A 144,179-nucleotide genomic window follows, 5' to 3' on the forward strand; every position below is an offset into this window, starting at 1 on the left:
TTTGTCAAGATTTGATCAAAGGCAATGATGATTGTTTTTGGATCAGGTAATAAAGCCACTTTTCATTTTATCTCCTAATCTCTCTTATTTAGATACATAATTTTCTTTATCTAATCATCATATGTTGTTTAAAGGGTCTACGCAGATAAGAAAGATAAGGGATAAGAAAGAAAAACACAAATGGTCTGTTCAGATCATGAACGAATTGTTAAGACTAGCTGCCATGTATGAGTATGAAGACAGTGGTATGATTCCGCAGGTCACCGCAGCACCTTCCCAGAAAGAAAAAAGACAATGATGAGACCACACCTTATGAACTTGTTGACGGCCGCGCCATCTTCATGCTCCCAGAAGGTAACAGCTATTTCACTTGCTTAATTAGAATTTATGGTGACCCATCGTAACAACCCTAATAGTGAATCTATAGTTGCTTAACTACTTCCAACCCTAGTGTGCTAATCCTAATTAAAAGAAACTTTTAAAATAATAAAATTCTAAAAGATACCCTCAAAATTTGAACACTGCTATTTCACCGCCACGCACCGAGTTTGGCCGGACTCTGCCTTGCCCGGTGGCAGAGCATAGTACCTCCGCTGGGAGGCGCGTGTGACCCACGACCCCGTCTTTCACGCTCCTGAGAGTACAGGCATAACCTCGTGAGGCCTGTGAACGGCCAGAATCTGGGGTCCTATTCCAGAGCTCGTTTCGAGCTCATTTCACAACCAAATCACACAATCTACCTATGGAAATGAAGCTGGGGAAAAGGAAGATAAGGATTTACCAAGTTACATCTGCACCAAAACTCTACCAAATCATGTATGCAGACTCAGCAATCGCATCAGAACATCAAAAGGAAGAGAAAGACGGTGTCCCCGAGGCTTAACTTGGCCGTGAACGGCAGAATTTAGCCGGAGTTTTCCCTCGAGTTCACACCTAATTTCGTGGGCATGTCGGTCTCTGTTTGAGTCCAACATTTTTTCTGAAATTCTAGGACTCGAGGAGGGGCGAGAGGAAGAGAGATGGAGGTTTGGGTGGCTCAGGTTTCGACAGGAAACAGCGCGGGGCGCCGTCTGTGTTTTCTGTGCAAAACAGAGAGGGAAGAGTTGCAGAGGTTAGGGGAAAGAGAGAGAAGGGAGAGACTAGAGAATAGGTGAGTGAGATAAGGGTAAGCGACGGAGAGTCCGAGAGAGGTGAGAGTGCACCCGAAAGAGGGAGAGAGACACGTGGGTGTGGTGAGGGGGAGGGCCCACTTGGCACACCCTCTTACTTCAGAACATGCACAATAATTTCAATAACTTGAAATTACCGATTTGCACTTGAATCACCGTTTCCTGCAAAATTTTGGTTGTAGCTTTGAATTTCATTTCTATTACATCCACGCGTTGATGTCCTCGAGTATTCGTCAGTTTGTGCGTATCTTTGTATCATGCCCAAACAATAATTAATTAGATGTGAGGCTTAAGTAATAAAATACTAATGTAAACGGACCCACTTGCTGACTTGTGTAACAAGTCCAACGAATATGCCAACTATATCACAATCTGCTGCTCGCAAAAGGGCAACCCAATGTTGTCTTGAAAAACAAGTAATAGATTTTCGAGAATGAAAAATTACTATTTTGCCTCTCATTAAAAAAATGTGCGTAATTCGTTCGTTTTACTTCTTGATCATGCTCATATGTTCGTAACAACATGTAATGCCTAGAAAGACGTGAAACGGGACAGAGATTGACAATGACTCAGATGTCCACATAGGATTTCCCTCTAGGATATCCACTTAACTCGTTAGAGGTATTCTTGTAATTTTCTCGTGTCAAGGAATAAAATACGATTAAATTTGGGATAGGATGTGACACAGCCTCATCTCAACAATGTATTGCCGAAACTTTTCCTCTTGCTTGGGCCCCAACTTTTTCTTGAGCTTATCCTCGCCAGCGTGGTTCGTCTCCCCTAAAATCTAGAAGATGTTATACTTGGAGGTTGAGAGCTAGATGAAAGAGATCCTCCGATGTCTTGAACTCAACCCTCTCCTAGACCGCAGATCTCTTTACCATTCCCCGCCCATTCTCATCCATCAACAACCATGGAGACATATCTAGATCAAGTGTCAGCTACTCTATTGGCGCGTCCAGTTGTTGTTGGGAAAGGTTGGCCAAGTACTCGTCATTTTTCTACAACACAGAAACCTGGAAAAAAAAAGAAACCAATTAAGATTATCGATCATAATTTTGAAATTTTAAGTGTAATAAAATTTAGAATTAAAATATTTAACGGAACACTTGCATAAATATCATTAGCCACCTGATTGCCATAATTGGCTGTGTATCCTCCCAAGCCCCAACTTCCACCGTTCTGATGCCGTTCCTCGACCCGATAACTCTTATTTGCCATTAATTTCAGCAGTGAATAAAAAAATAATTAAATTTAAAATGAAATTAAACAAAAAAAAAAACTTATCAAAAAATTCGGACTCTAATAATGTCTGTAGAGCCAGTGCCACTCATCCATCATTTCCACAAACTCCAGGGATGAACCGGTCAAAGCATCAGCAGGAGATGCAAAAATCTGGTAGTACATGTGCAGCTCGTAGTTTCACTCTTTATACCGATCCCGGTTTATGTATTCAGACATACCTGGCTCTTTCATGTCGATCTCGAAGTGACATGAAACAGACAGGTAAAAAAAAAAAAAAAAAAAAATTTTACAAAAGTACACTTATCGAGATCTCTCGCATCATCGCCTCATGCACCTGGGGAGTGATCTTCTAGATAGAGGCGAGCATGAGCACTTGGTGCGAATGACGTGTCCCATGTCGTGAGTCAACAGACTGTTGACTGTTGACGTCCGCTCATCGATGAAGTGGGTGGTAAACTACCATGATCTTGTGTTGAGTTACGCGGGTGATCCGGTTTGAGGACAAGCATCTACAGATCCCCCGCACTTTGACCTTCTTCCCACCCTGGACCAGGAGTTCTACGTCACCTGAAGGTGAACGACCGCCGAATTAGCATCGGCCTCCGCGACGTCAACATGGGGGATGGGGCTACCACAACGCCGTCCAGTCTTCGTTATGACTACGCTAGGCAGATTGAGGTTCAGGACTGATGAAGCGATGGAGTCGGCGTGGCTGCCTAGATACCATTGGGCATCTCTGCTGTTGGGTCATTCTAACCCGAACCAAAAGTAGAGCGGGCAGCCCAGGTGATCAACCGCGATGGTATTTGTGGAAAAAAAACACACACACAATAAAGAAACACTAATTTGCAAAGATTATTTTCTAAAATGACATTATTTCATAAAATTCATACAAATTTACCAAGTCGTGCTTCCGAATATCTATACAAATATCCATCCCATTAACACAACGATGAGGCAACGCCAACATAAATCTACGCGAATTCGGCACGGATGGTGGACCAAGGCCTTGCGACATCTATCGGCATCATCGGTTCAAAGGCGTCAAGCATGACACAAGGCCTTACCTTACGACGGTAATACGACTGACAATGTGATTATTCTAATAATACTAGATATCCAAACCTAGATTCTAAAATCAAGTTTATTAAGGAAAACTGCTTTAGTGGGATCGTAGTAATCGAGCTTAAGCCACAAAAAATAAATACGATATATCTGATGAAATGTACACAGGGTCATCGGCATCGACGAAGCCACCTTGGGCTCGGAGGAGTCGGATGTCCCCATGCAGTAACTTTGATTACTGCTTTACCGAAGAGACAGAGGAGAAAACCCTTGAAATGGGGACGTTGGAAACACCCGAAATGGGGAAGTTGGAAACACCCTTTTTGATTGCTGCAAAAAATGGTGTGATTGAAATGGTGGAGGAGATCCTTGAATTTTTTCCGGTGGCCATCCGGGACATTAACGCAGAGGGAAAGAACGCGGTTTTGTTAGCTGCAGGGAACAGGCAACTATGTGTGCTCCAACTCTTACTGAAGAGAAAAATACTGACCAGAGACGTGTTCAGCCAAGTGGATAATGCAGGGAATAATGCGATTCATCTCTCAGCAGCAGCAATGTTAGAAGCCAAAAACCCTTGCCATGATCTTGGGCCTGCGTTACAAATGCAATGGGAAATCAAATGGTTTGAGGTAAGTTTTAAACCCATGGTCTTAATCATATTAAAGCCAATAATTATCACACCAAGTACTAGGGTTTGATCCTAGCTATGTGAAATAAAATTTTTATCATGAGACGAGGTTCCGGTTGGAGAAAGTCTCACGTCAAAGATATGACAAAATAATATATAGCTCATATGTGGAATCCATGTTGTTCCTCATCACCTATTTTATATTAAGATAATATTTATATAGAACCAATTTCGAACTTTTAATAAAAAATGGAATTGATTTAACCAAAAAAGGAAAATAAAAAATAGAATTAAAGGACTCTAAAACGACGATAAATAAGCACTAAACCATGATTTTATTGTCTATTTAGTGTCTTTGTTCTAATTTGGGAATTTATCTTACAAATAACAGAAGGTTATACATCTTTGGTCCCGCTGTTTTACATGAATATAGAGTCAATTTGGTCTTTGTGCAAAGAATTTGAACGATTTCGTCCCCTTAAGATTGATCTTGAACATTAATTTCTTATGAATTAATGTGCAGTTCGTAAAATGCTCCCTGCCAACACAATTCCTTCCCCTCTACAACAAAAAAAACCAGACTGCAAGGGATATTTTCAGCGAATCACACGCTAAGCTAGTCAAAGACGGAGGAGAATGGCTCACCAAGACTTCTCAGAACTGCTCGGTCATGGGCGGCCTTGTCGCTACGGTTGCCTTTGCCACTGCTACTGCAGTTCCTGGGGGCATCAGAGAGGTTACTGGCACTCCAATCTTTGAAAACCAGGCGGCTTTTGAGGTGTTTGCCATCTCATCTCTCCTTGCGATGTGCTCCTCCGTCATGTCCATGGCCATATTCCTGTCCATCCTGATGTCCCGGTTCCCCGAAGGGGCTTTTGGAAAGCAGCTGCCTATCAAGTTTTTAGTGGGCTTAACAACGCTCTTCTTGTCCATCCTTTCGATGCTGGTTTCATTTTGCGCTGGACATTTCTTCATGCTAAAGGATAAGCTCAAACACTTTGCCGTGCCAGTTTATCTAATGGCCTGCATGCCTCTAGCTTTTTTTTCTATCATCCAGCTTCCACTCTATTTTAATCTGATATATATGAACTTTGCAAAGGTTCCATACTTCTATCGGAACGCCGAGGCTACAGGGTAGGATATTCTTCTAATTCGTGTACAATGGGAAATGTCTCATTAAATTATTGTAAGGAGCCAAATATTTTTCGGATTTTTCTTTAAGTTGGCCTACTGAGTATATGCAATTAAACCATGAAATTTAGAGGTTGGTTCTAATAAAGTCCAGATTTATTTCGATTTATTTCATAATTTGATAGGTGTTTTTAGAATTCAGAAACCGACCCAATGTTTAGAGTCCACGTTTGTTTCCAACCCCACAAAAGACTTCCCTCTCTCGTTCATAGAGAAAGCACATTGTTGAAGATATTTCAACCCCCCTTTAATTGGATGAGATTAAGACCTGGTTTGGTACTGAGGTGATTTTGAAAAAAACTGCTATAAAAAAAAGCTGGGAGCTGTTTTTGTGTTTGGTAAACACTCAGTTTCAGCTTTTTTTCACCGTTTTGGGTGAAAAAAAGCCAAAAACAAGAAGCTGCAAAACTCAGCTTTGAAAAACGGGCTTTTTTCACATCTGTTTTACATTAAAGTTTACCAAACACTCTAATACTGCTTTTTTTTTCTTTTCAAAAGCACTTTTACAAAAAAGTTTACCAAACACTCTACTGCTTTATTTCACAGCTGCTTATTCTCACAGCACAGCAGAAGCAGTTTTTTTTCAAAGTACAGCAATACCAAACCAACCCTAACTCTCTCTTTCCAACTAAAGGTAGCATGCAGATGTGGTTTCTTCTACACCAAGCATTTATCCTCGTGATTTGTATCACTATCAATACAACTTTTACATTAATATTTCAACACACGTTGCTAACCACTTGTAAATCCCGGGAAGGGGCAAATCAACTACGTACCAAAGCTAAGCAGAACCTCTTCCTTGAAAGTAGATCTGTGGCAGCACCAAATACTCGTAGTGCAAGAAAAGTCATTCCAAATAATAGCACCCTAACAACTGGAAAAACACGGATCAGAATCTTTGTATGGGAATCCTCATGACCAACAAGTGTCGGTCGTTGGATTAAAAGTCATTTCAAATAATAGCACCCTAACAACTGGAAAAACACGGATCAGGATCTTTGTATGGGAATCCTCATGACCAACAAGTGTGGGCAGTTGGATAAAAATCCAACGGTTATAATTATTATAACTTTAAAGGGACCCTCCTGTTTGTAGCCGTTGGATTTTCATCCAACGGCCCACACTTGTTGGTCATGAGGATCCCCATACAAAGATCAGGAGAGGATCCTGATCCGAAAAACACAAGCTAACCCGCAAGAAATTTATCAAAATGATATGCAAGAATAAATTAGAAAAGATGCCAAAATTTAACGAGGTTTCTTAACAGTCAACGTAATTGAAGGACGGAGTCCGTCCTCATAGCAGTAGGAGCTCACCCAATAATTCACAATCAACCAAATGAAGTGTTTACAAAGTATTTATGAAAATCTCACAACCCAAAAACCCAATGCACCAAACAACTCTCACACATCAAACAAAAAAAATAAAGAAAAAATATAGTGATTAACTTCCTCTCTTTACAAAATTCAAAATTAACACAACTTTGATGGGGTGATTGACAACAAAAAGGGGAGCAGCACTTTTTCTGCTATTCAAATATATCAGCTGCTCGCCTGCTTCTCAGTTCACTCTTCATAATCTGAAATAAAAAAGCTGCTGCCTTATATATCGAACATGCTTGCTACCTTATAACCCTAGTCATGCATGTGGCTTTTACATGGGCAGATAAGACCCATCTAACATTGGGCTGCTGGGTCAACTAAAGGCCCACTATAATTAGGCCATAAATTCAACAGTGATATTTTTCGTGTCCGTTTGAAATAATCATAAGTGGACTTTAAGGGTACTTTGTTTGCTTTTATTAAGTTTTACTTGACAAGATTAGATTAAGACTTAGTGTCGTTAAGGACGGAGTCAAGATTTTTTTCTTGGATGGACTAGCTGAAAATAATACTATAAAATTATATGTTTATTTTTTTGCTTATATAAAATTATATAATAATCAATATAAAAGAACAACAATATAAATATAAACTATTTTCAAAATCTTAATCATAACTGATAAATTCAAGAATCATATAAATAATTAACCTACTAATTAAATCAAGAATAAGTAAATAAAGGGGGACTAGAGATATAATTAATTTATAATTTTTAGCATAAAATGTATTATTTATAATTTTTAGCATAAAACATATTATTTACCACCTCTCATCTACTAAATATATGTCAAAATAATAATCTGTATTGAAATTGAGTAAGCTATAAGTATGAGTTTACAAAAGAATAGATCTATTCACAAACTCATTTTACTTCCAACACAGCCTTATTAATATTTTATTAGTGATCATCTTCAATTCATTCGATCCGAACAACCGACAATTAAGAGAGGTGTGTAAGAAATAAAAATGAGTGCATGAATAGCACTACCCTTACAGAAAACCTCTCTGGACTACAGCCCACCTTAGCCTTGTGGGTGGCTACGCCATTAAGTGTCGTACAATGTTTATTAACAACAAGGACTAAACTTTATAACAACATCGGCAATGTTGTTGGCGACAATTTTGATGCGCAATCTTCATACACGTATAAAGTAAAGAAGTTGATTTGAAAATTACGGAATTCTGGTCTCGAAATAAGCATTTTCTTTTGAAACTGTTGTATAGAAGTTAAACATGGTGCTTTGTAGAATAATTATGAACACAAACATTATCAGTAACTACCCATAGCAGGAAGAGAGAACACTATTATTAGCTTCCAGCATTTGCCCAACAAAAAGAAATGGCTTCTATCACGGATGACGGTATGAGGAGTATGAACATGGAGGAGCTGAAGAAATATTTGTTCAACATAGTCAGCAAGTTCTGCAGAGCATTTATTCCTTCCAAAGGATAAAGCTCAAGTACGATGCGTTTTCAGTTTAGGATAAGGATTGTCTGACCTTCCATTTCCGGTTCGTCTTGTTTTTGTGGTCACGGTTAAATCACGTCAACATTTTATATTATTATTCATTTTTATTTTATTATTTTTATAAAAAAATAATATAAAATGTTGACGTAGTTTAACTGTGATCACACAAAACATAAAGACACAGGAAAGTATCGAAAATGGAAGGACAGATAATTCTTGTCCTCCGGTTTATGCAACCACTTGCTTTCCTGTTGCGCCTTTTGGTACAGTCCATATTCCTGGCCACGTTGATCTCATCAGGTGGACTACTTATAATAAGGTTCCACGGCGGCGTTCCCACCGTATGTACTCCTGAAGGCTTTATTTATGTATGCATACCCCTTATCCAAAGGGAGATCTCCTACTTCTTTTCTTTTTTTTTTTTTTTTTTTTTTTTTTTGGGGTAAAAATGGGAATGGTTGTAGGGCATATTCCACATTGAACTTTAACAATCTAAATTATCTATTTTTTAAGTTGCACTTTATAGATCATTCTTGCATTGTATTAGTGACATCAGAAATGTTTGAGGAATCTAGTTGAGTTCAAAAAATTTGACGAATATTATGTTCTAAGAAACATTAAAATTTCATCATGACAATCAAATGAGTAAATGGTTCCTAATTGAATTGATTTTTTTGCAAGGTTGATCGATGGATAAATACTTAAAAATAGATTGTTCGGATCGTTCAAGGTTGATGTATAATGGGGCTCCATAACTAGTCCATTTTTTTTTAATTTTTTAAATGAGATTCCTTTGGATAAGGACTCTGTTCACCCGCTCTTTATCTAAAGCAAATCACTATCCGGGTAATGTGTGTACAAGGGTTAGCTTGTGTTTTCCGGATCAGGATCCTCTCCTGATCTTTGTATGGGGATCCTCATGACCAACAAGTATTGGCCATTGGATTAAAAATCATTCCAAATAATAGCACCCTAACAACTGGAAAAACACGGATCAGGATCTTTGTATGGGGATCCTTATGACCAACAAGTGTGGGCCGTTGAATAAAAATCCAACGGCTATAATTATTATAACTTTAAAGGGACCCCCTGTTTGTAGCCGTTGGATTTTCATCCAACGGCCCATACTTGTTGGTCATGAGGATCCCCATGCAAAGATGAGGATCCTGATCCGAAAAACACAAGCTAACCCGCAAGAAATTTATCAAAATGATATGCAAGAATAAATTAGAAAAGATGCCAAAATTTAACGAGGTTTCTTAACAGTCAGCGTAATTGAAGGACGGAGTCCGTCCTCATAGCAGTAGGAGCTCACCCAATAATTCACTATCAACCAAATGAAGTGTTTACAAAGTATTTATGAAAATCTCACAACCCAAAAACCCAATGCACCAAATAACTCTCACACATCAAACAAAAAAAATAAAGAAAAAATATAGTGATTAACTTCCACTCTTTACAAAACTCAAAATTAACACAACTTTGATGGGGTGATTGACAACAAAAAGGGGAGCAGCACTTTTTCTTCTATTCAAATATATCGGCTGCTCGCCTGCTTCTCAGTTCACTCTTCATAATCTGAAATAAAAAAGCTGCTGCCTTATATATCGAACATGCTTGCCACCTTATAACCCTAGTCATTCATGTGGCTTTTACATGGGCAGATAAGACCCATCTAACATTGGGCTGCTGGGTCAACTAAAGGCCCACTATAATTAGGCCATAAATTCAACAGTGATATTTTTCGTGTCCGTTTGAAATAATCATAAGTGGACTTTAAGGGTACTTTGTTTGCTTTTATTAAGTTTTACTTGACAAGACTAGATTAAGACTTAGTGTCGTTAAGGACAGAGTCAAGATTTTTTTCTTGGATGGACTAGCTGAAAATAGTATCATAAAATTATATGTTTATTTTTTTTGCTTATATAAAGTTATATAATAATCAATATAAAAGAACAACAATATAAATATAAACTATTTTCAAAATCTTAATCATAACCGATAAATTCAAGGACCATATAAATAATTAACCTACTAATTAAATCAAGAATAAGTAAATAAAGGGGGACTAGAGATAGAATTAATTTATAATTTTTAGCATAAAACGTATTATTTATAATTTTTAGCATAAAACATATTATTTACCACCTCTCATCTACTAAATATATGTCAAAATAATAATCTGTATTGAAATTGAGTAAGCTATAAGCATGAGTTTACAAAAGAATAAATCTATTCACAAACTCATTTTACTTCCAACACAGCCTTATTAATATTTTGTTAGTGATCATCTTCAATTCATTCGATCCGAACAACCGACAATTAAGAGAGGTGTGTAAGAAATAAAAATGAGTGCATGGATAGCACTACCCTTACAGAAAACCTCTCTAGGCTACAACCCACCTTAGCCTTGTGGGTGGCTACGCCATTGAGTGTCGTACAATGTTTATTAACAGCAAGGACTAAACTTTATAACAACATCGGCAATGTTGTTGGCGACAATTTTGATGCGCAATCATCATACACATATAAAGTAAAGAAGTTGATTTGAAAATTACGGAATTCTGGTCTCGAAATAAGCATTTTCTTTTGAAACTGTTGTATAGAAGTTAAACATGGTGCTTTGTAGAATAATTATGAACACAAACATTATCGGTAACTACCCATAGCAGGAAGAGAGAACACTATTATTAGCTTCCAGCATTTGCCCAACAAAAAGAAATGGCTTCTATCACGGATGACGATCGATATGAGGAGTATGAACATGGAGGAGCTGAAGAAATATATGTTCAACATAGTCAGCAAGTTCTGCAGAGCATTTATTCGTTCCAAAAGATAAAGCTCAAGTACGATGCGTTTCCGGTTTAGGATAAGGATTGTCTGGCCTTCTATTTCCGGTGCATCTTGTTTTTGTGGTCACGATTAAATCACATCAATATTTTATATTATTATTCATTTTTATTTTATTATTTCTATAAAAAAAATAATATAAAATGTTTACGTGGCTTAACCGTGACCACATAAAATAGGAAGACACGGGAGTGAAAAGATAGATAATCCTTGTCCTCCAGTTTATGCAACCACTTGCTTTCCTGTTGCGCCTTTTGGTACAGTCCATATTCCAGGCCACGTTGATCTCATCAGGTGGACTACTTTTAATAAGGTTCCACAGCGGCGTTCGCACCGTATGCACTCCTGAAGGCTTTATTTATGTATGCATACCCCTTATCCAAAGGGAGATCTCCTTTTTTTTTTTTTTTTTTTTTGGTAAAAATGGGAATGGTTGCCGGGCATATTCCATATTGAACTTTAACAATCTAAATTATTTATTTTTTAAGTTGCACTTTATAGATCATTCTTGCATTGTATTATTCACATCGGAAATGTTTGAGGAATCTAGTTGGGTTCAAAAAATTTGACGAATATTATGTTCTAAGAAACATTAAAATTTCATCATGACAATCAAATGAGTAAATGGTTCCTAATTGAATTGATTTTTTTGCAAGGTTGATCGACGGATAAATACTTAAAAATAGATTGTTCGGATCGTTCAAGGTTGATGTATAATGGGGCTCCATAACTAGTCCATTTTTTTTTTATTTTCTAAATGAGATTCCTTTGGATAAGGGCTCTGTTCACCCGCTCTTTATCTAAAGGAATCTCCATTTTTTGTTAAATATGAAAAATAATTGTGGGGCCGACTCTACATTAAATTTTAATATCCGAACTATTTATTTTTTAAGTTGCACTTTATAGATCATGCTTGCAAAATAACCTGCCACATCATCACATTCCGTTTGTTTTTTTTTTACGGTATTGACGCAATCTCGTTAAGTGGAGTAAAAATTGAGTTCTAGGATGCAAAGTGGTAATATTTTTGTTTCATGGGAAGGTAAAATTAATTCGAGTTTCGGGGCAATATAAAAAAATAGGCCAAAAAAAAAGTATCCAATACTTGTATTGCGGAAGCAGTCATTCCAAAATGAAGCTAAGTGAGAGTTCTTGTCCAGTCATGACATGAATCAAATGATCATTTAAGATGCCTTGCAGCTTTGGTTTTCTAGTCCAGCCGGTAACCTCAAAATGCATAGAGCAGAGAACATATATGAAACAGGTGTGCTTCTGATTGTAAGAGTAAAGTGTGAAGGGTAGAGATAACTGGCCAAAAGGAACGGGTAAACAATGACTAAACATACAATTCGCCATAAATGTTGAGAAGTGTAAAGTGTAGAGAAATATTACAAACTAGCTAAATTAAAGGGAATTAATAACAGTTAAAGGGATAGCACTGCAACAAAAAAGGCCACTATCCGGGTAATGTGTGTACAAGGGACTGTCATCCGTCCCAAACAATATACCTGCAAAGCAAAACAAACGACAATTAGACACATCCCCAAACCAGTTCCTGCTAGCACAGGATCCAAATATCCCCAAAGTTATAACTTGTTTCTTTTGGGGTGATTAAAAGGAGTAAACCCTTGCTAGATTCCAGCAACATGAAAAGGCCATATGGGCAATCAGAAGCATACAGGCTTACTTGAGATCCAAGTCTTATAGACTCCATCTTAGAGATATGCTGCGAAAACAATCTTTAGGTCTTCTTTTGGTAAGAACTAAAATTGTAGGAAGAGACACTATACACAAATGTTTGGTGTTGGTTGTCACTAAAGTATAGCAGGAAGAGATTAATAAAAATGGCTTTTACCATGAACGCCGTGACTAACATTGACACGGAGGACATCAAGAAATACTTGTTCAAAATCATCATGAAAAGCCAATGGAAAGAAGTTGTTCGAATTTATACGCAAGAGCATCAAGCTCACAAGGCAAGGATCACAATGATGGGTGACACAGCATTGCACATGGCAGTGTCCGATGGCCAAGAAGAACGTGTAAAATTGATTACTATAGAGAAGCTTCAAACTCGAAATGAGAGAGGAAATACCCCTCTCCACTTAGCCCATCTTTGACATTTAATATAAGGATGTGCTATCGCTTGATAATTTTTGTTGTAGATAAATTCATCTAATTCGCCCGTTGAAAATTAAAAAATATATAAATATCACATTCTATGTTACATATCCAAACCCTCCATGTTCTAAACCTAAGGTCCATAACTTTAACACAATTCTTTTGAAGTGACCAATGAGTGAACTCAGTTATAAGGGGAATTTTCATTAAGTGTATGGGCGATGTGGGACTCCAAGTTCCAACACAAATATAATCAAAACTGAAGAAAAATGGGTAGAAATGAGATTTTATGGACATGAGACTAAAAGGCGTCTTCTATATAGAATCTTTGCTAGGTACAACTTAATTTCTAAATTCTATGAACGCAGTTCGTAAAAGCCTCGGTGCCATGAAATTTTGTGCGCCACAATAAGGAAGGCAAGACAGCAAAGGATGTCTTCACCGAAACCCACACAGATGTCTTCAAAGCCGGAGGCGAATGGCTCAATAGCACCTCCAAGTCCTGCTCTGTCATTGCCACTGTCGCTTTTGCTTCGTCTACTACCGTTCCCGGTGGCATCAAAGAGGGGAGCAGCCAGACAACCTTCGAAAACAAGCCAGTTTTCAACTCGTTTGCCCTTCCATCGCTGGTTGCACTCTGCTCCTCAGTCACCTCACTGGTGATGTTCCTAGCAATCCTCACGTCCCGTTACCGAGAAAAGGATTTTCACACCGAACTTCCCACAAGGCTTCTGGTGGATTGACGTCATTGTTTGCGTCCTAGCTTCCATGCTAATTTTTTTGTTTTTTTGCACCGGACATTTCTTTGTGCTTAACGACAGACTCAAAAAATATGCAGTGTTTCCTGTTAACGCGTTAAAAGTGCTTGCCTATAACTTTGTTCGCTCATTTGTAAGAGAAAACTATTAAAATATACATTGAATTGAGAAAATAAAAGAGAAAATTATTAAAATATGGCATGCAGAAATTGTAAGAGTAAATATATGGTTGAGATTGTGACATTTCTAGTGTCACAATCTCAAAGTATCTTTGTTATAGACTAGATAGGAGGTTGTTATAACAAAAAGAGTAGTCACATACCCTGTAGAATTGTAACTTCAGTGACTAGAAAATACAGTTTCTCGTTCTAGTCTCTATTTCCTCCGTCTTCTATTTCTTCTCCTTTTCTGTTCTATTGTTCATATCTTAACAGAAACCACATCCCTTAGGCTAATTAATTAGTTAGTTAAAATGCACTATAAAACATTAGAAAAATGATTGTCTGACTTCATAAAACCACAGGCAATGATCTATAATTTAAAATTCAAGTAATGTCTACTATTAATTGCACCGAACCCTTTTAAAATATAACTCAACACATTGGTCCATTAGGCCTCCTCCAACTCAGGTTTGTTCCACAGTCGCCCGTGGCCTTGTGATCACAGTGTTTGTTCAATTGCTGTGATGAGTGGGATTGTTTTTCCCGACATGCCTTGATTGGTAGAGAGTTGGATTGAAATGGATAAGACAGTATTTTCAAGGTATATATGTTGAAGTAATAAATGAAAAAATCATGACCAACTTGGAGGTAGGAGATGGATTAAGCAAGAAAAAAATTTGTCCCATTCCAATACTCCCCAAAATAATAGGATTAAAAGGGAGAAGTTTCCTTCACGTAATCCATTCAAATTGAAAAATCACATTCTCCTCTACTTTCAATAACAAACGAGGCCGCAGTTTGTAAAAAACCTCAACATGCCACAATACTTGTTAACACACAAACCACCCCCCAACCCCCAACAAGGAGGGAATAACCGCATAGAGGATATTCACCAAAAACAAACCCCCACCCCCCAACAAGGAGGGAATAACCGCATAGAGAATATTCACCAACCCCAAAATAAGGAGGGAATAACCTCTATATTCACCAAAACCCATATTTTGACGGGAAAAAAAAGGTGAATGGTTCATCAACACCTCCATTGCAGCCTCCCTCATCGCCAGGGTCAACCAATGTTCCCGTTGCCACCAAAGAGGAGGCCGCAAACCAACCCTAAAAAAACCAGCCAGCTTTCGACGTTTGTAATCACATCATGATCAGTGACTTTCGACTACAAGAAAAAACACTTACATGGTTGAAAAAAAAGTCAGGAAATGGCCATCTCTTGGCACTTTCTTATCGCTGTTGGTATATGGTCCAGCAGCCAGCTCATGATGAATGTTCTAGATTATTCTAGTAAGCAAGTGAGGTGGCTGGAGTAGGGCTGGGCACGGGCCGGGCCGGGCCCAATTTTGAAGGGACCGGACCGGACCTAAGTTCAAAGGGAACGGGCCGGGCCGGGCCGGGGATTAGATTTTTTAATATAAGAACCGTACATTACCCGGCCCGGTTGAAACGGGCCGGTTCGGGCCGGGTCCACGGGTCCTTTTTTTTTTTTTTTTTTTTTGGTTGTTTGAAAGAAAAAAAAAATTGTACATAACTACATATTCACAGATTGCAAACTGCACAGTTTGCAATCTGCACAAAACTGCACAGATTGCAATCTGCACAGATTTGCACAGATTGCAAACTGCACAGATTGCAATCTGCACAAAACTGCACAGATTGCAAACTGCACAGATTTGCAATCTGCAATCTGTGCAGATTGCAAACTGCACAGATTTGCACAGATTGCAACTGCAGAAAGTCACATACTGCATTTACGCATATTTTGCACAAATTCACCATTATTCACATCCAATCTAAATACAAAGTCCAACATCCAAGTTTATAGATTAACAATACATTCAAAATAATAATATTACATCTTCCAACATCTAAAAATTAAATCAACATACAAAATATCCGAAAATCCAAGTTCCAACGCCCAAGTTCCAACAACAATCTTCATTGAATCTGTAAACAAAAATAGAATATAAACATGACATTTTTAACGTCCAACATCATATTATCTATCCTCATTCAAATTGAATTATTGAAATTTAAAGTTTATTCATTTGAGTTTAAAATATTACCGCAATTCCTTTTCCTTTATTCGTTTGAGTTGTTTCAATTTCAGGAACACTTGATGAGATTGTTGAACTTGTAGATATAGTATTTGCTCTTTTTCTTTTTATATTCTACAACAAAGAACAACCGTTAATTGTAAACCAATTAATATAAAGTTATAAACCAAACTATAAAAAACAAGATAATTACCTTCTTCACACTCTTGATAAAATTCAAGCTCCGCGGGACTTGCTTCATACTCAATGCTGCCAATTGGTTCACTTCTTATCCAATTTTGAAGGCACATCAATGACTCCACTGTTTGAGGAAGGAGACATGATCTACAAGGGTCAATTACTCTCTTTCCTCCACTAAATGCACTCTCACTGGCAACTGTTGACACTTGAATTGGCAAGACATCTTTCGCTATCAAAGCAAGTGTGGGATATGTGCTCCTCCCTTTCAACTTCCACCATTTCAAAACATCAAATTGTGAACCATGTGGTACTTTCTCTACAGTGTCAAGGAGATACCTATCCACCTCATGTGTAAGTGCAATATCCTCGGTGTCTTCTAGTTCCTTTTCCCAATCATCCATGATTTGACTAAATATCATTGGATTTTTTGTTGGCACACTAGAAGATGATTGTTTTACCCTTGAAGAAGAAGTGTCAAGAACTAAATCTTCTCGACCCTTTTGTTGTGTTTGTGAATCGAAAGCTTGACTAGCATATTCATCACACATTGTCTTCAACAATGTCTTCACTTGATTACTTTTTTGTTCAATCTCTTCATCAAGAAGTTGTAATTGCTTTCTACACAAGTGCATGTAGTGCCTTAATTTGAACCTTGGGTCTAAGACAAGGGCAATTACAAATATTTGATTAAGGGACTCAATTGAACCAAAATACTTTCGATATTTGGCTCTCATGTTGAATGCCATATCACGTAGCACCAACTCTGCAGGTCCTCCAGTTTGCATATATTCAGGCAAAAAAAGTTTTTCTATCTCGTTTTCCACAGCAATGACATCATGAACAGCTGTGTTAGCTGTGGGATACTTAGTTGCACTAACTTTCAAAGTTACAAGATAGAAGACCTTTAAAAATTTCACAAACACTTCTGCACTATCCCAATCTTCCTCCTTAGGTGGTCCAATCCTCCCTTTACCCGCCACTTCTTCTCCTTCATCACTAAACACCTTTTCACTGAAATAGGTGGTGTATATATTGGCTTCATCATCTTCGATCATCCTTTCAAATGCTTTTTTAAAGTTCAAGCAAGATTCTAGCATCATGTATGTGCTATTCCACCTAGTAGGCACATCCATAACAACTAGACCCCTACTATCCAACTTCTCATTCTCCACACATTTCTTGAAATAACTTAACCTTCGGGGACTTGATCTCACAAACCGCACGACATTTCTAAGAGCATCCACACTTGTCTCTAATCTTTTCAACCCATGTTTCACTACCAAGTTGATAATATGAGCTAAGCACCTCACATGCATAAACTTGCCATTCATAATCACTTTACTATTAGGCCATTTCTGCATTTTACGAACAACATACTCAATTGCCACCTTATTCGCCGATGCATTGTCAACTGAAATGCACATTACCTTTTCAATCCCCCACTCAACCAAACATTGCTCAATCATCTTCCCTATTTCTTTGCCTTCATGACTTGAAATCAAACAAAAGTTTAGAATCCTTTTGTGCATATTCCAATCATCATCCACAAAATGAGCAGTTAGCACCATGTAGTTCAAATTTTGCACACTTGTCCATGTATCGGTAGTCAAGCTCACTCTATGATTGTGTATCTCCCTTTTTAACTGCTCTTTCATGTTATCATACATACTGAATAACTCTCTCACGATAGTTCTCCGAGATGGAACATGCAATCTAGGCTGGACTTTGCACATCATCCGCCTAAACCCTTCACTCTCCACAATACTAAAAGGTACCTCCTCCATCACAATAAACTCAATAATACCTTCCACACTTTCTTCTTGGCTCCACCCTTTAGCAACAAGCATGTTTTTGACATCCCCAGAAGGTCCAGAACTACCTAGAACCTTTTGCAACTCATCAGTTGGTTTATATGACTTGCAATGTTTATTGATATGTTTAATGTAAGTATTAGTCCCACCCCCACTAGTATCACATGCAAAAAGGGCGCTACAATGGTTACACTTAGCCTTCAATACTTGTACCTCTACCTTCTCTTTCTTTCCATCCTTTTCTACTTCTTGTATTTCCGAGACGGTACACTTAGTGACATGATCCCAAACCCAAGATCTCTCAGAAGAAGATCTCTCTAGTGAAGCTATTATAGTTGGTTGTTTTGTCTTTGGAATAGGTGGTGCTTTTCTTTTTCTAGAGGATGAGGGGTTTGGGGGAGGCATTGATGGTTTTGACTGTGTGGGTTGTGGAGGACATGGTGATGTAGCCGTAGATGATGCTACATTAGTACTACTAGGGGTACTTTGACTTTGAGATTGAGACATTATGTAAAAATCTGTAAATATTAAATAATGGAACTATATTCATTAATCAAATAAAATAGCATAATCTCCATGTAAGCATAATCTACACATTATACATAATTTAAAGTACATGCAGCAGCATGCATGCACTTGCAGTTTTTCTCATGTACTTCAAAATTCAAATCGTGTGCAGGGCAGTAACATGCAGCAGTAAGCAAGAACTCACCAAACCAAGAAATAAAAAATAACCATCCAATGCAGCAGTAACATGCAGCAGTAATGTGTGTGTGAGATGTATATGTAACCATCCAATAAAAATAACATGCAGCAGTAACATGCAGCAGTAATGTGTGTGTGAGATGTATATGTAAGCAAACAAAAAATAACCATCCAAACAAAAAATAACCATCCAAAACAAAAAATAACCATCCAAAGTTCCAAACCAAGAACTCACCAGTAAGCAAGCAGGATATGATTCAAAATCTTCCAATTTCCAAACTTTCTCAGTAATAAGTGGCTTCGGAATCTGAAACCAATTCCCAAACAATGAAGAAAATGCATATAATATTCTTGGAAATGCAGCAATGCAAGTAAATGCAATCAGAATTCAGATTTCAAAATTCAAATCGTGTGCAGGGCCTGCAGGGCAGTAACATGCAGCTGCTAAAGAAACTGTTTTCTGCAATATTGGCCAAGTACTTATTGTGTGTGTGTGTGTGTGTGTGAGATGTATATGTATATGTATTATATTATATATATATATATATGCAGGCAGAAGGCCTCGGTTCTCATTCTTATGTGTGTTTTAAGCTAAGTGGTCAGATAAGATTATCATGTTTCAAATGTAGTTACCAAGGTTTTAAAAAATAATGTATAAAATAGATAGAGATCTAGTCAAAGGTGCTTAGGAAACTAATGCATGCTTGCTTAGCATAACATTTAAGAGTAAATAATTAGTCAGTTAGTAAATGTACATGCACAAGAAAGCTGACCTTCACAAAACTGAAAATCTTGTTGGTTTCGGACCGTACATGCACAACAAAATATCGAACTCAGAATCTTCTTCAACAACGTATAGAGCCTGACAAGTGACAATCATATTCTTTATATATGAGAAAACCAAATGTGATTCGCACCCAACTATATTAATGAACCAAATCATATTCTTTATAGTAAATTACAGAACCAAAACCAATATTTTAATGAAACCCATAGCCATAGATATATGAAGTATGAACCCTAGATTCGAACAGATCTACAGAAAAAAATTGAAATAGGAAAAACTTAAAAGAGAGACTCTAGGAATAGAGCTTCTGAGCTTCATGCTTAACAAACAAAGCAACAAAACCCATAAATTAAATGTCTAAAACAACCTCTTTAAAGTTTAAACCCAGAAGAAGCTATTAACAATTTTAGCTTACATGCATTAAGATTGCAGCTTGCATGCATTAAGATTGCAGCTTCAATTACCAATTTTAGTTCAAAAATTGTAACAATTCGAAAATTTTCTGCAAATTTAAATACCAAAGTATTTAACCAAACAACTTAAAATCTACAAAGAAACAACTTAAATTTCTGCAAATTTAACCAAACAACTTAAAATCTACAATCTATAAGCAGATCCATAAAATTCAAAACCAATAAACAAGTTTCTGCTAGTAATCAAATCGCAGCAGTTCATATAATCAATCGAAAAGCTTATGCAATCATAGCCCCAAAAACCCTAAATTCCCAAATCAGAAACCCTAATTCATAAATTACCTAGGAATTTGCAGGATGATGGTAGTCTTCTCGACGGCGAGGCTGGTGTCGACCGTGTGGTGGTGGTCGGAACTCGCGATTGGGGAGGATTGATGTAATGTCGACAGACATAGTCGAGGTCGACAGTCACTGACTCACTACGAGTCTCAAGGAGTCGAGTCGAGTCGAGTCAGTAGGGGTGGAGAATCGATGGAAAAAGATGGGAGCGATCGAGGTCTGACTCTGAGACGAGAGAGTAGAGACTAGAGAGGAGAGGCGATTTGGGGAGTGGGTGGGGAAGGGAACTGTCGAGCTCGAGTGTCGACTGTGGGAGTCTGATCTGACTGTCTGAGAGTCTGATCTGAGAGACTTGAGTGCGATCGTGCGATCGTGATTTTAATCAACGGATCAGATTAAATCTTAAATGTTTGGAAGGTGGAAACGGTCCGGGTCGGGGACCCGTTTCCTCAGCAAGTACGACCCGTCCTGCCCCGCAAATAACATGGATCCGCCCCGCCCCGCCCCGTTTCAGATTTTTAAAAATAGGACCCACCCCGTACCCGCCCCGATTCACTTGGACCCGGCCCTAACCGCGGGTCCTGGGCCCGTTTGCCCAGCCCTAGGCTGGAGTATGCTAGACAATTCTAGCATGTTATTAAGTTGATGGAAGAAGCTAGAGAGTACTAGCTTCCCTGGTTGCAAATGGAAAGATCTAGAAGCTACAATTTTGTGACTAGTCTAGGATTATCTAAGTTAAAGGTTGGTAGAATATTCTAGAAACTAGAAACTAGTTCTAGTTTGTAGAAGGAACTAGAAACTACTAGAATGCCAAGCTCTCACCTACAAATATGGGTGTAGTGTTGTAATCAAGTAACCAATTGTGAGTAGCAAAGGATCAAGTCCAAAGCTAGAGTTCCACTCCAAGAGTGAGAGTGAGAGTGTTCCACTACACATTGTGTGAGTGAAGTTTAGAGTGATACAAATGGGCACGGGCTGGGTCGGGCCCAAATTTGGAAAGACCGGACCGGACCCGCTTAAAAAGGAAATAGGCTGGGCCGGGCTGGATATTACAAATCTAATCACTGGAACCGAACCTAACCCGGCCCGTTTCAAACGGGCCGGTTTAGGACGGGTCCATGGGTCCTTTTTTTTTTTTTTTTTTTTTTGGTTTAGATCTTTGACATCGCTGGAGCTTACCGAATTCTACAGAGATCAAGAAATTGTCCAGCGTTAGAATAAGCTCTATTCCTTCACCAAATTAAATCAAAACCCTCCAGAAATGATGGAAACAAGAAGATTTGGGTTGAAATTGGCTTCGGACTCGACGAAACTCAGTCGGAATCCATGATCGGTTTCTGGAAAAATGCTCGTGGGCATTCAGAGGTTAAGAATCCCGATTCCCACTTAAATAAGGGTTAAAACCCTTAAATTTCATCCCAAATCCCAACGTACATCACTACATAACTCAACCATGTACAAATTGGTGCGGATTTGGATGAATGACTCACCAAAATTCGATGAGTTGGCCTAGGGTTCTCAGGCTCAAGCTTTTACTATTGTCGCAGCTTCGGATCTTCCATGCAAGCACACAACATGATCTTCAAGCCACCCAAAAACTGATTTTGGTGGTTTCGATTTGAATCTGGCGGGGAAAATGATGGTTGTGGGTGATGTTTCTTGGTGGAAATAAGAGAGTTTTGCAAAGGTTAGAGAGAGAAGGAAATTCAGAAAATGAGGGAGAGAAATCAGGCTGAGAGGTTGATGATGGTGCCGGACGGGGGAGAGATCGACGTTTGATGATGATGGTGGCGAACGAAGGAGAGATGATGTTTGGGTTGAAGTTGGCCTGGGTGAAATGATGTTTGGCGAACGAAGGAGAGATGATGTTCATGGCCGGTTTCTGGAACCTCCCAAACCCTATGAGATTTGGATTGAAGTTGGCCTAGGGTTCTCGAACATGCTAGAAACGGGCCGGGCCGGGGGCCCGTCCACTCCTATTTTAAGAACTGCCTTGCCTCGCTAAATTCGTATACCAGCCCCGCTTGCCCTGTTTTGTGTTTTGAAATTTTGGACCCGCCTCTTACCCGCCCAAATTACGGGTACCCACCCCGACTCGCGGATCCTGGACTCGTTTGCCCACCCCTAATACAAAGTGTGTGTTATACTTTCTTGTTTTCATCAAGCCTTGTCTTTGGCTTGGTAAGACTACTCTTGTTGTACTCATCATTTTCATATAGTGAAGACCGATCGTTGTTCCGTAGACGTAGGCATAAATTGCCGAATCATGTAAATTCTTGATGTCTATTTTCTACTTTACTTTGTGCATTCTCTATGTTGTAGTACCGACATTCCTAACAATCGCTCGATTAAGGGGGTTTTTTGGCAACAGGCACTAGATTTCTTTTCTAGCTGTTTTGCTTTTTGTCTATATAATTGGTACTAAGAAAATTCAACTCAACTCACAAATAGGCACCAACGTACTGGTTTGGGAATTGGAAAATTTTAATTCGATGCATATTTAGTCAAGTTTAAGACATTGTTAAAGGAAACGAGAAAAAGAAATGAAGGGGAAGCACCGAAGTTACTTCTCTTCTTGGAAAATTGTACACCAGAGAAATTCAAGAAGCATCAATACTTGCAGTGCTAGGTGATAAAGAAATTCCAAAATCAAGATCAATGGGTCATCTTTGGTTAGGTGATAAGAATGACTTTCTTATGTTGTACGTCCACAGCTGGAAACCGGAAAACGAAAAGGGAAGTGAGTATGGAATAGCTGTTGTGAACTTTTTGATGTTGGTATGGAGTAACAAGTGTAAAGGGGAGATAAGTAACAAATTAAAGAAGCACCAACAGTTAATCAAGTTTGAGACATAGTTAAAGGAAAAGAGAAATTAAAATGAAAAGGAAGCACCAACGGTTACTTCTCTTGGAAAATTGTGCGCCAAGTAAATTCAGAAGCATCAAATACTTGCAGTGCTAGGGGATAAAGTCGTTCCAAAATCAAGATCAATGGGTCATCTTGTGCACTTGAAAAATCATTAGAATGACTTTTTTTTATCTTGTACACCCACTAGAAACCGAAAAACGAAAAGGGAAGTGAGTATGGAATGGCTTTTGTAAACTTTTTGATTTTGGTGTAGAGTAACAAGTGTAAAGGGGAAAATGGAAGTGAGTAAAGAATAGCTGTTGTGAACCTTTTGATGTTGGTATAGATTAACAAATGTAAAGGGGAGGTAAGTAACAAATTAAAGAAAAAGGGTGAAGAGAATTTTCTTTGTAATTTAGCAAGTGTAAAGGGTAGAGTAGAGTTGTGGTCACAGAAGAAGTATCTTCTTTTTGGAAACTACAGTAATTTACAAGTTAAACATGGTTTATTTGCCAGAATAAATATGTAGACAGACGTCAATGTTAACTGCCACTCATATCAGGAAGAGAAAAAATGGCTTCTACCGTGAACTCAAACAAAGAGGCAGGTTCTATCGCAGATGATGGCGAGCTCAAGAGTATGGACCCAGATAAGATTAAGAAATACTTGTTCCGAATTGCCATGCAAAGCAATTGGGAAGAAGTTGTTAGAACCTATGAGCTCAACGAGAAGGCTCGTGGGGCAAGAATCACCAAGTCAGGTGACACAGCACTACACATAGCAGTATCCGATGGCCAAGATGAACATGTTGAAAAGCTAGTAAAACTGATTACTGAAGAGGAGCTTAAAATTAAAAACGAGCGAGGGAATACCCCGCTCCACGTCGCAGCATGGATGGGAAACGAGACAATGTGTTCGTGCATTGCCAAAGATCATCCATCATTGGTCGGTGCTCTGAATGTAGACAATGAGACTCCTCTATTCTTGGCTGCTGCCTATGGTAAAAAAAATGCCTTCTTACGCATGCACTACATCTGTAGCCCCAATGGTCTCCCGAACTACAATTATTGTAGGAGAAATGATGGTGATACCATCTTGCATTGTGCAATTGCCGGGGACTACTTTGGTAATGATCCCTTAACTTGATCATTTCCATATCTCAGCTATATATTCCCTTATGATATGTAAATAAATAACAATGTGTACCTTGTTGGTTGACAGATTTGGCATTTCAGATAATTCACTTGTATGAAGATCTTGTTAAATATGTCAATGAGGAAGGCTTTTCCCCTCTCCATCTTCTGGCTACCAAGCCTTCTGCCTTCAAAAGCGGTAGCCACCTCAGCCGATTCCAAAATATTATTTACTACTGTGAGTACTAATACAGAACTATTATTGGTAAGATTGAAATATAATTACATGTATCACCCTACTCATTCTTCTTTGTATATATTTGGTAATTTGGAAGGTATTTATGTTGATGAGCTCAAGGCGGAGCGATGGGATCCACATAATGAGGGAATAATTAAGACATTCAAAGAGGAAAAGAATCCCAAATATCCAGAAAACTACCATACATGCATCAACTTCATTAGGTTGTTCGGGACACCAATTCTCAGCGGTAGGGGAATTCAAAATCAAATATCTCAAAATGCCTCAATTGTTTGAGTATTTCTCCTGCAAACTTCATGCCACCATAGAATTATAATCATAGCCAAGTGATTATAATTTAGACTTGAATATTTTATCTTCATAGTTCGATGTAATTCTCTTATGCTCACCACTAAAAAGTCAGTATTCATTTTGCAGTTATTCAAAACCATGCCAATCAGAGAAAAGAAACACAATCAGCAGGTACAGGGAGTGTCCATCAAGTACAGAAAGAAGAAACAAAATCAGCAGATCCAGAGAACCCTGCAGAACCTAAAAAGCAAACTCTCAACACTTCAAATCCAGGTAACTTCTAAGGAAGGCATGTTGTGTAACCTTTCTACATTTACACTTTATTATAAGGTGCTTCAAGAAGGATATATATAGATATATATATAGTTTCCTCATTCTAGTAAGGGGAAAAGTCCTCCTCCCCTTTCACTGTACAAATGTCAATGAAACCGTTCATTCTCTTTATCATCGTCTAAAGATCAATTCTAGAAAACTCTCTTAATTTAGAGCCCGTATAGTCATCTATATGTATAAAAAAGAAATTGACAAATATGTAACAAATATCTTCTTCAAGATGAACTGTTAATTTCTTTGAAACGACCTCCAAATCGAATAGATTTTTCTAGCGACGATGATGATTAAAGAATGTGAACAATTTTGCTTAACTATGACGTTCGTACGGTAAAATGATATTATAATGGTGGATAGAGACTTTCCTTTATTCCTTGAATAAGGAAAGTTTTGTCCCTTCAAGAATCAATACTAATATTATTATTTGGGTAAATCTCAATTTACTATCTTCAAGTTTCGTGATTTTCAATATTTAGTACATGAGATTTTTTTTCGTCACAGAGTCATACCTAAAGTGTTAATTTTGGTACAGTGTCATACATTCGTTAGTCTGACTGAAGCCTCCCGTTAACGGATGACGTGGTGCCCATATGGACAATGACTGGGCACCACGTGTCATTAAGGGGTCCATGTGGATATTAAAAATTAAAAAAAAAAAAACCAAAATTTCAAAATTCAAAATTTAAAAACTTAAAAAAAAAGGTGGGGATAATTGCTTCCTCTCTCCCTGTCCCTTTTTCTCTCTTCTGCAATTATTTCTTCTGCGGATCTAGGTGCAACGGAGATGCAACTTTGGTGGTTTTGGCGGGTTGCAACGATGAAAGAACAAGGGATGAAAACCCAATGAGTGGGATTTGGCCGTGGAGTGAAGAGATGAGCGGGATTTCTTTGGCCTCCACCTTTGTACCCAAAAAATTAAATACATTTTTCTTTTCCCTTGTTCTTTGAATTCCCTCACCTGCATTTTCACAAACATAAAGATCACACCCAACAACTTGATTTCCCCCACCGTCAAGTCCGCCAGAAGTCAAAACCCCAAATCCCTAACCCACAATTCCAGGTGAGATCTTGAGAGGATAGAAAAGGTTGAACTACCGCTCCATTCCTTGCAATCTTCTTCCTAAACTTCAAGATCTCGTTTTTAAACTTTAGATCTCGGAGTCGGTGAGATACTTGTGGAGGTGGACGGTCTTGGACATGACACTGGAGACCTCGAAGTAGAGAATGTCGACGATCTGTTTCTGGGTTTTGGCGGCGGGTTAGGATTTGGAAACTGATGATTTCTTAGAAGGTTGAAGAAGAAGAAGAGCATGCTTGAGATTGGAGCTCACCTGGTTACCTATCTTCAAAATCCAAGGCTCTGCAACAATTGCTACGAAGATTCAGAGCTCAAAGCAACTGGGTCGAGCCAAAAATCTGGCAGAAACCCGATTTCATGCGTGAAATGTCGGTACTCTTTTGAGCTCGCCGACTATGACGGTGATTAGACGGTCAGATTTTGCCGACGAAAGCTGGATTAGAGGAAGGAAAGCAATTGCTGATGGAGGAAAGCAATTGCAATGGAGGAAACAAATTTATTGGGTTAGAGGAAGTGCTTGTGAAAATGCATGTGAGGGAATCCAAAGAACAAGAAGAAAGGGTGGATGTGAGGGGGAGTGGAAAAGGGTCAAGAAGAGAAGAAAAATGTGTTTTATTTTTTTTTTTTGTTAACTAATTATTATTTGTTTTTGAATGGGAATTGTTATTTGCACTCCAAAATTCTCATTTTACACTCTAAATTTTCTATATTTAGAAAGAAAAATACACTTGGGAGAAGTGTAAAATGAGATTTTTGGAATGTCAATAACACTTCTCTTTTGAATTTCTATGTGGACTTTTAATGACACGTGACCTTCAGTCATTATCTATATGGGCACCACATCACCAGTTAATGGCAGATTAACAATTAGCTTAACAGATGTATGAGACTGTCTCAAAATTAAAGCTTGAGGTATGAATCTGAAATGAAAAAAAACTTCATGTATCAAATGTTGAAAGTTACGAAACTTAAGGATAATAAACTGAAATTAACCCTTATTATTTTGTCACATTTGATAGCATTAGAAATCCTATACCTGTCTTACCTACCCTCCTAAATATAGGGAAGCAAATTAGGGTGTAGGTTTTAGAAATCTTAGTTTGTCGAGAAAATTTTATATATGCTGTTTGTATTCAGACCAGCTTCCAACCTAATCAGAATCTAGAATTAAAGATTATAAAAAATGAAGATATGAATGAAGGGTAGAGTGGATTTTCATGATTTGGGTAATGTCCCCAGTAGATAGGACAGCTGCTAAGGCTATAGGCCAGCAACATTACAATTCATCTCTGCCATGTGACAGCAAATTAGAGTTTAAATCAAAATGCAAATTACCAAACTAGACATACAAACAGACAGCAGATTATTGACTCTAACTCATGTAGGGCCAAAATCCAATGTTGATGAAGGTCAAAGACACCAAAAGTTTCCCGTAAACTACAACACCTGCTTTGAGTCTGTCAAGCTTTTATCAAAGGCAATGCTGATTGTACTTGGCTTAGGTAATAAATCCGTAATGAACTTTTCATTTTATCTCCTAATCTCTGTTATTTAGATACATAATTTTCTTTATCTAATCATCATATGTTGTTTAAAGGGTCTACGCAGATAAGAAAGATAAGGGATAAGAAAGAAAAACACAAATGGTCTGTTCAGATCATGAACGAATTGTTAAAACGAGCTAGATCATATGAGTATGAAGACAGTGGTATGAATCCGCAGGCCCACAAAGACAATGATGAGACCAAACCTTATGAACTTGTTGACGGCCGCGCCATCTTCATGCTCCCCGAGGGCGACAGTGAACAAGGAACTGTGACTAGTAGCACTTCCCCATTGCCTCAACAGGAGGCTGAGAAGCCAAATAATGGTAAAGAAAACATCCCAGAAGGTATAATTGCTATTTAAATTGCTTAATTAGAATTTACGGTGGTATTCATCTTTACTTATAAGTTAGAGATCTTAGGTTCGATTCTCACCAAATGTGAATTTGAACCACGTTATCGCTAGTCCATTATGAGGCTAAGCCCATCCCCCTTCTGTTTATCGTCGATAATATTGTTTGTTAAAAAAAATATCTTAGCTTTTATTTGTTGACATTTTGCATCACCAATTTGTTATAAGTATAAGTATCTTATACAAGAAAATATTTTGATAGAGACTTTTTGGTACACTTGTGCTTTTTGCATATTTTCTTATATGCCACTAATTTATTACAATACGTTTAGGTACGAACATTTTGGTAAACTAATTTAATATATTATGTTTAAGTATGAACATTTCGGTACACTTGTTTAGTGTAATATATTTAGGTACGGACATTTTGGTGCACTAATTTACTATTATATGTGTGGGTACAGATTTCTCAGTACACTTATATGTTTTGTATATGTTCTTATGTGCCACTAATACATCATACTATGTTAGGTACGGACATTTTAGTGCACTAATTAGTAAAATATATTATGGTATGGACGTTTAGGTACACTAATTAGAGGAAGCTAAACAATTAATGAATTAAAATATGTATAATAATAAATTTAAAACTTAATTTGGAGACATTAAATAATATATCCGCTAAATATGAAAACAAAAATATAATATAATTTTGTTTTAACAAATCATATTATCGACAAGGAATTGGGGACTAAGTTAACCCTCACAATGGGCTAACAATAATATGTGGTTGAAATTCGTCTTTGTCAAGAATCGAACATAAGATTTATCTTTTACAAGTGAATAGAAATAGCACTAGACTATAATACTAAGTGACATATAAATTTGAATTAAGTACACGTTAAAGGACTGAAATCTTCTTCCAGAATTGAAGTTAAAAAAAAAACCCCTTTGTTATATATACATCAAATGACTTGATAATTTCTAGGGTCATCAACAGATCAAAAGGCGGAGAATAAAACCCCAAGCGCAAGAGGGGAATCGCCAATACTGATTGCTGCAAAAAATGGGGTGACTGAAATGGTGGAGGAGATCCTTGAACTTTTTCCGGTGGCAATACACGATATGAACTTAGAGAAAAAGAACATAGTGTTGTTGGCGGTGGAACACAGGCAACCCCATGTGTACAGGCTCTTGCTGAAAAGAAAAATCCTGAAAGAAAGTGTGTTCAGTATGGTGGATCATGATGGGAATAGTGCATTACATCTAGCAGCAAAGTTGGGAGAGCATAAGCCTTGGCTAATTCCTGGAGCTGCGCTACAAATGCAATGGGAAATCAGATGGTATGAGGTAAGGATTCAAATTCAAAGAACTGAAATAATCAACCGATTAATCTTATATTTTTATTTTATATTTTCATTTTCATCATACCATTTTATTTTATCTATGATATATTCACACACCAACTAAAATGATTTCTGTTTTTGCCGACATAAAGAGAAAATTAGGTAATAATATCTAACTATGATCAAACAAGGGACGAAAACCGAATAGTGAATTATCTTAACAATCACTCAAATACTATTGTTTGTACCATCTAAATTTTGTATTCTTTATAGAGAGTGTCTATACTAAGGGGTGGAAGGAGTGGACTAAGTCTCATAATGGACAATAATTCAATTCGAATTCACCTTTAGCAAGAATCAAACTTAGAACATCTTACTTACAAATAAAAGAGGAATATCACTAGATCGCAGAACTAAGTGGCTGCATTATTTGTAAAAATTAAGATAGTACATATTATGCGAAATTTGGAGAACATTTTTAACATTTTAAGGTTTTCTTTTTACAAAATTTAGAAATATAGTCACACTAAAAGTCCCCTTGAACAGTCCTTGAGCCATCTTGAGGCTCTTAAATATGTCTACAACTTTACTATTTTCAAAATTTCCCCAAGATAATTATAGATGAGAGTGAATAAACTATAGATGAAAGAATCGGAAATTCATTCAGGCAAAGAAAAATGATTAAAATGATAATAAATTAAGAGAATTTGACATTTGTCCCTAACTTTGACTTGATTGGAGCTTAGATTTTGAAACTAAAAATTAGTAAATATTGGTCCCTGAGTTTGTCACAATGTGAAACCCTTTTAGAGAAATACAGTTTAAATTTTCATTCAAATAAAAGTTTAAGGGGAAAATAAGGGACATAAGTTAATAACCAAGTTACCCAAAAGAATAGTTGCTCCACAATATGACAAATTTAGAGATTAATTATAAAGGATTTATAATTCATGAACAACTGCCTCCGATTTTCTCATAAATTAATAGTTAGAAAATCAAATTTCCCAATTGTAAACAAATTATTTCCTAATTTGTAGTTTGTAAAAACCTCCATGCCGCTGCACTTCTTTGCCCGCCACAACAAGAAGGGCAGGACAGCAAAGGAAATCTTCACCGAAACCCACACCACAATCGTCAAGGACGGAGGGGAGTGGCTGACCAACACCTCCGAGTCCTGCTCCGTCGTGGCTGCCCTCATTGCCACCGTTGCCTTCGCCACCTCAACCACCGTCCCCGGCGGCGTCGATGAAAGAAGCGGAACACCAAACCTAGAAAATCAGCCAGCTTTTGAAATTTTCGCCATTGCCTCCTTGGTCGCCCTCTGCTTTTCCGTCACGGCCATGGTCATGTTTCTAGCCATTTTAACGTCCCGGTACCAAGAGAAGGACTTCGGTAAGGACTTGCCAAGAAAGCTTTTGATAGGGCTGACGTCACTGTTCGTGTCTATAGCTTCCGTGTTGGTTTCTTTTTGCGCCGGACATTTTTTTGTGCTTAAAGATAAGCTCAAATACGCTACGTTTCCAGTTTACGCAATCACTTGCTTGCCGGTAACTTTTTTTGCCATGGCGCAGTTTCCACTGTACGTTGATCTGATTTGGGCTACTTTTAAGAAGGTACCACAACGGAGTTACAAGATAGCTCCTCTTTAGTTTCAACATCAAGAGCCCCTATTTACATGGGGAGGTAAACTTGAGTTGCAAAAAAATGTAACTTTGATTTAAATTTGCATGTTTTGCTTTGGTTGGCAATCGGTTGGAACTTGTGCTTTTCATACTTTGTTTTACATTCGTCATTCAATTAAGTTTTTAAATTTTATGGTTCTTAAGTTGTGTCATGTATTCAATCATTTTATTAATTTTTAAGTTTATTTTTTATGAGTGGAGCTATATTTTCTTTTCCATGGTCATGTATTTTTTTTCCTGATCATATGATCTTTGTAATGTAAGAGGTTGGACAAATTGACATTCATAAGTGAAACAGTGATCTTTGTGTGCTCATCCTCTAAAGGAAGGATATACTTTGTTTTACTCCGATTCGTAAAGGAAGATACGTCCTTTTTTTCTTTGAGGATGGATAATAGCTAATTAAACGTTGAAATCTACCACTTTAAAAGTCTATGATGTATTCATGACAATTCAGGAAATAAAACATGATGTTACAAAATAGATTTCTGCTCACACTGAAAAGACTTTTATTTTTATTTATTTTTATTTTTATCAAACACACTGAAAATACTTCTTTAGTAAAAAATAATTGACCGAAGACAACTTGTTCAAAACAGTTATCGAGTATGTGAATTGTTGTTGGGACTCGATAAAACGACTCCAAAGTCTAAACACACCACAAATAAAGGACACTCTCATTGAATAACGACCCGTTCCCAATTTTACGGTTTTTTATAATTTTAATAAGTGAATTTACGAAAATGCCCTTCGAGGCAAATGCGTTGACTTTTGTTGACTGCTGTGTCGTGTCACATAAGACTCATTTTCTTGGTGTATCCTCGTAGTACACGTCGGTACGGATACGTGGGAACAAGCGGAATGTAATTCGGAGTTATAACGAAGATTCTATGAACCTTTAAACGTTGAGGGCATTTTGGTAATTTGCCATTTGAAACACATGTGGTATTTTGTCTGACCATTGGATGAGTGCCACGTGGGGCCACCCCCACTTTTCTGGAACACTCTCTCTCTTTCTTTTTCTTCTTCTTCCGTAGCTCTTATCTCTAACTCTCTCTCGGCTCTCCCTTTCTCCCGTGAAACAAACGACCATCATCACCAAAAATTTCGGCTTGTTGAACATCAAAACCACCATTATCTGCATTTCTTCACCACTATAAACCCAGTTTTGAGTCTTGTTTCATTGAAAATGAATCCTAACCTCGAGTTCGAAGAACAAGGTTTTGGGCCGAGACTTTTAGGCGTGATTCAGACAATTCCCAGCCATCTTTTGAACTAAAAGCAGGTATAAATCGATTCCTCATGTTGTGTAGATGAGTTTTCATGTTTTGGATCGTGTGATTTGGTGGAGAAATGAGAAAGTTATAACGATTCAAAGTTTGCCCAGTTTCCGGCGACCTCTGCCACTTTCAAGGCGTTTTACGGCAAAATCACGACGAGATATCCATATTTTAAGATACCAATCTCTTCCTCTCGTCAAGAACTATGATTTCCGTTTTTCAATCACTTGATTTCGTTGAGTATTGACAAAGTTATGGACGTTGAAAGGTTGCCCAGAAATTCTAGCGAATTTCCCTGTTTTCCCGCGGACAGCTGTCTTTCAGGCCATTTTCTAGGCCATTTCCGGCGACAATTTGGACTCCAAGCAGGTATAATTTTGTTCTATCTATCTTTGTTTTGGTATATTATGGGTCAAATTTGGTTGACAAACAAGTAAGATATGGAGTTCCAAAGATTGCCCAGAAAATCTGCAAAATCTGTAGAATCCGGCGAAATTTTGTTAAGTTCCGCCACTTGAACATTATAACAATTGACGATCCAACCATTGAATCATCACTAAACTTTAATACGTTATAGTACGTAATATTTGAGGACCATAGAAAATTACGGATCTTCCCGAATTGGATTTGTAAGTTTATAAAATAAAACGTTAACCGCCACTTGAATTTGCAATTGGCGGAGATCTAGCCGTTAGATCGTAATGAAACTTTAGTGTGTTGTTCTAGAAGCATAATGTGGATCTTTGGAAGTTACGGATCGAAGATCTAAGATGCGGATCTTTCGGATTGAGTTACGTAGTGTAGTGGACCCTACCGTCGATTGACTTTTAATCAACGGGTCTCATATCATTCTAGAACGTCCTTGGAGATGTGTTTTATGTAAATTACGTGTTCTATTAGTAAGGATTCTGAGACGTGGTTTGATATTTGTTCTAGGCGACGATCGTTCAAGACATTTTGACATTCGTGCTAGGGAGTATAGCGCGGACTCCAGGTGAGTGGGCTTTTGGTTTTCTATATATATATATATATATATATATATATATATATATATATATATAGACACACACACACACACACACACACATATATATACTTTACATTTTCCCAGAACTGTGTTAAATGGATTTACGTTTTTAAATGCCATGTCAATTACATTACATGTTAGTATATGCATTAGTATACATATGCATAATATTTGTTGATGCTGCGGAGGCTCAGGTAAGTTTCAGGTGAGTATATCATGATGATAATGATTACGATGTGTATGGTTATGATTAGTTGTATTTAGTGCTCATTACCCTGCACCCCAATGTTAGTGCTCCCACCCGTGGCTAGGGCACAGTCCTTCACGTGATGTTCACCTCCTGCACTGCACGTTCACCTTGGATCTAAGTTTGGTGCACAGTCCTGTCGTACAGACCACATTAGGTGGTTCCGACACGTAGGTGACCTGCGATTATTCGCACAATCTTCATGTGATCGTAAGACTTGAGCATACTTATTTACACCCAGTCTTGTCGTACAAACCACATTAGGTGGTTCCGACTATTTTGTAGGAGTTGATTGATGAGCTATAGGTTCAGCCGTATAGGCCATATTAGGTGACTCCAACTGACATATCATTTTGCATTAAATTATATCACCTGACTTACATGTTTACAGCTAAGGTACTTGACATGGTATATACTCGATTTCCATTGCTTTCGAGAATAGTTTCTAATTACGTTTGTAGTATTATTTTCTGGGAAACTATATGAGTTTTACAGTGAGGGGTTATTATGTTTAAAAAGAGAAATGTATTTTCAAAAACTTTGTTTTTGCCTACTCACATTTTCTGTTTTGCACCTCTCCAGGTTTTAGCTGCTGAAAGTTCGTATCAACGAGGATTCTTAGCGAGTCTCAGTATAGGTGGCTACTTCTGAGGGTATAATCCTTACCTACTCTACTGTACTTTACTTATGCTCTGACATCACGTGTGAATAGGTTCATTCCCGCTCACCAGCGCACTCTGGTATTTACTTAGGTTTAAATTTATTCATACTTTCCACATCACTACACTTTATGGCTTTATCACCTTCCAGGTGTCGGCCAGTACAGCTCGATTCGGAGTCCTAGTGGATATTCTAGGTTGGGGTGTGTCACATTGTCATTATCTTTCATAGGACAAAATGTATCCTATGAAAAAACATATATCTTTGTGTATACAACGGTGAGGGACTAATCACGTGATGTGTTTGATGTGTTGCATCGATTAAAAATAGTAAATCAATTAATAGGTATAAATTATTTATTTTTCGGTCATACTAAGTGGTTTTTTTTTAGTATATTAGCATATTAAGTATGAATTGCAAACTACTCATTATGCGTTGTGAATTGCAAACGACTTATTATTTGGTGTGTGCTTAGACTAATCAAATGGTATGGTAAAAATTTTAAATTTAGCGTATTCATGAATCAAGATGATATCTTCGAGTAGAGGTGGCAAATTAACTCATTGGATTGTTAATGAGTAACCATTAAGATTTATTTAATTTGATTTCACCTTACACCATCATCACCACAACCAATCTCACATCTATATTGTGACGATACCAAATTAAACAAATCTTAACAAATACCCATTAACAACCCAATAAAATAAATTACTACCTTTCGATTACTTCATAACAATACATTATGTTACCAATGGAAAATCCCACAGTCAATAACGTTTTTGAAACTTGAACTTGGAACTGTACGCCTGTACCTCAGAATTTAAACTAGGGCGATTGACATTCATCTTGGAGGTAGAGTGAAGGTTGAAGTTTTTTTTCAAGCCTAGGGTTCCTTACTTCCAGTCTTATTCCCATTTTTGTGTCCCACAACAATGGATGACATGGACCGGAGCGAATGTTGGTCATCTCATTAACTTATTTTATCGAGATTTTGAAGCTAAAACAAGTTCAGTCTGCTGTGCGTAAAAAGCCTACGCCCACCCTCTTCCTGCATCCTCCTTGTGAAACTTGTCTTCTTAGTTAACAGAGGTTTGATCTCCCTGGCAATTTCTCTAGGGCAATTGCTCCCATTGGCATTCCTTATGTTTGACAAGTTATTGGTTACTGTTGTTACCGTTGTTATCACTATCCCAAAAAAAAAAAAAAAAATAGAATCAGATTCCTTATTTTAGATTTTTCTAGATTAAACATTTGTTGCTTTCTAATTTTAGATTAAAACCTTTATTCTAGTTATATTCTTAATTTAAGTATTTTTTAAATTCATTTTTAGGTATAAAAAATGCAGTCAATAATATTAATTTATTTATTGCTATTTTTTTTATGGAATCATATCCCTTTCTTAAATTCAATTATATATCAAAATTTTCAATATATCAAAATTATTTATAACTTTATTTTATACAAAAATATTTGTAACTTATTTCTTCATTATTGTAACTATTGTCATTATGGTTATTTCTCATTCTTTATATTAGTCTCTAGAAATTCAATATGATTGAATTGAAATGTGTCACATCCCGGCCCGGGCGAGACCACTTCTCGGGCCCACTTCACCATCGTAGCACGATATTGTCCGCTTTGGGCCCCGACCACGCCCTCACGGTTTTGTTTCTGGGAACTCACACGAGAACTTCCCGATGGGTCACCCATCCTGGGAGTGCTCTCGCGCGCTACTCGCTTAACTTCGAAGTTCCCATGGAACCCAAAGCCAGTGAACTCCCAAAAGGCCTCGTGCTATGTAGGGATGGGAATATAAATATGAGGATCACTCCCCTGGGCGATGTGGGATGTCACAGTCAACCCCCTTAGGGGCCCGACGTCCTCGTCGACACACTCGCGACTAGGGTTAGGCTCTGATACCAAATTGTCACATCCCGGCCCGGGCGAAACCACTTCCCAGGCCCACTCCACCACCGTAGCACGATATTGTCCGCTTTGGGCCCTGACCACGCCTTCACGGTTTTGTTTCTGGGAACTCACACGAGAACTTCCTGATGGGTCACCCATCCTAGGAGTGCTCTCGCGCGCTACTCGCTTAACTTCGAAGTTCCCATGGAACCCAAACCCAGTGAGCTCCTAAAAGGCCTCGTGCCAGGTAGGGATGAGAATATAAATATAAGGATCACTCCCCTGGGCGACTGTGAGATGTCACAAAATGTATCATCATTCTTTAAAAATAAACACGTACTAACACAATTTATTCTCAAATTGAAACGTATCTATGCTAAATAAAAATGCACTCATATTGAATTAAAATGTATGCTTACTAAATTGAAATGTACATAGGCCGAATTGATATGTACTCATATTGACTTCAAACGCAACGATAGGTTTTAGGGTTATACATAACTTGACGTTAGCTTTTTGCGTACCAAAATTATGATAATATAAACTTACCAGTAGTTTAATACGTATCTAAACAAAAAAACAAATAACATATCAAAATACCGTTGTAGCCTATTTTATTTGACAAGATTAAAGGGGGCCGGCGGCAAGGGTAGAGAGATTGAGAGAGATGTGTTTGTAGAATTGTAGAGGAATATGTGTGTTATCCCTCCTACATAGTGCCTTTATTTATAGTAGTAAAAGGAGCGAAGAAATTCCTTCATCCCCAATGAATTCAAGTTGTAATAGGAAATGATATCTAGAATCAAATCTAATCTAGGATTTACATAATCACTTATAAACTAGGAAAGTTTACTGACTCTTCCCCTTGAGTTTGTAAATTCTCAAGGTAGATTTAGCATCATGCAGAAGTTGAGGAGGTCAACTCGTCAGCATTGATTCTAAGAAACAACGCTTATTCTCAATAAGGTAGGAACTTGCATAAGTAAATGAGTTTCACTAAAAAAAAAACCCTACGAATATGGCAAAAACCCGAGCAGGGACAAAATCCATAGTCTAAGGAAAAATGTGTGAGAAATGCAAAGTCAAAAGAAATGTCTACGGGACGTCATCAGGGATATAACCAGCCCAAGGTGGGTGCCTCATTAAAACCATGTTAGGTAGCAAAAACGTAGTGTGAAAAATGCTCCTAATCGTAGGGAAAAAGAGTACATTAAGATCAAGCAAGTATTTTTCAGGATACTCCCCTTGAGTTTGACACAATTCCAAGGAGAAAGAGTAATGTTACAACTAAAAAAGTTTACGCATACCAATTCCTTGAACAAGCTTCTGAAATGTCGCATTTGGTAGTGATTTGGTAAAGAGGCCAGCCAGATTGTCTTGTGAACGAATTTGCGTGACTTCAATCTTCTAATGCTCTTGTTGTTAATGTGAAAAGAAAAACTTCGGCACAATGTGCCTGATGTTGTCTCCTTTGATGTAACCCTTCTTAAGCTGTTCGATGCATGTTGTGTTGTCTTCAAAGATCATCGTAGGGACATCTACGGCGAGGTAGAGATTGTAGGAGCTTTAAATATGGCCCACCACTGCTCTCAACCAAAAGCATTCCCGAGTTGCTTCATGTAAGGTCAGAATTTCAACATGGTTAGACGAAGTGGCAACTAAGGTCTGTTTAGTTGACCTCCAAGAGATTGCAGTGCCTCTAACGGTAAAGACATAACCCATTTAAGAACGCACCTTGTGCGGATCAGATAAGTATCATGTGTCGACATAACCAATAAGGCAAGAATAGACTCGAGAAGCAAAGGGTGCGGCATCACTCGAGGATCTGTAAGGATAAAACAAGTCCAAATCTGTAATACCCTTAAGATAATGGAAGATATCTTTCACGCCAGTCCAGTGTCTGCGTGTTAGTGCATTACTGTATCTTGCCAAAAGATTAACAACGAAGGAGATGTCGGGTCTAGTGTATTAAGCCAAGTACAATAAAGTGTTTATCGCACTTAGATAAAGAACTTCAAGCTCCAAAATCTCTTCATCATCCTCTTTCGGACAAAAATGATCTCATTCTGTATATAGTGATCGAACGACTATAGGAGTACTCGAAGGCTTCGCTTTATACTCATTAAAGCGGCGTAACACCTTCTGGGTATAGTTCGCTTGATGTACTAAGATTTCATCCGAACAGTGCTCTATCTCAAGACCGAGACAGTATCGAGTCTTTCCTAGATCTTTCATCTCAAATTCTGACTTCAGGTGCGCGGCAGTTCTCGCGAGCTCTTCAGGAGTTACAATAAGGTTCATGTCATCGACATATATTGCAACTATCGCAAAACTAAAATGTGACTTCTTAATGAACACACAAGGGCATATTTCGTTGTTCATATATCCCTGACTAGTCAAATACTCACTTAAATGGTTATACCACATTCTTCCAGATTGTTTCAAACTGTAAAGTCATTTGGGAATTTTCATATAGATTTCTGTATCAAGATCCCCATAGAGATACGTAGTTACTACATTCATTAGTTGCATACTCAGTTTTTCAGAAACTATCAAACTGATAAGGTAGCGAAAAGTAATCACATCCATAAGGGGTGAATATGTTTTGTCATAGTCAATCCTGGGGCATTATGAGAAGCCTTGTGCAACAAGACGAGCTTTGTAACGCATAATTTCATTCTTTTCATTACACTTCCGAACAAAAACCCACGTGTAGCCAACGAGCTTCACATGTGGAGGAGCAGGAGTTACAGGTCCAAACACCTTACGTTTCGCAAACGAATCGAGTTCGACTTAGATTACTTGTTTCCAGTTTAACCAATCGGTTGTATGTTAACATTCATTAACGGAACGAGGTTTAATGGCATCGCTCAATATAATCTCAGTAGCTCTGCATATGTTAATGCATCTTTGACGATCATCTCATTTCTACACCACACATCATATAAGTTAGCATGATAGACCGAAATCTCACAATTCCCGAGATGAGGATTCGTCTCTTTAAGGACGCTTCAGTAATCTAGAATTTCCTCATGAGTTGGATAGAATGAGTAAGCGATAATCGGATTCACAGTAGGCTTTTCAGGTGCCTGTGCCATGGGTTTCCTCTTCCGGAGGTGTGAATCCTTTGACCTAAGAGGTTTGTCATGCTTTTGTGTAAAGGCAGATGATTGGCTAGCCACTAATGTATATGGATCACCAAGATTAGCGTCTCAGGCCTCCAGGAGGGAAGTCTGTCGTACATATGGTACATCCATCTTTGCAGACACATTTGTAGTTGGAATATGTGATCTTGTCACACGCTCTAGATTAATGAAAGCATCTGGTATGCTCTAAAGATCTAATATGCGCTGCGTTTCAGTTTCAAATTGAGTGGTGTGGGTATCTAAATAAGACAAAGTGGGAGTCGTCCACGATAATTCGTGTCTTTCTTCAAGAATGTTGACGTTCTTATCTCCTTCTGACGACGGGAAGACTGTCTTATAGAAGTGACAATCCGTGAAATGTGATAGGAGCATATTTATGCTACTTAGTTAAATTGTTTCCTTGCATTTAGTTACTTAATTACTATCTATTTTAGTCTTTTAAGCTATTTTCGTATGTTTTTAATTCCTAATGGCAAAAGGAGCAAGAAAGTGCATTTTGAGGCTATTTGGAGCAGTTTTGGGCATGGATTGGATAGCCTAACTATGGAGCAATGTGGATGGACAAAATTGAAGTCAAGAGATGCTAGGAAAGGCTAAAAATCTGGAGAAAGAAGTCCAAATGCAAAGAAGATAAGGAAAGAGCAAGAAATAAGGAACCTTATCCAAATTTCCTTATCTTATCCAAATTTCCTTATCTTATCTTATCCTATCCTAATCTTTTCCTACCTTAATTCCAACTTCAAAGAGGACTCTTTTTCACATTAAATCATCTCAATATCAAGTTCTAGAAGCCCTATTTTCGTGCATTAAGTTTATGCCACATGTAACCCTTCTAGAAGTTCTAGAATCTGCCACAAGGACCATTCATTGTCCTCCTTGGAATCTAATTGAAAGTATCCTTGTTCTTTGGTGATTTGGAGTCCTAATTCCTCTCATTTTCAGCCCAAATTCGTGCCTCCCCTTCACCCTATAAATACTTGATGCCACAACACTCAAAAACCACCACCCTCTACCACAAATTCACACCACACCATCCACCACACATCAAGAGCCTAAATTCACACAAATCCCCATTGTTGGCAGCAAGGAAGGAAGGAGGAGCCACCTGGAGTGTTTCTAGGTGTATTCTATCTTTGTTTTTAATGTTTAAGATTAAGTATCTTTGTTTTGCAAACATGAGGAATTAATTTTGTTTTGGCTAGAGGAGACTTTGAAACCATGATTATATTTGCAATATGAATTGATTAATTCCACTTGTGATTTCATAAATTGTGAATGCAATTTACTTAACCGTTTGACGGATAACTTATTCTTGTTTGTTGATTAAGGGTGCACACTTAATTTGCATGCTTGAATTTGGTGCTAGAATATAAGGGAGTTTCACATAATCGTTACAAACTTATGTTCACAAGTAGTTAAGGTTGTTTTCACAATCATGTTAAGTAAATTCCTAGCATGAGTATCATGATGTCATAGTTACAAGTGCTTTGTCAATACTTATGATTTTCATAGAACGTAATGATCTTTGATTGTATCTCTATTATGATGTCATGTAGGGAACTTTTGAAGAATGCTTTGATTTGTCGTATGATGTCATCCAATCCAATAACTTAAGGAAAATCTGAGGGTTAATTAGTGATGTCACGGTTAATCTGGGCTGTTGAGGTTCATGGTTTATCGAAAAGCAACTGGAAATCAATTTGTATGCAAGTGTGTCATGTGTGGAGAAGGACCCTCTAGCTAGCTAATCACCCATCCATATTGTTGGAAATGTGCCCTAAAACCAATCATATGATGATACTTTACGGACATTTCAAACTAATGTAGTTTAAATGTAAAGGGCAAAGATTATTGTTTGAGCCAAGGAATATGTTATATAAATGTTATATGCTTAAATGATAAGTCCAAGGAATATGTGATTAGAAGAATGCGATCTAAAGAAGTTAGATTCATGAGACCATTCTTTCGTTGACACATCCTAAACGTTCCTGATCATAGGATTGTCAATTGGGCATTGACAGTCCGTTAAGATCAGTACGTGCTATGTCTTCTCTCAGGGAGAGTGACTAGTCTCGAGTCATTGGTGTGTGTGACATCAAGACAAGTACGTAGGTGCTCAATAGAGAATGAGTTCACTGAACACGATCAACAAAGAGTTCTCATATTCATGTCACATGAGAACTCATGGTTGGGATAATAGCAAATTAGTCTTTTGACCTGAGGCATCATAGTTGTCTTGTGGTTAGGTCCTTAATCTTTGATTATGTCAAAATCACTCCATCAAGAGGGTGTCCACGACATCGTTGGGGTTAAGCCACTTAGCCATGGAGGCAAGTGAATGGGCAACAAGGATCTCTAACCTTCAAACTGTTTGAGGGAGAATACTCTATGATATGATTAAGAATCTTTGGCCAAAGTATGAATGAGATTTAGGAATGTGTTCCAAATCACATTCAAGGTAATCATATAAGCACAAGACTCACATTGGATAGTAGACATGAATAAACTATCAAACCAAACAATGTGGTCAAGAGTATTGTATTAGAGAAAGACCGTATTGCATTTGTAATCCTAAAACTGAATAGGTTCTCCACCTCTTCTGATTAGCTTGGGTAACCATGACATGCTGCTAGGCGTCAACCATGGTTTGTGGAAGCCCTAAAAGTGTATTATCACTAACGGGAGAATTGAAAGTAAGTTTCAATTCACAATCGATTTGAAAGAGTTTGAATCGCCCACTGCCTCGCTAAAAGGAACCAAATGGATCGTACACCGTGTAAGGTAGAGATTGAAGATTCAACGGAGATGAGTAAGAATAATTAAATGGTTTAATTATTTATGGCAAGGATTAATTAATATGATTATTAATCAAACGAATAAGTTCGTTGAAGACCTCGGGATAGTTTTGGACCTTAAGGCCCAATGGGCTTCGAACGTCAAGTCCATTGACTTAAGTTGTATGACAACTTAATGAATAATGATTCACAAAGGCCCAAATAGCCCAATGAATACCCTAAGGCAGGCCATTTAGAGAAAGAGTGGGTTTTGACTTATTTACAAGTTTGCCACTCAAATGAATTAAGGTATAAGTGTGACTTAATAGCCAAAATTCATTAAGGGTTGTTTTTGGGGAAAGGATGAGAACACAAGCTCTCTTTTCTCTCTAAAATTTTGGCCACCTTGGAGGGATCATCTACCAATCAAACTCATCCAAGGTCACTCATTTCTTCTTCATTATGCCTTGGTGATGAATCATTAGAGGTTCTCAATTTTGGGAACTTGGAGAAACCTTTTCATCCATCCAAATCCATGGATCTAAGATGCAAGGAATGAAGGCCCTCTCTTTGGGTGATTAGCCTTTGCTTATGCAAAGAGGAATCTACAAAGGTATTGATTTCTCAACTCACTTTGTTTTGAGTTGAGTCTTGGTTCACCTATCTACTAGGCTTTGAAGTTCATGGGTTAAGTTTTGTTTTTGAGTGCATATAAACATGATTCCGCCTTTTAATTGTTAATTGCATGTTGTTGATGTTGCTCAAATGAACTTGTTTTTTCACAAATCTTCCTTCACATATCCCCAAATTCGTCCAAACCTTACTTAAGTCTTTTACTTACTTGTTTTTATCTTAAATTCGTCAAAAACCCAATCTCCTTTATTTAGTTGTGTCAAATCTGTCCTAATTAGTGTTTTTAAGTTTTGTTTTGTGTTTTTAAGTCAGTTTAGAGTAGATTAGCATCCCTTCTAATCCTCGGCCTAAAACGATCCTTGCTTTCATATACTACAATCATAGGGTTTTAATTTGGGTGTTAGAATATTTCACATCAAATTTTTGGCGCCGTTGCTAGGGATTAGTAAATTGCTAATCCCTCTATTTGTTTGTTAATTTTTATTTTGATATTTGATTTAGTTTTATTTCTTTGATTTCAGTTACTAGAGAATCAAGACATGGCAATTGCTAATCTCCAAGCTCAAATAGCGAATCTTATGTGTTAGTTATCATAGTATACTGAAGGGTCCACAATGCAAAGTGTCCCTACATTTGGTGCTTCTTATAAGCAAGAATATCAAGCAAATCAATGTCCACAAAGAGATTGGAGTGATCATTCAAACTCTATGTGGTGGGAATCTCAACAAGTTGAACATAAAGGATATTGGCAGCCATATGAGGAGTTTTATTCAATGCCTATGCAGCCACCACAACCTCATATACAATATGCCCAACCAAACTCAAGTTCGTCAATAGATTATAATCAAGTCAAGGAGGCTCAACAAGGAGAATATTGGCAGCCATATGAGGAGTTCAATTCAAGCCTTATGCAGCCACCACAACCTCATATATAACCTACCCAAACAAATTTAGGTACGTCTTTGTATAATGATATGCTTATTAAGTTACTCACCAATTTGTCTCAGGGGCAAGCAAATCAAAAGAAAGCAGTGCAAAATCAAGACAAAAGGTTGGACCACTTGGAAAAGCAAATTGGGCAAATAGCGAAGTTCGTAGGACAATTTCGAGACCAAGGCAAACTCCCTATTTCAACCATTGCAAATCCGAATGGAGGATTTGAAACTGCCAAGGAAATCATCTTGAGAAGTAGCAAGGAGGTTGGAACAAACCCTAAACCATCAAAATCAAATTACAAGGAAGATGAAAGATTGCAATACGAGGACGAGGAACACACCTAACCCACGGCAAGGGTGGAAATACCTTTGCCACAAGCACCTATTGCTCCTACGCCATCCAATATAGGTAAGGTTGTTCCAAATTCAATTCTTCCTAACCCTGTTCCACCAAATGTCCCTATTCCTTGCAGGATCATGCAGTCCAAGGAAGAAAAAGGTGAGAAAGGCATCTTCGAAACCTTTCCAAAGAATCAAGAGCAAGAAGTGGTTGGGGAATGTCTAGAATTCATTAAAGAGGATATACTTGAGACAACAATTCCCAAAGAAGTTGGATTTTATGACACGGGACAAGTCATAACTCTCAAAACACCAAATCTAGCTGAATTTTCTAGTCCTACAACTTACGAAGGGGTGTTTATTCTTGAGTTCATGTCAGAGCACATAGGTAAGCCACCTCCCCGAATTTCAATTTTGTTTTATACTAACAGGTTGTTGATGATTCAAGCACCCAATCTTGAATTTAAACCATTACTGGATCATTACAAGTATCACCTCCCATTCAAAGATCATCTCCATGCCGTGGGCACTAGGGGAGTTTAAAAGGAGGTAACGTCTGGCTGGAAGACGTTAAAGTAAGCGCTTCTTGGGAGGCAACCCATGCATTCAAATAAAGAAGACCTAGGAATCTCCGGCTCCCACAACCAGATTTGCGTTCCTAAACCCTACTCTTTATTGCTTTTATTTTGCCATGTTTGTCGTGTTTGTTAGTTGTGTTATTTGGTTGTTTGTTGGTGAGTCTATGCTTAAAACATTGAGGACAATGTTTGGTTTAAGTGTTGGGGGGGGGGGGTAAACAAAGCGTTTTTCATGCAAATTCGTGGGATTTTATCACCCATCATTTCTAAAGTTGTTTTTAACTGTTTTTAAGTGTTTTTTTAGTGTGTTTTGAAGTGTTTTTATGTGTCTTAAACTGAAAATCCGAAAATTTGAAAAAAAAAATCGAAAAAGAGTGTTTTAAAAACCCAAAAAGAGTTGTTTTTAGAGTCGTTTTTGTTTTTATGTTTGTTTGTGTCTTAGGATACCTTCCAACACAATGATGAGGATTTGGTTTTTAATTGCATGACTATTAAAGAAAGTTACAAACATGAATGGAAGTTTGATATACTCTTTGGTTTATGCTTAGTTGTAGTTGACATTTACGAATTCACATGTAATCACAAAGAAAAAAATCAGTTTTTGTAACATGCTTGAAGGAAGAAACTCAAACTAACTCTACAACCCTGAGAGACTTGAACCTAAACATTCTTTAGAGAGTTATTAATCTTGATTTCTTGTTTTTTTAAAGTCGTTGCATGATCTCATTATTCTTTGCTTGGTTGCTACTTAGAATGCGTTTTATTACTATAGTTCCAAATACTAGAACTCATGCCCATTTTATTCAAAGCATAAAATTGAGTGCATAACATAAAACAAGATGAAGTTGTTTAGTTAAAACCAGAGCCAAAAAGCCTTACCCTTTGCATATGTATTTTAAGGTTTAACCCCGTTAAGCCTTAGTTAGCCTATTTTCTTTGTTAACCACATTATCCTTACCTAGCCTAGAATTGGACTATCCATACCCTTGTTCTTAAAGTATAGTAAAGCATGACTTAGAGGGAATTCCTTTTGTTCTACAATTTGCAGAAAAACAAGTGTGGGGGAAGGATTTTCGTGGGAATCTAGGGGGATGGATGATTTATGTGCCAAAGAAAAGAATAGGGCACGAAAAAAAAACGTGAAAAAGAAAAAAGGAAGTTGAAAAAGAAGAAGAAAAGAAAGAAAAAAGAGTTGAAAATAAGTGAGAATGAACTCACAAGTGTTGATTGTTGAAGAAAGGGTCCAAAAGTTTGAATTTGACCCTAAGTGTTGTGTGAATCTTCCTTTCGTGTTTAAAGTTGGTTTCTACATTCAAAAGTGAATTCTAAGTGTTTATTTCATTACTTTGCTTGCTATTACTTTAAGAACTTTTGTTTATCCTTACCTTTCTTTGTTAGCCAATACCTTAGCCCCGTTACAACCCTTAGACTTCGATCTTGATTGTTATGTGTTTCAATATGTGGAGTTTAAAATTGGTTTGAGCATATGGTATCCCTGGTTCTCGCGTCTAAGTAGTGGAATTCCATTCATGAGATCATATACATATTAATAATTCCACAAAGTGCCTTCTTTGATTATACATATGTGAGTATTAGTCTACATTTTTACATCAATCTTCTCATATATACTTAGTGTAGGGAGTGTAGTCAGAAAATCTGTGTGAAAATAGAGAGTGTGTCCAGTGAGGAATTGGGGGATTCTCTAAGGCATGTTACTACATTCAAAATCATGTTTTAATTGATTAAATGAGAGCTAGTGTGTGGTAACTATGGTTAAGTATATGCTCGAGGGTAGGGATAACTAAAATCTATGTGAGTGGTAATCTTTAATATGTCATGTTGCATTAGAAATCCCCGAGGCAATTGTTGGAAGGTTTAAATTGTGTTTTGTTTGTTTTATTTATTTCGTTTTGCTCGAGGACTAGCAAAACCTAAGTGTGGGGGAATTTGATAGGAGCATATTTATGCTACTTAGTTAAATTGTTAGTTACTTAATTACTATCTATTTTAGTCTTTTAAGCTATTTTTGTATGTTTTTAGGTCCTAATGGCAAAAGGAGCAAGAAAGTGCATTTTGAGGCTATTTGGAGCAGTTTTGGGCATGGATTGGATAGCTTAACTATGGAGCAATGTGGATGGACGAAATTGAAGTCAAGAGATGCTAGGAAAGGCTAAAAATCTGGAGAAAGAAGTCCAAATGCAAAGAAGATAAGGAAAGAGCAAGAAATAAGGAACCTTATCCAAATTTCCTTATCTTATCCAAACCTTATCCAAATTTCCTTATCTTATCTTATCCTATCCTAATCTTTTCCTACCTTAATTCCAACTTCAAAGAGGACTCCTTTTCACATTAAATCACCTAAATATCAAGTTCTAGAAGCCCTATTTTCGTGCATTAAGTTTATGCCACATGTAACCCTTCTAGAAGTTCTAGAATCTGCCACAAGGACCATTCCTTGTCCTCCTTGGAATCTAATTGAAAGTATCATTGTTCTTTGGTGATTTGGAGTCCTAATTCCTCTCATTTTCAGCCCAAATTCGTGCCTCCCATTCACCCTATAAATACTTGATGCCACAACACTCAAAAACCACCACCATCTACCACAAATTCACACCACACCATCCACCACACCTCAAGAGCCTAAATTCACACAAATCCCCATTGTTGGTAGCAAGGAAGGAAGGAGGAGCCACCTGGAGTGTTTCTAGGTGTATTCTATCTTTGTTTTTAATGTTTAAGATTAAGTATCTTTGTTTTGCAAACATGAGGAACTAATTTTGTTTTGGCTAGAGGAGACTTTGAAACCATGATTATATTTGCAATATAAATTGATTAATTCCACTTGTGATTTCATAAATTGTGAATGCAATTTACTTAACCGTTTGATGGATAACTTATTCTTGTTTGTTGATTAAGGGTGCACACTTAATTTGCATGCTTGAATTTGGTGTTAGAATATAAGGGAGTTTCACATAATCGTTACAAACTTATGTTCACAAGTAGTTAAGGTTGTTTTCACAATCATGTTAAGTAAATTCCTAGCATGAGTATCATGATGTCATAGTTACAAGTGCTTTGTCAATACTTATGATTTTCATAGAACGTAATGATCTTTGATTGTATCTCTATTATGAAGTCATGTAGGGAACTTTTGAAGAATGCTTTGGGTTGTCGTGTGATGTCATCCAATCCAATAACTTAAGGAAAATCTGAGGGTTAATTAGTGATGTCACGGTTAATCTGGGGTGTTGAGGTTCATGGTTTATCGAAAAGCAACTGGAAATCAATTTGTATGCAAGTGTGTCATGTGTGGAGAAGGACCCTCTAACTAGCTAATCACCCATCCATATCCCCAAATTCGTCCAAACCTTGCTTAAGTCTTTTACTACTTGTTTTTATCTTAAATTCGTCAAAAACCCAATCTCCTTTATTTAGTTGTGTCAAATATGTCCTAATTAGTGTTTTTAAGTCATTTTAGAGTAGATTAGCATCCCTTCTAATCCCCGGCCTAAAACGATCCCTACTTTCATATACTACAATCATAGGGTTTTAATTTGAGTGTTAGAATATTTCACATCAAAATGAATAGTAAACAGATCGCCTGTTGAAGGTTCTAAGTAACAAATAATCGAAGGAGAATCATATTCGTCAGAGATTCCCATCCTTCGCTGAGGCCTTATTTTTTGTACGTAAGGACGGCGAAATCGACATATAGACCGCACAACCAAAAACGCACAAATGCGATATGTCAGGTTTGTATCTGGTAACCAACTAAAAGGCATTATATGGTTGGGTTGCAACAGGCCTCAAGCAGATTAACATGGTTGCGTGCAATATTGCATGGCCCCAAGCAGCAATCGGGAGCTTGATATATATGACCAACGATCGAGTAATCATTTGTAAGCACTTCATGAATGCTTCTGCCAGGCCGTTCTGAGTGTGAACATGGGGTATTAGATGTTCAACTTAAACCTCAACCAACATGCAATAGTAATCAAAAGTTTAAGATGTGAATTCTCCAGCATTATCCAATCGATTAGATTTGATCGGATAATCAGGGTGGTAAGCCCTGAGTTTGATAATTTGCGCTAACAATTTGAAGAATGGAGCGTTCTTTGTAGACAAAAAGCACACGTGTGACCAACGTGTAGAAGCGTCAACCAAAACCATAAAATATCTAAATGGTTCGCATAGAGGGTGAATCGGTCCCCAAATGTCCCCATGAATCCGTTGTAGAAAAATGGGAGGATTCGAATGAATCTTGTCATAAGAAGGCTTAATAATAAGTTTTCCCATGGAGCATGTTTGACGTGCGATTCCTTGAATCGAACCTAAACTTCAGGTTAATAGATGCACATGTGTTAATTTGAGGATATGGAACATCGTTGTTCGTCCAGGATGTCCCAAACGATCATGTCAAAGTGTAATTTCATGCGCGGTCCCTAGAGGTAAGGTCGGCCATATAGTGGTTTTCAATAGTGAAGGAAAATTTGTGAAAAACATGTTCATTTAAGCAACATCAATAGCATGCAATTAACAATTAAAGGCGGAATCATGCTTGTATGCACTTAAAAACAAAACATTTACCCATGAAATTCAAAGCCTAGTAGATAGGTGAACCAAGACTCAACTCAAAAACAAAGTGAGTTGAGAAATCAATACCTTTGTAGATTCCTCTTTGCATAAGCAAAGGCTAATCACCCAAAGAGAGGGCCTTCATTCCTTGCATCTTAGATCCATGGATTTGGATGGATGAAAAGGTTTCTCCAAGTTCCCAAAATTGAGAACCTCTAAGTCTCCACACCAAGGTAAGATTGAAGAAGAAATGAGTGACCTTGAGGAAGTAAGATTGCTAGATGTTTTCCTCAAGGATGGCCGGCCACTTCTAGAGAGAAAGGAGAGTTTGTGTTTCTCCAATTTCCCCAAAAATAACCCTTAATCAATTTTGGCTATTAAGTCACACTTATGCCTTAATTCATTTGAGTGGCAAACTTGTAAATAAGTCCAAAGCCCACTCTTTCTCTAAATGGCCGGCCTTAGGGTATTCATTGGGCTATTTGGGCCTTTGTGAATCATTATTCATTAAGTTGTCATACAACTTAAGTCAATGGACTTGACGTTCGAAGCCCATTGGGCCTTAAGGTCCAAAACTATCCCGAGGTCTTCAACGAACTTATTCGTTTGATTAATAATCATATTAATTAATCTTTGCCATAAATAATTAAACCATTTAATTATTCTTACTCATCTCCGTTGAATCTTCAATCTTTACCTTACACGGTGTACGATCTATTAGGTTCCTTTTAGCGAGGCAGTGGGCGATTCAAACTCTTTCAAATCGATTGTGAATTGAAACTTACTTTCAATTCTCCCGTTAGTGATAATACACTTTTAGGGCTTCCACAAACCATGGTTGACGCCTAGCAGCAAGTCATGGTTACCCAAGCTAATCAGAAGAGGTGGATAACCTATTCAGTTTTAGGATTACAAATGCAATACGTTCTTTCTCTAATACAATACTCTTGACCACATTGTTTGGTTTGATAGTTTATTCATGTCTACTATCCAATGTGAGTCTTGTGCTTATATGATTACCTTGAATGTGATTTGGAACACATTCCTAAATCTCATTCATACTTTGGCCAAAGATTCTTAATCATATCATAGAGTATTCTCCCTCAAACAGTTTGAAGGTTAGAGATCCCTTGTTGCGCATTCACTTGCCTCCATGGCTAAGTGGCTTAACCCCAACGATGCCTTGGACACCCTCCTGATGGAGTGACTTTGACATAATCAAAGATTAAGGACCTAACCACAAGACAACTGTGATGCCTCAGGTCAAAAGACTAATTTGCATTATCCCAACCATGAGTTCTCATGTGACATGAATATGAGAACTCTTCGTTGATCGTGTTCAGTGAACTCATTCTCTATTGAGCACCTACGTACTTGTCTTGATGTCACACACACCAATGACTCGAGACTAGTCACTCTCCCTGAGAGAAGACATAGCACGTACTGATCTTAACGGACTGTCAATGCCCAATTGACAATCCTATGATCAGGAACGTTTAGGATGTGTCAACGAAAGAATGGTCTCATGAATCTAACTTCTTTAGATCGCATTCTTCCAATCACATATTCCTTGGACTTATCGTTTAAGCATATAACATTTATATGAGACGGCTCAAACAATAATGTTTGCCCTTTACATTTAAACTACATTAGTTTGAAATGTCCGTAAAGTATCATCATATGATTGGTTTTAGGGCACATTTCCAACAATCTCCCACTTGCACTAGAGCCAATCAGCTTAGTCATCATTGATGATACCTCTTCTGTAATTCATTTCATAAATGGCTGAGTATTAGGCCTAAACAATGGATATCTATATGTTATCCATAGAAGCAACCTTGAGAATAACGACGTCACCATTATACATGATTCTCAATCATGTGGTTCAGTCTCTCATTTGAGTTCGGACCTTGATGAGACCTTGATTCCCTGGCTTGAGCTATCGCCTCATTAGTGTCATACACTTTCTGGTTGGAACCGAATGGAGAGTTCATGAATGAACTTTCCCATCCAAACAACAATGTTGTAAGCTTCTATATGGCAATATATTTTGCATACATGATGGAACACATTAAAGTCATTTACTTTTAACGTTTCCACCCAAATATCTCTTTAGTCATAATAAAGAGATATCTCATTATCACTTCATTCATAATGAAGAGATATTCTATGATGGATTAGATTCATAATCTTATACATTTACGCTTCCATTACGTTACTCTAATTCTTCCTCATTCTTGAGGAATCCATCCTTAGTATTTCTTAAATACCTAAGGATTCACTTGACAGTTGCCATGGTTCTGATCCTGGGCTTGCACTAATATCATCTTGTACCGTTCTAGGTACAACTTATATCAATATTTTCATACAATATGAAATACATAAATCACCTTTCTGCGTATGCATAAAGGATTCTATTTACGCATTATTTCTTTGGGAGTCAAAGGGTACATTCCCTTTGAGAAAAACAACTTCCTAGTCTCACTAGAATTGTCATTCTAATTGAAGTTTATCATCATATGAGAAACTTCCTAGCATCTCTTGTCTATTTTAGGGATTGATATAATCCAATTATATCTTGAAATCTATCATTATAGATTTCCATCTCATGTATATAGACTATGTCTCCCATATACATTCTATCATTATAGAATGTTTAAAGTCATAACTTTAACGATGAAGAATTCCTTTCATATTCAAAATTAATATATATCATGTATATATATATTCAAATTTAGGAATATGATCAACTCCCACTAATCTTTTGTAAACCTAGTAAACAAAAGATTCATTTACATCTTTATGAGAAATCAAACAATTGATCTTTTCTCATAAGACGCTTATAGCTCCCACTAGCTTGCTAAGATCCATGATGGATGGATCTCTACAACTAACATGTCTTAGAAGTATATATCATATATATATGGGTAATTGATAATGTTCAACGAACTAAATCTTATTTATGTTCATTCTTCTCCTAATGGAGAAATTCATTATCTTATGATGCTACTTTCCTTGATATTTTTCAAGGAAATTAATCTAAAGTGTTACTTTTTCCTTGGATCAAATCTAAGGAGGTAAATACTTTAGACGTCTTACTCATCTACTTACATTTCTTGAATTCTTTGAAACCTTTTGCAAAGTATTCGGACTTGTGTTTATTCAAAATAAACTATAGTCCAACCGAGAGTGATCTTCGGTGAATGTCATACAACATGAGTAGTATTATGTTGTGGACAAGTGCCACTAACATCTAAGTGAATCAACCTCAACAACTTTGTGATTCTTTCTTCTTTCCAAAAAGAATAAAGATTCGAACATTTCGCCTCTATGCAATTTTAACAAGAAGGTATTGGATCCGGATCTAACGATCCAAAGCATCCATCTATGACCAACTCGTAACTTATGTTTTAGAGGTATCACAACTCAGTTGGGATTAGTCACTACCTTGCAACCTTTTGGGTTTTAAGCATCATCGTATTCTAAACAGTTAAACTACCACATCATCTCTACTATAGAGACAATTAATTAGATTACCATAATCTAATCATTCATTAATAAAGAACTATGTTTTGTCAAACAAAACATTCATCCATCTCTACAACTGTGACGGAATTATGTTCTTTAAAATTGGGACATGAAGACAATCTTTGGTTTTTCCAATTTCTTTGGTAGTTCATATGAGGAAGTAAGTACAATCCGCTTTCGCAGAGATCTATATTCGATTCACGTTTGGAATGTGAAGTACTTTCTCTTCTCTCATTAATCTTCTACTTCTTATTAGCACACTTTTACATCAATTGTAAAACATAGTTACTAATACAGAATCATGCATTCAAGTAGAAGAACCAACTGTTGTGAACTTTTCAAGAACATTTTACAACACCTTCAAAAGGTGTGTTCTTGACACTTGCAAGACATTTCTTGCAAATACCCCTTCCAATGTCCATCCTTTCAAGAAAGTTTGTTCCCTTGGAGTTATTTTGCTTTCTTCATTTGACTTCCCTTTTGACTACAATAGTCATGGTCCCTAAACTCCCACTATCTCTCTTGAAACTTATTTCAAATGTGTTATACACATCAAACGATTTGGAGAGCGTGCGGTTATTGTTCACTATATAGTTTACAATAAACTTAGTGAACCATTAGGATAGGGACACAAAGGTGAAGTCCTTGCCTAGTTTCCGTCTCGTTTAGTGTTTTAACACTTCAACACTCAATGATTCAAAATCATCATAAGTCCATATAAATGGACTAATTTTGTCAACCAACCATTATGTTCTAAACATAACAACAAACTCTCAAGAGTTGTTCAAGGCAACTCTCATTTCTTCATACAACAATTTGTAAGTGAAGAATCATGGCACATAAAGTGTCCATGCCCTTGTGCTTACTTCTCAAGTTCCTTGTCCGTGTAACAAAGAGACAAGCACTAAAATTTGTGTTGATTAAGGGTTGTTCAAAGCAACTCTTATTTCTTCATACAACAATTTGTATTTGAAGAATTATGACATTAAAAGTGTTGTCCTTCTCATGTTAGACTTATCTAACATATTCTTCCAATGATACATTATCAATAGGAAGATTGTGAGGATGAGACTACTTAGTTACATCTACAAGCCATTAAAGACAATCTATGGGATTGTAGAACTAAGTCCGGAAATTAAAGCGTTCGGTTTTTCTTTGTCAAGTTTTGGATAGCGTTTGCAAATATATTGGTAAACAAATACATAACGGATATAAATTGATTGATTTTAAGCCATTTGATTCGGGTCTTTAAATCAAATAGCACCACCCACTATTTTTGGCAAATTCCATATCCCTCATCGAAATTCGAGAGTTTTGTTGAACTTTTAGCGGGGTATGGGAGACTCACCATTACCAAGCCCACCTCACGATGATACGATGTTGGTTAGCAAAAATAATGATGAGAGAATAACGCTTTACTCATTTACAACGTTTGTAATTACCCATCTTGTTTGGCCTCTAGAGAATGTTGCCTCACGATGATACGATGTTGGCACTATTGCACTTAGTTAAGTTATTCCCACCATGCTTAGTTCATGAAGGGGTTCAAGAATAGCCTCACAATGATATGATGTTGGCCATCCTCGTTGCCTACACTCACCTCATCATATGCGTATAGACTCCTCCTGAATGTAAGTATGCACTTTGTACTCCCCCATGATAGGGTGAAGCCGGTGTACAAGTCACAAATGATTGGAGCCTACCACGGTGGAAGGCCACGAAGAGATATTCAAAGCATCTCTCGCTTATCAACTTAATATTGATTTGGTTGAGGGTTTTTAGGTCTCATCACATATAAACATACATTTTAATCCAATTAAAACATTTTGGTCCTATTACAACTATTGGTCCATATGATTGATTTAGTAGTATATAATACTCCCACTATGCTTTTAAAACGGGTTTTAAAGCAAGACTATATGGTACTACTAACATAAGATTTGCATTCATTGATGGACTATATAGTTGCCTTAGGGCCTTAGGATGACTATGAACCTTTGATTCGATTCAACACGAGCCTAGTGTTGAATCTCGGTCTAGGGATGGTGATTGATTTTAGTTACGCGTTTAATCACATTAAGGCGTGTTGTCTTATTGGGCGTTGGACCCAACTACTCCAATTTCATGCATATCGAATAAAACAAGAAAGGAGTACTTCAAAGTAAATAAGAGCTTATGCTCTTTTACAACAATTGATCAAATCAAATTACTTTAAAGTAAAGAAGAGCTTATGCTCTTTTACAACAATTGATCATATCAAATTACAACCAAAATTTAATCTACACATTCCCATGGTTCAAACAAATTTGAAACGGCCTTTCACATAGCTCAATTATAGTAGGCTTAGGTTCATAATCACCCTTTCTTTAATTAATTAACGCTTTAACTAATTAAACTTGAATGCAACATTTTCATTTGGTTTTTGTATCCATAGAATTGATTTAAATGGAGCTAAATGAAATGAAAATCCAATTCTCATTTAAAGAGACAAAACAATTTTGTTCTCTACCTAATTTGGGCCAAAATGCTATGACCTCAACTTGTTTGGGCCATAGTGCAATTAACCTCAACTTTTGGGCTATTTTGCAAAAACTTAAACTTTTGGGGTCACTTTGTAAAAACACAAAAGTCCACTACTTCATGTAATTACAACTAGAACCCAAAATTTCCACAAAAAAATAAAACTTCATTAAAGGAGCAAAACAATTTGTCCTTTTAGTGATTTTGGACCTTTACGTAAAAACGTAAACTTTTGGGTCAAAATGCAAATACACAAAAGTATCAAAACTTTATATAATTGCATAAAAGCCCCACAAGGACCCTAATTGAGTAGGGTGGCCGGCCATTGAAGCAAAGTTTATAAAAAAAAAATTCAAAGTTTTGTAAGTGGGGTGTGTGTAATGGAATAAATCATTACACACCAAACCCACTAAAATTTCTTTAATTTTTCAAAATAAATATCTAATATATTTAAACATAAGAAATATTTCAAAACAAAAACTTTATGAAATAAATCAAACTTAATCAAACACCAAACCTTTTGTTCTTGGCAAGAACATATCAAGAACAATGAAGAACATTCATGAAAACCCATAAGAGCTCCATGAACATTCTTCACCCAAAAACATACCAAAACCACTCAAACTTAAGGGAAATAACATACAACCATACTAGGGTACATAGGGGTTCCAAAAGTCACTTTAAAACACTTTTAACAAGTCAAACAAGAACCCAAAATTCCACCCTTTTGATTTGGCCGAATTTCCCCAAAAACATGGCACCAAATTTTAGCTCCAAAATTCATGCTCATATGAACTACATCTACAACATTTGAGATGGCAAATTTTCTAACAAAATTTACATTCAAAGAAGCAAGAATAAAGCTTGTAATAATTACAACATTCAAATCACAAACTATGAACTACAAAACCCAAAAGGATTCACCAACTACTAGACTTAGGCTCTGATACCACTTGAAGGAAAATTTGTGAAAAACATGTTCATTTAAGCAACATCAATAGCATGCAATTAACAATTAAAGGCGGAATCATGCTTGTATGCACTTCAAAACAAAACATTTACCCATGAAATTCAAAGCCTAGTAGATAGGTGAACCAAGACTCAACTCAAAAACAAAGTGAGTTGAGAAATCAATACCTTTGTAGATTCCTCTTTGCATAAGCAAAGGCTAATCACCCAAAGAGAGGGCCTTCATTCCTTGCATCTTAGATCCATGGATTTGGATGGATGAAAAGGTTTCTCCAAGTTCCCAAAATTGAGAACCTTTAAGTCTCCACACCAAGGTAAGATTGAAGAAGAAATGAGTGACCTTGAGGAAGTAAGATTGCTAGATGTTTTCCTCAAGGATGGCCGGCCACTTCTAGAGAGAAAGGAGAGTTAGTGTTTCTCCAATTTCCCCAAAAATAACCCTTAATCAATTTTGGCTATTAAGTCACACTTATGCCTTAATTCATTTGAGTGGCAAACTTGTAAATAAGTCCAAAGCCCACTCTTTCTCTAAATGGCCGGCCTTAGGGTATTCATTGGGCTATTTGGGCCTTTGTGAATCATTATTCATTAAGTTGTCATACAACTTAAGTCAATGGACTTGACGTTCGAAGCCCATTGGGCCTTAAGGTCCAAAACTATCCCGAGGTCTTCAACGAACTTATTCGTTTGATTAATAATCATATTAATTAATCCTTGCCATAAATAATTAAACCATTTAATTATTCTTACTCATCTCCGTTGAATCTTCAATCTTTACCTTACACGGTGTACGATCTATTAGGTTCATTTTAGCGAGGCAGTGGGCGATTCAAACTCTTTCAAATCGATTGTGAATTGAAACTTACTTTCAATTCTCCCGTTAGTGATAATACACTTTTAGGACTTCCACAAACCATGGTTGACGCCTAGCAGCATGTCATGGTTACCCAAGCTAATCAGAAGAGGTGGATAACCTATTCAGTTTTAGGATTACAAATGCAATACGGTCTTTCTCTAATACAATACTCTTGACCACATTGTTTGGTTTGATAGTTTATTCATGTCTACTATCCAATGTGAGTCTTGTGCTTATATGATTACCTTGAATGTGATTTGGAACACATTCCTAAATCTCATTCATACTTTGGCCAAAGATTCTTAATCATATCATAGAGTATTCTCCCTCAAACAGTTTGAAGGTTAGAGATCCCTTGTTGCGCATTCACTTGCCTCCATGGCTAAGTGGCTTAACCCCAACGATGTCATGGACACCCTCTTGATGGAGTGATTTTGACATAATCAAAGATTAAGGACCTAACCACAAGACAACTATGATGCCTCAGGTCAAAAAACTAATTTGCATTATCCCAACCATGAGTTCTCATGTGACATGAATATGAGAACTCTTCGTTGATCGTGTTCAGTGAACTCATTCTCTATTGAGCACCTACGTACTTGTCTTGATGTCACACACACCAATGACTTGAGACTAGTCACTCTCCCTGAGAGAAGACATAGCACGTACTGATCTTAACGGACTGTCAATGCCCAATTGACAATCCTATGATCAGGAACGTTTAGGATGTGTCAACGAAAGAATGGTCTCATGAATCTAACTTCTTTAGATCACATTCTTCCAATCACATATTCCTTGGACTTATCGTTTAAGCATATAACATTTATATGAGACGGCTCAAACAATAATGTTTGCCCGTTTACATTTAAACTACATTAGTTTGAAATGTCCGTAAAGTATCATCATATGATTGGTTTTAGGGCACATTTCCAACAAATAGAGCGTATGGTCGTAGTATACAGACCACTCAGGATACACTTCATCTTCTCTAGAATACACTTCTGACCATATTCGCAGGAAGTTATGCATAGATTCACCTCCTTTTTCTACATGGGTTTCAACGTGGTAATTGTTATCTCTAATTATTGTCTCGAATATCTTTAATGCTCAATAGCGTTCTTTCGGAATGTGGAGAATAAAGTGTCTATTGAATGGTTAAAATAGTGCCATTGGACAACAGTATGCAAGTCTTTCTGTATCATTCGATCAGGATGGATGAACCTGAGAGGTTGTCAGAGGTGCATTCTTAGGTACGAAGTTAGTGAAATAGATGCGTTCACGCAAAACGATGTCCGTGGTTGCACTATCTACCAGACAACTAACTTTCCCACTAGTCATATCTAGAATAAAATTAATTGAACCAGTCACATGCATACAAGTTCGAATACTTAAATCCATTCAATTAATTTTGTCGAGAAAAATTTACGAACTTTAGGTTCATAGTACCTACAAACAAACACATATATATACAGAAATACGTAACAAGAAAATATGCAAATAAGACTTTAGGTCTATAATTGAATTAATTATTTGGACTTCGGGCCAAATTTAAAGTGTGGGTGAAAAATATAAAACTCATTGGGCCTAAAAATAATTAGGCATTGAAAACCCGGGGCCCAAAATTGAACCAAAGCCCACGGGTGGGCTGAGTAAGCAGGAGCGGTGTGGCCCAGGCCCAAGAATGTGCTGAGATAGGCTCGGGTGGATCAGGCCCCAGGTGATGGTGGGCTACAGGCCCAAGAGCAACAAATTGGTTTGCAAAGGAAATCAGGCCCAAGGAGATGGCCCAGATGAGGCGGGATCACATGTGACGCGACACGGGGAAGGGCTAGATCCAATAGAAAAACCCAATGGGTTGTTGGATTTTGGGCTGGGATAACACATGGCAGTAACAAGCCCAATAGGCGCTGATGTGAAGATCTGATGACCACTTAGGGTCGGGTCGAGGGGATCCGACACACCCCTGCGGTGCTCGGTGTCAGAATTAAACCAGGAGAACGCCGACGTCGCTTCAGGCAATTATCCTCAGGGGATTCAACTAGGAACCCAAATCGTGGATGGAAGCCTAGGTTTCGACGTTGGGGAGGTCCGAGAATGGTGAGGATTCGAGGAATCTGTTCGAAGAATTTCTTCGATATTCATCGGAGTTCTGAGAAAGAACCCATCATCTCTGAAGATGGCGAGGTCCCAATCACGACTGCGAGCATGATTTCCCAAGTATCAACGGCGGTGAAGCCATGGCCAACTTCGGGCGGCGTCGTGGGTTAGGGTGCGATGCCAAAATGCATCTTCTCAAATGGAGCAAGGGTTGTGTTCCAGTGCTTCACAACCTATGGTGGGCTCGTGTGAGCCTAGTGGTGTCGGGGGTAGAACCCCTAGGGTTCGAAGATTTCAATTTTTTTTCTTTTTATTTTTCAATTCAATGCATTTTAATTGGATATGCATATGTAATTCAATTCAATAGTTTAATGCATGTACATATATTTGATGTAATTCATGGCAAATATCAAATTCACATAATTCAACAATTATGAATATAATGCATACATAATTTATGTAGAATCTAAAATTCGAAAAACGTAAAGTTGGTTATGCATTATGGTGAATGTTCATGCTATCAGGGCTGCAAAAATATCGAGATAAGAACCGCTGTTTTGAAGGAACTTAATTACGTGATGATATGGATGAACTGGTTTGATGCAGAAATATCTTCAACGTCAAATTCCTAAGTGCAACGGTAGGAGTATGCTGATAACATGTTGTAGCCTATTTTATCTGACAAGAAGGAGAGGGCCGGCGGCAAGGGTAAAGAGAGAGGAGAGATGTGTTTGTAGAATCATAAGGGAATTGTGTATTAAGGATATGTTATCCCCCTACGTAGTGCCTTTATTTATAGTATTAAAAAGAGGAGAAGAAATTCTTCATCCCCAAGGAATACAAGTCCATATAGGAAAGAATAACTAGAATCAAATCTAATCTATGATTTACACAATCACACTTAAACTAGGAAAATTCACAACAAAATATACTCAAAAAAATAGTAAATTAATTATAATAACAATTTGTGTAATTTGAAATTAATTAGTAAATTAATTAAAATTGTAGAAAAGTAGTTTGATCAATTTTCTAAAAGCCTCAGATGTTTGGTCTAAGAAATTCAAAAACCAAGCAGATAGATCAAATGCCTATAAAAAAATTATTAGTTATTGTTAATGTTACAAATATGTCTCGACGATGAATTGTTAACCTATTTCTAGTTATCACGTTATCATCATCATTATTGACGTTAATTGTAATGACTTACTACTAGTTTGATCAAATCTCTAAAAGCTTTAGATGTTTGGTCTAAGAAATTCAAAAATCCAAACATCTAGATCAAAATGTCCCAAAGAAAAATTATTAGTTATTGTTAACATTACAAAATATTTCTTGATTATGAATCGTTAACCTACTTCTATTTTATCATCCTTATTATAGGGGTTTGCCCAATGAACAAATCCGTCACGCAAGTACAAGGTAAACGTCGAGCAAATGTTGTGTTGGTAGATATTTATTGCAAATCAATGTGGGCCGTTGACCACCGACAATAGAACTTAGCCGATGAACCATGTTGTCATACCAAATCAACCTAGCCGACAACTATAGGATTCGTGGAGCAAACCGTCGGATAGCGAAATTTTGTAGAGCTAAGTCGTATTTTCTGGTAGTGTGCATATTTATCCAAGTTTAAGAAATAGTTAAAGGAAAAAAGAAAAAGAAATGAAAAGGAAGCACCAACAATCACTTTTCTTGGAAAATTGTGCACCAAGTAAATTCAGGAAGCATCAAATACTTGCAGTGCTAGGTGGTCATTCCAAAATCAAGATCAATGGGTCATCTTTTGCATTTGAAACAGTCATTAGAATGACTTTCTTATCTTATACGCCCACAGCTGGAAACCGAAAAAGAAAAGGGAAGTGAGTATGGAATAGCTTTTGTGAACTTTTTGATGTTAGTACAGAGTAACAAGTGTAAAGGGAGATAAGTAATGGCCAAATTAAAGAAAAGGGTGAAGGGAGAATTTTCTTTGTAATTTAGCAAGTGTAAAGGGTACAGTTGTGGTCACAGAAGGAAGTATCTTCTTTTGGAAACTATTGTACTTTACAAGTTAAACATGGTTTATTTGCCAGAATAAATATGTAGACAGACGTCAATGTTAACTGCCACTCATATCAGGAAGAGAAAAAATGGCTTCTACCGTGAACTCAAACAAAGAGGCAGGTTCTATCGCAGATGATGGCGAGAGTACGGACCCAGAGAAGATCAAGAAATACTTGTTCCGAATTGCCATGCAAAGCAATTGGGAAGAAGTTGTTAGAACCTATGAGCTCAACGAGAAGGCTCGTGGGGCAAGAATCACCAAGTCAGGTGACACAGCACTACACATAGCAGTATCCGATGGCCAAGAAGAACATGTTGAAAAGCTAGTAAAACTGATTACCGAAGAGGAGCTTAAAATTAAAAACGAGCGAGGGAATACCCCGCTCCACGTCGCAGCATGGATGGGAAACGAGACAATGTGTTCGTGCATTGCCAAAGATCATCCATCATTGGTCGGTGCTCTGAATGTAGACAATGAGACTCCTCTATTCTTGGCTGCTGCCTATGGTAAAAAAAATGCCTTCTTACGCATGCACTACATCTTTACCCCTACCCTTGGAGATGATCATGAGAAACGCTACAAATATTGTAGGAGGAATGACGGTGATACCATCTTGCATTCTGCAATTTCCGGGGACTACTTTGGTAATTAGCCCTTAACTGGATCACTTCCATATATATCAGCTATATATTCCCTTATGTAAAGTAAATAACAGCGTGTACCTTGTTGGTTGACAGATTTGGCATTTCAGATAATTGACTTGTATGGAGATCTTGTTAATTATGTCAATGAACAAGGCTTTTCCCCTCTCCATCTTCTGGCTACCAAGCCTTCTGCCTTCAAAAGCGGTAGCCACCTCGGCCTATTCCAGAAAATTATTTACTACTGTGAGTATTAGTACTTAGTATTGGTTACTTTGAAATCTAATTACAAGTATCACCCTACTCATTCTTCTTTGTACATATATGGTAATTTGGAAGGTATTTATGTTGATGAGCTCAAGGCGGAGCGCTGGGAGCCATATAATGAGGGAATAATTAAGACATCGGAAGAGAAACCCAATTATCCAGAAAACTACCAGATATGCATCAACTTCATTAGGTTGTTCATGGAAACAATTCCCAGTGGTAGGAGAACAAATATCTCAAAATACCTCAATTATTTGAGTATTTCTCCTGCAAACATCAAGCAACCATAGAAATATAATTCTAGCCAAGTGATTATAATTTAGATTTGAATTTTTTATCTTCATTTTGTAGTTATCAAAAACGTCGTCCAAGCCAATCAGAGACAGAGGAGAGAAATAAAATCAGCAGATCCAGAGAAACAGCGTACCCTCAACCCTTCAAATTCAGGTAACTTCTAAGGAAGGCATGCTGTGTCATACTCTTTTTTTGTCACATTTGACGAAGTAGAAATCGTAGACCTATCTTAATCCTCACCCTTGACCCCACTCTTCCAAATATAGGGGAGTAAATTGGGGTGTAGGGTTTGAAGAAAATCTTAGTCGAGAAAATTGTATATGCAGGGTCAAAATCCAATGATCTAAGTCAAGGACACCAAAAGTTTCCCAGAAACTACACAACCTGCTTTGAGTTTGTCAAGCTTATATCAAAGGCAATGCTGATTGTTCTTGGATTAGGTAATAAAGCCACCATGCACTTTCCATTTTATCTCCTAATCTCTCTTAATTAGATACATAATTTTCTTTATCTAATCATTATTATATGTTGTTTAAAGGATCTACCCAGATAAGAAAGATAAGGGAAAAGAAAAAAAAACACAAATGGTCTGTTCAGATCATGATCATGAACGAATTGTTAAAACGAGCTGCCATGTATGAGTATGAAGACAGTGGTATGAATCCGCAGGTCACCACGGCACCTTCCCACAAAGAAAATGACATTGATGAAACCACACCTTATAACATTGCTGATGGCGGCCCCATCCTCATGCCCCCCGATAGCGCCGTCCCCGCCCCCATGCCTGAACAGAAGGCTGAGAAGCCAAATAATGGCAAAGAAAAGATCCCAGAAGGTAACAGCTATTTCACTTGCTTAATTAGAATTTATGGTGACCCATCGTAACAACCCTAATAGTAAAGCTAAAGTTACTTAACTACTACAAATCCTAGGGTGCTAATCCTAATTAAAAGAAAAATATGAAAATAATAAAATTCTAAAAAAATACCCTCAAAACTTGAACCACTGTTTTCAAACACAATGACTAGCAATGCGTAATTTGTCACATTTACAGAGAACAAAAAATGAAAAATTAAAGGGTTTCTAGAATAAAATTTAGAATTTTCTACAATCTTACAATTCTCGAATACAATTCTAATACTTCATTCTTCTGCATAAGGAGATATTTATAAGATTACACAAGAGCAATACTAAGAAATAAATCATAATAATTCTTTGTCTACAAGACAAGAAAACCTAAACAAAATTAAATCATCCATATGTGTCAAAAAATTGAGGATTATGATAACAAATATCTTCTTCAAGATGATCCGTCAATTTCCTTGAAATAGCCTCCAAATCAAATAATTTTTTCTGGCGATGGTGATGATTAAAAAACATGAACTGTTTTGCTTAATTATGATATTCATACCGTGATATGGTATTCCTTTATAATGGCTTCTTTTTTGGATGAGGAAAGTATTGCCCCTTCAAGAATCATTATTATTTTTATTATTTTGTCACATTTGACTGGAGTAGAAATCCTAGACCTATCTTACCCTACCCTCGCAAATACAGGGAAGCAAATTAGGGTTTATAAATCTTAGTTTGTCGAGAAAATTTTATATATGATTGGTATTCAAACCATCTTATAGCCCAATCGAATCTAGAATTAAAGATTAGAAAGAAAAAAAATGAGGATGTAAAGGTAGAGAGGAAAAGAAAACAGAGAGCAAAGAAGATTTTCATGATTTGGATAATGTTCCCAGTGCACAGGACAGCTGCTAAGGCTATAGGGCAGCAACATTACAATTCATCTCTGACGTACATGTGGCAACAGATTAGAGTTTAAATCAAAATGCAAATTATATAAACTAGACGTGCAAAAAGACAGCAGATGTGAAATCATGTCAAGCTCCTAATTAAATCATATAAAGTCACTAATTAAATTAAATCTCTAAAATACTTTATTTTTTATTTTTCAACACTCCCTCAAACTTATGATGTGAAATCATACGTTTGCCAAGAAGGAAATAAGATCTAATTTGAAAATTTGTCAACACCCCTTCATGTGGGACCATGTATTAAGTGAAGCCAAACGTGTAGTTAATCTTTATTGATATACTGAAACTAACGGTAATCTTTTCGAAAGCTTAACAAATTATAATCCATCACTCTAAACTAATGCCTCTTTTCGAATAGCCATCTGGAACTAGTGCCAATCTTTTTGAAAGTTTGACTAACAAATCATAATTCTCGAAACTAATATCTATATTCGAAAGCCCATCTGGAACTAACTCTAATCTTTTCGAAAGCCTAAAACTAAACTCACAAGAAAAAAAATAAATAAATAAAACACAAAAAAAATTACATGATAGGAAACAGATCCTACTGTGAATTCCCCCCTAAACTCTTTCCTCCTAGGCATCGAAACTACGGACTTTTTCTTCCTTTTTTTTTTCTTCATGGTAACAAAAATTTATCTTCTTCTAATAATCGTAGACAATCTTCACCTTCAGGTTCGTGGCTTGTGGGTGCAAGAAGAAAATTAGCTTCGTGCACCCACAGGGAAGTGCTCACAACAAAGTTCAAGCAAGGATTGAACTCTGCTCTGATACCAAGTTGAAAATAAAGGGTTTAGGATAAATTTAGAATTCTCTTCAATCTTACAATTCTCGAATACAACTTCATTCTTCTCCATAAAGAAGTATTTATAAGATTACAAAAGAGCAATACTAGGTAATAAATCAAAACAATCCTTTGTCTACAAGACAAAAAAACCTAAACCAAATCAAATCATATTAAAACCCTAATTAACTCATATAAAATCACTAATTAAATTAAATCCCTAAAATACTTTTTTTTTTGTTTTGTCGAAATCTTTTTTATTTTCCAATACAAATTAAAGTTGTTGATCACTTGGCAAACTTGAGACCAAAATAGAATTGACTTTTCATGATTCCTAAGAGTTTTTTTCATACCCGTAACACAAGTCAGTATACCACATATCCTAATATAAGTGAAGAGATGAGTTATTTTTTAATCTCTCCACTTGTATTATGACAATACTTGTAGTGCACTGACTTGTGTTCTGTTTACATTGACAAAATTCTCATCAATCCTCTCATTATCCGTTGATATAAAAAAAACTAAATTTTAATCCCTAAATAAGATAAAGTTTAGAAAAATATCTTATACAAGATAAAAATTGATTTTTAGTCCCAATACTAGATTTCCTAGTTTAGTATAATATGTTTAGGTATGGACATTTTAGTACAATAATTTAGTATAATATATTTAAGTACGAACATTTTGGTACCCTAATTTAGCATAATATGTTTAGATACAGATTTTTCGGTACAATACGGTTTTTGTATATGTTCTTATGTGCCACTATGCATCATATTATATTAGGTACTAACATTTCGGTACACTAGTCTGTAAAATATATTACAGTTTTTGTATATATTCTTATGTGCCACTATGCATCATATTATATTAGGTACTGACATTTCGGTACACTAGTCTGTAAAATATATTACGGTTAGGACGTTTAGGTACACCAAATTTTTTTTCGTACAACATTATATTTTATACTAAGGGGAGGGAGAGTTTGGCTAAGCCACACAATAGGCAACTTAACCTAATTTGATATCGAATTCGCCCATCCACGAGATTCGAACCTAAGACCTCTCACTTATAAGTGAAGAGGAATACCACCAGATCGTAGTACTAAGTGGCTTAGGTACACTAATTAGAGGAATTAAACAAAATTAATGAATTAAAATGTGTATAATAATAAATTTAAATTTAATGTGGAGACATTAAGTAAGGTGTCCAATAAATATTAAAACAAAAATATAATATAAATTTGAATGTTTTTTTTTAACAAACAATATTATCTACACTAAGAGGTGGGGGACTGAGCTAAGCCTCACAATGAGTTAGCAATAATGTGGTTGAAATTCGCTTTTAGTGAGAATCGAACCTAAGACCTCTTTGAAAAGAAATATCACATAGTACTAAGTGGCATATAAATTTGAATTAAGTACATGTTAAAGGACTAAAATCTTCTTCAAGGATTAAAGTTTAAAAAAAAAAAAACAAAAAACCTTTTACTTAAGAGAGAGGTTTTAGGTCCGAATCTCGTTGATGACGAATTCAATACTAAATTAGGTTGCCCACTGTGTGGCTTGCCGAACTCCCCCTCCCCTTAGTGTAAAAATATCGATGTACTAAAAAAAAAAAAAAAAAAAAAAAAAGTTAAAAATAAACCCTTTGTTATACATCAAATGGCTTGATAATTTCTAAGGTCATCAGCAGATAAAAAGGCGGAGGAAAATAAAACCCCAAGCGCAAACATGGAATCGCCAATACTGATTGCTGCAAAAAATGGGGTGACTGAAATGGTGGAGAAGATCCTTGAACATTTTCCGGTGGCGATACACGATATGAACACAGAGAAAAAGAATGTAGTGTTGTTAGCAGTGGAATACAGGCAACCCCTTGTGTACAACCTCTTGCTAAAAAGGAAAATCCTGAAAGAAAGTGTGGTCAGTACAGTGGATCATGAAGGGAATAGTGCATTACATCTAGCAGCAAAGTTGGGAGAACATAAGCCTTGGCTAATTCCTGGAGCTGCGCTGCAAATGCAATGGGAAATCAGATGGTATGAGGTAAGGATTCAAAGAACTGAAATATTCAACCGATGAATCTTATATTTTTATTTTATCATTTTTTTCATCATACTATTTTATTTTAGGGTTGTTTTATTAACATCTCACATATTGTTGAATTAGAATACACCTCACATACTAAATAAACTCCATATTTATACTTTTTCAATCAAAATTTATCTTAGTACACCCCACATACTTTCCTATACTACACTCACACCCCAAACTTTCTACATACATCCCACATTCTTCACATACGTTCAACATTCTCTCATTATTCATTCTCACCATACCTCCAAATTTCAAGACTCTTGCTAAACATGTAAATGCTAATATGCGGTGGACTACATGACATTCGATTGTTGGTTTATTTTACTGGTAGAGCACAAATCCAAAATTTGTGTCCCTCTCTATTACTCCATTAGAGTCAATCTCACAAAATTTTGACCCAAAAAAGAATGATAGGACATGGGTGAAATTTTTTTTTTTTTCCAAAATTATAATGGGTTCAATTCTTTTTACTGTTCAAAATTTAAAAGAAAGTAGTGCCAACTGTTGAGCTTACCACTTAGAGAAAAAATTGTTTATATTATAATGGATTTATTCTTTTTTTTGAGAAATCTAAAATTTGTTTTGGAGTAGTTATAGATTTTGATAACAAAAAAATGTTGTAGTTCTTACAAAATCCAAAATGAGGTACGTCTAGTTACGAATTCATAACATTTTTTTTTTATTTTTGGGGTTTAGGTTTCTATCAATTTGGGGGTTTTTGTCAATTAGGGGTTTTAGGATTTTAGGGTTTGGGTTTAGACAACCAATTTAGAGATAGGGTTCATATTAGTAAATAATTTGTGTATTCAATTTTTTAAATTTTTTTTGGGGCTAAATAGTCATTTCATGTTAATATACATGAGTGATTTAATAATACATATTTATGTGGAGTGCATTCAACAATATGTGAGATGCTAATAAAAAAACCCTTATTTTATCTGTGGTATATCTTTTACCAAACAATATTCACACACCAACTGCATTGATTTCTATTTTTGTCGATATAAAGAGAAAATTAGGTAATAATTAATCTAACTATGATTAAGTAATGGACGGGAACCGAATAGCAAATCTAACTATTATTTGTACCATCTAAATTTTGCATTCTTTGTAGATAATCTACATCGTCAGGATGGGCTAGCCAAAATTAAATATAAGGTCTCTCACTTATAAGTGAAAAAGAAATATTATTGAACCGTAATACTAAGTAGTTGCATTCTTTGTATAAATTAAGATAGTACACATGCGAAATTTGGAGAATATTTTTACTAACACATTAAAGATTTTAAGGTCTTCTTTAAAAAAAAAAAAAAATAGAAATATAGTTACACTAAAAGGCCCCTTGAACAGTTCTTGAGCCATCTTGAGGTTCTTAAATATGTCTATAACATTACTAGTTTTCAAAATTTCCCCAACATAATTATAGATGACAGTGAATAAACTATAGACAAAGAATCGGAATAATTTCATTTCTGAAAAAAAATAAAAATAAATAAATAAATAAATAAAAGATTAAAATGATAATAAATTAAGAAAATTTGACCATTCATCCCTAATTTTGACTTGACAGGAGCTTTGATCTTGAAACTAAGAATTGGTAAATATTGGTATCTGAATTTGTCACAATCTAGAGCCCCCTAGAGAAACACTGTTCAAATTTTCATATATATATATATAAGGTATTAAGGGACATAAGTTAGTGACGAAGTTACCCAAAAGAATCGTTGCTCCACATTATGACAATTTTAGAGATCAATTCTTAAGGATTTATAATTCATGAACCACTGCCTCCAATTTTCTCACAAATTAATAGTTAAATATCAAGTTCCCAATTTTAAACAATTTATTTCCTAATTTGTTGTTTGTAATTTGTAGTATGTAAAAACCTCCATGCCACTACACTTCTTTGCCCGCCACAACAAGAAGGGCAGGACAGCAAAGGACATCTTCACCGAAACCCACGACACAATCGTCAAGACTGGGGGGGAGTGGCTGACCAACACCTCCAAGTCCTGCTCTGTCGTGGCCGCCCTCGTTGCCACTGTCGCCTTTGCAACCTCAACCACCATCCCCGGCGGCATGAACAAAAAAAGCGGAAAACCAACCCTAGAAAACCAGCCAGCTTTCAACATCTTCGCCATTGCCTCCCTGGTCGCCCTCTGCTTCTCCGTCATGGCCGTGGTCATGTTCCTAGCCATCTTAACTTCCCGGTACCAAGAGAAGGACTTCGGTAAGGACCTGCCGAGAAAGCTTTTGGTAGGCTTGACGTCACTGTTTGTCTCTATAGCTTCCATGTTGGTTTCTTTTTGCACGGGACATTTTTTCGTGCTTAAAGATAAGCTCAAATACGCTGCATTTCCGGTTTACGCCATCACTTGCTTGCCGATAACCTTTTTTGCCATAGTGCAGTTTCCACTATACTTTGATCTGATTTGGGCTACTTTTAAGAAGGTACCACAACGGAGTTACAAGATAGTTCCTCTTTAATTTCAACACCAACAGCCCCTATTTACATGGGGAGGTAAACTTGAGTTACAAAATTAAACATGCATGTGTACTTTGATTTCAATTTGCATGTTTTGCTTTAGTTGCCAATTTGTTGGAATTTGTGCTTCATATACTTTGTTTTACGGTCGTCATTCAGTTTTTAAATTTATTGTTCTTAAAGTGTGTCACATATTCAGTCATTTATTTATTTTTATTTTTTTCTACGAATGGAGCTATATTTTCTTTGTCATTGTCATGTAATCTTTTTCTTCATCATATGATTTCTGTAATGTAAGAGGTTGAACAAATTGAGATTTATAAGTGAAATACAGTGACCTTTGTATGCTCATCCTCCAAAGGAAGGATATGCATTGTTTTATTCCGAGTCGTAAAGGACAAAATATCCTCTCTTTTTTCTTTGAGGATCGATTAGAGATAATTAAGCATTGAAATTTACCACTTTGAAGTTTACGAAGTTTGGGAGGAGCTTGAAAATTCCACTAGGTTTATGCATCATGACAATTCTGAAAATAAAATATGATCTTAGAAAATGGCTTTCTTTTCACACTGAAAATAGTACTTTAGTAGGAAATAATTGATCCAAGCAGCTATCGAGTATGTGAATTGTTGTTGGGCTCCTAGTCTTCGTTCCCATTATGATTATAATGGCACACGATGAAACGACTCCAAACTCTAGAACACACCACAAATAAAGGACACTCTCATTATCTTTGTTAGGACAAAATGTATATGTACCTATAAAAAAGAATATATCTTTTTGTATATACAACGATACAGAGATTAGACGCGTAATGCGTGTGATGTGTTTTATGTGTCGCACTTAGGGATGAGCAACGGTTATGGCAGGAGGGTAATCATGGTTATTTACCCATAACCGTTTACCACATAACCGTTTACCCGTTAGGTAATTGCATAAATAGTTATACCCATAACCATAACCGTTTATAAACGGTTATCCATACTCATAACCGTGTACCCATTTAACCATAACCATTTACACATTTAACCATAACCATAACCATTTACCCGTTTATCCTTTTTTTACCCATTTACCCCTTTTTTCACCCGTCTACATGTTTTTTTTAAACAACTTGAAAATTACAAAAGAAAAATTTGTCATAATTTTTGTTTTTTGACAATTAAACACCGTTATTGGTATATTTTAGCATGCATTTCCCTACTTAAATCATTTAAGTCCTCATACAATTCAATAATTAAAATAATAGTTTACGAACGATATTTTTATGCTACACCCAAGCAAGTCTTTAATTATAATCCATATGATTACAAAGTAAAGCTTCTAAAAACAAAAAGTAATCATTATCTTGAATACTAGATGATTCAAATACTTTCATAATATCCCTCTTGATAGTAATTCTAGAAATAGCCTTAAATAAGGGTTGCAATGAATTGCAAAACCTCTTAAAAACCAAGTGGTCCACCATAGACAAAGGATACTCATGTAAGATAATCATATAAGCTAGCTTTTTCCTTGCATTACCTTCATCAAAACTATATGCACCATGTTTAACAGACCCATCACCAGTTATAACTGGACTCTTTTTCTTTGTCATCAATATAAGACATGTTCTAACATGTGAACGTAAAGATGAAGGGGTCCGAACTAGAGGGGGGAGAGAGAGAGAGAGAGCCTGCTTCTAAAACCCTCAAAATCCTTGCGATAATTTTTTTTTTTTTTACATATATTAAATGAAATGGGTAAATGAATACCCGTATAACCGCAGGTAATACCCATAACCGATGGATACCCGTTATAACCGTGGGTAATACCCATAACCGCCCATTTAAATTTCACAGATAAACGGTTATACCCATAACCGTTTATTTGTCTAAACGGTTACCCATAATCGTAACCGTGAATTTTAAATAGGCAGGTAACCACAGTTACCTAAACCCATGGGTATTTTGCCCATCCCTAGTCACACTGATTAAAAATAGTAATATCAATTAATAGCTATAAACTATTTATTTTTCGGTCGTATTAAGCGGTTTTTTCTATAATATATTAGCATATGAAGTATGAATTGAAAATGACTCGTCATGTTAATTGTAACATCCCGTCCCAAAATTCTTATTATCGTACGTGTGAAATTACGACCTTGCCCCTAGTTCGTTTTGGTCGCGTTATTGGTTGTTTTGTGTGGTGTGGCATGTGTTCGACCACACACACACACACTTACACTCACTGTCACTTTCCCTTTCCTTCTGTCTTTTCTCTGTCTCTCTTTCCCGTGTCTCCCTCTTCCTTCCCATCACCATAAACGTACGGACACACACATAACTACACCAAATCGACCCAGATCGAGGAAACTAAAGGCACAGCTGAGATCGTGAAGCTCGTGGGAGCACAACCGTACCATTTTCAGGTAAGAAATCCGTCGTTTTCACGTAGTTTCGTCAATGGCAGTTTGGGGTACTATTCATGCAAACTTAATTCTTTGCGTTTTTGGGAATTTGAAGTACATAGATAGCTTGGTGGTGTCCCAAGGAGTCTCGGAGTAGCTCGTTTGACGAATTTGGACGTCGGGAAAGCTTGGTTCGAAGTTGGCCGAGTTTTGGAGTTTTGGACAGGTGATTTCTCGTAGATTTTAGCCTTTAAAACTTGGTTAGACGTGTTCTACTAGTCCTAAGGGTTAAAATGGTGTAAAAATCTTGAAAAACGGTTGAAAAACGAGCGAGAAAACCCAAGTTGCAGGTTTTCCGGCGACGGCGTCGGCGACGGCGACTGACCGAAGAAGAAACAGGAATATTCCGTTAGGGTTTAACGAAATATTCCTAACGGCAGTGACGGCGTCAGTTAGGTTTAACGGAATATTCCGTTGGTTTAACGGAATATTCCTGACGGCGTCACTTGACGCCGTCAGTGTGCATGGCACGTGGCCGCGCGTGGGGGCACGTGAGAGGTCCAAAAATTATTTTAAAAATATGGTTGTGATCGTGAGGTTGTGTAGATCACGTTGGTATATTCATTTGTCCATTTTGAGCAATGTATGAGAAATTATTTTGAACGGACGGTTATGTGCTTTAAAGTTAACGTTTTTATAGTTAATTCGCATATAGGTGACACGTATCCCGAGGATGAGCGTGCACATTCGAGGCAGGGGGGCTACGATCCTTCCACATACCAGTGAGTGGGCTTTTGGTTTTCCGTATATACCTATATACATTTATATTCCCAGAAATTGTTTAAAAAGGGTTATTTGTTTATGCCATGCACCATATCCCTATTGTTTACGTATTATCATATGCATTAGTAGTGGCATACATATGCATATTTATATTAAGCGCTGCGGACGCACAGGTAAGTGCCAGGTAAGTGTTATTTATGTTTACATTCAGTAGCGATTCGAGATGTTTAGAGAGCTCATAACCTGCACCCCCGATGTTAGTGCTCCCGCCCAGAGTAGGGCACAGTCCTTCACGTGTCGTTCACCTCCCGCACCATACGCTCAGCTTGGATCCAAGTTAGGTGCACAGTCCTGTCGTACAGACCACTATAGGTGGTTCCGACTCGTAGGTGACCCGCGATTATTCGCACAGCCTTCACGTGATCGTAGCACTAGAGCATTTATATGTATTACACCCAGGCTTGTCGTATAGACCACTATAGGTGGTTCCGACTCGTGGGCAGGTTTAGTGATTGAGTTTGAGATTTGAGCTCTAGATTCAGCCGTACAGGTGACTTAGGGGACTCCGGCTGCCAGATTATTATGCTATTGATGTGATTTATACCTGAGCACTTGCATTTCATTCTGAGGTTCCGATATGGCATATATTTGATCATTATTGGCATATTTATACCTACGCATATATGTTTACTTTCTGGGAAGTATACAGGTTTTACGGCGAGGGGTTAGAATGTATTTTATGAAATGGTTTTCAAAGAATTTGTTTTTGCCCACTCACGTTTTTGTTTTGCGCCCCTCCAGGTTCTAGTAGCTTAGCGGTTTCGGTGGTATTCCCAGGGGGCGTCTCGGCATTTCTGACAGATACTCACCTATGTAGGGTCACCTTCGGGTGTACTATTGTTGTATCATTTTCTTTGGACTGCTGTAGTCTTTATGCTCTGAATTCAGCGTCTCACTTACGCTAGCACTCGTATTGTCACATTATATTTGCTAGTTTTTAAATTATTCGTACTTTTATATTACTGTTTTTAGCTTCCGCACTGTGCACATGGCTACGTCACTTCCACGTGACGGCCAGCATGCCCTGATCTCGGTTGGGGTGTGTCAGTTTGGTATCAGAGCCTAGGTTTGGCAGTCCTGTGTCTTTTGTGAGTATTCTAATGGTTTTGGTGCCTTCTGTTAGAATTATGCCGCCTCGTCGGGAACCACGCCGTTCAGATGAGTCTAGTTTCCCCGATATCACTCAGTTGGGGGAAGCTATTGCTACTGCTATCCAGACAGCTATCTGCCCTCCCCAGAGGACTCCTCTGGAGACTATGTACAATCTGAAATTGGATAAGTTCCACGGTCACGAGGGGCACGAGGGCGCAGAGCGTTGGTTAGAACATATCGAGAAGACTTTCCGAGTGTTGAACAATCAGGGGAATCTTGCTGTTGAGAGGTGGGTCGAGACGACCTCATGGTTTCTGGGTACGGAGTCTGCATCCTGGTGGGAGCAGGAGCTTCGTAGTTTGACTCCAGCCGAGAAGACTGACTGGAATGTTTTCATTAGGTTATTTAAGAGGAGATTTGTGCCCCCTGAGTACATCGATCGCAAGAAACAGGAATTCACTGAGTTGAAACAGCGGAAGATGACTGTGAATGAGTACTATCGGAAGTTCACCGACTTGTCTCGCTACCACCCTGAGATTGCTAGTAATCCAGCAAAGATGCTTCGTCGTTTTCGCATCGGCACTAAGAAGAAGTGGCGTTCGATGTCGACCTCCACTCATTGTGATACTTATCAGGAGTTCTACGAGGTTTTGCTGAGGTTTGAGGACTCTGAGAACATGACGAGCGAGAGTGATGACGATGAGAAGAATGGTAACCAGAAGAAAGATGTCAAAGGTAAAGGTCAAGCATCGCTCGGGCCTCGTCAGACTCAAAACTTCAAGAGGGGTGGTAATAGCTCTAGCTCTTCTAGTGGTGGTTTCAGTGCCACTGGTCAGAGACGAGGAGGTAGATTTACTGGTGGCGCTCGAGGCCAGAGACAGGGTGATGGTGGCCGAGGTAGGGCCCCATTTTGCCGAAGGTGTAATAATCGGCACATTGGCGAGTGTAGGCGGGGCAGTAGTGGTTGTTTTACTTGCGGGCAGATGGGACATCGAGCCGCGCAATGCCCCCAGAGTCAGCAGCAGAAGCCGCAGCAGACTTTTCTGCCACCACCTGCCCCTATACAGCAGATTCAGGGTCCGAGTAGTTATGGACAGGCAGGTCGGGGCGGTGCCTACCACTACCAGGGTGATGCTGTTCCTTATGCCCCGGGACAGTATCAGTATCCTCAGGACCCCTATTCCCAGGGTGGTTACCCTCAGTATTCTGGTGGCTATATGCCGTATCCTCTAGTTCCAGCCGGCGGTTCTCAATGGTATCAGGGGGGACAGTTTCAGCCAGGAGAGATTGCTACTAGCAGTGCAGGGTCTTCGAGACAGACCGGTCAGCCCAGTCAGGGGCGTGGTGCGCAGGGTCGCAGTACTCAGGCGAACAGAGGTCGTGGCGGACGACAGCAGGGCCAGGGGCGTATTCACAACATTTCTCTGCAGGATGCTCAGAACAACCCGGATCTGATCATGGGTACGTTAAATATTCTTGGTTATTTTGCTAGAGTCTTAATTGATTGCGGAGCTACACATTCTGTGATTTCTCATACATTTTCTCAAGTGACGCAACCTCGCCCCACACCTCTAGGGTATGATTTAGAGTTCGCTATGCCTAGAGGGGAGAGATGTATTGTAGATTGTGTGTACCCAGGGTGTCCAGTGATAGTTGAGGGTGTTATTATGCCAGCTGATCTTATCCCGTTAGATATTGTTGATTTCAATGTGATTTTGGGCGCGGATTGGTTGCACCCCAATCGTGCCAATATTGATTGTTATGGGAAAATAGTTACATTTCGTCGTCCTGGACTACCTGTGGTTACTTTCGTTGGTGAGCAAAGTGGGGTGAGACATGGCGTTATCTCTGCTGTGAGAGCGAAAAAGTTGTTGATTAAAGGTTGTCAGGGGTACTTAGCCCATGTGGTGTTGGATGAGGCTCCTCCTAGTAGTGTTGAGGATGTGAGGGTAGTTCGACACTTTCCAGATGTTTTTCCCGAGGATTTGCCTGGGTTACCACCTGATCGTGATTACGAGTTTCTGGTTATGCCATTTGGGTTGACGAATGCACCAGCAGCTTTTATGGATTTAATGAATCGGGTGTTCCAGCCTTATTTGGACAGGTTTGTCATTGTTTTTATCGACGATATTCTGGTGTATTCTAAGTCGAAGGCAGAGCATGTTCGACATCTTACTTTGGTGTTGAAGAGGTTGAGGGAACACCAATTATATGCTAAGTTTAGCAAGTGCCAGTTTTGGCTAAACCAAGTAGCGTTTCTGGGGCACATTATTTCTGCTCAGGGTATTCTGGTCGACCCTCAGAAGGTCGCAGTGGTGGAGAATTGGGAGCAACCGCGAACCGTCACCGAGGTGAGGAGTTTCCTTAGTTTGGCGGGGTATTATTGGAGATTTGTTAAGGATTTCTCGGTGATTGCCTTACCATTGACGAGACTAACGAGGAAAGATGTTAAATTTGAGTGGGATGATAAGTGTGAACAGAGTTTCCAGCAGTTGAAGCATTGTCTTACTCAAGCACCTGTTCTAGCACTCCTGGACGATAGTGGTGATTTCGAGGTTTATAGCGATGCTTCCTTGAATGGTCTGGGATGTGTGTTGATACAGCATGGTAGGGTGATTGCTTATGCTTCGCGTCAGTTAAAACCCCATGAGTTGAATTACCCTACTCATGATTTGGAGTTGGCTGCTATCATTTTTGCGTTGAAGTTGTGGAGACATTACCTTTACGGCGAGAAGTGTAGGATCTTCACTGATCATAAGAGTCTCCAGTATCTTTTTACTCAGAAGGAACTTAATCTTCGTCAGCGGAGGTGGATGGAGTTGCTCAGCGATTACGACTGCACGATTGATTATCACCCTGGTCGTGCGAATGTAGTTGCTGATGCACTTAGTCGGAAGTCTCAAGGCCGCATTAATGTGTTGTATGCAAGCCGTATTCCTCTTTTGGCGGACTTGCGTGCTACGAGAGTGAGGTTAGAAGCAGAAGATCGAGATGTGGCTTTACTTGCTAATTTTCAAGTTAGGCCCATCTTGGTTGATCGGGTGCTTGCAGCCCAAACAGTTGATGAGCGGACTCAAGAATTAATCCAAGCTCGAGAACAAGGTAGGAGGAAAGACCTCAGGGTATGTGAATCGGATGGCTTATTGATGCAAGAGGGAAGAATGTTCGTACCAAATGATGTGGATTTGAAGAAGGAAATTCTTGATGAAGCACATATCTCGGCTTACGCCATGCATCCAGGAGCTACTAAAATGTATCATACCATTCGACCATTTTATTATTGGCCGGGTATGAAGAGGGAGATAGCCGAGTATGTGAGTAGGTGTGCCATTTGTCAGCAGGTTAAAGCAGAGAGGAAGAAGCCGTTTGGGTTGTTACAACCGCTTACCGTTCCCGAGTGGAAATGGGAAAATATCACCATGGATTTTGTGTACAAGCTCCCGCGTACACATAATGGTTTTGACGGCATTTGGGTGATCGTTGACCGACTCACTAAGTCCGCACACTTTATTCCAGTGAGAGAGAAGTATTCTTTGAGTCGTTTAGCGGAGTTGTTCATCTCGAAGGTAGTGAAGTACCATGGTGTCCCGGTGAGTATTGTCTCGGATCGTGATCCACGGTTCACATCTAAGTTTTGGGTGGCTTTCCAGGAAGCTTTGGGTACGAGACTACTCTACAGCACAGCATATCATCCTCAGACAGACGGGCAATCTGAGAGGACTATTCAGACGTTGGAGGATATGTTGCGAACTTTGGTGTTGCAGTTTGGTGATGCTTGGCACCAGCGGTTGGATTTGATGGAATTTGCCTATAATAATAGTTTTCTTTCGAGCATTGGCATGGCACCATTTGAGGCATTGTATGGTAGAGCTTGTTGCACACCATTGTGTTAGTCAGAAGTCGGAGAAAGAGTTTTAGTGGGTCCGGAGATTGTTGAGGAGACTACTCAGAACGTTCAGGTAATCAAGACTAATCTGAAAGCAGCACAGGACAGACAAAAGAGCTTAGCGGATCGGCATGCTACGGACAGAGTGTACGAGGTCGGAGATTGGGTATTTTTGAATCTTTCGCCATGGAGAGGTGTAGTGAGATTTGGGAAGAAAGGCAAGTTGAGTCCCAGGTACATCGGACCATACATGGTCACAGAGAGAGTTGGTGAGGTAGCCTACAGGTTGGAGTTGCCTCCGGAGCTAGCCAGAGTGCATAACGTTTTCCACGTGTCTATGCTCCGACATTATGTTGCTGATCCATCTCATGTGATACCTCCTCAACCGTTAGAAATTAATCCAAATTTGACGTATGACGAGGAACCGGTGACGATCATAGATTGGAAAGAGAAGGTTCTGAGGAACAAGAAGGTGAATTTAGTGAAAGTCCTGTGGAGGAATCATTCAGTCGAGGAAGCTACGTGGGAGACAGAAAAGCGGATGAGGGATTTGTATCCTAGATTGTTCTTCGGCCACTAGGGGTTGTTTTTTTTGGTTGTCTTGAATTTCGGGATGAAATTCTATTAAAGTGGGTAGGTTGTAACATCCCGTCCCAAAATTCTTATTATCATACGTGTGAAATTACGACCTTGCCCCTAGTTCGTTTTGGTCGTGTTATTGGTTGTTTTGTGTGGTGTGGCATGTGTTCGACCACACACACACACACTCACACTCACTGTCACTTTCCCTTTCCCTCTGTCTTTTCTCTGTCTCTCTCTCCCGTGTCTCCCTCTTCCTTCCCATCACCATAAATGTACGGACACACACATAACTACACCAAATCGACCCAGATCGAGGAAACTAAAGGCACAGCTGAGATCGTGAAGCTCGTGGGAGCACAACCGTACCATTTTCAGGTAAGAAATCCGTCGTTTTCACGTAGTTTCGTCAATGGCAGTTTGGGGTACTATTCATGCAAACTTAATTCTTTGCGTTTTTGGGAATTTGAAGTACATAGATAGCTTGGTGGTGTCCCAAGGAGTCTCGGAGTAGCTCGTTTGACGAATTTGGACGTCGGGAAAGCTTGGTTCGAAGTTGGCCGAGTTTTGGAGTTTTGGACAGGTGATTTCTCGTAGATTTTAGCCTTTAAAACTTGGTTAGACGTGTTCTACTAGTCCTAAGGGTTAAAATGGTGTAAAAATCTTGAAAAACGGTTGAAAAACGAGCGAAAAAACCCAAGTTGCAGGTTTTCCAGCGACGGCGACGGCGACTGACCGGAGAAGAAACAGGAATATTCCGTTAGGGTTTAACGAAATATTCCTAACGGCAGTGACGGCGTCAATTAGGTTTAACGGAATATTCCGTTGGTTTAACGGAATATTCCTGACGGCGTCACTTGACGCCGTCAGTGTGCATGGCACGTGGCCGCGCGTGGGGGCGCGTGGGTCCGTGCCTATTTTGGCGCGTGGGGGCGCGTGAGAGGTCCAAAAATTATTTTAAAAATATGGTTGTGATCGTGAGGTTGTGTAGATCACGTTGGTATATTCATTTGTCCATTTTGAGCAATGTATGAGAAATTATTTTGAACGGACGGTTATGTGCTTTAAAGTTAACGTTTTTATAGTTAATTCGCATATAGGTGACACGTATCCCGAGGATGAGCGTGCACATTCGAGGCAGGGGGGCTACGACCCTTCCACATACCAGTGAGTGGGCTTTTGGTTTTCCGTATATACCTATATACATTTATATTCCCAGAAATTGTTTAAAAAGGGTTATTTGTTTATGCCATGCACCATATCCCTATTGTTTACGTATTATCATATGCATTAGTAGTGGCATACATATGCATATTTATATTAAGCGCTGCGGACGCACAGGTAAGTGCCAGGTAAGTGTTATTTATGTTTACATTCAGTAGCGATTCGAGATGTTTAGAGAGCTCATAACCTGCACCCCCGGTGTTAGTGCTCCCGCCCAGAGTAGGGCACAGTCCTTCACGTGTCGTTCACCTCCCGCACCATACGCTCAGCTTGGATCCAAGTTAGGTGCACAGTCCTGTCGTACAGACCACTATAGGTGGTTCCGACTCGTAGGTGACCCGCGATTATTCGCACAGCCTTCACGTGATCGTAGCACTAGAGCATTTATATGTATTACACCCAGGCTTGTCGTATAGACCACTATAGGTGGTTCCGACTCGTGGGCAGGTTTAGTGATTGAGTTTGAGATTTGAGCTCTAGATTCAGCCGTACAGGTGACTTAGGGGACTCCGGCTGCCAGATTATTATGCTATTGATGTGATTTATACCTGAGCACTTGCATTTCATTCTGAGGTTCCGATATGGCATATATTTGATCATTATTGGCATATTTATACCTACGCATATATGTTTACTTTCTGGGAAGTATACAGGTTTTACGGCGAGGGGTTAGAATGTATTTTATGAAATGGTTTTCAAAGAATTTGTTTTTGCCCACTCACGCTTTTGTTTTGCGCCCCTCCAGGTTCTAGTAGCTTAGCGGTTTCGGTGGTATTCCCAGGGGGCGTCTCGGCATTTCTGACAGATACTCACCTATGTAGGGTCACCTTCGGGTGTACTATTGTTGTATCATTTTCTTTGGACTGTTGTAGTCTTTATGCTCTGAATTCAGCGTCTCACTTACGCTAGCACTCGTATTGGCACATTATATTTGCTAGTTTTTAAATTATTCGTACTTTTATATTACTGTTTTTAGCTTCCGCACTGTGCACATGGCTACGTCACTTCCACGTGACGGCCAGCATGCCCTGATCTCGGTTGGGGTGTGTCATTAATTTGGCGTATGAGCTTATGAAAATGAGTCAATATGTTATTACATGAATCACGATGACGATATCTCCGAGTACTTGGTAACAATAACGTTTTTGAAACTTGAATTTGGAGACGTACCTCAGAATTCAAACCAGAATGATTCACATTCATCTTGGAAATTAGAGTGAAGGTTAAAGGTCTTCTTAAGTCAAGGTGTCCCTACTTCCAATCTTACTCGATTTATGTGTCCCACAACAAAGGATGATATCGACAGGAGCGAGTGTCCCCAGGGTCATTTCGGTCCTCTCAAGAACTTAAATTTCCGGGATTTTGAAGCCGAAAAACGAGTTCAGTTCTGCTGTGCGTAAAAAGCTTCTGCCCACCCTCTTCCTGCATTTGTGACACCTATCTTCTTGGTTAACAAGCGGTTTGATCTCCTTCGCACTTTCTCTAGGGCACGATGGAAAGAATAATCTTGCATCTGAACACTCATACAATTGCTCCCATTAACTTCTTTCGTTTTGCCAAGGTTTGAAACAATGCAGCTTAAAGCCTTAAAGTGGACTGTAAGCAAAACAATGCAGCATATAACTAGTGTTTTTTTATAAGAAATACATAACTAGTGCTTCTTGTTATAAGCACTTTGCTTTGAAGCTCAAAATCATTTAATAAAAAAACGCTTTCAGTAATTTAAAAACACTTTTCAAACGATTGCTTCACGTCAAATTGGGAAACCTATTTGTTAAATTATTTGTACAAATAACATTTTCAAGCAATATATATATATATGTTGTCTCTAGTCTGAGTGATGTACACAAATCCTCCATATTCTTTAATTTATATTCAGCATAGTTTTGAATAAATTGGGAGGACCCCACTATGAAAACTCGAAAGACAATTATTGATGTAATATGAAATAAACCAAACAAATCTGCCAAACGATAGAGTTAGGATTCTCCAAGCTAAAATGACGTCGTATTGGCTAGCATAAAGTCCAACTTGGCCATATCTTCTCTCTAAACAGTGTGTAATTATAAACATTATTTGTTTATTTGATTCCCATTAGTTTATGCAGCCGAACAAACAATTTGTATAATGATCAGGCCAAATCATGAATTTGTTCGTAAATTTAATGAATTTCATAATTTACTAATTGTTGGCTTTCAGAAAAATAGTTTACTTGCCTGCATAATTAATTCGTGAGTGGCATATTTGAAGATAGATGAAAATGCCACACACATTGTCCCTCACGTGCGAATTTCATTAAAATAATATTGTGATTGAGTTATATATATTTTTTAAACTACAAAATTAAAATTTAGACAATAAAACCATATGAATTAAGATTATTGCTAGGGAGATTAAAATTTTGTAAACCAAATGATGTGATTGTTAATGATTGGATTATTACTTAAATATTAATTAGCATGCTTATTTTCTATTTGTCACATCCCGGTCCGGGGTCCACCACATCCCGAGCCCGCTCCAACACCGCACGATATTGTCCGCTTTGGGCCCCAACTACGCTCTCACGGTTTTGTTTCTAGGAACTCATACGAAAACTTATGAATTAAGATTATTGCTAGGGAGATCAAAATTTTGTAAACCAAATGATGTGATTGTTAATGATTGGATTATTACTTAAATGTTGATTGGATTATTACTTAAATATTGATTAGCATGCTTATTTTCTATTTGTCACATCCCGGGCCCGCTCCACCACCGTAACACGATATTGTCCACTTTGGGCCCCAACTACGCCCTCACGGTTTTGTTTCTGGGAACTCACACGAGATCTTCCCAATGGGTCACCCATCATGGGAGTGCTCTCGCGCGCTACTTGCTTAACTTCGGAGTTTCCATGGAACCCGAAGCCAGTGAGCTCCCAAAAGGCCTCGTGCTAGGTGGGGATGGGAATATACATATAAGGATCACTCCCCTAGGTGATGTGGGATCTTACAATCCACCCCCCTTAGGGGCCCAACGTCCTCGTCGGCACACCATGGCCAGGGTTAGGCTCTAATACCAAATTGTCACATCCTGGCCCGAGGTCCACCACATCCCGGATCCGCTCCACCACCTTAACACAATATTGTCCGCTTTGGGCCCCGACTACACCTTCACGGTTTTGTTTCTGGGAACTCACACGAGAACTTCCTAGTGGGTCACCCATCATGGGAGCGCTCTCGCGCGCTACTCGCTTAACTTCAGAGTTCCCATGGAACCCGAAGCCAGTGAGCTCCCAAATGGCCTCGTGCTAGGAGGGGATGAGAATATACATATAAGGATCACACCCCTAGCCGATGTGGGATCTTACACTATTGGTGACACATCATTTGGTTTGCAAATTTAATTTAAAATTTTGATTCCCCTAGCATTACCTAAATAAAATGAGACTCCGCCAAAACTACTAGACCAAAATCAAACTTTGGTCTTAATATCATTTCTCGTCTTCGAGGGAGAGAAAAATGAGAAAAAAAGAAAGAAAAAGGGTAATTTTTATCTTACTACCCTCAAGTTCTGCAAAATTAGCACTTTGTTACATTTATTTTTTTCGTCTCACTTTAATACCTAAAGTTTGATTTTTCTGTCACTTTCATACTTTAAAATTTTTAATATTATTTAATTTCAAATTCAACGTTGCACAAATTTAGAGCCAAAACTATGACACATCATCAATTAACGAAGCAGTTTTTTTTTAAACAAACGATATTATCTAAACTAAGGGGGAGGTGGATAAACTAACTCACAATGAGCTAGCAATAATGTGGTTCAAGTTTGCCTTTGACGAGAATCAAACCTAAAATCTCTCACTTACAAATGAAGAAGAATACTATTAAATCGTAAAACTAAGTGACATTAACGAAGTAGTTAACATATTGACCAACAATTGTAAGGTGCGAATTTTGCGAAATTAGTGGAAATTACCTAAAAAAAGTAAAATGAAATGACTCTTTTAACAATAAAAAAAGTAGAGAAAAAAAGGGATAATTGGTCAGTTTTTTTTCATTTGAATTCCTTTCACTTTTTACAAAAAAAAAAAAAAAAAAAAAAAAAAAAAAAAAAAAAATTCCTTTCACTTGGTAACTGGTTGGTCCCATGCCTCTCTGAAGCTCCTCTCAGCTAGCTGTAATCTGTGACAAACTTCTCTGCAAAAATTCAAGCCATAAGTAAAGTGAGTCTCTTTTTCTTTCCTCTCTCACTTGTCTGCTTATGGTGTTTTTTGGCATTTTATGAAGGGGATTGGGTGTGGGCTAATGTGATTATTTGGCCACGTTTCTGGTAGAGATCTTGCTTAATTCTTTGGTGGGTGCTTGTTCTTTTCTGGGGTTTTGCTTTTCTTTTATCTGCTTCGTACACTGAGAGGAGGGGGAAGTAATCATTTTTGTTGTAAATTGAAAAAAAAAAAAAAAAAAAGAGAAAATTTTCATCTTTTTGGTTGAATGAATAAAACCCAGAATTTTTTTGTTTTTGGTGAATTGGGTTTTTTTAATTTGAAATTGTTGAAATAGGTCCAACTCGGACATTATTGTCTGCTTGTAATTCTTGAATTTTTTGTGGGATTTGGAATTTAGGTTCATTGGTGGGAAGTCTGTCAGCCAAGTGATTTGGGATCACTTGGAATTTTTCTGGGTTTTTGTTTTCTCGTTTCCCCAGTCTCTGTTGTGCTTGAACTTTGAGTTTTTAGAGAGAGAAACTTGAACTTTGAGTTTTAGAGAGAGAAACTTGAACTTTGAGTTTTAGAGAGAGAAACCCATCTGGGTAATTTGGAGATCTGGGATTTGCTTAGGGTCTTATGCCCCATGAGGACTTTCTTTCCCTCTGAGTCAGGTAAAGAATCACAGCTCAATGCCCTCAATCCACAGTCATGGCTCCAGGTCCACCTCTTCTTCTATATAATTGGTATGATCTTTTCAAGAAAATTAAGCTAGAAGTAAATGCAATGAGGAAATCAAAGATAAAAGTGCTGTCATATTTCTCATAGCCATCAAAGAGGCGCAACCTTACAGATATATAGTAGAATGAAATGGAAACCCTAATGATTTGGTGCTCTGCACCCTACTATAACTATTGGGAAAAGATATACAATATGCCAGCTAGATAATAGATATATCATATAAGGGTCTATATGTAATTGTTCGCATCAGTAAGTCATTCTTCCTAAATGCTTTAGTTTCAATAATTATTTTTTATATTTACTTCCCAATTCACAATTTTGATTTTGATGTTATATTTTGGTGTGTATGTGCAAATTACTGTAGATAATCTCTTACCAAGGTCCCGGAGCCGCCAATACTCCCGTTCTATAAACCTGTTGATTATGTCAAAGTTTTAGCTCAAATTCATGAAGAACTTGAGTTGTGTCCTCCACAGGAACAGTCGAATCTTTACTTGTTACAATTCCAGGTCTTTAGGGGCCTCGGAGAAGTCAAGCTGCTGCGAAGAAGCCTTCGTGCAGCTTGGCAGAAAGCTAGCTCCATTCATGAGAAGCTCATATTTGGAGCATGGTTGAAGTATGAGAAGCAAGGGGAAGAGCATATTTCCAACTTGCTTGCCAGTTGTGATAAACGTGCACAAGAATTTGGGCCAGTAGATATTTTGACTCAGCTTCCTATTGATGCAACTGTAAGTCGTACCCATGAGAATATTTCGATGAATGGGAACGAAATACCAAAAAATGTCAGTTTTAGAAAACAAGATGAGAAAGTAGATTGTGATAGGCAGAAAATATCAAGCCTTTCTGCTCCATTTCATGCCATGCTTAATGGGTGTTTCTCGGAATCACTTCGCGAGGACATAGATTAGTCACAAAGCAATATCAGTGCATCAGGTATGAGGACAATCATTGAGTTCAGTATGACAGGCAGTTTGAATGAAGTCCCTACTCATCTTTTGTTGGAAATATTAGTTTTTGCAAATAAATTTTGTTGCGAAAAGCTTAAAGATGCTTGCGACCGGAAACTTGCATCCTTTGTGTCTTCTAGAGAGGATGCGGTAGAACTCATGGCATATGCTCTTGAAGAGAACTGTCCTGTCCTTGCTGCATCATGTTTACAAGTTTTCTTAAATGATCTTCCTGATTGTTTGAATGACAACCGAGTTGTGGAGATATTCAGGCATGCTGATAGACAACAGAGATCGATCATGGTTGGTCAAGCCTTGTTTTCGCTATACTGTTTATTAAGTGAAGTTTGTATGAACCTTGATCCGCAGTTGGATAAAACAGCTTGTTTCCTGGAACGATTGGTAGAGTTTTCTGAAAATGATAGACAAAGAATGCTGGCATTCCATCAGTTGGGATGCCTGAGGCTCATGAGAAAAGAGTATGACGAAGCTAAGCGCCTTTTTGAAGAAGCTTTAAATGTAGGCCATATATATTCAGTAGCAGGATTAGCTAGACTGAGTTACATTAAGGGCCATAAGCTTTGGTCATGTGAAAAGCTTAGCTCTGTAATCTGCACTGTTACGCCGCTTGGATGGATGTATCAGGAGAGGTCCTTGTACTGTGAAGGTGATAAGAGATGGGAAGACCTTGAGAAAGCATCTGAGCTGGATCCAACTCTTACTTACCCTTACATGTTTCGTGCGGCTACATTAATGAGAAACCAGAATGTTCAAGCTGCACTTGCAGAAATTAATCGGGTTCTGGGGTTTAAACTTGCATTAGAATGCTTGGAACTCCGGCTTTGTTTCTATCTTGCTCTTGAGGACTATAAATCAGCCATTTGTGATGTTCAAGCAATTCTGACTCTCTCCCCGGATTATAGAATGTTTGAGGGACAGGTGGCAGCATCCAGTGGTGGATCTAGGATTTCAAGATCAGGGGGTTTCAAAATAAAAGTTCAAAAAAATATATTAGACTAGTTTGGTTCTATATCACTATTTTTTATTGAATTTGGTTAATTGAATAATCAAGTTTAATCAACCACATCAAGTGGTCCAGTGATAAGGACGTGGATTTCGGCTCTCAAAATACAAAAAACAAGTAGGTCCTGTGTTTAAGGCTCCAAGTTGGTGAGTCTGCTTGATTGTGGCTAGGAGAAAGTTGAAATGCCTCTGTAAGTCTTCCAGACCCTTAGAAGGGGTGGATAACTGTGGTTTGTCACTAGTTATCCCGCTTTAAAAAAAAAAAAAAATAATCACAATTAATCTCAAAGGTAATAAAACCAACAAATTCTCCTCAGCAACATAACACATCAATTAATAACTTTACAAAGATGAAATTTGTTAATGTAACATATATATTACAATTGTGTAAAAAACTTAAATGAATTTGGAAGAAGTAAAATTAGGCAGCTAGAGGTGGTGGAACGGCAAATGGTGATGGGGGATGGGGTATCTTTAGTTTAAAGTTAGGAGGTTGCGACGATTGGGGGTTGGGAGTTCTTAAATATAATTTGGGGATATTGGAAAGGACCGGGGTTCTCAAACTCTGTAAAAAAAACAGAGATATTTTAGTTTTTAAATCTTTTATAATTACCTGGCTAAAAGACGTCGTTTCGGCTAGGTCTTTTAAAACAAAAATTAGAAATCTCTTCTTCTTCGTTATAAACATTGCTGCATGCCCATTCATAGAGGCAACAAGCCTCTCCACTGCACCTGCCCAAATTGTTGGAGGGTCCCTAAGTTCGATCACAAGTGTTTCTTCAGGCTTCTGCAGGGTCCTGGGTCCCTATATGGATCCGCCCATGGCAGCATCCAAATTTCACACACTTGTGCGTGAGCATGTAGAAAATTGGACAACGGCAGATTGTTGGCTGCAATTGTACGATCGTTGGTCTTCAGTCGATGATATTGAATCCCTCTCGGTTATTTACCAGATTCTTGAATCTGATGAGCAAAAGGTGTTCTGTATTTCAGATAGTCATTGCTTCTTCTCAGGTATGTTTTGGATCCCGAAAATTTGTGGAGATTGTCGTACAGTTCCTTTTATTTTGATAGGTTCAATTTTTTGTTGGTTATGTTTAACCCAAAAGTTAATGGTATATCCTGAATAATATTGCCCAGCCTGTGTCAAACCTTAAGATTCAATTTTTGAGCAAGAAACCTTTTTGGTTCTAAAAATGTCAGTAGAAATCTCATGTCTCCACTTGATCAGGTTGAACTGTCCCGAAGCAGCAATGCTAAGTTTACAATTAGCTCGTCAACATGCATCCAGCGATGATGAGAAGTTGGTTTATGAGGCGTGGATCTTATACGATACAGGCCATTGCGAGGAAGGGCTCCGGAAAGCAGATGAATCTATCAAAATTAAAAGATCCCTTGAGGCTTTCTTTTTGAAAGCCTATGCACTGGCAGACTCTAGCCAGGATCCATCCTCTTCATCGACTGTTGTATCCCTCCTTGAAGATGCCTTGAAGTGCCCATCGGATAGGTTGCGTAAAGGTCAAGTAAGTATTTTTCAACCAAATCATGAAAATCTACCTAACCCCACACTTAAAATTTGTCAAGTGAACTTCCTCTTTTACCCCTATTTGAATTAAGATGAGAAAAAGAAAATCCAACCATCCAATTATTTGCCGACAGCTAACCGCCTCACACACATCCACTCACATGGCACCACCTTCTCTAAAGTTCTTCTTCTTGTTCGTATGAATTCTCTATAATTGATATCTGGTATCAATTGCCGAGACAATTAGTGCTTGTTGTACTTCTAATTTTCATTTTGTAATTGCATGTTTCTACAATTCTCTGCGAGTATATAACCCTAGAATTTGGGGATTTTCATTGCTTAATTGAAGTGAAGGACTATTACATTCTTTTGTGTTTTTCATGGAAACGGGTTGGGGAGTTTGGGTGTTGGGACTTAGGGTGTTAGGGAAAGAAGGAGAAAGGTCGAATATGTTGAGGAAAAAATTAGAGTACACAACTCTAACACAAGTGTTGGAGACACAAGTAAATATTACAACACACAAACTCTCAAAGACACTCTAGAAGCAATGACACTCACTCACTTTCTAGAGACAAACTCTAGACCACTCACACTCCTTATAAGACTACTCTTAGTTCTCACTCTCACTTGGTTGGTTGCTTGATTACATCATAACATCACACACCTATTTATAGGGCATGCTTGCCGACTCATACTACCACTAGAATTTTCTAGTGCATTGATCATGCACACACATTTTTCCACCAACTTTGCTAAACCGGCTTATCTAGTCGGTGAGATTGGGCTCTTCCAATTTTAGCCATGGTTTGTGATGTTTCTAGATTCTACCACAAACAAAAACATTTTCTATATTTTCTTAAGCCTAAGGCGGTGGAGGCTTTTCCAACTTGCTACCTTCTTTGCTAGAGTTTTCTAGCATATTCCCATTATAGAATCTTCTAGAGAAACCATGCATGTTTGAACTAGATCAATCTAGTTCCTTTGTACCGACTGATCTTAATGGGCTGGTGTTGATATTTAACACTCCCCCTCAACACCAGCTCATTCTTTTCTTTTCGCTGAGTCGACGCTTTATCTTGAACACCCATTTGCATGATATGGGTTTCGCATCTCTTAACCTTGCCACTGGATCCCAAGTTTGATATTTCTTTAATGCATCGACCTCTTCTCCTAGCTTTACGCCACTTCTTTACGCATCTCAACTTCAACTGCTTATTCTACTATGACTGCGTTGGAGTATTTGGGATTTGACTTCAATATTCTCGTTGACCTTCTTAGTTGTGATCCTGGAGTTGATACTTCCACTTCACTAGGTCTTTCTTTTTCTGGTTGTTGATATACACCAATTTGCCAAGGACTCTTAGGTACTTCTTGCTTGACATTGTCACCATCAAGCAATTCCTCAAGCTCATCCAGACTCAATTAGGTTTGGGCAACTTGGTCTCCCATTTCCTCCTGCAACACATCTTCAATCTCTCTAAAGTCAGGCAACACCTTATTTTTCGAGCACCACTAAGAAGATGCTTCATCGTCCCATTCTTCCTCCATAATTAGATATGCTACGGCGTCCCAGTCATCTTCACTTTTATTCTCTGAGTAGGGACATTACTCTCTGTGGGCTTTTTGAACCAGCAATCCTTTGCCATGTGGCCCTTCTTTTCACAATTGTAACACTTACCCTCAAACCTTTTATTATTCTGGGACTGACCACGGTTGCCGTGATACTTCGGAGCTCCCCCTAGCTGAGAACTCCCTTCTCCTTGATGACCTTTTTCCTTGTCACCATTTCTTTTAGATCCACCACCAGCAAGCTGCTTAAAGCTACCTTTACTTTTGGTGTAGAGCGCTTCCTCCTCATCTTTTGACAAGAACCTTCCCATTTGCTTTGCCAAAGCTTCTTGATCGGCAAGCAAATTCTCAAACTCAACAAGTGATGGTTGGGTCAGCCATCCTTGTACAGCGACAATGAAGCCTCGATATTCGGTTCTCAATCCATGGATAATTATTCTTTTTATCCTGGATTCTATAATTGCAGCACTAGGATCTAATTCAGAAATTTCACAGCAAATAGACTTTACCTTGTGGAAATACTAGGGAATCGTTATGTCCCCTTGGGTCACCGATAACAACTCATTCTCGAGAAACTGCAGTCTTGTATCGTTCCTCTTTGAAAAGAGTGTGGCAAAGGTGTCCCACGCTTCTTTCAGTGTCTTAGCCTTCCGTATGTGCTCCAACATGTCATCTTCAACTGTGGTTTTTAAGGCAAACATAACCTTACTTGCCTTGACCTTCCACTTCCTCAAAGTGCCGCTGGAGTCTTCTACCGGCTATGTGACCTCATTACCGCCAACGACATCCCAAAGATCTTGGCCTTGTAGGTAAGACTCCATACACGTCGCCCATGTTGTAATTTTTGTTGTTTAACTTCTTAATTCCTCCAGCAACTTGAAGGTCTGACATTATGTCAGCAGAACTTCGATATGCTGAACAAGATTTGCCAACAATCTTGCAAAGTACTAAACTTCTCACGATTCTTGGAAACTTCACTAGAAACGGTCCCTGATCGTACCGCTCTGATACCAATTGTTGGGGAAAAAATTAGAGTACACAACTCTAACACAAGTGTTGGAGAGACAACACAAGTAAACAAATTACTTGTATTAACTCACAAAATATTACAACACACAAACTCTCAAAGACACTCTTGAAGCAATGACACTCACTCACTTTCTAGAGACAAACTCTAGACCACTCACTCCTCACAAGACTACTCTTAATTCTCACTCTCACTTGGTTGGTTGCTTGATTACATCACAACATCAGACACCTATTTATAGGGCATGCTTGCCGACTTATACTACCACTAGAATTTTCTAGTGCATTGATCATGCACACACATTTTCCCACCGACTTTGCTAAACCGACGTATCTAGTCAGTGAGATTGGGCTCTTCCAATTTTAGCCAAGGTTTGTGATGTTTCTAGATTCTACCGCAAACAAAAACATTTTCTATATTTTCTTAATCCTAAGGCGGTGGAGGCTTTTCCAACTTGCTACCTTTTTTGCTAGAGTTTTCTAGCATATTCCCATTATAAAATCTTCTAGAGAAACCATGCATGTTTGAACTAGATCAATCTAGTTCTTTTGTACCGACTGATCTTAATGTGCTGGTGTTGATCTTTAACAGAAGATACTATGCTGATGGGGTTGAGGGATGGGTGCTCATCGAACGATGTTTGGTGTTTCTTTTTGTTTTTTGGGTGGGGTGGCTTCAGAAATATGAGGACAAAGCTGAAATTTTTGAGGAATTTTTTGGATGTGGGGTGGAATTATAACATTCTGGCGTGTGTATAAAACAGCATACTTATCGAAATCTCTCGCATCATCGCCTCATGCGCCTGGGGAGTGATCTTCTTCCATGTAGGGGCGAGCACAGGGCACTTGGTGCAAATGATGGATCCCATGTTGTGAGTCAACAGACTGTTGACTTTGATGTCCGCTCACCGATGAAGTGGGTGGCAAACGACCATGATCTTATGTTGAGATACGCGGATGATCCGGTTCGAGGACAAGCATCTGCAGATCTCCCGCACTTTGACTTTCTTCCCACCCTCGACTAGGAGTTCTCCATCACCCAAAGGTGAAAGGCCCGCCGAATCAACATCGGCCTCCGCGACGTCAACATGGGGGTTGGGGCCGCCACAATGCCGTGCGGTCTCCACTATGACTATGCCAGGCAGATCGGGGCTCCCGGACTGATGAAGCGATGGAGTGGGCGTGGCTACCGTGGTATCTCTGCCGCTGGGTCACTCTAACCCGAACCCGAAGAGCGGGTAGCGCTGATGATCAACCGCGATGATATTTGTGGAATAAAAAAATAAAAATAAAACACACACACACACACACACAAAAAAAAGAAACGCTAATTTATAATACATTATTTCATAAAATTCATATAAAACTATCAATTCGTGCTTCCGAATATCTATACAAATATTCATCCCATAAGGGCAACGATGAGGCAACGCCGTACAACATAAATTTACACGAATTCGTCACGGATGACGTCTATCGGCATCTCTCGGTTCAAAGGCGTCAAGTATGACACAAGGCCTTACCTTACCACGGGAATGACGACGTCAATGTGAGTATTCCAGTAATACTAGAGATCCAAACCCAGATTCTAAAGTCAAAAGCTTATGAAGGAAAACTGCTTTAGTTGGATCGTAGTAATCGAGCTTAAGTCACGATATATCTGATGAAATGTACACAGGGTCATTGGCATGGACAGAGCCACCACGCAGTTTTTTTTATTACTGCTTTACTGAGGAGACAGTGGAGAAAACCCTTGAAATGAGGAATATGGAAACACCCTTTTTGATTGCCGCAAAAAATGGTGCGACTGAAATGGTGGAGAAGATCCTTGAAACTTTTCCGATGGCCATCCATGCAGGGGGAAAGAACGTGGTATTGTTAGCTGCAGAGAACAGGTTTTTATTTGTGATCCTTGATACTTCTGAGTACTGCTTGGAGGTGGGTAGCGTTATCACCACGGTCACCTTTGCCACTGGTACTGCATTTCCAGGGGGCATCAGAGAGGCTACTGGCACTCCAATGCTTGAAAACCAGGCAGCTTTTGAGGTGTTTGCCATCTCATCTCTCCTTGCGCTGTGCTCCTCCGTCACGTCCATGGCCATATTCCTGTCCATCCTGCTGTCCCGGCTCCCCGAATGGGCTTTTGGAAAGGAGCTGCCTATCAAGTATTTAGTGGGCTTAACAACGCTCTTCTTGTCCATCATTTCGATGGTGGTTTCATTTTGCGCCGGACATTTCTTCATGCTAAAGGATAAGCTCAAATACTCTGCCGTGCCAGTTTGTGCAATCGCCTGCATGCCTCTGGCTTCTTTTGCTATCATCCAGCTTCCACACTATTGTAATCTAATATATATGATCTTTAAAACGGTTCCATACATCCATCGCGAGGCCGAGGCTACAGAGTAGGATATTCTTCTAGTTTGTGTACAATGAGAAATGTCTCATTAAATTAATGTATCTAAGCAGCCAAATATTTTTCAGGTTTTTCTATGACTTGGTCTACTGAGTATATGCAATTAAATTTTGAAATTTAGAGATCGACTCCAATGAAGTCCAGACTTGTTTCTATTCATTTCATAATTTAGTTGGTGTTTTTTAGAACTTAGAGTCCACGCTTATTTCCAACTCTACAAAGACTTGCATTTCTACACTCTCTCGTCCGTAGAGAAAAGCACATTGTTGAAGATATTTCAACCACACTTCTTTTACACGACTCCCTTACTTGGAGGAGATTAACACTCTCTTTCCAACTAAAGGTGGTAGATGTGGCCTCTTCGAGACCAAGCATTTGTCTTCGTGATTTGTATTAATATTAATACAAGTTTAACATTAATATTTCAACACACGTTGCTAACTACTTGTAAATCCCGGGAAGGGGCACATCAACTGCGTACCAAAGCTACCCAGAACCTCTTTCTTGAAAGTAAATCCGTGGCAGCATCAAATACTCGTAGTGCAAGAAAAGTCATTCCAAATCATGTTCAGTGGGTGATTGTTGTGCAAGAATAGCACCATAACAATTGGAAAAACACAAGCTAACCCACAAGAAACATATCAAAACGAAATCCAAGAATAAAATAGAAAAGATACCAAGATTTAACGAGATTCTTTAATAGTCAACGTAATTGGAGTCTATCCTCGTAACCGTAAGAGCTCACCCAACAATCCAGTATCAACCAAATGAGAGTGTTTACAAAGTGCTTTTGGAAATCTCACAACCTGAAAGTTCAATACACCTAATAGCTTCACACATCAAACAAACAAATAAAAAAAGAAATATAACGATTAATTCTCTCTATACAAAGCTCAAAGCTAATACAACAACCACAACTTTGATGGGGTGATTGACAACAAAGAGGGGAGCAGCACTCTTTCTTCTATTAAAAAATGCCGGCTGCTAGCCTGCTTCTCTGTTCACTCTTCAGAATCTGAAATCATAAAGCTTGCTGCCTTGTATATTGAAGATGCTACCATAATACCCTAGTCACTCATGTGGCTTTCACATAGGTAGATAAGACGCATCTAACATTGGGCTGCTGGGTCAACTAAAGGCCCACTATAATTAGGCCATAAATTCAACAATGATATTTTCATGGCCGTTTGAATGGTCATTATTAGACTCTAAGGGTGCTTTGTTTGCCGTTATTAAATTTTACTCGACTAGACTAGATTAAGATTTAGTGTGTTCTTGTGTTTGTTGACAGCAGGGACTAAACTTTAAAACAATATCGGCAATGTTGTTGGTGACAATTTTGATGTGCAATCCTTATACACATAAAGTAAAGAGGTTAGTCTGAAAATTACGTAGTTATAGTCTCGAAATAAGTATCTTCTTTTGGAACTATTGTATAGAAGTTAAACATGGTTACTTACTAGAATAATTATGAACACAAACGTTATTAGTAACTACACATAGCAGGTTGAGAGAACACTATTATTAGCTTCTAGCATTTGCCCAACAAAAAGAAATGGGTTCTATCACGGATGACGATATGAGGAGTATGAACATGGAGGAGCTGAAGAAATATTTGTTCAACATCAGCAAGTTCTGCAGAGCATTTTTTCGTTCCGAAAGATAAAGCTCAAGTACGATGCGTTTCCGGTTTATGCAATCACTTGCTTTTCTGTTGCCCCTTTTGGTACAGTTCATATTCCTGGCTATGTTGATCTCATCCGGTGGACTGCTTTTAAAAAGATTCCACAGCGGCGTTCCCACAGTGTCCACTCCTGAAGGCTTTATTTATGTATACATGCCCTTTATCCAAAGGTAGATCTCTTCTTCTTTTTTTTTTTTTTTTTTTTTTTTTGTAAAAATGAGGACTAGTTGTAGGGTCTATTCCATAATGAATTTTAACGATCTAAACTGTTTATTTTTTAAGTTGCACTTTATAGATCATTCTTGCATTGTATTAGTCACATCGGAAATGTTTGAGGAATCTAATTGAGTTCAAAGAAATTAACGAATATTATATTCTAAAAAACATTAAAATTTCATCATGACAATCAAATGAGTAAATGGTTTCTAATTGAATTGATTTTTTGCAAGGTTGATCGATGGATAAAGACTTAAAAAATAGACTGTTCGGATCGTTCAATGTTGATGTATAATGGGCTCCATAACTAGTCCTTGTTTTTTTTTTTTTTTTTCCTTTCTAAACGAGATTCCTTTAGATAAAGGCTCAGTTCACCGGCGCTTTATCCAAAGGAATTCTCATTTTTTTGGTAAATATGGGGAATAGTTGTGGAGTTCACTCCATATTGAACTTTAACGATCCGAATCCTATATTTTTTTTTAAGTTGCACTTTATATATCATGCTTGCAAAATACCCTGCCACGTCATCACATTCGGTTAGTTTTTTTACAATATTGACGCAATCTCGTCAAGTGGAGCAAAAATTAAGTTTTAGAATGCAAAGTTGTGATATTTTTGTTTCACAGGAAAATGAAATTAAATTCGAGTTTCAGGGGGCATATAAAAAAATAAGCTAACAAAAAGTATCCAATACTTGTATTGCAAAAAGCAGTCATTCCAAAATGAAGCTAAGTGGGAGTTCTTGTCCAGTTCTAAGATGAATCAAATGATCATTTAAGATGCCTTGCAGCTTTGGTTTTCTAGTCCAGCTGGTAACCTCAAAATGCATAGAGCAGAGAACATTTATGAAACAGGTGTACTTCTGATTGTAAGAGTAAAGTGTGAAGGGTAGAGATAACTGGCCAAAAGGAAAGGGCAAACAATGACTAAATTTACAATTCGCCATAAAAGTTGAGAAGTGTAAAGTGTAGAGAAATATTACTAACTAGCTAAATTAAAAGGAATAACAGTTAAAGGGATAGCACTGCAACAAAAAAGGCCACTATCCGGGTAATGTGTGTATAAGGGACTGTCATCCGTCCCAAACAATATACCTGCAAAGCAAAACAAAGGACAATCAGACACATCCCCAAATCAGTTCCTCCTAACACAGGATCCAAATATCCCCAAAGTTATAACTTGTTTCTTTTGGGGTGATTAAAAGGACTAAACCCTTGCTAGATTCCAGCAACATGAAAAGGCCATATGGGCAATCAGAAGCATACAAGCTTACTTGAGATCCAAGTCTTGTAGACTCCATCTTAGAGATATGCTGCAAAAACAAGCTTTAGGTCTTCTTTTGGTAAGAACTAAAATTGTAGGATATTTACCAGTTAGGGCCTGGGTTGAAAATAATAGGGACACAGCACACAAACATCGGTGTTAGTTGTCAGTAAACTATAGTAGGAAGAGATTAACAAACATGGCTTTTACCATGAACACCGTGACTAACATTGACACGGAGGACATCAAGAAATACTTGTTCAAAATCATCATGAAAAGCCAATGGAAAGAAGTTGTTCAAATTTATACGCATGAGCATCAAGCTCACAAGACAAGGATCACAATGAGAGGTGACACATCATTGCACGTAGCAGTGTCCAATGGCCAAGAAGAACATGTTGAAAAACTAGTAAAACTGATTACTATAGAGGAGCTTCAAACTCGAAATGAGAGAGTAAATACCCCTCTCCACTTAGCAGCATCGATGGGGAATGTGAGAATGAGTAAGTGCTTGTCAAAGATTATCCATCTTTGGTCGGTGTTCATAACAAAGATAATGAGGCTCCTTTGTTCTTGGCTGCTCTCCATGGTAGGAAAGATGTCATCTTATGCCTGCACCACATCTATACGCCTACCCTTGATGAACCTCAGAAACGCTACAAGATCTGTGGGAGGACGGATGGTGAGACTATCTTGCATTGTGCAATGGATGGCGAATACAGATTGTTAGTTCATGAACTATCACTTACAAATTGTTGATTTCATCCCTACTATTATATTCAAAGCTATTTTATTCAATTTTTCGTCAACTTAAGTCACTTGACACACTTTAGAGTGTAATACCATCATTTTCTCGCCTATAAGTCTTAACATTTTATATATGTTGCGAATCTAACATCTAATTTACCCTTCAAAGTTAACTCCATACACTATTTCTTTATGGAAAATTACCAATCCAACCCTCCAATGTGTATCACATGCAAACAATGTGACTTAAACCGACGAAAAATTAGATATAGTAGCTTCGAATATAATATTAGAGATGTAATTGGCAAATTATTATAATTCAAGGACTAATTTTTTCGAAAAAAAAAATAGTTTAATGACCTAATTTTCACTTAGTGATTGTTAAAGAACTAAATTGGTAATTAACCGTAAAAAATAAGTAATGTACCGTTTTAAGATATAACTCCACACATTGGTCCATTAGACCTCCTCCAACTTAGGTTTGTTCCGTAGTCGTCCGTGGTCTCATGGTTAGTGTTTCTTCAATTGCCGTGATGAGTGGGATTGTTTTTCCCGACATGCCTTCATCGGTAGAGAGTGGGATTGGGTGGATAAGACAGCATTTTCAAGGTATATATGTTGAAGTAGAAATGAAAAAACTGTGACGAATTTGGAGGTAGGAGATAGACTAAGCAGGAAGAAAATTTATGAAATTCCAATTTTCCCCAAAATAATAGGATTAAAAGTGAGAAGTTTCCTTTATGTTAATCCATTAAAATAAAAAAAATCATTCTCCTCTACTTTCAATAACAAACGAGGTTGCAGTTTGTAAAAACCTCAACATGCTACAATACTTCACCCCACACAATAAAGAGGGAATAACCGTATAGAGATATTCACCAAAACCCATATTTTGACAGAAAAAAGAGGTGAATGGTTCACCAACACCTCCATTGCGGCCTCCCTCATCGCCAGCCGCCAGGTCAACCAATGTTCCCGTTGCCATCAAATAGGACGGCCGCAAACCAACCCTAAGATACCAGCCAGCTTTCGACGTGTTCGTAATCATTAGGGATGGGTAAAATACCCACGAGTATGGATAACTGTGGTTAACCGTCCATTTAAAACTCACAGTCATGGTTATGGATAACTGTTTAAATAAATAAACTGTTATATGTATAACAATTTACCAATGAAATTTAAATGGGTCGTTATGGTTATTACCCACGATTATAAACGGATGCCCCTTTAACCGTTTATTTTAATATATAAAAAAATTTAAAAAAACAAAAAACCAAAAACTCTAAATTGTCGACCCAAACTCCCGCCGCTCATCTCTCTCCTCGCTGCCCATTAACATTATCTTTTTTTTATTCTATTCATTTAAGAATTTAGACTGAATATTTTCCCCTAGTTTTGTTTGTTGTATTGAATAGTGGAGGAGTTATTGTTAAATTAGTATGGTTATTATGGTAGATGGATAATTGTGGTTTGTTGATATTGTTCGATTTACACTTATGGAGATTGATTTTGGTTATTTTCCACACAGCTCCGTGCATTCGTTCTATGTCTGTATTCTGTAGTTTCTATGATAATTACTCACAGATGGTAGTGTTTTGGTCAGTTCATGATATCTTCCTTTTTATGATGCGCGGGGTTTAACCCCAATGCCAAAATTTTGCTACAATCATTTGTATTACTGTAAATTACTTTCATTGATATCACTAAAAAATATCTGTCGTAAAATATTATTTCAATTATTGGTAAAAGATTAAAATACGGAAAATTATGTTAAATGTATCTATAACGATGTTTAATTGTTAGAAAAAAGAAAATTATGACAAATTTTACTTTTTTAATTTTCAAGTTGTTATAAAAAATGTGGGTAAAAAAAAATGGTAAATGGGTGAAAAAAGGGTAAATGGGTTAAAAAACAGATAAACAGGTAAACGATCACGGTTAAATGGGTACGTGGTTATGGGTATGGTTAATCGTTTATAAACGGTTATTGATATAGGTATAACCATTTGGGCAACTACACAACGGGTAAATGGGTAAAATGTTATGCTGGTAAAAGCTTAAACGGTATGGATAAATAATCACGGTTACCCGCCCACCATAACCGTTGTCTATCCCTAATAATCACATCATGATCAGCGACTTGCGTCTACAATAAAAAAGCACTTGCACGGGAAAAAAAACGTCAGGAAATGGCCATTTCTTGGTACTTCTTATCCCTCTATTAAGGCCCCTTTTTTTGCAACATGCACTAGGTTTCTTTTCTAGCTCTTTTGCTTTTTATCTAATATAATTGGTACTAAGAAAATTGAACTCAGCTCACAAATGGGCACGGATGTACTGGTTTGGAAATTTTGATTAGATGCATATTTAGTCAAGTTTAAGACATAGTTAAAGGAAAAGAGAAAAAGAAATGAAAAGGAAGCACCAACAGTTACTTCTCTTGTTGGAAAATTGTACACCAAGTAAATTCAGGAAGCATCAAATACGTGCTAGGTGATAAAGTAATTCCAAAATCAACATCTATGGGTCATCTTTTGCTAGGTGATAAGAGTGACTTTCTTATGTACGTCCACAGCTGGAAACCGAAAAACAAAAAGGGAAGTGAGTATGGAATAGCTGTTGTGAACTTTTTGATGTTGGTATAGAGTAACAACTAACAAGTGTAAAGGTGAGATAAGTAACAAATTAAAGAAAAAGGGCGAAGAGAATTTTCTTTGTAATTTAGCAAGTGTAAAGGGTAGAGTAGAGAGTTGTGGTCACAGAAGAAGTATCTTCTTTTGGAAACTATGCTACTTTACAAGTTAAACATGATTTACTTGCTAGAATATATATGAAGACAAACGTCAGTGTTGATTGCCACTCATATCAGGAAGAGAAGAAATGTGCCCAATAATAGATGCGGATTCTTTCACGGATGAGCAGATCAAGAAAATGGACACAGAGACGATCAAGAGATACTTGTTCCAAAGTGCCATGCGGAGCAAGTGGGAAGCAGTTGTTAGAATCTATAGGCTCAACAAGAATGCTCACGGGGCAATAATCACCAAGTCAGGTGACACAGCACTACACCTAGCAGTATCTGACGGCCAAGAAAAACATGTTAAAGAGCTAGTAGATCTGATTGAAGTAAAGGAGCTTGAAATTCAAAACAAGCAAGGGAATACCCCTCTCCACATCGCGGCATGGATGGGAAACGAGACAATGTGTTCGTGCCTTGCCAACGCTCATCCATCCTTGGTCACTACTTTTAATGTAGATAATGAGACTCCTCTATTCTTGGCTGCTGTCTATGGTAAAAAAGATGCCTTCTTATGCATGCACTACATTTATAACCCTACCCCTGGTGAGGTTCCTCGGAAATGCTACAATTATTGTCGGAGGAATAACGGTGATACCATCTTGCATTGTGCAATTTCCGGGGACCACTTTGGTAATTAGCCCTTAACTTGATCACTTCCACACACACACACACACGCACACGCATATATACCAGCTATATATACTCCCTTATGATATGTAAAATAAATAACAATGTGTACCTTGTTGGTTGACAGATTTGGCATTTCAGATAATTCACTTGTATAAAGATCTTGTGAATTTTGTCAATGCGCAAGGCTTTTCCCCTCTCCATCTTCTGGCTACCAAGCCTTCTGCCTTCAAAAGCGGGAGCCACCTCAGCCGATTCCAAGAAATTATTTACCACTGTGAGTACTATACAGAATATTATCGGCAAGATTGAAATCTAGTTACATGTATCACCCTACTCATTCTTTGTATATATATATGGTAATTTGGCAGGTATATATGTTGATGAGCTCAAGGCGGAGCAAAGGAAACGATCTAATGAGCGGATAATTAAGACATTCAAAGAGGAAGAGAATCCCAAACATCCAGAAAACTACCAGACATGCATCAACTTCCTTAGGTTGTTCAGGAAAGCAATTCGCCTTGGTAGGGGAATTCAAATCAAATATCTCAAATACCTCAATTGTTCGAGTATTTCTCCTGCAAACTTGATGCAATCATAGAAGTATAATCATAGCCAAGTGATTATAATTTAGACTTTAATTTTTTATCTTCATAGTTCGATGTAATTCCCTTATGCTCACTACTAAAAAGTAGGTATTCATTTTGCAGTTACCAAAAACGAAGACAATCAGAGAGAAGAAACACAATCAGCAGAGACAGGGAAACCCCAAGCACCTAATAGTACTCACACGACTAACACCATCGATCAGAGAGGAGAGATAAAATCAGCAGATCCAGAGAACCCTATAGAACCTAATAAGCAAACTCTCAACACTTCAAATCCAGGTAACTTCTAAGGAAGGCATGCTGTGTAACCTTTCTACATTTACACTTCATTATTGTTGGAAAAGTTAAATTTCTAACAATTATAATGTGCTTCAAGAAGGATATATATAATAGCTTCCTCATTGTGGTAAGGGCAATAGTCCTCCTTCTCCCCCTTCACTGTACAAATGTCACAATAGAAACCATTCATTTTCTTTATCATCATCTAAAGTTCAGTTCTAGAAATTTTTTTTGATCCAGCGTATAATATTCATATGTGTCAAAAATTTGACGATTATGATAACAAATATCTTCTTCAAGATGAACCATCAATTTCTTTGAAGTGGTCTCCAAATCAAATAGATTTTTCTAGCGATGATGATGATTAAAGAACATGAACAGTTTGGCTTAATTATGATGTTACGGTGAAATGATATCCCGTTATGATGGTGGATAGAGACTTTCCTTTCTTCAGAAAGTATTGTCCCTTCAGGAATCAATACTAATATTATTCTTTTGTCACATTTGACAGGAGTAGAAATCCTGGACTTATCTTATTCTTACCCTACCCTCCCAAATATAGGGAAGCAAATTAGGGTTTAGGGTTTAGGGTTTATAAAATCTTTGTTTGTCGAGAAAATTTTATATTTGCTGTTGGTATTCAGACCACCTTCCAACCTAATCAAATCTAGAACTACAGATTAGGAAAAAATGAAGATATGAACGAAAGGCAGAGAGGAAAAGAAAACAGAGAGCAGAGAAGATTTTCACGATTTGGACAATTTTCCCAGTACATAGGACAGCTGCCGAGGCTATAGGCCAACAACGTTACAATTCATCTCTGCCATACATGTGACAGCAGATTAGAGTTTAAATCAAAATGCAAATTACCAAACTAGACGTACAAAAAGACAGCAGATTATTAACGTTAACATATGCAGGGTCGAAATCCAATGGTGAGCAAGGTCAAGGACACAAAAAGTTTCCCGGAAACTACAACACCTGCTTTGAGTTTGTCAAGCTTATATCAAAGGCACTGCTGATTGTTCTTGGCTTAGGTAATAAAGCCACCATGCACTTTTCATTTTATCTCCTAATCTCTCTCAATTAGATACATAATTTTCTTTATCTAATCATTATATGTTGTTTAAAGGGTCTACGGAGATAAGAAAGACAAGGGAAAAGAAAGAAAAACACAAATGGTCTGTTCAGATCATGACCGAACTCTTAGCACGAGCTGTCATATATGAGTATGAAGACAGTGGTATGATTCCGCACGTCACCGCACCACCTTCCCAGAAAGAAAAAGACAATGATGAGACCACACCTTATAACATTGCTGATGGCGGCGCCGTCCTTATGCCCTCCGATAGCGCCCTCGATGTCCCTATTCCTCAACAGGAGGCTGAGCAGCCAAAGAATGGTAGAGAAAAAACCCCAGAAGGTAACTGCTATTTGACTTGCTTAATTAGAATTTATGGTGACCCATCGTAACAACCCTAATAGCTTAACTACTTCAAATCCTAAAGTCCTAATCCTAATTTAAAGCAAAATATGAAAATAATAAAATTCTAAAAAATACCTGACACAATGATTGGCAATGCATAATTTGTCACATTTACAGATAACAAAAAGTTGAAAATAAAGGGTTTCGGATAAATTTAAAATTCTCTACAATTTCATGATTCTCGAATACAATTTCAATATTTTATTCTTTTTCATAAGGAGGTATTTATAAGATTACAAATTAGCAATACTAGGAAATAATTCAAAACAATCTTTTGTCTACAAGACAAGGAAACCTAAACCAAATCAAATCATCCTTATGTGTTAAAAAAATTGATGATTATCATAACAAATATTTTTTTTCTTCAAGATGAACTATCAATTTCTTTGAAACGACCTCAAAATCAAATAAATTTTCTAGCGATGATCATGATTGAAGAATATGAACAATATTGCTTAATTATTACATTGATATGGTGAAATGATATCCCGTTATAATTTTTGATAAAGACTTTTCTTTCTTAGGAAAGTACTGTCCCTTCAGGAATCAATACTAATATTATTATTTTGTCACATTTGACAAGAGTAGAAATCCTAGACCTGTCTTACCCTACCCTCCCAAATATAGGGAAGCAAATTAAGGTTTGGGGTTTAGATTTTTTTTTTTTTTCTTCTAAACAAATAATATTATCTACACTAAGAAGTAAAGAGTGAGTTTAATCTTACAATGGGCTACACCAAGAAATATGGAGTTGGCTTAACCTTACAATGGGTTAATAATAATGTGATTTAATTTTATCTTTGACGAGAATCAAACTTAAAACCTAACATAAGTGAAAGATAAAATTTTATATATGCTGTTGGTAAGGCTATAGCCTATAGGGCAGCAACATTACAATTCATCTCTGACATACATGTGGCAGCAGATTAGTGTTTACTCAAATTACAAAACTAGACATACAGAACGACGGCAGATTATTAACTTGAACATATGCAGGGTCAAAATCCACTGTTGATCAAGGTCAAGGAGACCAAAAGATTCCCGTAAACTACAACACCTGCTCTGAGTTTGTGAAGCTTTTATCAAAGGAAATGCTGATTGCTCTTGGCTTAGGTAATAAAACAACCATGCACTTTTCATTTTATCTCCTAATCTCTCTTATTAGATACATAATTTTCTTTATCTAATCATTATATGTTGTTTAAAGGGTCTACACAGATAAGAAAGATAGGGGAAAAGAAACCTACACCAAATCAAATTTAATTAAAATCTTAATTAAATCATATAAAATCACTAATTATATCATATAAAACCACTAATTATATCATATAAAACCACTAATTAAATCAAATCCCTAAAATACTTTTCCTTTTTATTTCCAACACAAATTACAGCCGTTGATCACTTGGCAAACTTCGGACCAAAATAGAATTGGGTTTTCATGCTTCCTAAAATTTTTATTTTTATGTACCCCTAACACAAGTCAGTATATCACGTGTCATAATATAAGTGAAGATATAATTTATAGCGTATTGACTTGTGTTATGTTTACATTGAAAATTTTCTCATCAATCCTCTTACTTATCCATTATATAGAAAACTAGATTTTAATTTTTAAATAAGATGGAGTTTAGAAAAATGTCTTCTACAAGATTAAAATTTGATTTTGGTCCCTAGACTAGATTTAATGTCTACGTATGCATTTAATGTCTTTTTTTTAATTTATAATTTTATGGTGTCCATGAATTAAGTTTTATGAAAAATATTGTAATTAAATTTTAATACTCATTTGAATTCAAATGAATTAACTTTTATTTGTTGACATTTTGCATCACCAATTCATTGTAAGTATCATATATAAGAAAATATTTTGATAGAGACTTTTCAGTACATTTATGTTTTTTCATATTTTCCGTATGTTTTTTCATATTTTCTTATGTGCCACTTACAATATATTTAGGTATGGACTCCGTACACTAGTTTAGTATAATATGTTGAGGTACGGACATTTTGGTACCCTAGTTTAGTATAATATATTTAGGTACGGACATTTTAGTATACTAGTTTAATATAATATGTTTAGGTACGGATTTTTCTGTACACTTTGGTTTTTTGTATATGTTCTTATGTACCACTAATGCATCATACTATATTAGATACGGACATTTTAGTACACTAGTCAGTAAAATATATTCTGGTACAGACGTTTAGGTACACTAACTAAAGAAAGTTAAACAAAATTAATGAATGAAAATGTGTCTAATAATAAATTAAAATTTAATGTGGAGACATTAAATAAGATATCCATTGAATATTAAAACAAAAATATAATATCAATTTGATTTTTTTTAAATAAATGATATTTTCTATACTAATTAAGGGGGTGAGGTAGTATGCTAAGTCTCACAAAGAATAAGCAATAATGTGGTTTAAATCCTCTTTTGGCGAGAATCGAACCTAAGACCTTTCACTTACAAGTGAAAATGAATACCACTAAACTATGGTAGTAAGTGGCATATAAATTCAAATTAAGTACATGTTAAAGGACTAAAATCTTCTTCAATGATTAAAGTTGAAAAAGCCCTTTTGTTATACATCAAATGGCTTGATAATTTCTAGGGTCCTCAGCAGATAAAAAGACGGAGAATATAACCCCAAGCGTAAACACGGAAACGCCAATACTGATTGCTGCAAGAAATGGGGTGACTGAAATGGTGGACAAGATCCTTGAACTTTTTCCAGTGGCAATACACGATGTGAACAAAGAGAAAAAGAATATAGTGTTGCTGGCAGTAGAATACAGGCAACCCCATGTGTACATGCTCTTGCTGAAAAGAAATATCCTGAAAGAAAGCGTGTTCAGTAAAGTGGATCATGAAGGGAATAGTGCATTACATCTAGCAGGAAAGTTGGGAGAACATAAGCCTTGGCTAATTCCTGGAGCTGCGCTGCAAATGCAATGGGAAATCAAATGGTATGAGGTAAGGATTGAAAGAACTGAAATATTCAATCGATGAATCTTATATATTATCTTTTTTTATCTTCTTTTTTTTTTCATCATAATATTTTTATTTTAGCTATGATATATATTTTACCAAACAATATTGACACACCAACTACAATGATTTCTGTTTTTGCCGATATATAGAGAATATTAGGTAATAATTAATCTAACTATGATCGAATAATGGGTTGGCCACAATAATTTTGTTTCAATTCACCTTTAGCGAAAATCAAACCTAAGATCTCTCACTTACAAGTGAAAGAGGAATATCACTAGACCATAGCACTAATGTAACATCCCACATCGCCCAGGGGAGTGGATCCTCTAAACCTTATATATATATTCCCATCTCTACCTAGCACGAGACTTTTTGGGAGCTCACTGGTTTCGGGTTCCGTAGGAATTCCGAAGTTAAGCGAGTTTGCGCGAGAGAAATCCTAGGATGGGTGACTCACTGAGAAGTTCTTGTATGAGTTCCCAGAAACAAAACCGTGAAGGCGTGGTCAGGGCCCAAAGCGGACAATATCGTGCTATGGTGAAGTCGAGTCCGGGATGTGGTGGGGGCCCAGGCCGGGATGTGACAACTAAAAATAGCTGCATTCTTGGTAAAAATTAAGATAGTGCATATATATATATATTCGGAATTTGGAGAACATTTTTACTAATATTAGACATTTTAAGGTCTTCTTTTTACAAAATTTAGAAATATAGTCACACTAAAAGGCCCCTTGAACAGTTCTTGAGGCTCTTAAATATATATGTCTACAACTTTACTAGTTTTCAAAATTTCCCCAAAATAATTATAGATAAGTGAATAAACTATAAATGAAAGAATTGGAATAATTTCATTCAGGCAAAGAAAAGTGATTAAAATGATAATAAATTAAGAGAATTTGAGCACTCGTCCCTATTCTGACTTGATTGGACCCTTGATCTTGAAACTAAAAATTGGTAATTATTGGTCCCTGAATTTGTCACAATGTCAAGCCCCTTTAGAGAAACACTATTTAAATTTTCATCCAAATAAAAGATTTTAAGGAACAAATAAGGGACATAAGTTAGTAACTAAGGCCATCTCAACCGAAAGGGTTAAACATAGCTCCGTCCAAAATTACAGCCTTGCAAAAATTATTTTTAAATAAACAATGTCTGGCTATACTCATATACCATCTCCAACTGAAGGGCTAAACATAGCTCTTTCAATAATTTATTAGTTTTAAGTTTATACTTTAAGTTTTATTAATCAATTAAGTTAAATTACCGTTAGATGTTTTCAAATGGGGCATTTTGATATAGATGCCTCAAATTTGATTTTTTTTTTTTTAATCAAACATCTATAACTTTTAAACTTTTGATCAAACATTCTTCTCCTAATTTTTAATTAAAAATTATGATTTTTATTGTATTTAATTAACCAACTTGTTCAGAAAATAATATCACAAATATTCTAAAATCACCACAAACATCCTATCTTATCTTATCATAATTCGTTCAAAATGAATTTTTCTTATTCAAATAATTTGTTGTTTTAAATTCTAAAAACACATAAACATCCTATTAACATACAATTATGAAATATAACATGCACATATTTTAAATATAACGTACCAAACAGATATATTAAATATAACGTACCAATGGTACGTTATTGGTACGTTATATAAATTTAATATAGGTACGTATTAGTATTTTGGTACGTTATAAAATATTGCTTTTGGTAAGTTATGCAATTCTTTATTTAGTACGTACCAAGTTATTAGTACGTTGTATTATCCTTAGTTTGGTACATACAAAACTTATGGTACGTTATGTGTAAGTTGTGTAACCCAAAAAAAAAAGATAACTTTTCACATTAAAACATTGCACTAAAAATATTTTGTCAACTCTTAATAATTAATAATTGGAATAAGGACTCATTTTAAATAAAAATTAAAATGTGAAAACTCTTTGTTCATGTTTCTACAATAAGTAGTTGTTAAAAAATTCAAATTTATTTTCAGTTGCATGAAATTAGGCAGTCTAGTCTACATCTCAATTTTAATTATAAATGAACTCTTGTTTTTTTTATAATCTATATAAAATGTTGAGTTGGAAATTGAAAAACTATATTTCATCCAATTAATCTTGAACCCCAGTAGATATAATTGAATCCTTAAATTGCAAAAAGGGATGAGATTCCATAAAAATAGCAATAAATTAATGAATATTATTGAGTGTTTTTTTTTTTTTTTACATAGAAATGGATTTAAAAGAATTTATAAAATACTTAAATTAAGAATATACCTGGAATATAAAGTTTAATTAAAAGTAAAAGCACTTTAATCAAAAGTTGAAAAGTAACAGATGTTTAATTTAAAAAAAAAATCTAAAATGAGGCATCTAACTCTAATTTATATCTAATCGTAGAATTTAAATCAATTATTACAACTAAGGAGCTGAGCCCCAATAAAGCTAAGAGTGGGGCTACATTTAACCAGCCTAATGCCCATTTGGTCATATAATGGCCTAATGGACTCCATACAATTATAGCTCAGTCATCGGTTGGAGATCGATTTTTGAACAAATCAGATCATTTTTTAGCTTTTGAACTTTTAACCCTCTTCATTGGACATGGCCTAAGTTACCCAAAAGAATAGTTGCTCCACAATATGACAAATTTAGAGATTAATTCTTAAGGATTTATAATTCATGGGCCACTGCCTCTGATTTTCTCGTAAATTAATAGTTAAAAAATCAAATTCCCGATTTTAAGCAATTTATTTCCTAATTTGTAGTTTGTAAAAACCTCCATGCCACTACACTTCTTTGCCCGCCATAACGAGAAGGGCAGGACAGCAAAGGAAATCTTCACCGAAACCCACACCACAATCGTCAAGGCCGGAGGGGAGTGGCTGACCAACACCTCCGAGTCCTGCTCTGTCGTGGCTGCCCTCATTGCCACCGTTGCCTTCGCCACCTCAACCACCGTCCCCGGCGGCATCAAAGAAGAAAGCGGAACACCAACCTTAGAAAACCAGCCAGCTTTCGACATCTTTGCCATTGCCTCCCTGGTTGCCCTCTGCTTCTCCGTCACGGCCATGGTCATGTTCCTAGCCATCTTAACGTCCCGGTACCAAGAGAAGGACTTCGGTAAGGACCTGCCAAGAAAGCTTTTGGTAGGGCTCACGTCACTGTTCGTGTCAATAGCTTCCATGTTGGTTTCGTTTTGTGCCGGACATTTTTTCGTGCTTAAAGATAAGCTCAAATACGCTGCATTTCCGGTTTACGCAATCACTTGTTTGCCAGTAACGTTTTTTGCCATGGCGCAGTTTCCACTGTACGTTGATCTGATTTGGGCTACTTATAAGAAGGTACCACAACGGAGCTACAGGATAACTCCTCTTTAATTACAACTTCAAGAGCCGCTATTTACATGGGGAGGTAAACTTGAGTTACAAAAACATGGATACTTTGATTTCAATTTGCATGTTTTGCTTTAGTTGTCAATTGGTTGGAATTTGTGCTTCGTATACTTTGTTTGACATTCATCAGTCAATTCAGTTTTTATATTTTATTATTCTTAAGTTGCGTCACGTTTTAAGTCATTTTGTAATTTTTTTTTCTACGAGTGGAGTTATATTTTCTTTTCCATTGTCATGTAATTTTTTCTTCCTAATCATATGATTTCTGTAACGTAAGAGGTTGAACAATTGAGGTTTATAAGTGAAATACAGTGATCTTTGTATGCTCATCCACCAAAGCAAGGATATACTTTGTTTTACACCGATTCGTAAATTAAGGAAGATATACCCTCTTCTTTTCTTTTCTTTTCTTTTCTCCGAGGATCGATTAGAGATTATTAAACATTAAAATTACCACTTCAAAAGTTTAGAAGCCTGAGAGGAGTACTGAAAGTTGCACGAAGTTTATGCATCATGACAATTCTGAAAATAAAATAGGATCTTAGAAAATGGGTTTCTTTTCACACTGAAAATAGTACTTTAGTAGAAAATAATTGATCAAAGCAACTATCGAGTATGTGAATTGTTGTTGGGCTCATAGTCTTCGTTCCCATTACAATGGCACACGATGAAACGACTCCAAGCTCTAGAACTCACCACAAATAAAAGACACTCTCATTATCTTTGTTAGGACAAAATGTACCATATAAAAAGAATATATTTCTTTATGCATACAACGGTATATAGATTAGTTGTGTAATGCGCATGATGTGTTTTATGTGTCGCACTGATTAAAACTAGAAATATCAATTAATAGCTATAGATTATTTATTTTTTGGTCATATTAAGCGGTTTTTATGCTATAATATATTGACATATTAAGTATGAATTAAAAATAGACTCATCATGTTAATTTGGTGTATAAGTTGATGAAACTGAGTTAATATGTTATTATATGTTAATCACGATGAGGATATCTTCAAGTACTTCGTAATAATAACTTTTTTGAAACTTGAATTTGGAGATGTACCTCAGAATTCAAACTAGAATGATTCACATTCATCTCGGAAATTTGAGTGAAGGTTAGTTTTTCTTAAGTAAAGGTGTCCCTACTTCCAATCTCATTCCGATTTATGTGTCCCACAACAAAGATGATATTGACAGGAGCGAATGTTCCCAGGGTCATTCCGGTCATCTCATCAACTTATTTTTCCGAGATTTTGAAGCTAGAAAAGAGTTCAGTTCTGTTGTGCGTAGGAGCAACTCCATCAGTTTAGGGAGGGCAAGGCAGTAACTTGCCCTTACTATTCACTTTAACTAGTACTTATCTTTGTGTGACTTCACCCGTTAAAAAGCCTATGCCCTCCTCTTCCTGCATCTTCCTTGTGACACCTTCTTAGTTAACGAGGGATTTGATCTCCTTGGCACTTTCTCTAGGCCATGATCAAGAGAGTAATCTTGCATCTGAACACTCATACAATTGCTCCCATTAATTTCTTTCGTTTTGCTAAGGTTTGAAACAATGCAGCTTAAAGCCTTTAAGTGGAGAGTAAGCAAAACAATGCAGCACATAACTAGTATTTTTTACAAGAAGTACATAATTGGTGCTTCTTGCTATAAGCACTTCAAGTGCTTAGAAACTAAAAATTATTATATTAAAAAATGATTTCAGTAATTTAAAAACATTTTTCAAACGACTCCTTCACGTCAAATTGGGAAACCTATTTTGTTAAATTTTTTGTACAAATAACATTTTCAAGCAAAATATATACATAATATTGTCTCTAGTCTGAGTGATGTACACAAATCCTCCATATTCTTTAATTTATATTCAGCATAATTTTGAATAAATTGGGAGGACAACCCCCCCCCCCCTTTTTTTTTCCAAAAAAAAAAAAAAAAATATATATATATATATATATATATGAATACTCGAAAGACAATTATTGATGTAATATGAAATAAACCGAACAAATCTGCCAAAACGATAGAGTTAGGCTTCTCCACGCTAAAATGACATCGTATTGGCTTGCATAAAGTCCAACTTGGCCTTATCTTCCCTCTAAGTAGTGTGTAATTATAAACATTATTTGTTTATTTGATTCCCATTAGGTTTTGCAGCCTGAACAAACAATCTGTATAATTATCAGGCCAAATCATGACTTTATTCGAAAATTTAGTGAATTTCATTATTTACTAATTGTTGCTTTCACAAAAATAGTTTAGTTGCCTGCATAATTAATTCGTGAGCGGCATGTTTGAAGATAGATGAAAAATACCACACACATTGCCTCTCGCGTGCTAATTTCATATAAATAATATTGTGATTGAGTTATATATTTATCTTAAATTAAAAAAATTAAAATTCCGACAATAAAACCATATGAATAAGTGAGACTTCGCAAAACTACGAGACCAAAATCAAACTTCCGTCTTAATATTATTTCTCATCTCCAAGGGAGAGAAAAATGAGAATAAAAAAAAGAAGAAAAGGGATGATTTTTATCTTACTACCCTCAAGTTTTGCTAAATTAGCAGTTAATTACATTCTTTTTTTCGTTTCAGTCTTAAGTTTAATATTTTTGTGACTTTCATAATTCAAATTTTTTGATATTATTTAATTTCAAATTCCACGTTGCTGGAAATTACCTATAAGAAAAAAAAGTAAAAGGAAAAGACTCTTTTAACAAGCAAAAATGTAGGGGAAAAGAGTGATACTTGGACAGATTTTTTTCATTTGAATTCCTTTCACTTGGTAGCTGGTCGGTCCCATGCCTCTCTGAAGCTCCTCTCAGCTTGTTGTAATCTGTGACAAACTTCTCTGCAAAAATTCAAGCCATAAGTGAAGTGAGTCTCTTTTTCTTTCCTCTCTCACTGGTAGAGACCTTGCTTAATTCTTTGGTGGGTGCTTGTTCTTTTCTGGGGTTTTTCTTTTCTTTTATCTGCTTCGTACACTGAGAGGAGGGGGGAAGTAATCATTTTTGTTGTAAATTGAAAAAAAAGAGAGAAAATTTTCATCTTTTTTGTTGAATGAATAAAACCCAGAATTTTTTTTTTTTTTTTTTTTGTTTGGTGAATTGGGTTTGTTTTAATTTGAAAACGTTGAAATAGGTCCAACTCGGACATTATTGTCTGCTTGTAATTCTTGAATTTTTTGTGGGATTTGGAATTTAGGTTCATTGGTGGGAAGTCTGTCAGCCAAGTGATTTGGGATCACTTGGAATTTTTCTTGGGTTTTGTTTTCTCGTTTCCCCATTCTCTGTTGTGCTTGAACTTTGAGTTTTTAGAGATAGAAACTTGAACTTTTGAGTTTTTAGAGAGAGAAACCCATCTGGGTAATTTGGAGATCTGGGATTTACTTAGGGTCTTATGCCCCATGAGGACTTTCTTTCCCTCTGAGTCTGGTAAAGAATCACAGGTTAATGCCCTCAATCCACTGTCATGGCTCCAGGTGGAAAGAGGGAAGCTTTCCAAGCTTCCATTAAACTCCTCCTCTTCTTCTATGTAAGTCATTCTTCGTAATTGCTTTAGTTTCAATAATTATTTTTGATATTTACTTCCCAATTCACAATTTTGATTTCCATGTTATATTTTGGTGTGTATGTGCAAATTACTGTAGAGAATCTCTTATCAAGGTCCCCGAGCCGCCAATACTCCCGTTCTATAAACCTGTTGATTATGTCAAAGTTTTAGCTCAAATTCATGAAGAACTTGAGTTGTGTCCTCCACAGGAACAGTCGAATCTTTACCTGTTACAATTCCAGGTCTTTAGGGGCCTCGGAGAAGTCAAGCTGATGCGAAGAAGCCTTCGTGCAGCTTGGCAGAAAGCTAACTCCATTCATGAGAAGCTCATATTTGGAGCATGGTTGAAGTATGAGATGCAAGGGGAAGAGCATAGTTCCGACTTGCTTGCCAGTTGTGATAAATGTGCACAAGAATTTGGGCCAGTAGATATTTTGACTCAGCTTCCTATTGATGCAACTGTAAGTCGTACACATGAGAATATTTCGATAAATGGGAATGAAATACCAAGAAATGTCAGTTTTCGAATACAAGATGAGAAAGTAGACTGTGATAGGCAGAAAATATCAAGCCTTTCTGCTCCATTTCATGCCATGCTTAATGGGTGTTTCTCGGAATCACTTCGCGAGGACATAGATTTGTCACAAAACAATATCAGTGCATCAGGTATGAGGACAATCATTGAGTTCAGTACGACAGGCAGTTTGAATGAAGTCCCCACTCATCTTTTGTTGGAAATATTAGTTTTTGCAAATAAATTTTGTTGCGAAAAGCTTAAAGATGCTTGCGACCGGAAACTTGCATCCTTTGTGTCTTCTAGAGAGGATGCGGTAGAACTCATGGCATATGCTCTTGAAGAGAACTGTCCTGTCCTTGCTGCATCATGTTTACAAGTTTTCTTAAATGATCTTCCTGATTGTTTGAATGACAACCGAGTGGTGGATATATTCAGGCATGCTGATAGACAACAGAGATCGATCATGGTTGGGCAAGCCTCGTTTTCGCTATACTGTTTATTAAGTGAAGTTTGTATGAACCTTGATCTACAGTTGGATAAAACAGCTTGTTTCCTGGAACGATTGGTAGAGTTTTCTGAAAATGATAGACAAAGAATGCTGGCATTCCATCAGTTGGGATGCCTGAGGCTCTTGAGAAAACAGTATGATGAAGCTAAACGCCTTTTTGAAGAAGCTTTAAATGCAGGCCATATATACTCAGTAGCAGGATTAGCGAGACTGAGTTACATTAAGGGCCATAAACTTTGGTCATATGAAAAGCTTAGCTCTGTAATCTGCGCCTGTTACACCGCTTGGATGGATGTATCAGGAGAGGTCCTTGTACTGTGAAGGTGATAAGAGATGGGAAGACCTTGAGAAAGCATCTGAGCTGGATCCAACTCTTACTTACCCTTACATGTATCGTGCGGCTACATTAATGAGAAACCAGAATGTTCAAGCTGCACTTGCAGAAATTAATTGGGTTCTGGGGTTTAAACTTGCATTAGAATGCTTGGAACTCCGGTTTTGTTTCTATCTTGCTCTTGAGGACTATAAATCAGCCATTTGTGATGTTCAAGCAATTCTGACTCTCTCCCCGGATTACAGAATGTTTGAGGGACGGGTGGCAGCATCCCAATTTCGCACACTTGTGCGTGAGCATGTAGAAAATTGGACAACAGCAGATTGTTGGCTGCAATTGTACAATCGTTGGTCTTCAGTCGATGATATTGGATCCCTCTCAGTTATTTACCAGATGCTTGAATCTGATGCAGCAAAAGGTGTTCTGTATTTCAGACAGTCATTGCTTCTTCTCAGGTATGTTTTGGATCCGAACATTTGTGGAGATTGTGATATAGTTCCTTTTATTTTGATAGGTTCAATTTTTTGTTGGTTATGTTTTACCCAAAAGTTAATGGTATATCCTGAATACTATTACCCCGCCTGTGTCAAACCTTAAGATTCAATTTTTGAGCAAGAAACCTTTTTGGTTCTGAAAATGTCAGTAGAAATCTCATGTCTCCACTTGATCAGGTTGAACTGTCCCGAAGCAGCAATGCAAAGTTTACAATTAGCTCGTCAACATGCATCCAGCGATGATGAAAAGTTGGTTTATGAGGGGTGGATCTTATACGATACAGGCCATTGTGAGGAAGGGCTCCGGAAAGCAGAGGAATCTATCAGAATTAAAAGATCCTTTGAGGCTTTCTTTTTGAAAGCCTATGCACTGGCAGACTCTAGCCAGGATCCATCCTCTTCATCGACTGTTGTATCCCTCCTCGAAGATGCCTTGAAGTGCCCATCTGACAGGTTGCGTAAAGGTCAAGTAAGTATTTTTCAACCAAATCATGAAAATCTTCCTAACCCTAATTCCTGCTGGGATCGACTGCTAGTCTCAGCATGTTCCAACCTTTCTATGGACCCTTCAATTTTTCATTTACCAGGCACTCAACAACCTTGGAAGTGTTTATGTTGATCGTGGGAAGTTAGACTTGGCAGCTGATTGCTACATAAATGCTCTAAAGATCAGGCATACCCGAGCACACCAGGGCCTTGCTCGGGTTCATTTTCTCAGAGATGACAAGTCTGCTGCATATGAGGAAATGAGCAAACTGATTGAGAAGGCCCGGAACAATGCATCTGCCTATGAGAAGAGGTCCGAATACTGTGATCGCGAACTCACAAAGACTGATCTGGAGATGGTCACCCGCTTAGATCCACTTCGGGTGTACCCTTACAGATATAGAGCTGCAGGTTCGATTTTTCATTTCTTCTTCAACACTCGTACATTATTATCGTCAAAGTTTCATTTCAAATTGTATGAAACAGAGTTTCGTGTTCTTGATGGGAACAGTGTTAATGGATAGCCACAAAGAAGCAGAGGCCATTGCAGAACTATCAAGGGCAATTGCATTCAAAGCCGACCTCCACCTTCTGCACTTACGGGCGGCATTCCATGAGCACGTTGGAGACGTCGTGGGTGCTTTGCGAGACTGTCGAGCCGCTCTCTCTGTCGATCCGAACCATCAAGAGATGCTGGAGCTTCATAGCCGTGTAAACAGCCATGAACCATGAACCAGCGCATTGTTGTGTACACTAGCAAAGTATATGTGTGTTACCTCCGATGTCATATCTCTTCTATTTTTTTATAGGTCAAAATTTTGTAATTTATGCGTTTGGCAATATATAATCCATTAATTGCATTGTTACCCCCCATGTTTTTCTCGTTTTCTTTGCCTACTGCTGTCACCAACTTCACCGGCCTCCACCGCGTTCACCAGTTGCGCGGTTGGGCGCGGGTTAGGGAAAAATATAAAATAATGCAGCCTAGACATACAATCCCACAGAAGACTCCAAGATGACGGTGTTTCAAACCAATTATACGACTTCATGTGAAACGTTGAACACATGACCATTCATGATAAGTTGGAACACTGCCACTTTGTCATCTCCGTTTCACTACGAAGGGATCATTTTACAATGTGAGTAATGGGTGTATGTTCGACATCCGGCCATGTAACGGGCGCACTCTCTGGCAACCGTAGACCTAAACCTGAAAGCAATAGACAAGGCTTTCATCTTCACATGCGATAATACCAATCGTTCATATTTTGTTAACTAAACTTGTAATAATCCGACTTATCATAAATATCAACCCTTTTTTTAGAGATAATATTTTTGCGTTCCAAAAGCACTTGATGACGCAAAAGCACTTGACGTGCTTCCTGCAAGAACCACCAATTATATGCTTCTTGGAGGAAGCACTTCAAGTGCTTTTTCAAGATTCACTTGCAATTTTACTACGGATTTGGTTCCGAAAATATTTTCATCAAACGAGCTCCTTGATTAAACTAAATTATATTAAACTATACATCTAAATGATCTTAACACCAAATGCTCATTTAACAAACTTCATCGGCAAGTGAGGCACAGATTCCCTTCGAGGATATGCTACGTATGTGCAATCTTCCAAATTTCCATTAAGCAAACAGAGCTTGTGTTCATTCTGCTCGCGTTCTGTCAAACTTATGTACACTTCCGAGCAAGAAACGAGTGCTGACGAAGAAACAGTTGATAAGATGAAAGCACGTGCAGATGCTGCGTCCGCCAAAATGGCAGGTATCAGCTGATTCACCAACACTGACGAAGCAATGTACCCCTCGGAGGAAAATCAGTAGGTGAACGATGTACATATTCGTATTTGTCCAATGAACTCATTCCCTGGGAGGGGGCTGGAAATATGGATGTTGCAAAGCTTCGTCAACGCTCAACCGCTCCTCCTGGTAGTTCAAATGTTTCAACCATCACATTTACTAAAGCGATGCGGGAGTTTACAAGATAACCACATAGTAACAGACACTAAGTTTAACAAGTTCACCTAGGAAACTTGTGATGCCCTAAAGAGAGAAGAAAACTAATAGATATAACTTACAGGCTCCCAGAGTAATAGCTGGCGCACCAACCTCATAGCCCAAACATTTGGAAACCTGCAGTTTCAACAAGTATGCAACATGATATCCAACACGAATTGTACCACGTAAATTATTCTGATAAATAAAATAGATACAACCAGTTACGGACCCTAGTTTAAGCGGATCTCTACTCTTTATTTGATGAGAGAAAAATTCTTCTGAGCATTTCCAAGAAGCTGGTGATCCTCGAGCCTGGTCGCAAAAGTGAAAACAAATTAGCCAAAAATGAAATTAGAGAGTATGTTGTCCTAATGTCACAATCCCAAAACCAAGTAGCAATAACAGATGGTAAACTCACCTGGCCCTCGGTTTGGTGATGTCGTAAGGAACTCCCAGGGATTAAGATGCACAACTCCATGAATGATCTAAGTCTGTCAACCAAAAAATGTAAGCCTAAATATAAATGGAGCTCAAGTTTGGCAACAGCATAGCCAAAGGCCCAAAGCATGTCATGGACGGTTATAACAAAACAGAGTCTATGAAAGAGATCCGATCCAAATGTTTATTTCCCACGATTAAAGATGTAAGTAACATTGCCTTAAACTCACTTGTAGGCAAGCTCCTTTAAGCCCTCATTCCATCCCTGTAGATGCTGGTCTAAAAGAATGCGTGTGTAATCACTAATCTGGAAAACATTCGGTGATCCTAAAATCAACTCTAACATCACAACACCAACACTCCACATATCGTACCTGTGCAACAGATATGAGGTAAGATGCACATCTATCGTTAGTACATAAGATCAATTTCTTTCACGAATGTAGATAAAGAACTAATTTACTAATATTTCAACTTACTTCAATGTTGTGTTGGTGGACTTCCGGTACCAATTAGAATAAAGCAAGGCTTCCGGAGGAGTATATTCATTAGTCTGTTCAACTCTAGAGAAACACAAAAATCAATATATCCATCATAAACTCGTTACAATTTTGATTAATGGACAGATAATTCCCACAGTACAATAGATACCTGGATGGTCCAGTAGAACCATACAAATGCTTTAAAGTGAACTCATCCAGTGCACTGCCAAAGTCAATAATGCGCCTAAATGATTTATCAAGAAGACATCAAGTTACTAGCACACTCAAATCAAAAGCATTACCTTTATAATATATCAAGTTATATACTCCAAATAGTAAGGTGATCCTACATTTTGGTGGTGAAATTGTGGCCATTTGGAATTCCTTTCAGGCATCTCCCCGTGTTCTGCTCTTCAAAGCATAACACCATATTCTCTACAAAACATAAGAAAATTCAAGTAGGCAATTAATGCGAAAGATCTAGCTTCTATAAGCCGGATTTTGTAGACAAAGAGCTACTAGCATATGTTTCAGTTTCACTGACATAATGAAAATACCATTGGATCCTGTATGACTTGAAAGGTTCAAAATAAATTGTAGATTTAAAGGTGCATCTTATTCGATATTTAAATTTGTCTGACTACCTCCCAAATACTCTTAAAATAATATTTCTATTGGCCAACAAGAATAAAAAGACAATGCTAAGACAAGTACAACCAGCTCTAGCCAATTAATTTCCTTTTCAAAACTATTATACGTATGTTTTCACAATATATAACTAAGGTGTAGTATAACATGACACCGATGAACTCACCAGGTTTGATATCTCTATGGGTAATATTACGGTCATGACAGGACTTCAACGCCATCAACTGGCCAAAATGAAAAAGATCAAGTATTAAAATAAATGCATTGGTCTAAAGCCACAAGAGCAGAAAAATGAATATATGTGATCCCATAATAAGACTGAAAAGAAACTCATGAAAACTTCCAGCATGATTTTTTTTTCAAACAAAGTCAGTTTAAATACCAATAAAAGCAAGAAAGATTCACCAGTCTAAGTTATACTAGACAACTCCATAGGCGTAGGGATAGTCACGAAGCACGTACTTGTATTAAAGCTAGCATACTTGACAAAGTTCAAAACACTGACACCCCAGAAGCAGTTCGACAAAAAGAAATCTTCTGAACTAGATTAACTAGTAATTTGATGTTTTGTAGATAGAAAACTTCTCAATGATATAAGATAGCAATATGTAAATCAGTAATGACGGAGCATAAAAAAAAATTCAATGAAAATTAAAGACATGACACACCAATTGCCATATAAGACTGCGCATTTGCTCCTTTCCTGCTTCTGTTGTCTTCAACCAATGCCACCACTTTGATGGACGCAGCATCTGGACATGGTTCACTTTTTCAGCTCTTTCATCAGCATTAGTATCTTCTTCCACAGTATACATAATCTTCGATAAAGACACGCCCTCATAATGAAATACAAGCCATATTTCATTTGCTTGAGATTCAAAAGACTCTACATATCTAGCAATATGGTTCAACCCTTCTTCATAGAAATCTCCATGCAGTCTAAATCTGTCCTGGAACAATTTTTCAAAAGTCCAACTGTTTCTGCTTCCATACGTCATTGAATCAGTTGTCTCTAACAAGCCATAGAAATCAAACCATGATTCATTCAAGACAGAGGTTGATGTTCCAGCTGATAGAGAACCTCCAAGACGACTAGAGGCATTTAGAAAAATTTCACCGAAATATTTTTCCCGTAAACCACTTAAGTAAACAGCAGCCCCTCTCTCCACCTGTTACAATTATCAACCACTCATTCTTAAAAATAAAATTCCAGAAACTTTAAATCTTTAAAACATATTTGACAAGTAAATGCCAGAAAATTTTGAAACTTCAAGCATTTACTTTATGAGTCAAAAGAGGAAACAAATAGTGAGAATGTAAATAATTCTTTGAATTCCATAAGAAAACTGAAAGTATCAATAAGTAGAGAAGAATTATAGTCTTAACACTGCTTTTCAGCACAAGCGCAGTAAGAAGACGAACTTCATTGAATATTCTGATACATGCATATAAAGATTTGTCAACAATAAAACATTTTCAAGAATAAAAATGAAATTAGACCAACTACGGGAAAAGAATAGGCAATATGTTCACAATCAAAAGCTAGAATGTCATTACTATCGCAACATGAATGCTGAATTTTTACAATAATAAATCAATTTTTTTGTCACAAAACTTAATTGATCAAATAATTACCATTATACGTTTTAAAATGAGCAAGTTTTCATCAGGAAGGCCTGCATAGCAATTATGAGCCAATCAGCTATTATCTTTGATATGAAAGTCAAAAAGACAAAAATAAATAAATAAATAACTAAATGAGATGCTCTTATTTTTCTCACTTGAATTTGAAGTGTTGTTGCCTTGATGACAGTTCCAATTAAAAGCCAGCCACACTTCACCATATGATCCACGACCAAACCTCTTCTTTAGTACATACCTGACAGGCAATAAGGATAATGTTTCTTAAATGTCTGTTCTAAAAGCCAGTAAGATACGTTTCAATGCATAAATGGGAGAATACCAAGGTTTAAAAGGATAACATAAGCATAAATGCAGAACATATACAACACTACAAATGATTTTCAAAGCAAACTCTGCCTTACTTTTTATTCCACACCATCAATTCTGATATATGCACATAAAGTATGATTATTCTAGACTACAGAACAAGAATTTCATTATTCTCTGAATAAAATCCTAACAATCATAAAAATGGTTTTCCGAATGGTACTGCTATTCTGGACCCCTTCGTATCTCTTTCATAGTTTGTGTAAGTATGCATGATGTCAAAGAGATCAAGATACTCCTAAATAATACTCACAATATTTCCATATTCATATTCGTACCATTTTTCAAGTGCTTCACAAAATCTATTAATACGTAGATTGTGGCTGCTTAACGATTTAGCAGTTGTATTTTGTAATACAGATCAGGTGAACTACTTACACACATACAAATGATGGTATCAAGATGAATCTCTTATGTCGAAGTCACCACATGTTAGTGTTCAGAACTATTTGACAAAGGTCACGCACAGAGACATTCAAGTAGACAAAGCATCTTTACCTGCTGTCAGGCATTGAATATTCAGATCCATTAGCTGAACCAGCATCAAGGAAAGGAACTGATTCAAGCAATGCAAGAAAACTTGCAAAGCCTTCAGGATTTGTGCATTGATCTTTAGCATTGTCAACAGTAATTCCAAGGTACGTGCAAAAATTCTGGTCATGGTACAAATTTAGACGTCCACCTAAAACAAAAAGGAAACATTCAAGTGGGTCTGTATAATTGATGCAATTTGCACTAAAGTTTATACAACATTCTTAGTCGACGGTACATCAGGATACAGTACATCAGGAATCTGTATCACGTATGCTAGCATGTTGAAGTGCTTATTTGTGTGTAAACCTAGCCAACATAATAATCATAATAATAATGAAGAAAGACGAGAGATGTTTAGATTAAAAATTAAAACAAAAACAGGTTTTAGAAAAACTTCGCAGGCTTCCCATCCAAGTAGAAGCCATTGCAAGTTATTAAGGCTCAGTAAAATTTGATCACTGATGTGGAGCTAAGTTTGTGTTGACACTGTTCACTTACCAAACTGTTGGTCAAGGGCCTCAGGGAGAGCCTGAGGCAGGTCATACACAAAATATTCATGCTCATCCTTCTCTTGCAACATGTACTCTGCATGTTCATCAAGGTTCTCAGATAGATAGAAACAGCCAACATAGCCATGTTTTCCTTTTACCTAGAGTAAGAAAAACAGTCAAAACCTGGATGAGCATACTTCAATTACAACCCCTCCAGTTGAGAAAAGAGGACGAGGCTTACCAATAACCTGTCAAACTTGGCAACAACTGGATGAGCATACTTCAATTGCTTTAGGTCATATGTGAAGTCATTGGCTGATCAAGGGAACAAAAGTAATCACGAAAACATTAGGAAATTAACAATCACCAAAAGTGTATGTGAACAATGAATTCCATTTAATGACGTTCTAAATAAGATTTGATTTGTGTTCTCCTACAAATGAATTCCAAATCATCAATGCGATTGATATCCAGAGAAGGTTTAAAAGCATAAGGGACCTGAGCCTTCATAGGTGGACTCCTGCAGTCCTAATGCTGGATAATTTGTGTCTCCTTCTCCAACTGACCTTTCCTTGAATAGATTTCCAGAAATCCCAGTAGATACCAATGGAACAACAACAGCTGCCACGTTATCCATACTGCCTTTTTCAAATGCAGTATTCACTATGCAGTCAGCTAATGAGTAGGAACACGAGGAAGAGATCTCTGATCTCCCAGAATCATAACTCCGTACTTCCCACAACAAATCACAAACGTCCTGCACGCTCAGCTTCTCAAAAACTCCATCAGATGCCGCCACAAGATAGGTATCATTTACAGTTAGGGGTTGCCAATCAGTCAACTCTGGTGCAGATATGACGCCATAACTGATGACAATCCAGTGCAAATGTTAAATTGCGTGCAAACGTAATTCAGGTTTCTATGAGATGAAAAACCACGGAATGCAAATTACTACAACTAAATCAGAAGCTCCTTCCAACAAAGAAAGAGTGCAAACTTTGCATATTTTTCTGTTGCTTGTGAACCTCACCTTTTAAAGGAGACATCACCAATAGCTCTGGAAATAGCCAGCTCACCATTTACTCGAGGCACACCACCCCATTCAATAACATAGCCACCCGCAGTTTCCACACGTGATTTTTCATCGTATCTGTCAGGATGATGGTCACTTGTCAATTCTTTAACAGAAAAATGCACCATTCCAGTGGAGGAAGCCAAGTCAAGGTTTTTATTGTTTCTTCGACGTGAAAGAGCACCATTATGTCTTTCCTGCCTGTATAATCTTAAATAAGCGGCTGCAACATAAGTACAAGAAAATAAATAAACTCCGCCATGTTCTTATATAGTGAAATGTAAACTAAACAGTACCATAGTAAATCACACTCCTACTCTGACATACAAGAACTGATTTGAGAGAGAGAAAGAGAGAGAGAGAGAGAGAACATAAATTAAACGTCTCAATATGCCATTTTTCACTCAAAATAAAAGTGCATTAAAACAATAAACAGCAGCATTTAAGAAACCCTTCTGACCTTTAGCCTCTGCATGAGATTGAAATTTTTCCGAGCACAATAACGCCTTTGAGTCTCCAATATTTGCAACTAATATTTGACCATCAGCAAGTATTACAATTGTGGCTGTGGAGCCCGAAACCAGGTTCTTTCTGGATGCTTCCTTCATAATCAATATAAGGACCATCAATACAAGATCAATTAGATAGAGCATTGCTGGGCAAACAACATCATGTAAAACATACCTTAGAAAACTTTGCATCCATATCATGAATTGCCCTCAATAATGCTTCTTTCAAAATTTCAAAGTGAAAAGAATCATCAAGATTTGCTTGGAATGAATGCTTAAACCTGAGAAATCATTAACCAACCAGAGATAAGTACCAAAATGGTTTGTCCAGAAAACCTCTAAAAATAAAGGAACATAAAACAATCTATTCCTTCACTGGCCTATGTAAGTTATTCACGTAAAACAGTGGAAAGCATTTCAGTGGTTTACATCAAAAGCTTCACGTCATGAAATTGAGTAAAAAATTAAAAACCAAAGATCCTTCTTTTCAAGAACCAAATAACAAAGACGGGGCTAATTAGATTGAAATGTACCTTCCAAGATTCAATTCATGCCGATCGAGTAGGCCATCCCAATTATACCATTGGAAAAGAAAATGATGATCTGTACTAGTCTGCAAACTTCCTGAAGCTTTCGTCAAGATAGCGGAGTACGATGCATCGATGAGAAAATACGTATGCAAAATGAAATACTCCAGCAAAAGCCTTGAAGCCATTTCACTAGCTTCATCCCCATTATGCCCATCAAAAACAGCAACAATCCCACTGTAACCTCCTTAATCCCCAATTTCCCTGCCCCAATTTCACATGCCAAACATCAGAAGAAAAACCCAATAGCACGAATTGATCAAATCACAACAAAACCAACCAAATTCATAATTTACAATACAGACGCTAGAGAGAGAGAGAGAGATTGGGGCGCTTACCAGGGAAGGGAATGCGTACGTCGAGAGCGCAGAGAGTGCGATCCTCGAGAGACTTCCGGCGGCCTTGAAGCGTGGCGGCCTGGCAGCGGGAGGCGGTGGTTCGAGAGTGGGAGGAAGCATACTCGGAGTGCGTCCAGCGAGGGCATTTAGGGGATTGAAAGACCGCCGGAGCGCCACCTTGTTTGTAGACCGTCAAGCACGTCGACGATTCGGCGTGAGAGGGCGTCGCAACGGCTAGTAATAGTAATAGTAGAAATCCAAATCGGAGGAATTGGTGAGATCTGGGGTCCTTCATCAACTGCCACTCTGCTCTCTGCTCTCTCCTCTCCTACTATGCGTTGAAAAAATTCAATTTCTAAAGAACGACGATGGGAAACTATGAACCCGCGCAACCCCGATGACTACCTATTGCCGGGTTTTTTATTACAGCCTTAAAAGTTCCGATACGGTTTATTCTAACAAAAAATTATATTTTTATACTAAAAAGTCTATCCTACTATCATTAAAATTTAAAGTTTTCAAGCATTTTTTATTAGTTTTTTTTTTTTTCTTGAGGTGGCAGAGAGTCTCAAATTTTTTGAGAGAGTTCTTATGTCATTTATCTTCGTTACGAGATTTCAAATCAATAAAAGTGATTTTGACTTTGTTCACCATCAATCATTTTGATTATTCCGTGAAAAATGTTATTTAAATAAGAACCAAATGACAAAATGATTGGTAATAGACGAAAGAGTTATACTAATTTCTGAAACCATTTTAACTAAAAAGTTTTTTTCTTAACGTGATGTTTATATAGTCGATAAGCAACTGCCTCCGCAGTGGGGCTTTCCATATCACAATTGCAAATATTACTTGGACGGTTATGTCATGAATCATGGTACCCGATCTCAGTAATCGACATTCATTGTACAACATTAGTTTTCCGAAATAGTATACAACTTTTGGAACATTTATGATCATATCCTCCCATCATAGTACCTCGCAAGTCGAGAGCCGATCCCAACAAAAATAGAATCTTCCGAGCAATATGCGATGTTTGTACTGCCTGCCATTAGATTGCCACCAAAATTCTTCCTGCCACCAAATTATGGATCAGTTTTCTTCACTTGGAAATCATCAATGCGATTGATATCCGAGAGTAGGTTCAAAATTAGAAAAATTAAAGAAAATGTTTTGAAAATTTGGAGTTTTAACCAAAATGATAAAAATGCGTTGTAAGTAAATAATACTGAAAGTGCCTTTTTAAAGTAAAAAATTTATTAATGTTAAAAGTGAACAGTACCGTAAGTATTTCATTAAGACTCCTTTAAAATTCTCTTCACTTTAGAGCCTAACAGTGAAATTTTGAGCTTAAGAACATGCATAAACAGTAAAATTTCACTTTATTCGCCTTTGAAAACGTGAGAATTGAGATGAGCCGAGAGGATTGGGGGACTTGTGAGAGTAGATGTGGTGGGTTGGGTCTTTATAAAGATCAGATATGGACACGTGGCTTGACGTGAATAGTTGAAAATCTTATTGGAAATTTGAGTAGAGATTCTTAATGGATAATCACACGTGACTCAACGAGAGCAGTTAAAAATTTTATTGAAAATCTGAGACGATAATGACACGTGAAGAATAAAGGAAAGATTGCATAAAACATAAGGAAATAAAAGAAAACGTTTCATCTCCCTGTTAAAAGCGCAACTTTAAGGCCTCCTTTGATGGATTGGATGAGATAAGTTACGATTAATTAAAATGGGTTTGAGTCTAGTCTGTTGTTTGTTGAATAAAAATGTGAGATGGACAAGACTAAATATGATAAGTTATGAATCTACAATAAAATGGGTTATCTAACGTATTCTTATACATAGATTACAAGTCTTGTATTACTAATCTTTGTCAATCCAATCTTATTTCTAAAACTCAATCCTTCCGGGGTTTTATACATTTTAATAAGAAAACCCTACTAGCTGATGCTTAATAACCAAAGTGGGCCGGCACTAGACTGGCTGGAGATCAAGAGAAGCCCATGAAACATCCTCTTGGGGTAGGCCAGCTCATTGAATTAACTAGTTGGTGATGATCCATAATACCTGGGAGATTTTGATGTTTATAATTTTGTTCGTGTCTCCTTTACGTTGTCGTCTCACAAGGTGAAGTGAATGAGAGAGGACAAAGTTGCAAGTGGCCCTCTACTATAGCAGTGGAGATGAGTTTTGTCTTTACATTACTGTGTGAATTCGAATTTCATCAGTTCTTTAATCTAACATCTAATCTAACAAAATTATTATTTGACCCAAAAAAAATGAGAGGACAAAGTTGCAAAGAAAATTTGAAAATCCCTTTGATAATACTACTGTTGATAAATTATAGTAGAAAATGTGCAAAATCTAAAGAAGATGTAAAATTATATGATTTTATTATAATTATAGAAGATGTAAACTTACCACACACATTCCACCAAACAAAAAAACAAAAAACAAAAAATAACTTACCACACACTAGTATAATTATTAGTCTTACTATTCTCATCACACTCCCTTTAATTTTTCTTGAATACTTGCCTTTAGACGTCTTCTATTGGCCTTGTGTTTGTTTGTTGCAAAGCAGTGTATGTTTTAGCTGGTTCAATTATCAAGATGTCTCGAGTAGGTTCAACAACCCCAACAATTAAAGAAATAACGACGTTTTAGCTGGTTCACTGATTATATATATATATATATATATATATATATATATATTATTAACCATGTAAACCCAAGTGGCATGATCTGTGTAGTGATGCATGATCATGCCATTTGGCTTTACATGATTAATATATGTGTGTACGTATTTAGGGGTTTAATTTGATTTTTCTCTGTTTGGTTGTCCTTTTATTTTTGATCGTGAAAGATTATCCTATTGTTATGTTACTAGTGATAAAATTTTGTTGTTGTACATATATGGAAGCTAAGAGGAGTTAATCGTTATGAATAACGATTTTTGTTCGTTATTTCACATGATCGGCTCCAGTATATACACATGAAGGAGCTAATTAAGATTATTTTTGCATATGTTGAAATTAATTCGGTTAGTAGTGATACTACTTGGTGGTACCGTTGCAGGCATGCATCTTAAAAATTAAAAAAATTAAAAAAAAAATCTCCTTCACTAAAATCATGCTTTTCTTTGTTTTTGCAGCCCACAATTCAAATGAAACAATACTCGACTTCATGGCATAGTTGATAAACAACTCTTTGTATTGAAAGGCTTTGAAGGGTTGTGGATCGCTTGCACAAATGAGAGCTCCAGCAGGTTCTACAATGCAGTGATCAAAAGGCGTGATAAAAAAAGCATCAGATGTCCGGGTATTACTTGAACTCGTCACTCCCCGATGTACCCTCTGCTTGGCTCTTGGCCGAACGATATTGAACATGTTCAGTGGCACTCAACTGAAACATCTAGTGTTGCTTTGCCGAGCCATTGTTTTACGCATTCGGTGTTAGCTTTCCAAACAATTCACAAATTTAGAGTTTGTCAAAAGTGGAAAATTACGGATGATTTTGTTGCCATAGTTGCTTTTCCAGAGTTTGGTTTTTGTCCCCCGTCTTTGCACTACCTTTTTCTTCTTCAGCAATTTAATAAGCGTAAGGGGCTGAACCCCTTTTATCACAAAAAAAGAAAAAAGAATATATATATATATATATATATATATATAATGTGTAATTTCAACAAAATTGAACGCGGAAGAGGAAGAAGTTGGGTTCTTGAGGGTTTGGAGGGGGTGAGTCGTGAGTCGTGAGTCTGTGTGCGAGGATGCAAACATCGATGCATAATTCAAATATTTATGTTTCATGCTGTGACTGTGAAGTTAATCAAGATGGAACTTCAAACTCGTGGAGGCAGAAGAAACACAAGACCAAATTACGATGAAAAACTGTGAAGTGTTAGGCTAGTCAACTCATGAAACTCCTAAATGTCAATCAGATTTGGACTTGGTACCTAAAAACCTAGGACCAATATTGCCACCTGCTTACTAGGTAGGTCAAATATGCAATCACAAGCCAGAAGGTCACATGGCCGGCGCTGAGATTCTGGGGTCCAAGGCGAGCTTCCGAGAGGGGTCCTTGAGTCTCCAAATACAATAAAAGAGAAAAAGCCTCTCAGCATCTATGAAACAAGGAGTCTCTTGAAACTTGTCCCTAGTTGTAAAGCCAAATGCACTCACAACCCTAGCTAAATTCCTAATTATATGTGATTTGCATGATCTTCCTATGATCTTTGCCAAGTAGCACGTGCGTTATGAGGCAATCAAGGAAACAATGTCTAACGTAAGGCAGGTGATTCACTCCTAGTTAACCCAATCGTTAGTCTAAAGTCTCCAACACTCCATGCATGATTGAAATGTAAACCCAATCCATAATTAGGGTATCCAACCTACCTATCATATTTGTACATTTCTCTATCAGTCATGTACTTAATTATCTTTTCATTATGTAATGTTGGATGATAATCGAGACTGTTTATTTTCAACGTTATCTTACAATTGCTTCATGATAGAAAAGAACCAAATGGAAAATTGTTCAAACTTTTATAACAGTTCAATAATTGATTTTATAATCAAAGATATTGGATTTGTCTAATTAGTTGATTACAATAAGAAAATGACTAAATGATATCCGATTTACTTATTTGTAAATAAAATGACATAGGTCAAAGTTTTCAAACCATGAATAATAATAATAATATTGACACGCCTCAATCGAGATCAGGGCATGCTGGCCATCACGTGGAAGTGACGTAACCATGTGCACAGTGCGAAAGCTAATAAAATAGTAACAGAGGAAGTACGAATATATAAAAACTAGCATACAAGGTAATAGTATAAGTGCTAGCGTAAGTGAGACACAAGTTCAGAGCAGAAAGCCTAAAGCAGTCCAAACTAAAATGACGCGACAACAGTACACCCGAAGGTGGCCCTACGCTGGTGATCGTCTGTCAGAAATGCCGGGAAAGCTCTCTGGGAAACCACCAAATCAACTGAACAGTTAGAACCTGGAGGGGCGCAAAACAAAAGCGTGAGTGGGCAAAAACAAAGCTTTTCGAAAACCATTTCAAAATCAAGATTCTAACCCCTCGCCATAAAACCTGTATACTTCCCAGAAAATAAACATATGTACGTATATATAGATATGCCAATCATGCTCAAGAATATGCCATGCTAAATCTCACAATGAAATGCAAGTGCTCAGGTATAAATCACATCAATAACATATAATCTGGCAGCCGGAGTCACCTAATGTGACCTGTACGGCTGCATCTAGAGCTCAGATCTCAATCACAATAACTAAACCTGCCCACGAGTCGGAACCACCTAAAGTGGTCTGTACAACAGGCCTGGGTGTAATACATATAAACGCTCTAGTGCTACGGTCACGTGAAGGCTGTGCGAATAATCGCGGGTCACCTACGAGTCGGAACCACCTAAAGTGGTCTGTACGACAGGACTGTGCACCTAACTTGGATCCAAGCTGAACGTGTGGTGCGGGAGGTGAACAACACGTGAAGGATTGTGCCCTACTCTGGGCGGGAGCACTAACACCGAGGGTGTAGGTTATGAGCTCTCTAAGCATCTCAAATCACTACTGAATATAAACGTGAATAACACTTACCTGGCACTTACTTGTGCGTCCACAGCACCAACATACACACGAACATATATATGTATATAAATAATGATGCGACTAACGATGCATAAATAACGATAATCTAATGTATGGCATATGGCAAATGACAATTCAAATCAAATCAAATTCTGGGAAAATATAAGTATATAGGTATATACGGAAAACCAAAAGCCCACTCACTGATAAGTGGAAGGGTCGTAACCCCCCCGTCTCAAGTGACCACGCTCGTCCTCGGGATACGTCTCACCTATATGCGAAATAACTATAAAAACGTTAATTTTAAAGCACATAACCAAACTTTAGAAATAACTTCTCATACAATGCTCAAATGGGGTGTATGAATACACCAACGTGATCTACTCAACCTCACGAACAACCCCAAATTTTTAAAATAAATTTTCACCGCCGCACGCGCCCCCACGCGCCGGCCAAGGCACGTGCCTGGCACGCTGACGGCGTCAACTGACGCCGTAGGGAATATTCCGTCAGCTTTGACAGATTCCGTCAACGGCGTCAGGAATATTCTGTCAGACTTGACGGAATATTCCGTCTTCTTCCCCGGCGAACCTCCGGCGCCGGAAAACTGGAAAATTTTCAAACTTCGATATCTTCTTCGTTTTTCAACCAAATTCCACGATTTTGGTACCAAAATGAAGCTTAGAACTAGAGGAACACAATCATACCACTTTCAAGGGTTAAAAACCACGAAATCTCACCTGTAAAAACAACCCAACTCAGGCCAACTTCGAAACTAGTGTTCCCGACGTCCAATTCCTTCAAACGAACCACTCCGAGCCTCCTTGGGACCTCACTAAGCTTCCTACAAGCTTGAAATTTCCTAAAACATGAGAAATCACGTGTGCATGAATAGTACCCAAATCGGACATCGTTGAATCGACGTGAAAACGATGGAGTTCTCACCTGAAAATGGTATAGTTGGACTCCTACAAGCCTCACGAGCTCGAATATGGTCTTGGTTTCCTCGATCTGTGGACATTTGATGGGTTTATGGGTGTGTCCGTACGTTTGAAGGAAATGGGAAGGGAAATGGGGACTCGGGACAGTGCAGGAAACAGGGAGAAAAATGGCTGTGGTGTGTGGGAAGGTGTGTGTGGCTCCATACATGCCAACCAAACTCAAAACAACCAATAAACGTAACGAAATCGAACTAGGGGTAAAATAGTCTTTTCACGCGTACGTTTTTGATATTTTCGGGACGGGCTGTCACAAATATGGTGGCAGACAATCTAAACAGAAGATAGCTAACATGATTTGTATATGTATCATGTTTTCTAACCGATGACCTAAATCAAAAACATCATACCATGCATGTTGAAAATAAGGGGGGTCAAAAGTAGAAAAAACAAAGTTGCTATCATACACTCGTTGTAATTTTCGCCTGATTAAGACTCATTCTAAATTTGAATGATAAACCCATTCATTATTGGATCTCCCTAATTAATTTATCATTTTACTCAAAATATCTAGCAATGTGGTCCTATAGTTTCAACAAGACCAAGTGGAAAAGGATAATGCTAAATTTAAACCAAATTTTGTAAATCAAATGATGTAGTTGTTAATGATTAAATTATTAATTAAGTGTGGACTAACATCCTTATATCATAATGGTGACACATCATTTAGTTTAAAATTTTGATCTTCCTAATAAATTAAAAAAATGAAAACTAATAAAAATGGTTTGAAAACTTTAAGGTTAAATGAAAATGACAAAATAAATGGTAAAATGAATAGTATTAGGATTGACTTCCCTTTTAAAAAATTGTTTGCATACCCAATTTTTGGTTTCTCTAAATGACCAATTCTTTAAAAAAAATTGTGTCAATTCAACAACAAACAAAATTCATTTCGACAAAAAAGAAAAACAAACAAAATTGAATGTGGAAGAGGCTCGTGTGTCCTGTGGTCAAACAAACATCGATGCATAATGCAGATATATTTCCCATGTTGTAATTGTGAAGTCAATCAAGATGGACATTATTACTGCAACTTCAAAATCGTGGAGGAAACAGAAGACCAAATTACGATGGAAAAGTGTTAAGAGTTAGGCTGGTCAACTCATGAACTCCTAAATGGCAATCAGATATGGATTTGGTACCAAAAAACCAAGGACCAAATCGTGCCACCTCTCCACTAGGTAGGTCAAATGCAATCACTCAGGATCCTCGCCGCATCTTCGAATTCTAAGATCTTCCGATCATATCCGTTCATCGTTTATTATGCGGTCAGTTTTCGTCAAGTACTATTTATATTTAATTTTCAATAAAAAAATTCACAATAATTTCTAACCGCACAATGTACGATGAATGAATATGATTTGAGGATCATCGGGATCTTCACAAAGAGGATCCAGCAAGGATCCTCACTCAAATGCAATCACAAACCAGACTGGTCAAAACCCTAAACCTAAAATCCAAATGAGAATCCTCTCCGGATTCTCTTTATGAGGATTTCGAGAATTCTTAAATTGTGTCCATTTATCGTATATTGTGCAGTTAGTTTTCGTCAGGTACTATTCATGTTTAATTTTAAATAAAAATTACAAATAATTTATGATCACACGATATATTATGAACGGACACGATTTGAAGATTCTTAAAATCCTCACAAGAGGATCCGGAGAAAATCTTCATTCCTAAATTCCTAGTAAGTACCTGTACCAAGCACCGCGTACTTGCATTTGGGGAGTCTCTTAACTTGTCCTCTACTTGTAAAGCCAAATGTAATAAATTCCTAATTATATATCATTTGCATGATCTTCCTATAATCTTCTCTATGTAACACGTGCATTATGTGGCAATCAAGGAAACAACGGCCAACGTAAGGCAGATGATTCACTTCTAGAACCCAATCTTTAGTCTAAAGTCTCCATGCATGATTGAAATATAAACCCAATCCATAATTAGAGTATTTTGCCTACCTATCAATTGTACTTTTCTCAATCTGTCATGTACTTTCTTTAGTCTAAAGTCATGTTGCATAATAGTCGAAATCGTTTTCATTGTTATCTTACGATTGCTTCATGATATAAAACAACCAAATGGAAAATTGTCCAACCTTTTTATTAACAGTGGTCATTCATTTTATAGTCAAAGATATTGGATTCCTCTAGTTAGTTGATTACAGTAAAAAAAAAGTGACTTAAAGTTAACGATACTTGATTTAGTTAACATTTGTAAATAAGATAATCTGGGTTAAAAATTGCATACCATTCATAATAATAAGATGGTGGCAGATGAAATAAAGAGAAGATAACTAACATGCCTTATGAATCATGATTTGTAACGGATGACATAAATCAAAATCATCGTTCCTTACATGATGCAAACATGTGATCAAAAGTTAAAAAAGAAAACAACCAGCATACACTCAGTCATAATTTTCGCCTGATTAAGACTCAAACCTTATTTCAGAATCATAAACTCATTCATTATTGGATCTCCCTTATTAATTTATCATTTCACTCAAAATATCTAGCAATGTGGTCCTATAATTTCAACAAGACCGAGTGAGTGAGAATCAAAGAACAATTTGCATTATCTTACAAAAAATATTGCCGATGCTTAACTTTTTATCGGATTAATCAAATGCAACTTGTCCTTAGTGCGTGGCTTGTGATCATGCATATTATATTGTGCCGGGGAAAACTGTTGGCTCTGTGCTGCCTATCCCATGACTCCACTTTCCCTAGACTTGTGCCGAGAAGGTGGTGTGTCGACTTCATGGGCCACCACGTATGACTATTCTCATGACTAATTAACCCTATTGTTTAATGTGGTTAAATTGGTTTGCACTAATGTCTTATCCTAAGTATATTTTAACAGCTAAATAGTTGATACGTGTCAAGTAAGATTCATCCACGTACCATTTTTTTGGAGACCCAAAGAGGATATTTTACTTGGCTAAAAATCAAAAGTTGGTGTCTTGGTGACTTGGTCATGCTCGATTGAGTGGGAGGGATTCTCTTTAGATTTAGAAGATTACTTCATTGACCACCAAAGTAAGAAATTATATAACTTTGAATTAGAACCTAATTGGGGAAAGGTGGATATTTAGCCATGTGCCCTTAAACCCTTAAAGAGGTTTTGTTTTAAGTTAAAAAAGATATTTTTATTCTAAGTTATACTAAGAGTACGAGATAGCTCGAAACGTATAGATTAAGTGAAAAGAGTTTAGAGTTTATGATTTGATTTTTTCTATTTAAACACTCCATCTCATTTAAGTTCACCTCAATTTCTATGTACTGTTCATATAAAAACTTAAAATCTAACTTTTTCTAAGTTCATCACATTTGTTCAAAGGATACCCTTAAACACCCCAACACCACACCCAACAACACAGCAACAGACGGCTACGGATCTGCTGTGCTGAGTTGAACAAGAATTTTGTATAAATCTATCATCTTCCTTTGAAAGATGATACAAAAACCTAGCAGCCACCCTGTAACCCCAAGTCTCCCAACCACCCAACCCTAGCACGCGTCACCACATGCCCCAACCTGCCTTCCCCACCGTATGCCACCATTGTCTGCCTCCCTCCATCACTTCACCCAACCCTGGTTCAAACTCAGGTGTGGATTAAAGTTCTACAACGAAGTAAAAGCAAAGCTCATATCAACCATGAAAATCGACCACCCTCCATCGAAACCAAAGTCCAATGACCAGTTCTTTATTGAAATCACTAACCATTAATCTATAAGTTTTCAGTTGACAAACTGAAATCATAAGAATATTGCTAGAGGAAAAGTATATTGTACGCAGAAAAATCGGAGAGAGAGATTAGGGTTTGTGAGGTGTAGGGAGAAAATGTCCTCTTTTGTTTTCTCATACAATTAAAAATAAAAATAAAAAATTAAGAGAGGAGGTGGAGTGAAATAAAAAAAAATAAAAAAAAACTCTTATGCTTAGTGAGGAAAAACATTATCTTTCAATATATAAGCTTATTTTCTTAATTGCTTGAACTATAATTATATCTTATTTTTCCGTTATTTTGTTTAGGCTATTTAATAGAGTTTGTTCTCCCAGGGGGCGTTTGTTTGCCCTCACTAAGTTGGACTGGACTGGACTGGACTAGCTATTAGTCCAATACTGTGTTTGTTCATGCTGGGACTAACATTAATGAGACTAAACGGGACTAGCATGGACAAAACCCTTCACTAAGACTAAGAGGTCTTAGCGAGACCCCCCAATAACCATGGGACTAGCTAAGACTATCCTCTCTTTGTCGTCCTCGTCATGCTCAACAACCACTCCCAACAGACTCCTCGTCATCTCCGGTCACCTAGATCAATCATTAACCTTCCGACTCCCTTTCAAATCCATTTCACAACCAACTTTCATATAAAATATACCAAATTGAAGCTGGGAGTGACAAGATTACGATTTTACCTAAATAGAGGCCAAAATGTGGTCGAATGTGGCCGGAAAATGGCCTAGAAGTCTCGGCCTGTTTGGGCTTCTTCAAATCCATGACATATTCGAGCATTCAAAGCTAAGATCTCGGTCTAGGGATGGTGATGAATTTTTTGGCGGTGCTAACTTCATCCAATTTAACGAGGGTTGGCCGGAAAACACATCGGGAAACCTGCAACTCGTCGGAAATTGGAGCCGTGAGGTTCCATTCGAACAACACATAGCTAGAGAGGGAGGGAGGACAGAGAAATAGACACTGGAATCAATAAGAAGTTTGACCAGGAATGAGAAAGAGACATGAATTGAGAGGTCTAAGAGGAAAAAAAGAGGGAGAGGGTGGGACGATGAGAGAAGAGGAAAAGAGTGTGACGGAAATGGTAGGAAAAGATGAAGAAAAAGATAAGATCATAATAAAATATTAATAATTTATATATTAAATAATATAATATTATAATTTGTTATTATCCAGCTTCTTAGTCCAATACTGCACCAAACACTTCACTAAGTTAGTCTAGTTTAGTCTAGTCTAAGCCAGTCCAGCTTAATCCTTGAATCTAATCCAGTCCGAGATAGTCCGGCGCAACAAACGCCCCCTTAGAGTCGACATCTATTTTATAAGAAAAAAAAACAATAAAACGAAAACGACAAAATAACTTGAGAAGATAAGATTTGTTAATGTACAAAGTATAAATATTTAAATCAACGGCTAATGATGCAAAACATTCTCAACGCAATTACACATCAGTAATCGTCCTACAAATAATTTAGAATTGTTTTGTCGTCCCTAAGTAGTCCCTACACCCTACCATATTTTCATTTTTTCAACTCCAAAACCCTCTTTCGAGAATTACTTTATTTTGTGATATTTATCTTCGAATAATATTTGGATATTCCCCAGAGAGTATCCATTTTACTCACTCTTTTAGGTCGCCCATTAAAATCATGACATGTGCATACTAATTTTTGCAATAGTCTCTATTGTCCTTGTAGACATCAAAATTTCGGTAAAATGAATGTTGACCAATAATTAAAATTTCAACTCTCACGTATCACATAAATTTTACATGTAGCGTGTGACTCAACGAAAAATCGAAATAAATTGGAAAAGTTATCAAATAGGACACGTGTCAATACCTGGCAGAAATGATTTATTTCATCTGATTATTTAAATCCAAAAATCAAGTTTTGGAATTCTATAAATAGGAGGCCAAGGCATTCATTTGAAAAAAAAAAGGAAGAAGGAAGGAGAAGGAGAAAGGAAAAGAAGAAAAGAAGGAAGGAAGAAAGAAAGAAGCCTTGAAACTCTAAAGCTCTCAAGCAAATCCCGAAGGATCAAGAAAGCAATCTTCGTTCTTCGTCAAATCCACCTTCAAGATCAAGCCCCGACGGCCCTTGAAGAACTTCCACCAACTCAAGATCAAGCCCCGACGGCCCTTGAGGAAAGTGTTCATCATCCACACATCCGTTCATCCTTCAAGATTAAGCCCAGAAGCCCTTGAAGATCCGTTCATCCTAAGATCAAGCCCCAACGACCCCTTTGGATCAACAAATCCACACATCCGTTCATCGTTCATCATCCATCAACCTTCAAGATCAAGCCCCAACGGCCCTTGAAGATTCATTCATCATCCGTTCATCCTTCAAGATCAAGCCCAACGGCCCTTGAAGAACTTCCACCAACTCAAGATCAAGCCCCGACGGCCCCTTGAAGAAAGTGTTCATCGTTCATCATCCGTTCATCCTAAGATCAAGCCCCAACGGCCCTTTGGATCAACAACCTCAACAAATCCACACATCCAATTGTCCTTCAAGATCAAGCCCAAAAGCCCTTGAAGATCCGCTCATCCACCAACCTTCAAGATCAAGTCCCAACGGCCCTTGAAGAACTCCCACCAACTCAAGATCAAGCCCCGACGGCCCCTTGAAGAAAGTGTTCATCATTCATCAACTGTTCATCCTTAGATCAAGCCCCGACGGCCCTTTGGATCAACAATTCATCCACAAACCTACACCCTTCGAAGATAGAATCAGAGGACCAAATTACAAAGAGATTGTAACCTCAAAATCTTTAATACAAAAAAATATATTTTGTACACGTATTCTTGTCGCTTGTTTCAGGAATTTCTCGTGTTTACAAATTTGGCACGCCCGGTGGGACCATCTCTACCTCTCATCTCTATCCTCAAATCATCAAAAAACACAAATGGCATCAAGAAAGGATCAAGCTGTTCCTGCAATCAAAGCAAAGAACAAGAACATCATCGCCGCAAGTGGTGATATTTCGGGCATCATAACCCGAAGTAAGGCAAGAGATCTTTTTGCCGCAGCTTCCGCCCCTGCATTAACTCTGTCAAAGGAACAAGAGCACCTGAGGTACGAGCCTGTGATCACCCTAGCCTCGCTAAGGGCATCAAAGGGGGAAAGCCCGAGGAAATACTCAGAGTCCCTACTCTCCGACGCTGATTCGAGCGGCAGTACAACCATGCAAGTCATGACCACTGGAGCAACTTCAATCGAGGAGCAGCTAGCTCAGATGAATGAAGCAATCGCAAAGCTCACACGGACTGTGGAAGAGAAGGACTTGCAGATTGCCGCACTTGTCAACCAACTAGATGCGCTGCCCGACGTGAAAGTCGACCCAATTGTTGGCCTATTAAAGAAAGAAGACGACGAAGAAGAGGAGCCACCAGCGGAGAAAGTCGAAGAGAAGCCGAAGCTAGACCAGGCAACGACATCCATGGGATCTCTCTCTATCCAGCAGCTACAGGAGATGATCGCGAGCACTATCAAGACACAGTACGAAGGAAACTCGCATGACTCCGTACTGTACTCAAAGCCTTACTCCAAGAAGATTGATGCTTTGAAGATGCCAAGGGGTTATCAGCCCCCAAAATTCATGCAGTTCGATGGAAAAGGCAACCCGAAGCAACATGTCGCCCATTTCATTGAAACTTGCAACAATGCTGGGACAGAGGGAGACTACCTCGTCAAACAGTTCGTGCGTTCGCTGAAAAGTAACGCTTTTGACTGGTACACTGACCTCGAACCTGAGTCTATCAACAGTTAGGACCAGCTAGAAAGGGAATTCCTCAACCGTTTCTACAGCACTCGTCGTACTGTAAGCATGCTAGAGCTGACCAGTACGAAACAGTGGAGAGATGAACCTGTCGTCAACTACATAAATAGATGGCGCTCCTTAAGTCTGGATTGCAAAGATCGGCTTTCTGAAACCTCTGCCATTGAGATGTGCGTTCAAGGCATGCACTGGGGGTTACATTATATCCTCCAAGGCATAAAACCCAGAACATTCGAAGAGCTAGCAACTCGTTCCCACGACATGGAGCTGAGTATCGCTAATCACGGGAAAAAGGAGCCGATTACTAACTTCAATAAGGATAAAGTATTCGCCCCAAATGTAGACAAGACCGGGAAGAAGCCCGCTAAGGAAGCTTTCACCGTCAACACTATCCCCATCAAGACCTCCTCAGCGCCCATCAAGACCTCCTCAGCGCCCATCAAGACCTCTTCAGCGCCCATCAAGATCTCCTCCAAGAAGAAAGCGAAGGAGATAAAGACAAGTGAGCCTCCTCGCACCCAAGACAGATACAAGAGCACCTTGAGAGAGTTGGAACAGAAAACGTACCCGTTTCCTGACTCTGACATGGCTGCCATGTTAGATGACTTGCTGGAAAAAAAGGTGATTGAACTACCCGAATGCAAGCGTCCTGAAGAAATGAATCGCACAAACGATCCTAGGTACTGCAAGTACCATCGTATTGTGAGTCATCCTGTTGGCAAGTGCTTCGTTCTTAAAGAACTCATCATGAAGCTGGCACAACAAGGGCAAATTGAGCTCGATCTTGAGGAAACGGCTGCAACGCATACCACCACAATTGCGTTTGGATCGTTTAATCCTGTGCCTCTCCAAACGACACCTGACCGTTCCCGTGAATGCTCAAGTTGCACGGCACCCCCTACACAACCATCACTGGAGAGAAGCGACCAAGATGCACATGCTGATGATGAAGAAGGATGGATTTTGGTAACCTACAAAAAGACAAGGAAACCAAGACCACCAGTCATACAACCAAATGTGGAACAAAGAAGAAATCACCACGGCCGCAACAATGCGAAGTCTAAAAGAAACATAAAGCATAATAAAACAACATATGCTAGGGAACCTATGGAGCAGGAGCCACGCATTCCCGTTTCCTTGCGTGAGTACTTCCCGAATGACTTTTTGCAACAGTGCACTACCATGGCCTGTCACATGGTTGAAATAGAAATAGAAGAGCCCTTAAAAGGCAAAGCTATTGCCACTGAGGTAGAAAAGACCCTCACACCTGAAGAAGGTCTGCCAACACACTTTAGCATCGAGGAAGCGCTACCATTGCCAAAAAAGATACGAAGAGCACTAGCAGCAGTCCTGGCAGGTCCCGACGACCACGAAGTGCGAGAAAGTAACGACGAAGGCTTGAAGCTTCAGCCACATGAATGTGCCACATGTTGTGCCACCCATGACACAATTAACTTCACTGACGAAGACCTACTGCTGGGATCAAAGCCTCACAACCGTCCTCTCTTCGTCTCAGGGTACGTAAGGGAATACAAAGTCAACCGCATGCTTGTGGATGGTGGGTCGGCCATAAACATCATGCCAAAATCAACAATGACCATAATCGGCATCAAGGTGAATGAACTATCCCTGAGCCGTCTGCTGATCCAGGGTTTTAACCAAGGAGGACAAAAGGCGATGGGTATGATCTGAGTAGAGATGATCATTGGTGAGCTCAAATCAAGCACGATATTCCACGTGATTGATGCAAGAACTTCCTACAGCTTGCTCTTAGGAAGACCTTGGATCCACGCAAATGGGGTAGTGCCGTCCACCCTTCACCAATGCCTAAAATTTTACCGAGAAGGGGTGAAGGTGATCCAAAGTGATACCAAGCCATTCACCGAAGCCGAATCACACTTTGCAGACGCCAAGTTCTACATGGATGAAGACGTGGTACCCGAAGCCTTTCCGGAAGATATCAAATCCACGGGCAAAGCAGCACCTACAAAGCAGGAGTGGCAAGTCATGCCTAAAAAGCAAAAAGAGCAGACTGTGCCATCTTCAAGCAAAGACGATGACGAGTTTGCTAAACCTGCAACAACCAAAGGGAGTAGGACGCCGTCAGAAGAACCGAACGCACCCATATTTCGATATATCCCGATGTCAAGAAGAAAGAATGGTCAATCTCCATTCGAAACTGAAACAAGAAAAGCCGACACACAGTGGCACACGGATAATGTGAAGTTGCTCAAGACAAATGCAGTTTTGCCTTTGACACAGCTAGGGGGTGCTAAGGTCGCAAGACTACCACAAGGCTTCATAAAAGCTCTACCAAAGAAGGTGGAATCAAGCTTTCTTCCAACCAAAAGGACCGAGGAAGGTTTCGACCCTAACGCCTATAAACTCATGTCAAAGGCCGGGTACGACTTCGCTTCTTCTGCGGTGGCTGGAAAGAAGGTTTCAAACACCGTCAATAACGAAGAACGTAACCTTACCAAAACTCAAAAGAAGTTGAAGGAGCATGGTTACGGAGTTGACAACAACAAAGCCGGACTTGGTTTCACACCAAATGCACCTGTGATGATTTCAAACAAAGCGAAAAACACTAGCGCTCAACACATCAGTGTGAGCATTGAACAAGACCAAGAAGAGCCTAAACCCTCCCCTCGGACGTCGGTCTTCGATAGGATGAGCCATTCAAGCTCCAGAACGTCAGTGTTTAATCGCATTGGTGGTCAAGACCAAACCTCTGTCTTCAAGAGGCTTAACGCGCCAACATCCCAAAACTCTGTTTTTGAACGGTTGTTAAAGCCTAAGAAACAAAGCAGCACAGTTATCTCTCCTCTGCGACGATCAGCTTCAGAAAAATTTGAAGATAATGAGAAGCCTTTTGGAAAGAGGAAGACAACACCAAAGGAAGAAAAGCTCGATGGGTTAGGAGAAAAAGATGACGTTCGAAGCTTGATTCCTTCAAGGATGAAGCGCCAAGCAATCTTGGAGGTCGACACAAAGGGACCACTGAAAGTGAGAAGGCGTACTATCATCCACACCAGACAATCCTTATGCCAACAAGCTCAAGAAGACAGCACTGAAGAGGAGATCCAAGATGTTTTCCACATCACGGTTCAAGAAGGTAAAGAAGACGAAATCCCCGAGGAAGATGTCACTGCTGCACCACCACAGCTCGAAGATGGGGGGCAAGCCACAGTGGATGATCTCAAGGAACTCAACTTAGGTACAAGCAAGGAACCAAAGCCTATCTTCATAAGTGCATTATTAAGTACAGATGAGATAGAGAAGTATTATCAGCTGTTGTTAGAATACAAAGACGTCTTTGCCTGGACCTACAAAGAAATGCCCCGCCTGGACCCTATCATCGCTGTTCATCATCTTGCGGTCAGACCTGGAACACGACCGATAAAGCAAACTCAAAGACGCTATCGATCTGAGCTTATCCCACAAATCGAGGTCGAGATCGACAAGCTTATCGAAGCAGGCTTTATTCGAGAAGTGCAATACCCCAAGTGGATCTCCAACATCGTCATTGTCCTTAAGAAATCAGGACAAATACGTGTTTGCGTAGACTTCCGGGACCTCAACGATGCTTGCCCAAAGGACGACTTCCCCTTGCCAATCATTGAAATCATGGTGGATGCAACCACTGGCCATGAGGCATTATCATTCATGGATGGTTCTTCTGGGTACAATCAAATTCGCATGGCCCTCGAAGACGAGGAGCTAACAGCCTTTCGTACTCCAAAAGGTATCTATTGCTACAAGGTGATGCCCTTTGGCCTAAAGAACGCTGGAGCTACGTATCAACGCGCAATGCAGAAAATCTTCAATGACATGCTACACAAGAACGTAGAATGTTACGTAGATGATGTGGTGGTTAAGACGAAGAAAAGATCAGACCACTTGAAGGATCTGCGAATAGTGTTCGAAAGGCTGCGAAAATACAACCTCAAGATGAACCCGTTAAAGTGTGCATTTGGCGTCACCTCTGGAAAATTCCTTGGCTTCATCGTCAAGCACCGTGGTATTGAGGTAGACCAATCAAAGATCAAGGCCATTCAAAGCATGCCCGAGCCAAGAAACCTGCACGAGCTGAAAAGTCTACAAGGACGGCTAGCCTTCATTAGACGCTTCATTTCCAACCTCGCAGGGCGTTGTCAACCGTTCAGTCGCCTTATGAAGAAAGATGTCCCATTCGTATGGGACAAAGCGTGCCATAATGCTTTTGAAAGCATAAAGAAATATTTGTCAAGTCCACCTGTCCTGGGGGCACCTGTGCCCGGGAAACCACTCATATTGTATATTGCTGCTCAGGAAAATTCAATCGGAGCACTCTTGGCGCAAGAGAATGAATCCCAAAAAGAAGGAGCACTTTACTACCTCAGTCGGACTCTCACCGGCGCTGAGTTGAACTATTCCCCAATAGAAAAGATGTGCCTCGCTTTGGTGTTTGCCATTCAGAAACTCAGACATTACATGCATGCTTACACCATCCACTTGGTTGCTAAAGCCGACCCTGTCAAATACGTTATGTCTAAGCCAGTCTTGACGGGGCGACTCGCTAAATGGGCTTTGCTTCTTAATCAATATGAGATCATCTACGTCTCAGCTAAAGCTGTCAAGGGACAAGCGCTAGCAGACTTCCTTGCCGATCATCCAATCCCGGCTGATTGGAAAATCTCAGACGACTTGCCTGATGAAGAGGTGTTCTACATCAATATTTTTCCAACATGGACGATGTTCTTCGATGGATCCGCACGAGCAGACGGAGCGGGGGCAGGAGTAGTATTCATGACGCCACAAAGGCAAATACTACCTTACTCCTTCCAACTGAATGAGCTATGCTCCAACAATGTTGCTGAGTACCAAGCATTGATAATCGGGCTCTAAATGGCGATCAACATGGAAATCACAGCTCTTGAGGTGTATGGCGATTCCAAGCTCATAATCAATCAACTCTTAACTGAATATGAGGTGAGGAAAGATGATCTCGTCCCATACTTTCGGCTAGCGACCCAACTGCTACGAAAGTTTGAAGCTGTGACACTGGAACATGTGCCAAGAAAGGAAAATCAAATGGCAGACGCTCTCGCCAATCTAGCCTCGAGTATGACACTAGGAAAAGATGAAGTTGCAGACGTGCCAGTTTGCCAAAGGTGGGTGATTCCGCTCGTTAATGAAATGTCACTAGATGATACAAATGTCATCTCAGTACTTCCAGTCGATGCTGAAGAGTGGAGACAGCCGCTGATCGACTACTTAGAGCACGGAAAGCTTCCAGATGATCTTAGACATCGTTCTGAAATACGTCGACGAGCACCTCGCTTCTTTTACTACAAAGGAACACTCTACCGACGCTCTTTTGAAGGAGTACTCCTGAGATGCCTAGGTGAGGAAGAAGTTAATCAAGCCATGGAAGAAGCACATTCAGGTGTGTGTGGGGCACATCAGTCTGGACCAAAGCTACATTTCCGGCTTAAAAGAATGGGTTACTACTGGCCAAGTATGGTGAAGGACTGCCTGGAACACGCCAAAAGGTGCCAAGCCTGCCAATTCCACGCCAACTTCATACATCAACCGCCTGAACCATTACACCCTACAGTTGCTTCATGGCCGTTCGACGCATGGGGATTGGACGTTGTAGGACCAATTACGCCAAAGTCATCTGCAGGGGAAGCTTACATCCTAGCTGCAACAGATTACTTCTCCAAGTGGGCTGAAGCCATACCTTTA

The 144,179-nt window shown here is 37.9% G+C and overlaps 6 protein-coding genes, 1 long non-coding RNA gene and 1 pseudogene across 16 annotated transcripts in view; 6 read left to right on the plus strand and 2 right to left on the minus strand.

Annotated features, from left to right (window-relative positions):
• Window positions 1–4,888, minus strand: part of LOC125477991 — a 5,072-nt gene extending 184 nt beyond the window's left edge. Inside the window, exons 1-3 of one of the 2 annotated variants that reach the window (XR_007258819.1) lie at window positions 4,753–4,888; window positions 2,301–4,070; window positions 1–2,185 (exon numbers count right to left, since the gene is read on the minus strand). The exon at window positions 1–2,185 is cut by the window's left edge and continues 184 nt beyond it. This is a non-coding gene — a long non-coding RNA (uncharacterized LOC125477991). Of the gene's footprint in view, window positions 4,071–4,752 lie in introns of both variants that reach the window. The other variant, XR_007258817.1, reaches the window with a different exon arrangement.
• LOC125477990 lies at window positions 221–5,245 on the plus strand. The gene is made up of 3 exons (XM_048585566.1): window positions 221–354; window positions 3,648–4,108; window positions 4,631–5,245. Exons 1-3 carry the CDS (start codon window positions 342–344, stop codon window positions 5,243–5,245), a joined length of 1,089 nt encoding a protein of 362 aa, XP_048441523.1. The 5' UTR covers window positions 221–341.
• An 18,468-nt stretch (window positions 5,246–23,713) lies between these two features.
• LOC103960143 lies at window positions 23,714–31,336 on the plus strand. Of its 2 annotated transcripts, none has more exons than XM_018650599.2 (8): window positions 23,714–24,313; window positions 24,409–24,558; window positions 24,656–24,808; window positions 24,997–25,143; window positions 27,664–27,780; window positions 27,876–28,169; window positions 29,163–29,524; window positions 30,558–31,336. In XM_018650599.2, the coding sequence occupies exons 1-8, from the start codon at window positions 23,761–23,763 to the stop codon at window positions 31,167–31,169; spliced, it is 2,388 nt and encodes a 795-aa protein (XP_018506115.2). In that variant the 5' UTR covers window positions 23,714–23,760; the 3' UTR covers window positions 31,170–31,336. The 2 variants fall into 2 exon arrangements, with proteins under 2 accessions (XP_018506115.2, XP_048441606.1); XM_048585649.1 differs by having other exon boundaries at window positions 29,175–29,524.
• Window positions 31,337–61,382: 30,046 nt separating this feature from the next.
• LOC103960142 lies at window positions 61,383–69,903 on the plus strand. 2 transcript variants are annotated; one of them, XM_048585650.1, is made up of 8 exons: window positions 61,383–61,965; window positions 62,059–62,208; window positions 62,302–62,448; window positions 62,581–62,676; window positions 62,850–62,963; window positions 63,062–63,358; window positions 66,823–67,178; window positions 69,105–69,903. In XM_048585650.1, exons 1-8 carry the CDS (start codon window positions 61,407–61,409, stop codon window positions 69,714–69,716), a joined length of 2,331 nt encoding a protein of 776 aa, XP_048441607.1. In that variant the 5' UTR covers window positions 61,383–61,406; the 3' UTR covers window positions 69,717–69,903. The 2 variants fall into 2 exon arrangements, with proteins under 2 accessions (XP_048441607.1, XP_048441608.1); XM_048585651.1 differs by having other exon boundaries at window positions 66,826–67,178.
• Window positions 69,904–85,025: 15,122 nt separating this feature from the next.
• Window positions 85,026–88,516, plus strand: LOC103960139 (annotated as a pseudogene).
• An 11,387-nt stretch (window positions 88,517–99,903) lies between these two features.
• On the plus strand, window positions 99,904–109,686 carry LOC103960094. Of its 3 annotated transcripts, none has more exons than XM_048585652.1 (9): window positions 99,904–100,500; window positions 100,625–100,774; window positions 100,869–101,021; window positions 101,208–101,384; window positions 102,305–102,421; window positions 102,517–102,807; window positions 103,867–103,983; window positions 105,490–105,851; window positions 108,649–109,686. In XM_048585652.1, exons 1-9 carry the CDS (start codon window positions 99,951–99,953, stop codon window positions 109,258–109,260), a joined length of 2,529 nt encoding a protein of 842 aa, XP_048441609.1. In that variant the 5' UTR covers window positions 99,904–99,950; the 3' UTR covers window positions 109,261–109,686. The 3 variants fall into 3 exon arrangements, with proteins under 3 accessions (XP_048441609.1, XP_048441610.1, XP_048441611.1); XM_048585653.1 differs by having other exon boundaries at window positions 99,905–100,500; window positions 105,499–105,851; window positions 108,649–109,685; XM_048585654.1 differs by having other exon boundaries at window positions 99,906–100,500; window positions 105,502–105,851; window positions 108,649–109,685.
• Window positions 109,687–112,022: 2,336 nt separating this feature from the next.
• On the plus strand, window positions 112,023–116,046 carry LOC103960096 (ETO1-like protein 1). The gene is given in 6 exon segments (XM_048585685.1): window positions 112,023–112,818; window positions 112,934–114,136; window positions 114,138–114,650; window positions 114,867–115,158; window positions 115,277–115,586; window positions 115,687–116,046. Coding segments are annotated over 6 exon segments (2,667 nt in total). The 5' UTR covers window positions 112,023–112,690; the 3' UTR covers window positions 115,908–116,046.
• A 632-nt stretch (window positions 116,047–116,678) lies between these two features.
• On the minus strand, window positions 116,679–124,711 carry LOC103960091. 5 transcript variants are annotated; one of them, XM_009372490.3, is made up of 21 exons: window positions 124,294–124,709; window positions 123,902–124,159; window positions 123,544–123,649; window positions 123,320–123,461; window positions 122,818–123,082; window positions 122,286–122,653; window positions 122,029–122,102; window positions 121,795–121,945; window positions 121,261–121,444; window positions 120,534–120,631; window positions 120,388–120,428; window positions 119,421–119,921; window positions 118,919–118,976; window positions 118,455–118,539; window positions 118,274–118,348; window positions 118,102–118,185; window positions 117,853–117,996; window positions 117,603–117,675; window positions 117,414–117,496; window positions 117,265–117,319; window positions 116,679–117,112 (listed from the first exon to the last, which is right to left on the minus strand). In XM_009372490.3, exons 2-21 carry the CDS (start codon window positions 124,081–124,083, stop codon window positions 117,047–117,049), a joined length of 2,835 nt encoding a protein of 944 aa, XP_009370765.2. In that variant the 5' UTR covers window positions 124,084–124,159; window positions 124,294–124,709; the 3' UTR covers window positions 116,679–117,046. The 5 variants fall into 5 exon arrangements, 4 of the variants coding, with proteins under 4 accessions (XP_009370765.2, XP_048441683.1, XP_048441684.1 ...); XM_048585726.1 differs by lacking the exon at window positions 124,294–124,709 and having other exon boundaries at window positions 122,818–123,060; window positions 123,320–123,457; window positions 123,902–123,936; XM_048585727.1 differs by lacking the exon at window positions 124,294–124,709 and having other exon boundaries at window positions 122,818–123,069; window positions 123,320–123,457; window positions 123,902–123,936.
• Window positions 124,712–144,179: the final 19,468 nt, after the last annotated feature.

The sequence above is a fragment of a genome, unplaced genomic scaffold (genome assembly GCF_019419815.1).
Source record: "Pyrus x bretschneideri cultivar Hongxiangsu unplaced genomic scaffold, Pyrus_bretschneideri_v1 Contig23, whole genome shotgun sequence".
NCBI lineage: Eukaryota > Viridiplantae > Streptophyta > Magnoliopsida > Rosales > Rosaceae > Pyrus > Pyrus x bretschneideri.

What these genes read in the sequence shown, in the direction of transcription:
- LOC103960143 (XM_018650599.2), top strand. Translation starts at nt 23,761, where the DNA reads ATGGCTTCTACCGTGAACTCAAACAAAGAGGCAGGTTCTATCGCAGAT. An exon ending in CGGGACACCAATTCTCAGCG is followed by an intron (nt 24,809 to 24,996) that starts GTAGGGGAATTC and finishes TTCATTTTGCAG; the next exon opens with TTATTCAAAACCATGCCAAT. An exon ending in TCTCAACACTTCAAATCCAG is followed by an intron (nt 25,144 to 27,663) that starts GTAACTTCTAAG and finishes TAACTCATGTAG; the next exon opens with GGCCAAAATCCAATGTTGAT.
- LOC125477990 (XM_048585566.1), top strand. An exon ending in GGGAAATCAAATGGTTTGAG is followed by an intron (nt 4,109 to 4,630) that starts GTAAGTTTTAAA and finishes ATTAATGTGCAG; the next exon opens with TTCGTAAAATGCTCCCTGCC.
- LOC103960091 (XM_009372490.3), bottom strand. Translation starts at nt 124,083, where the DNA reads ATGGCTTCAAGGCTTTTGCTGGAGTATTTCATTTTGCATACGTATTTT. An exon ending in AGAGATCCGCTTAAACTAGG is followed by an intron (nt 117,320 to 117,413) that starts GTCCGTAACTGG and finishes TTGAAACTGCAG; the next exon opens with GTTTCCAAATGTTTGGGCTA. An exon ending in AGCTATTACTCTGGGAGCCT is followed by an intron (nt 117,113 to 117,264) that starts GTAAGTTATATC and finishes TTGAACTACCAG; the next exon opens with GAGGAGCGGTTGAGCGTTGA.
- LOC103960142 (XM_048585650.1), top strand. Translation starts at nt 61,407, where the DNA reads ATGGCTTCTACCGTGAACTCAAACAAAGAGGCAGGTTCTATCGCAGAT. An exon ending in CATGGAAACAATTCCCAGTG is followed by an intron (nt 62,449 to 62,580) that starts GTAGGAGAACAA and finishes TTCATTTTGTAG; the next exon opens with TTATCAAAAACGTCGTCCAA. An exon ending in GCTGATTGTTCTTGGATTAG is followed by an intron (nt 62,964 to 63,061) that starts GTAATAAAGCCA and finishes TGTTGTTTAAAG; the next exon opens with GATCTACCCAGATAAGAAAG.
- LOC103960094 (XM_048585652.1), top strand. Translation starts at nt 99,951, where the DNA reads ATGTGCCCAATAATAGATGCGGATTCTTTCACGGATGAGCAGATCAAG. An exon ending in TCTCAACACTTCAAATCCAG is followed by an intron (nt 101,385 to 102,304) that starts GTAACTTCTAAG and finishes TAACATATGCAG; the next exon opens with GGTCGAAATCCAATGGTGAG. An exon ending in GGGAAATCAAATGGTATGAG is followed by an intron (nt 105,852 to 108,648) that starts GTAAGGATTGAA and finishes CCTAATTTGTAG; the next exon opens with TTTGTAAAAACCTCCATGCC.